Below are 121,896 nucleotides of genomic sequence, written 5' to 3' on the forward strand. Positions count from 1 at the left end.
TTAAGAAAAAAGTTTGTTGTAACATTTATTTTTATTTTTTACTTAGTTTTTTTTTTAACTTGAAAAATTTGCAACTTTTTTTTGGGAACTTAAAAAAATTTTTCAACTTATATAGAGAGAGAGAGAGAGACAGAATCATATATACACACAAGCACACGGAGACAAATACAGAGAGAGGCAAACAGACACTCAGACATGTAGACACAGAAATTGATAGAGACAGAAACCCACACACACAAACGCACAAAGACAGACACAGAGACAAGCAAGCAGACGGTCAGACACAATCGTACAGAGAGAAAGAGAAACAAACACACAAACACATATGACACACAGGCAAAGAGAGAGAGAGAGAGAGGAAAGTATTTGAGCCGCGGAAAACCCTTCTCTAACTAATTGCCTTCATAAGAGAATTGAATCCATAAATCGAAATGTACTGAATCAATAAACACGAACATAAACACGATTTTTTCTCATGGCTTTCTTTCCACAAAAGAATTAATCCCAGACTGAGGAAATAAGGAACATCTCATTTAGCAGAGACAATCTTCAAAATAATATTATTTACCAGTTGCATAATATTGGAAAAATTAAAAGAGTTTTAAAGCAACTTCAACGGAAATAAGAGGACTATTAAGAAAAAGAAAACAAAGAAGACAATCTTATTGAAAGCTTAGCTCCAAATGTACTAAAATGATCCCAAAGATATTCAGGATTTCCTTTTGGTTTGTTACAAATAGTATGGATAGCTTATAAGAGTGGGAACTGGCACTAGTGTCGACAAAAATAACCATCAACACCATCTAGCGTTTGGTGATATATGACATTTTTCAGGCTTATTCTTATTTTTACACTGAATAAATGCCAAATGTCGCCAAACGCTACATGGCATTCATAGTTTTTTGTCAACACTAGTGCCAGTGATCTTATAAGCTAAAACAATTTTTAGTAAATTTAATAAAGAGGAAGTTTTAGTCTTGTTACTGGCTATTTTTAATCCAATAACAAATCCTGTACCTGAACACGGGGAGTAGTACTCTTCTCTTTCTAAAAAGTGTTCTAAGAACCCCACCCTCTTACCAAAGAAAAATTATAAAGTTGTGATTTATTTTTATTGTACTAATTTTGTTTTCGATCCTCTTTCCTAAAAAATCACTTAAACCACTGAGGTTGAAGCTCTTCAACCAATTAGGTAGAATCTAGTGTGCACTAGTTGAAACCCACTAGCTCTTTCTGTGTAAAAGTCAACAACCAAACGAGTTTACATATTAAATAAACAAGGAACACTGCCCTAACCAGAGAGACGATCTTAAGCACAAATGATGATCTAATCTACTTTTATTATGTTAGACCTTTAGTTAGTTTCATTAACTTAGAATTATATCCTTATTAAATACTACTTAATTCTACTGTTAAATTATGTTTTTTACTAGAAAGATCATACCTCATTTGGAATGGATCTAAGGTTGAAAAAAAATCAAGAATTCTCTTAATTATATTGCTAATTGCCTGAAAACTATGCGTACTGTCCCTGTCGTTGGCGTGAAATTCTATCTCAGTAAACCTAGTTTTTAGGTAGCCTAATTAGTAATATAGTTAAGATTTTTTTCAAAGTATAATAAGATCCTTTCCTTATTTGGAAAGGGTCTTATTATTATTGAATTATTATTATAATTATTAAATTAAATTTTTTAATTGAATAAAAGTATAATTTAATATCATTTCAAATAAAAATTAAATACAATGAAAACAGCATTTGATTGCGGAAACTATTGGTTTATTGAAATTCAATTTCGCATCAGGCACTACAGGACAGTTCTGTTAGGTTTTTCTGTTAGTTGCTTCACCGCTTAGGAGACTAATTAAAATTCATCTAGTTTTTCGGAATTTTGAATTCTAACACTTTTGGAATTCTGAGTCAAGTTGTATTTTTTTTTCTTGAGACTTTTTGCCAAGAGGTTCTGGGATTGTAACAAGAAGACCTTTAATCTTGCAGTTGATTCATTCTAATATTGATAAGTTTTTATAGATATTTTATTAACCAATATTTATAGTTATTATGCTTAAACAAGATAAGACAAAGTTCAATTTTCAAAATGATTCTCACTAGTCAACGAGTATAAACGAGTTTTTTTTTAAACTATACTCTATAGTTTTTTACTTTCTTTCCGTTAACATCAAGGCAATCAACATCACTTTTTCTTTTGTGATTAAGATGAAATCAGAGGCCAATTTTTTTTGTCAGTTCTGTCATGTCGGTTATATATTCTAATTTTTTATTACATATTCTTATTATACTTTACTTTAGCAAGCCTGATAAAAGTGTTTATTTATTTTATCTAAACCGTATAAGATCGAAATTCCAGTGCGGTTTGTTTTTTGTACACCATACTATTGATGTAATGAACCCTTCTGATTGGCTGGCTTTTGGGAAATTCCAAAATAAGTTCAAAGAAGTTGAGCTTCGGTGCTAGCTCCTAAATTTGAATCGATTTCACTATGTGATGACTAAATCTGATTTCTAATGGGGCTTACCCAATCCTTTATTAAGTTACCATATCTGAAAAATTGTTCTCCGTTGATCTGCGCTTGATCCGTTGATCTTTCGGCATATTTTTGGCCGAATGAAAAAGTTTGTGTGCTCTGTTTTTTTTTAGCTAAATCTTTTTATAATGCATTGATCAAGCCATCTGGTGTTACATTGACACAGCTGTGCAACATGTCATGTTGCACAGTGCTGCTGTGCACATTAGCACATTAGCACATTCATGCACATTAGCATTTTAGCACATTCATGTTGCACATTAGCTGCTGTGCACAGCTAATGTGCATTGTGATATTAGCTGTGCAACAGCCTTGTAATTTTTACTCCATTAGTTCTTTTCACTAGTTTTTACGCAAAACAAATGTTTTTTTTTTAACCAAACATTGATTTTGCCATTCATCCCTATCCCAATCCTTTTTGCCTATCCCCAAAAAATTTCAACTCCCTCAAAAGCTGAAGACGTTTAGAAGATGTAAAAAAGTCCGGAAATGGATCCTGAATTTAAAAAAAACTTTATTTCGTAAGACTTTGCCAGTGATTTTGAAATACATCGTCCTTTATGAAACCGTAACAATTTTCTTAATTAAGACAATTTTGTCAACTGAACGTATTTTGCAATTACGAGTGAATATACCCAAATATAATCGAACTTTATACCTGTAATCGCTGTTGCTTTTTTAGTCTAACCTTCGTAACAAACAGGTTTTTTAGAACTTTCTTAATTACAAGTTACCTTCATTTTCCTTTGTGTTTTTTTCTTTAGTTTGGATAAAACTTAGGATGTCCAAATACTTTTTTTTAATAAACTTACCTACAAAACGGTCAAGAAACAGAAGGCGAATTAATATGACTCCACTAGCTACATCTAATAGCAGGATAGCTGTTTATATGTATTTACACGAACAAGGAGGAGGGGGTTGACCCACTAAATATCGTTCTCTTTCTATAGTTGATTGTAATATCTAAGAAACTTGTCATCCTTTCCTGTCCTAAACAATATGCTCCCTCCTCCTGAAAAAAATTGTATGGGTGTGTTTCTGGTAGACAGTAGTTGGAATATTGAACATATCGTGCTTAGTGCGTGTTAGTTAAGCAGGATATCGTTTGGGGAGAATTAAATTCGTCCAACACCTTTGAAAATCAAAAGGGATGGTGTGACCTCTTTTTCCATCTGATTAACTTTTGTTGGTTCTTAATGGGTCTTTACTGGCCAGTCTTTCAAGCATGTTTGCCAGATAGTGTGCAGTTGCACTATTTGGGCACTGCATTGTGCATTGAACCCATCAAATCAGTATATTTTAAAGCCAAATATCTATTTTATTTTCATATTCCGTATATTCTTGCTAAAAGAGATGGTGGATTTGGTGCGTTTTCACTTTTAATGCTACTCATTAATCTTTCGTGAAGAAATTGCGAAAAATTTAACTAATTGGCTTTTAAGTAACACAGTTAAACTTAGTATTCATTACAGAAGTAATTGTGAGGTCTTGTAGACATTTCTGCTTGAAACTAAAATGCTGGATCGCATTCTAAGGTGTGGGAAAAGTTTGAAGAAAGTGTGTCAGATAAGAAAGCATTGGTATAAAAATGCAGTAAACGTTTTTCCTCGAAGTTGACTCAGATGCAGTTTGAGGACCAAATAGTGTTCTCATGAGCTGTAACAAGCGGAATACGCCATTATGTCTTAGGCTTGGCAAACTCGCGATATCATCGAAACTGGTTCACAGAAAAACTGCAGAAAACTCTACCCCAGAAAATTCCCCGTGGAAAATTTCCCAGAAAAACTCCCCGTTTCGTAAATTTGCCTCTGGAAATCTCTTACCCCTGGACAAGTTTTCCCAACAGAAAAATTCAACAGCCATAGGGAAATTGTGATAATTAATAAGAATGAAGGATAGAAAGGATTTTGGAATATTCTACCGATATTTCTAAATATATATCAAACGGTTCATAGTTTGAACTGTAAGTAAACAGTGACTCTGGCCAATAGTAGCCAAAACACTAATAGTAACTTAAACAAAAATGGCCAATAGTAACAAAAAAAACAACCAATTTTGTTATCAATAATACATCGAAAGAATTGGCTTTTTTTGCTGACTCCAAATATATAAAGTTCATTAAGTTTAAACGCTGCGAGTCTGAGGAAATTTGTCTGACTTTTTAAAAATGGAAAAACATCCCCAATAATGGAAGTGATCTTCATGACAACGTGAAGTTCATGACGTGACTTAAAATATTATGCCACGAGAAAGTACCGTTTTCTGCCATTTCCCGGTATAAAAGTACGATTCCACCCCCCTCCTGACTATGAAAGACCCATGTTCTTTTGATTAAAAGTGAACTGTAAGTAAACAGTGACTCTGGCCAATAGTAGCCAAAACACTAATAATAACTTAAAAAAACTGTAAAAAGTGTAAAAAAAACTATAAACTGAATTTCCTAATTGTGTCAGTTTTAAACAATTTGGTCCTGACTTAGAATTTGACTCCCTGTTATTTAAATGCAATTAAAAAATGTTCCTTAAAGGTACTTCAGATGGGTTTGCTGGCAGGAGTTTTACATATGAGGTAAAGTGGGACAACCTCCAACTTTTTCAACCAGTTGGATAAAAAATTTGAGTCGGTAAGCTACTTTTTATTAGGACAAATGGGCTGATGGAAATATATGACGTACAATCAACGAAAGGAGATTGGCCTCATTAGGTATTACATAAAAAAAAATTAGTTTTTTAACTGAAAGTAAGGAGCGACATTAAAACTTAAAACGAACAGAAATTACTCCTTATATGAAATGGATTGTCCCCTCCGCAATCCCTCGCTCTTTACGCTAAAGCTTTTAATTGTTTTAAAAAGCAGAATTGTGGCAAAGAGTAAAAAAACAAACAAACAAATAAACACGCACCCGTGATTTTGTCTTCTGGCAAAAAACACAAAATCCCACATTTTTGTAGATAGGAGCTTGAAACTTCTTCAGTAGGGTTCTCTGATAAGCTGAATCTGATGGTGTCATTTTCGCTAAGATCCTACGACTTTTAGGGGGTATTTCCCCCTCAATTCTCCTAAATAAGGCAAATTTTCTCAGGCTCGTAACTTTTGATGGCTAAGACTAAACTTGATGAAACTTATATATTTAAAATCAGCATTAAAATTCAATTCTTTTGATGTAGCTATTGATATCAAAATTCAATTTTTTAGAGTTTTGGTTACTATTGAGCCGGGTCGCTCCTTACTACAGTTCGTTACCACGAACTGTTTGATTAAATATAAAAACAAGTTTTTTTTTAACTGAAAGTAAAGAGCGACATTAAAACTTAAAACGAACAGAAATTGCTCCGTATATGAAAGGGACTGTTCCCTCCTCAACGCCCCGCTCATTACGTTAAATTTTTCTGTTGTTTTAAAAAGTAGAGTCGAAAGAAAGAGTCAAACTTTAGCGTAAAGAGCGGGGCGGTGAGGAGGGAACAGCCTCTTATTTGGTCACTTAAAAAGGGCACTAGAACTTTTAATATCCGTTAGAATGAGCCCTCTAGTGACATTCTAGGACCACTTCGTCGATACAATCACCTCTGGGAAAAAAAATAATAAAAAAAAAACAAATAAAGACGCATCCGTGATCTGTCTTAAAAAATACAAAATTCTACATTTTTCTAGATAGGAGCTGGAAACTTTTGAAGTAGGGTTCTCTGATATGCTAAATCGGATTATGTGGTTTCCGTTAAGATTCCATGACTTTTTGGTGGTGTTTCTCCCTAATTTCCTATTTTCTAAAATAAGACAAATTTTCTCATGCTCGTAACTTTTGATGGGTAAAACTAAACTTCATGAAACTGATATATTGAAAATCAACATGAAAATTTGATTCTTTTGTTTTAACTATTGGTATCAAAATTCCGTTTTTTAGAGCTTTGGTTTCTATTGAGCTGGGTCGCTCCTTACTATAGTTCATTACATTGAGGGGTTTGAAAGAGCTAAAACAACGTAATCTTAATAGCACCCAAATCAATTGGTAAACCTGACCAGCCAGTCAATAAAATCCATTGTCCCTGTGCTTAAATGTTTTGACTGGGTTGGTACAGATCAAGTCCACGGGAAGTAATAAATTGTGCTTCATAGTCCAGTTTGTTATCTCAGTGGACTTCCATTACAGCTGCTATTAACTTCATATTTTAGAACTATTTTCTTTTACCTTTATATTACCCTGCTGTGATAACTCAACATTAAAAAAGAATTAAAAAGCATAGAAATACGAAAATAAATACAATAGGTCCTAGGTCATTCTACACCATACATTCCGCTTATATTTCTGATTAAAGGCAGAATATTTTAAAATTAGTTCTTTTCTTTATAATTTTTATCTATTATACTTGCATGGGGGGGGGGAATTTCATCGGGGGTATCCCACGGTTGGGAGGGGAATTTTGTGGGAGAAACTTCGTGAGAGAGGGAGGGGGATTTCCGGGTGGATTCTCTGTGAAGATGATTTTCCACGGGGGGAATGTCTGAGGGTAAAAAAATTGCGCGGGAGAATTCTCGGGGAGTATATGTCTAGCACTGATTTTCCAATGAAACGCAACAAGTTATTAGCCACCTTGTTATAGCCACTAAACTTTTAATGTAGCTATGGCAGTCATAACTTTCTAATTTACGCATAATTTCAATCATAAATTAGTTTTACCTGGATAAGCAAAATTAATCAGTCAAAAATGTATCATCTATGCTGCGTGTATTCCCTCGTGTACCCTTGAAATGCTGATGTCCCTTCCACAAGCACCATAGTTGCGCAAAAAAAAGAACAATTAAATAATTACTCAAGTGTTCATTGTTTAGCACAAACGGAGCATGCGCTGTACACTTGAGAAAAATTTAAATTCGAAATTAAACTTCGATTTTGAACACGCAGAAAAGTGATATTAAATGCATCAATCAGTTAAATGCAGTGAAGCCAGAAAGCCCACTGAGTTAGATGCAATTATCAAATGGTTACATTGGTTGCGCTCAGAAAATGCTGAATTTATAGCTGGTAAAATTTTAGCGTAAAGAGTGGGAGACTATGGGGTTTGCTACTTTTATGTTCGGAATAATATCAGTGCATGCGAATATCTAAACACTACCTTATAAGAATAGTGACAATCAATCATACAATAGAGAATCAAAGCTAAATAAGTAAAATAACTGGTTTTGCCTGCTTTGAACACCTGAAATGGCGTTCACATGCAGGACCAGCAAGACTACCTAACCATGCAAGTTATGTAAACATATAAACAGACCTGATATACTACATGGACATAAAAAGAATGGGCTTCTCGTGATGATTCTGATTCTAATACGTAAAATTCACAGAGCTTAATGCTAACTATCAATAGTTACGAGACCGAGAACGTTTGCCTAATTCTTGAAAAGGGGAGCAATTATAATGAAAATAACATTATCAACTTCAGTATATCCGAAGACCTTATTATAGGCATTTCCAACCACTATCTTTAAAAGTGTAAAATTTGGTATTTTTTCTGGGAAGGAAGTTACTGGATGCATTTTTGATTGTTTGCGGTTTTCTCCCTAGGGGTAATCATACCAAATCAATTGTCCTAGACTTTCAAAAGGATAATTAAAGCATAATTAAGAGCTGTATTAATCTTTTTAGGCATCAAAAGATTTGCACGGATAGACGCAATCCATACGAAATAAACGATTGCTAAGGTTTTTAATGTGGTTTTTAATTACACATTAACTTTTACGGAGGAGGGCCATTAGATTGTCTATGGGTAAGGGGATGGCTAAAGCCTACAAAGTGCATTTTTGTGTTTCTAAAACCAAATAAGTATGGAGACAGAGGTGGTAGAGATAGGGATAGATATACGATATTGTTATTGGGATTTTACTGGAGGTACAGTAGGGCGAAAAAAGGCAATATGATTGTTTATTGCACTCATTAATGTTGTTATGAAATGTTTATTTTTATTTGCACTTGTTTATTTTACAAGATATATCATTAGGCTTGTGGGCCTGTAGAAAAATTACCCAGTCTAAAGCCTAGAACTCCCATATTTGAGGTGTCAATTTTCTCTATTCCTCTCTCTCATTCTTTCTCTCTCTGTGCCTGTTTGTGCGTCACCGTCTGTTTGCCTGTCTCTGTGTTTTTCTTTGTGTTCTTGTGTGTGTGTGTCTCTCTCTCTCTCTCTCTCTCTCTCTCTCTCTCTCTCTCTCTCTCTCTCTCTCTCTCTCTCTCTCTCTCTCTCTCTCTCTCTCTCTCTCTCTCTCTCTCTCTCTCTCTCTCTCTCTCTCTCTCTCTCTCTGCCCCTCTGTGTAAGCCCATCTGTTTGCCTGTCTGTGGGAATTTTGGAAAAAAGATCAGCTCATCTTTCTCAGACTTTGGTAAAAGCCCTGTTAACCTATCCCAGACTCTAGTAGGTTAACTATGAATTATGCTAGTAGATCCATGCATTTATATGTCAATACTTCACACTCATAAAAATGCTCCTTTGTGTGAATTTTTTCACTTTTGTTGCTTCTTAATTGTATGAATTATTTGATGAACATGCAAATCTCAATTATCAGAAAATTTTCTTTGACATACATCACACTTTTATGGCTTCATTTTTGTGTGAATTCTTCGATGAGCATACGAAGTTGCAATATGAGTAAACCTTTTTTGGCATACTTCAAACTCATTAGACGGCTAATTCGTGTGGATTCTTTCATGTGCGTGCAAATTTTAAACCTGATTCAATTTGTTTGTACATACAATATACCTGTATTGCCTCTCGATTGTGCGAATTCTTTTTTGTACATGCAAATTTGAATTATGAGAAAATATTTTTTGGCTTCTTTGTTGTGTGAATTTTTCTCTGAGCATACAAATTCGTGTTTTGAATGTTACATCTGCTGATTTCCATGTTATTTTAAAGAAATAATTCATTTTGAACAACTCCATCACATATTTTTCTCACCAAAAGAGTCAAAAAAGGGAAAATGTCAGTACAATTATTATTTTTCTAATATGAAAAATCACGACTGACATATGTATATCATCTTCATTTCGTATTTCAAAAATATCGAAATTAATTTCTTTCGTTGTAAGTCTATTTAATGTTATTTTAAGACATTAAAAACAAGTTGAAAAAAATTCTAAGTTCCCCAAAAAAAATTTTCAGTTACAAAAAAGTAAGAAAATGAAATATAAATGTAAATATCACCAGTGAATTTCTTTTGTTATAAGTATATTTATAAGTATATTAAGTGTTATTCTAAGACATGAAAAAAGGCTGGAAAATTTCTGTGTCACCAAAAAAAATTGAAAAAAATTCTAAGTTAAAAAAATCTCAAAGTTAAGAAAAACATTCTAAATTCCAAAACATAAGGGTCAAAAAGTTTGGGGAGGGGTATAGGGGGCCCTTGGAGGTGAGACATGGATGACCATAAGTTCCCTCTAAAAAATGCCATAATAATTGATTCATTGGGGACAAATTTTGGCTGTTTACTTTATCCAAGTGCACGTAATATAAAAAGAGGTAGCAGACTTGTCGCTTTTCGATTCGTTAAAATTCTGTTGGTGTTATAAAATGCGTTTAAATACCCGCCAAAATACATTTAATGAAACCAGTTTACAATTTATTCCTAGAATTTTATGGGATTACAGAATTAAAATTCTTTCCTTCTTATAAAATGCGTTGAAGTCCCACCAAACCCGAGTAGAGGTATTATACATCCGCTGGAATTTGAAAAATGAGGTGATCCTCTGTATCCATGGGAGATCTGGTTGCTGGGAAAGGTCATTACCAGATCTGGTTGCTAAGCCAACTGGTTATGCAAACTATGTGCCGGCTGGAATACCCAAATGAGGTGTTCTGGCTTCTTTCCATAGGAAATCCTTAGAGCCTCAGGCGTGCCGGCCGGCCCTGGAACCCCTGTACTACTAATACTATCCTACACACTTCTGAGAAACGCTCGGTAAAAAACGCCAAGAGCGCCTTGGGGATAAAACGCCGTCTAACTAAACAATGCGTATCAGAGCGACAGATTGTATTAAACTACAGGTGGTTATAATACCTTTAGCCAGAAATATAAGCAAAATGTATAAGTAGAATGTTTCTGCCTGAATTACAGCATGATTAAACAAAATAAAAACAAGTTTTTTCAACTGAAGGCAAGGAAAAGGCTTAAAACAAACAGAAATCATTCTGTATGTGAAAGGAAAAACCCGCCCTCTTCAATACTTCGCTCTTTGCGCTAATTCTGTATTACCTTAAAAGAAGAGTTGTGACAAAGAATCAAACTTTAGCGTTAAGAGCGAGTTGTTGAGGAGCGGTTAGTCCCTTTCATGCACGGAATAATTTCTGTTGATTTTAAGTTTTAATATCTTTTCTTACTTTCAGTTGAAAAATTGAAGTCCGTTTTTTTTTAATTTTATTTCTGATCATTTTTTCAAATAATACCGGGAAATCTATGAGATACAAAATGGTGTACACGGTTTTCAAAGGCCATGTGGCATTAGTAATCCATCAAGAAGTAAAAAATAAAAATGTTTTCGATATATTAATGATGCAAATTAACTTTTGTTTTTGAGTTTCCCAGTTTCCTATGTGCCTTTGGTTGTTTTTCTTCTTTTTTTCTACAGTCAAGGACTGCAGTAATTTTTTCATTTTATTTAATTTTATCAGTATATTTTTCATTTATTCTGGTTGTTTGGTTACTTAAACCCCTTCTAAAAGGTTCAAGCAAGAATTGGTTAATTTTATGAAGCCGGGGTCATGACGGTGGCTGGCGTTTACCCCTTGGAAAATACCCCCCCTTAAAAATACCCCGGTGGAAAATACACACTCCCCAAAAAATACCCCATTGGAAAATACCCCTGGAAAATACCCCCTGAGAAAATAACGCCTCGCGGAAAATAACGACCAGACAATGCTTCCCCAATAAATACCCCCCGCAGAAAATGACTGCCCCTTGCGGAAAATACCCCCTTGTGGAAAATTCTACCTCGGAAAACACCCCCTCCCCACCCTCGGGAAATAATCCTTCCCGCAGCTTATTGATGTCTAATGACTTTCGACTGATTAAAAAAGGGTTAGAACTGTCAATTTCTGATCTAATGGGCACCATCCGAAGTTATTTACGAGCATGAGGTCGATGTGTGGATGAGGAAGGGACAGTCCCCCTCCTATATGAAATAAATTCTGCTCTTTTTTGGATTAATATTACTCTTTACTTTGACAACAACAGCATAGACCTGAAATATTCCCAAAAATCATAAGGGGGTAGATATCAATTTCACATTTATGATTCGTTTTAAAAAAAAATTCTTTTTTAACCCCTTAAGAAAAATACATTCCCCCTAAGAAATTTGGCTTATAGCCCAAAGGATTATACATCAATTTCCACCTCCATCCTCCTTTTGCCTCTCCCTTAGAACTAAACATTCTCTCCACGTTTATAATTGTACATCCAAAGATGAAGAAAGACAAAAAAAAGAATTCCGTAAAATAATTCAGGGTAATTCTTCCCAGAAATTTTCTCCCCACTGAAAATTGGTTCAGATAATCCCCTAACCCCTTTGCAGCAAACTCACCCAAAAAAATGTCCGTATATTTCCAAATAACAAATACTATCTGTAAGCATTGGACAAATTACAAACCTTAAAAAGGCACTTGAACTTCTAATGGGGTTTTCTTGTTGTTTTTGATATTAGGGAGGGTGGGAAATACATCAAAGGGTTTATTTTAATGCCAAAACATCTCAGCACTCATTAAGCCTTCAGATAAATACTGAATTAGTTCTGAGAGAGATATATGAGGGGAGGGTGGAGGTAGAAATCAATTCATAATCCCGAGGGAGTTCCGAGTAAAAAGTGATTAAAGACCAACCAGCCGCAAGGAGTATTTTCAGGGGGTGTTTTCTGGGGGGTTATTTTATAAAGGGGGACCTATTTTTCGTGGGGGGTATTTCCCGAGGTGGGGTGGGTCAATGCCTAGAATCCATCAAAACATAGGTGAAAGTTGGTCTGTGTTACAAAAAATAATTAAATTTTTGGGAAACAGTCTAAGCTTTAGACTAACTAAATAAATTTTCAAGAAAAATCTTTAACTTTCACTATGCTTTACCCCAAGCCAAAATTTACTTGGTTCAAATAAATTTTGGAGAGAAAGCTTTAACTTTCCCCGTGCTTTACCTTCAAATATCCCACGGATTTTTCCATGTGAAACTCTTGTTTTTACTGTGTATCCGTACTGTTTATTTTCTACTTGGGATCTTGGCTCAAGATTACAATGTTGTCTAAGTATAGCTGCATCTTTAGACAGTAGCCTAGGCCTTGTTTTTTACAGGAGGTAAATAAGATAAATTTAAAGAAATATACCATTTGATTCCCAACTTTCTTTTCAAACATAATAAGCCTAACTGATGTTGCTAGCCTGACTTATATATATTTATTATTTCTTATATTAGGGGATTCCCCCCTCCTCAACACATCGCTCTTCATGCTAAAGTTCCTTGTTAATTTTAAAAGAGCTTCTTATTCTAATTAAACAACCTTTGTGTTTCAGGAGTCGTTATTAAAGAATCGGTACAAAATTCAAACTTTAGCGCCAAGAGCGAGGTATTGAAGAAAGGAATTCCCCCTAATACATGAAATAATTTCCATTTGTTTGAAGTTTTAATGTTACTTATTAGCATCAGTTAAAAAATTGTTTTGCTTAAATTTAATTTTGATCGTTTTTCAAATTATGCTGGAAAATCAAGCTTTCCACAAAGGGAAATTTCCTTTCCCACGGAAAATTCCTCAGAGTAAAAATCTTCTCACTTAAAATACCAATTCACCTATAAAATACCACCGGACTATTAGATCCTCGCTGAAAATCCCCAAGCAAATTTCTCACGGTCGTTTTCAAATCATGTTGGGTATCCCCTTCTTTGAAAATTTTTTATTGGTAATGCCATAAATTCCAGTGTATTATTTTTGTTTCCAAATTTAAGTCATGATTCTTCCTTTTTTTCTGAAAAATAGAGAATAACTGAATTTTGAACTGCTAAACACTCTATTTCTAAGTGAACGCTGTACTACAAGGATTTGAGATGTACATAACAATTACGAATACAATGAGTGAGCATATTAGTGAATTCCACAACTTACAGCCCTTTCCCCTGGGGCTCGGGGAGGGTCAAGTTATTCCCAAGGGCATATATATCGGACCAAACAGCTATTCTTAACAAAATGGCTATCACAAATTTTTTATTGGGCACCTTTTGGGAAATGGGGCTGGGGAGGACAACTGCCCTCCAACCTTTTTGGTGAATTAAAAAATGCACTAGAACTTTTGATTTCCGTTCGAATGAGTGGAACGATTCCCCTTTTATTACCATTATTGCGTAACTTACAGCCCTTTTCCCAGAGACTATGGAGGGCCATATCGTCACCAAAAGCATATTGATTAAACCTTTGAACAATGCTGAAAAAATCGTTATCTCAAAATTTTGGTCGGATGAATTTGGGGGGAGGGCTCGGGGGAGGGGAACAGCTGCACTCCAATATTTTAAGTCGCTGAAAAAGGGAACTAGAATCTTCTAGTGCCATCGTACGGTCTTCTAGGAACATCTGTCGATCTTCTAGGACCATTGGTTCGATATGGTCACCCCTAGGGAAAACAAACAAACAAATGAACACACATTTATGATCAAAAAAATATAAAAATCGAAATTTCAAGATGAGAAGCTTGAAACCACTACAGTAGCACTCTCCGATACGCGGAGAGCGCTACTCCGTGTGGTGTGATCACACCATACGTATCACCCCGTGTGGTGTGATACGTGTGGTGTGATTCTTGTTGAGAATCCTTTGCTTTGAGAGGGTGTTCTCCCCTTTTTCGGAAATAAGGCAAATTTGCTCAGGCTAGTATCTTTTGATGGATAACACTAAACTTAATGTCTCTTATATATCTGGAATTAGCATGATAAGCTGATTTTTTTAATGTATCTATTGATACTAAGATAGAAATCTGTTTCTTAGAGCCGTGTCACTCCTTAGTACAGTTCGCTAACATGTGATAAGTTGAAAACATTTGATAAATTGAAAACTTAAACCATTCAAAAAACCAGCTTTTCATAAAAATTTAAATAGGAAATAGGGATCTTTTGGATAAATTGAACTTGAAACATAGGAAGAAATAGACAATTCAACCATTAATAGGGCTATAAAAATGTTCCTAAAAAAGAACAGAAGGTTAAAAAACACATAAGTAGAATTAGTATAAACTAAACAAATAATAATATTTATTATGATAAATAGATAATTTAGAACTATTTTTGGACTTCTACAGAAATCTTATATAGCATTTATTTTACGAACTGATTCAAATATAGGAAAAAATGAAGTTTTAGTTTTATTTATTTATGGGATCCTAAAAATGTACCTAAATAGAAATAGAATGTTTAGTCTAAAAGATCAATGATCACGGCATCGTTTTATGGGGCAATCTTAGTAGTCGTTTAATCCCCGTAAATCCCCTCCAAGCTTTTTTTTTACATTTACTGAGTAAATTCTGTATTGACGTATTGATCAGTGTCAAGCTTTGAGGCACAACCAATAGCTTCATGTAGCCTAGCTATCCCTATATTATACCCCTTGTGCATGACCAGCCTAAGTATGTTTTCTTTTTTTTTTATACTTTCACCTTAAAAGTAACAGTTTCATCCAAGAAAACCTTGTAACAGTCTTACGTAATGCCATTACTGTTTGGATTTTCCCATTCTTCGGTATTTTAAATAGTTTTTATGTTCAAATTTTTATGCCGGTTCTTTCAATATATAATCCGATGGCACATATGGTGATGCTACTGTTTAAATAATTTTGAGAGTCTATTTTTACTTGATGAAATATTCACTTTCACTATTTACGAGTTCAACCCTATCTTTTGAATCCGACCTCTCAATAAAAAATTCCAACATTGGTCGCCTTTCCTGAAAAACTGAAAAAAAAATGAGCTGGAAAATGCGCTACTGTGAATTTTAAGTTAGTTTTGTAATCCCTGTGCTCTCTAAGATATCCCTGAAAGCAGCTTTTCTAAAAGTAAAACAAGTTTGCTAAGTCATTGCTGAGAAATAAATTAATGTTTGATTAAAAAATGATGGGATAAATGTTATAATGGAAAGTATTACAATTATTAAAAATTAAAACTAAATAAACTTCGTTTACCACCAACTACTTACTCGTATTCTAATTACACACGGTCGAAGAGTTGATACAGAAAAGATTGTGGACGTCTCAAATAAAATCTGTATTAGATGGAACAGGAATAGCTTCTATTTCGAATGTGGGACTAATCAAACAGATCGTGGTAACGAACTGTAGTAAGAAGCCACCCGGTTCAATAGTAACCAAAACTCTAAAAAATAGAATTTTGATATCAATAGCTACATCAAAGGATTAAATTTTAATGCTGATTTTAAATATATAAGTTTCATTAAGTTTAGTCTCATCCATCAAAAGTTACGAGCCTGAGAAAATTTGCCTTATTTTATAAAATAGGGGGAAACACCCCCTGAAAGTCATAGAATCTTAACGAAAATCACACCATCTGATTCAGCGTCTCAGAGAACCCTGTTGCAGAAGTTTCAAGCTCCTATCTACAAAAATGTGGAATTTTGTATTTTTTGCCAAAAGGCAGATTACGGATGCGTGTTTATTTGTTTGTTTGTTTTTTTTTCCAGGGGTGATCGTATTTTTTTCCCAGAGGTCCTGGAATGTTGTGAGAGGGCTCATTTTAACGGAAATGAAAAGTTCTAGTGCCCTTTTTAAGTGACCAAAAAAATTGGAGGGCACCTAGGCCTTTTCCCACGCTAATTATTTTCCCAAAATCAACGGATCAAAATTCTGAGACAGCTATTTTATTCAGCGTAGTCAAAAAACCTTATAACTATGTCTTTGAGGACCAATTACTCCCCCACAGTCCCCGTGGGAGGGGCTACAAGTTGCAAACTTTGACCAGTGCTTACATATAGTAATGGTTATTGGGAAGTGTACAGACGTTTTCAGGGATATTTTTTGGTTTGGGGAGGGGTTGAGAAGAGGGGGATATGTTGGGGTACTTTTAATCGAAGAATTTGTCATGGGAGAAGAAAATTTCCATGAAGGGAGCGCAGGATTTTCTAGCATTATTTAAAAAAAAACAATTAAAAAATAAATATGAAAAAGCTTTCTAACTGGAAGTAAGGCGCAGCATTAAAACTTAAAACGAACAGAAATTATTACGCATATTAGGGGCTCACCTCCTCCTAATACTTCGCTCTTTACGCTAAAGTATTTTTAGTAATTTCAACTATTTATTCTACGGCTTTTGTGATTCAGGGGTCATTCTTAATGAATTGGGACAAAATTTAAGCTTTGGTGTAAAGAGCGAGGTACTGACGAGAGGGTTTAGTTGCCCAAATAATCGGAGGGCAACTAGGCTTCCTCCCCCACTCCTTTTTTTCTCAACTATTAATATATAAACTATTAACGTTGATCCTTACTTTCATTTAAAAAAACTTATTTTTTCTATTTAATATATACCAGTGGTTTCCCTTTTGTGAATCAAGAGCGTTTTATTTTTTAAGGCATCTTCACCTCCAAGCAAACATTTAGACATTAATTAATATGCTAATTGACACGACCTTAGAGTTTAAGCAATATATAGACAGTAAAAAAAAAAAAAAATCAGCAAGACCCGGTAAAAAACATTAGAAACATTTTTCATGCAAATTTAGTGTTGTTTGCTTTTTTCTTGTCTTTTTTCGATCAAATCCACTGTCTCCACCGGTGGCTACCATATCCATAACGCTCTGTGGGAAAACATCGTTTTGGGCAAAATTGTAATAGCTGTCTTTCTCTGAATGGTACTGAGCAGCCTCTGGCGATATCAAGGTGGTATTTTCCGTTGTGTCTGCTACGAATATTTCCTGGGAAAAAGAAAAACCATAAAACAACACTTAAACTTTTTTTCTCTGCATGGCAATGAGCATCAAATACTAGATGACGATGGTTATTTTGTTTTTATTGACTCTAGTGTCATTTAATCTTGCTAGCTCCCCTTACTCTTTTCTCTAAAGTTTGTCTATTTTCGTTCTTTTCTGGAAAGCTGCTCCAGCAATGAGGGAGCCTCCTACTTTTGGAAAAACCACAACAAATTAAGAAGACCAAATTCAGCCGTGTGATGTACTTCTGATGGCCTTGGCCTTGCATTGTAACTTGAATGAAAATTCATTCCTGCTACTGCTCTTATCTCTAGCTCTGTAGTTCTTAACTTACTTCACAGGCCATCTGCACTTCTGATGACCGTAGTCTTGAATTGTAACTTGAAGGAAGATTCATTCTTGCTACTGCTCTTATTTCTAGCCATGTAGTTCTTCACTTCTTCACAGGCCATATGCACCTCTGATGGCCCTGACCTTGCATTGTAACTTGAATAAAGATTCATTCATGCTACTGCTCTTATTTCTAGCTCTGTAGTTTAAGCAAACAAAAAAGGGAAAGCTTTATTAAGAAACTGTTATGCCACATGCTTTACGAACGAGCTATTGAGACAGTAACAGTATATTCAGAAGAGTCCTGATGAAGATAAATTTGGATCTCCGTCCTGTGTCATGACGGTTGAAAAATAGCTTTTGATACCAATAATTACATCCACAGAATCACATTTTAATGCTGATTTTAAACATATAAGTTTCATCAAGATTAGTCTTACCTTCAAATGTTACGAGCCTGAGAAAATTTGCCTCATTTTAGAAAATAGGGGGGAAACCCCCCTAAAAGTCATACAATGTTAACGAAAATCACACCATCAGATTTAACGTATCAGAGAACCCTACTTTAGAAGTTTCAAGCTCCTATCTACAAAAATGTGGAATTTCGCATTTTTTGCCAGAAGACAGATCACGGATGTGTGTTTATTTGTTTGTTTGTTTGTTTTTTTCCAGGGGTGATCGTATCGACTCAGTGGTCCTAGAATGTCATGAGAGGGCTCATTTTAATGGAAATTAAAAGTTCTAGTGCCTTTTTTAAGTGACCAAAAATATTGGAGGGAAAATAGGCCCCCTTCCACGCTCATTTTCTCCCCAAAGTCACCAGATGGTGGGGGGAACTTAAGGGGGTTTACCTGGGAGAATCTTTCTAAAGAGGAATTCGTCATGAGGGAAGAGAATTTCAATGAAGGGGGCGCAGGATTTTCTAGCATTATTTTAAAAAAAAATTGAAAAAAATAGATATGAAAAGTTTTTTCGACTGAAAGTAAGGAGCAACATTAAAACTTAAAACAAACAGAAATTATTACGCATATGAGGGGTTTACCTCCTCGTAATACCTCGCTCTTTACGGCTAAGTATTTTTAGTAACTTTAACCATTTATTCTGTGGCCATTGTGATTCAGGGGGTCATTCTCAAGGAATTGGGACAAAATTTAAGCTTTGGTGTAAAGGGCGAGGTATTGACGAGGGGGTGAACCCCCTCATATACACAACAAAAACATACGAATATAGAAGTTCGTTACCTAAGTTAATTAGTAAGTTACATATATTTATTACTAATGAAAACGGAAGTTCCAGTTGCCTTTTTAAGTAATCAAAAAATTGAAGGGCAACTAGGCCTCCTCCCTCGCTCTTTTTTCTCAAAATCTTCCGATTAAAACTATGAGAAAGCCATTTAGCCAAAAAAATTACTATGCAAATTTCGTTGTGCGGAGAGCCAACATAAAAACATGCATTAATTCAAAAACTCCGGAAATTATATAAAAAAAACTAGTTTTCTTAACTGAAAGTAAGGAGCGACATTAAAACTTAAAACGAAAAGAAATTACTCCGTACATGAAAGGGGCTTTTCCTCCTCAACGCCCCGCTCTTTACGCTTAAGGTTTTTACTGTTTTAAAAAGTAGAGTTAAGAGAAAGAGTCAAACTTCAGCGTAAAGAGCGGGGCGTTGAGGAGGAAAAGCCGCTTTCATATACAGAGTAATTTCTGTTCGTCTTAAGTTTTAATGTCGCTCCTTACTTTCAGTTAAAAAAAACTTGTTTTTTTCATTTAATATCAGAAAAATATGAATCACTTATGAAAACTAATTCAGATTCGGACCCAGGCAGTAAGAAGATGAGATACGTGTAATTTTTATTTCCATGTTTAATAGGTTTATGTTTTGGACTATTACTTTTAACTAAATTAACCGGCTAATATATTGGAGAATTGGTTTCGTATTTCATGTTTGTCCACTGCTTAAAAACCAAAATATGTTAACTAAAAATGGGTGAATTAAGAATGTGTGAATTAATGTGTGAATTAAAAATGGGTGAATTAAAAATGGGTGAAACAAGAATGTTGCCCACACTTTTACAGAGTGCCAGTAGCTTGCTCGTTTAAGAAGCATTTTTTTTATTTTTTTTTTGGTGGGTAGTATCCTTGAGTTTCGGGGAGTTTTACAGATTAGTTTAAAAAAGATAAACGTTCAAGTTATAAATAAGCTAATGATATGGTAAAGAAAGAATAGGGCTTTAACCTCGAATTTTTTTAGTGTTGTTTTGTTGGGGGAGTGAGAGAGAAAAAATTAATACTTAAGTTGCTTATATCGTGATATTTATTGTCGAATACTGCGTTGTACAGCCTTCTTTCGCTTATAGTAAATTCGTAAAGGGTGAATGGTGTAGCATAAGTAACATTCTTTGTTTAAGTGGATAGAAATGAGAGCTTTTCCAATTATCCTATACTTTATATACTATACTAATTACTATACTATACTATATTCTATACTAATTATCATATGTATTTTGTTGTTGTTGTGTTTACATTAAACAAACAAATAATCACGCATCTTTTATTAAGTTTCTCGGAAAAATCGCAAACTTTATGGCTTAAAAAAAAAAATACTACTACTACTACTAATAACTCACTGCAGCACCAAGCCGCCTGAGGCCAACACAGCTACGCACGCTCCTCCTCCAACCTAATCTATTTAAAGCCTCCCTCTTTACACCCTCCCAGGAAGTTCCCATTTCCTTTAAATCCTTATTTATGACATCCTCCCAACCCAGACAAGGACGACCTGCTTTCCGTGTAGCCCCAGACGGTTGGCCAAAAAGGACAATCTTCGGTAATCTGTCATCCTTCATCCGTAGAACGTGGCCTAGCCATCTCAACCTTTCTTTCATTATAGCCCCAGAAAGCGGGATTGAACCACACTTTTCGTACAACCTACTCTTTGAAATACGGTCAGTCAGCCGGGTACCCAGAACAATCCGTAGGCAATTTCTCTGGAAAACATCTAGTAAATTTTCATCTGCTTTTCGGAGTGTCCATGCTTCAGAGCCATATTTGACCACTGTCATCACTGTAGCTTCCAATGATTTAACGGTAATCTTATGATAATTTTTGCGTATTATACCAAAACAGTTGGTAAGAGTGTAGGTGGTAGAATTCAAAATTGTGTCTTAACATGCTGAAATTTAATATTTAACTTTAAACAAATTATTTTTAAAGAGCCAGAGATTTTGTAACTTTTTTCTTCACATATCTGTGTTCAAAAATATGAAGTATAATTTTAAATACTCTAATTTTGTAGACTTGAACAAAGGGCGTTACTTATGCTGGCCATAGCAATAACGAACAAAATAAAAAAAGTTATATTCTAATATTGTCCTCCTAAATCATTTGTCTGTACCCTTCATACTGTTTAATGACTATGACTGTGTTTAAATACTTTGATTTAAAGCCTCTTTAATAAGCCGGGACTTGGATTATTACTAACTTCAATGTCACAGCGCCTATATGCCATATGGTGCACTCTATGAGCATATAAGAACACAAAAGAAAAGACAATAGCATCAGTATATTTTTGTTCCTGTGCTTGCTATGATGTTGATCAAAGTACTTTTTCTGAAGGTAAAACTAGCTTGCTAGGTCATCCTAGTGAAAGAAAGTACTAGAAGAAAAAGATTATAATATAGTAAACTTTAAATTATCCACGGGAGGATTATTCGCTTTACAAATTATCTATGGTCCTCCAGGGAATCAAATCATGGTCCACCGTCCAGTAAAAGAAAATTTAAAAGCTCAATTTGAGAAAAACGGGCGAATAAGAAAAAACTGCAATTTAAAGCTGATTAAAGAATGTTAGCTATAGTTTCGATTAATCTTAATGGTAGGTTAAAACTTTATTGCGAAAATAAATTTGTGGCAATTTCGAAAGATAGTCGCAAAACCCTCAAAAGTGGTTTCGGATCGGAATGAAAATTACACCATTAAGATCACCACCTTATTTTAAGGAACGGAACCTATGTGCAAGGAATGACAGGAATGACAAGATGGCCTTACTAATTGGCCTTACGTGTAGTTACGCTAATTGGCCTTACATGTAGCAATAGCCCGATAATGCGATACGTAAAAAGATAAAATAATACAATAAAACCTTAAACAAAGCTAATGTAAAAATAATTGCGATAACGCAATTGTTTAATTTGAACAATTATAGAAAATACTGTGCTAATTTCTGGCTTATTTTAACCTATTTTGAATCATCCACAGAATGTACTTGTTTGTGGTTGCCTCACCAACGAATTCTGCAGATAATCCAGAGTTTGATATGATAGCATTTGTAAAGTGGAATTACCGTAAGTCCTTACCGAAATTTCAATGAATTAAATAGGAAAAGTAGAATCTTTTTATTCTTCTGTTTATATACACGGTCAAATGTACGAGGGAGAACGTACCCTCAAGTGCAGTACGTTAAATCTTGTGAAAATATATAAAATATCAGATAGATTGTCCCATTTTTACCAAGCTTAATAAGGTAAAAAGATTTTATATGGGCTTTTTATTTCAAGCTTGGATTCATATAAATAAATGAAGGAAAAATAAATTTTTTCTTCAGGAAAAGAGAGGAACATTAACACTCAAAAGGATCAGATATTAGCTTATCCAAGAGAAAATACATCGATTAAGAAGGAGAGTCTAAGTTTGAATTAATCCCTGAGCCACTACCTATCCATCATGGCGCATCATCGGCGTTTTACTAAAACGTATTAGTTCATAGCAATTAGAGCCAATAGGGTATCTATATGAAAAGAATACATTAATTCTATTTTTGACTTAATTCTGAAATATGAAAATCAAAAATAGGTTTACATGGTTAAAAGCCTGCTTGCTGTCAGCTGATCATTCCAGTACTAGCAGCTTCCTTCTTATTTTGGATAATTCATGCTTGATGTTATTTATTTTTATTTGGGAGCTTATTTCTGCTTGTTTAATTTTTTAAGCGGCCCTTTATTTTTGGTTTAAAATCTATTTTTTTTAATATATATATCTTTTTTCTTAAAATTTCTAACTGGATGAACGACTAATGACCACATAAACACTTAGATCACTACAAAATCTCAAAAATACCACTTAGAAATAGGATTTTTTTTTACTATTGAATTTGTATAAATTCTCTTAAAAAGAATTACATTAGCTTGAACATTTTAACCATTTAGACCACTGAAGATATTAAATACCGGTCACCGGTCGCTAGTGGAGCCCAATCTCGGACACATTTAAAGCTTTGGACTGATCTTGTAAAGTATAGTCCAAGCTTGGGCACAGGATCATGTAGCCTAGTAAGAACAAAGTATCTAAATCATAGCCAGATTCAATCATGGACAAGTTTAATCTAAGACAAGTGTTGTAGAATAGAACAGTTCTATTTCAATTGAGTAGGCTGTAAGGGTAACCTTTATCTAAATTTAAAAGTAGAGATCAAGGTTTTTCAAGATTGCAGTCAGCCAATCCCAACTAGTCTGGTCCTGAGAGTTAGTCAATTCCAACTCCCTAAATCTACATACATCTTATACATGATTAGGAACCTGTTGTCCGTGAATATATCTTAAACATAACAGTCCGAGATTAGAAACTGTCTGAGAACTGGGGGTCTTTCCCTACAGTCTTTTCACGGGAAAGTGACGCTGCTGTCCCCTCAACCCTTTGCCTCAAACGCTAGGCTGCTATTTGATTAGATCTCCGCAGATTAGTATCAATGAACTGTCTCGAAGAATGGTCCAAATTAATATAAATGTTGTTTGCTTTGTGATGGCAAATTGGGTTGATCTCTGTTTGGGAATTAAATAAAAAAAACTAGTTTTCTTAACTGAAAGTAAGGAGCGACATTAAAACTTAAAACGCACAGAAATTACTCCGTATATGAAATGAGTTGTCCCCTCCGCAATCCCTCGCTCTTTACGCTAAAGCTTTTAATTGTTTTAAAAAATAGAATTGTGGCAAAGAGTCAAACTTTAGCGTTGAGAGCGAGGGATTGCGGAGGGGACAGATCATTTCATATACAGAGTAATTTCTGTTCGTTTTAAGTTTTAATGTCGCTCCTTACTATCAGTTAAGAAAACTAGTTTTTTTTTTATTAAATTTCTGAACGTTTTTGAATTAATGCATGTTTGATTTTGGTTCTCCGCACGTAAATTATTAAAATGAAATTTGCATATTAATTATTTTTTGGCTAAATGGCTTTCTCTTAGTTTTGATCAGACGATTTTGAGAAATAAGGTATGGGGAAGGAGGCCTAGTTGCCTTCCAATTTTTCGGCTACTTAAAAAGGCAACTAGATATTTTAGTTTTTAACGAACGTTTTTATTAGTAAAAAATATACGTAACTTAAGAATTAACTTACGTAACAAACTTTTATATTCTTATATTTTTGATTATATATATGAGGGGGTTTGTCCCCTCGGTAATACCTCGCTCTTCACACTAAATCGTAAGTTTTGTCCCAATTCTTTAAGAATAACCCCTAAATCAGAAAGGCCGTAGAATAAATATTTGAAATTACTAATAATACTTTAGCATAAAGAGCGAGGTATTCATCTCCTCTTAAATACCTCGCTCTTTATGCTAAAGCATTTTTAGAACCCTTCATATGCGTAATAATCTCTGTTCGTTTTAAGTTTCAATGCTACTCCTCGCTTTCAATTGAAAAACTTTTTCATGTTTATTTTTTCATTGTTTTCTTTTATAGTAACTCTAGAAAATCCTGCGCCTTTTTCATTGAATTTCTCTTCCCCCATGACATATCCCTCCATGGAAAAGATCCTCCCACATAGCCCCCTCCCCTCAACCCCACCCCAAACCCAAAAACCCCCTGTACACTTCCCAATAACCATTACTGTATGTAAACACTGGTCAAAGTTTGTAACTTGCAGCCCCTCCCCCAGGGACTGTGGCGAAGTAAGTCATTCCCAAATACACAGTTATTATGGTTTTCGAATATGTGGAACGAAAATGGCTATCTCAAAATTTTGATCCGTTGACTTTGGGAAAAAATTAGCGTGGGAGGGGGCCTAGGTGCCCTCCAATTTGTTTGGTCACTTAAAAAGGGCACTAGAACTTTTCATTTCCGTTAGAATGAGCCCTTTTGCGACATTCTAGGACCACTTGGTCGATACGATGAACCCTGGGAAAAAAAATAAAAACAAATAAACACGCACCCGTGATTTGTCTTCTGGCAAAAAATACGAAATTCCACATTTTTGTAGATAGGAGCTTGAAATTTTGCTATAGGGTTTTCTGATACGCCGAATGCGATGGTGTGATTTTCGTTAAGAGTCTATGACTTTTAGGGGGTTTTTCCCCCTATTTTCCAAAATAAGGCAAATTTTCTCAGGCTCGTAACTTTTGATGACAAAGACTAAATTTTATGCACCTTATATATTTAAAATCAGCATGAAAATACGATTTTTCTGATGTATCTTTTAGCATCAAAATTCTGTTTTTTAGAGTTTTGTTTACTATTGAGCCGGGTCACTCCTTACTACATTTCGTTACCACGAACTGTTTGATATTAGGCCCTGGGTTCGATCCCAGCTACCACAGGACCTTCAATTGTATAAAGATTATGCGTTAGCGTCTCCAAAAATTTGAACAAGAAGAAGGAAAAGAAGTAAAAGTTATTTTTTTATTATTTTATTGTTATTTTCATTATTGTTATCTTGTTATTATTTCTGAGTTCTGAGTTCTTTATTTGACATTAAAATCCATAAACAAAAAATTGCTTCAAGACAATCTCCCCCATAAGGCTCCATGGCCGGAAAAGAACAGGGGAGAAAAAAATACCAACAACAAAAAAATATAAACAAAAACCAAAAAACAAAATTGAGTAACCCACCTCAGTAATCTCCAAAAAATGACAAGCTAGGCAGGGGGTAGCACGTGATTTCACCAACTCAATTAAATATCCAACTCAATCTAGAGACATCAACTCCAAGGGAAACCGGAATAAAAAATAAAGAGACAAAAAAAAACAACAAACAAACAAAATTAATTACTAGCTAGAAAATCTCTAACATAATTTTTGAACATACCAAACGAGTGGCAGCTTCGTACGAACTCTGGGATTGTGTTCCAGATCCTGTTGCAAGCTGTCAGAGGGTTGAAGTCAGACCTCACTGACGGTGTGTGAAGAACCAGTAAATTGTTGGAAGTGCGGAGATGATAAGTCGATTGATTAGAAACAAAAGATATATTATTACATAGGACAGCAGGAAGATGGCCGTGCAACTGTAAAAAAACGGAAGAAGACCAAGAAAGAAAATAGAGAAATTTCAAATCAAGCAAGGGTTTAAGTGAAAATCGGTTTGTTTCCTGAATAAGAGTCCTTGCTTTATCATAAAGTTTTGAAAGTGGCTTCAGAGACGAGGGAAAAGTTGACATCCAAATAACAGAACAATATGAAACATAAGACTGAATTAGGCTGCAGAACAAGAGTCGAAGAATCGATCCTGGAAATATATATTTGAGCCTTCTAAGGGTTCCGAGACTCCTGGAGACTTTCATTTTAATCAGGTCAATATGATGCTTGAACGAAAGATTTTCGTCAAGCAAGATGCCTAGGAATCGAACGTAACGATCCTTAGATCTACTTAGAGAACCTCTTGATACATTTATTTCATTTAAATCAGGACAAGCCTTTGAGACTCTGGAGAAAATGAGAAAACATGACTTTTCGACATTTAAGGCAAGATAATTTACATCAAACCATTGGATAACTCTTTCAAAAAGGGCTATCATCTTTGAACGAAGATCAGACTCAGTTCTACCAGTTGTGCCAAGAGTACTGTCATCAGCAAAAGCAATAAGTGTATCCGGTAAGGACAAACTCTTGTCACAGCTAGTGACGGATACTGGTTAACAAAGACGACAGCAAATGGTGGGTTTTAAAGAATAAGGTCATTAACGTAGATTAAAAAGAATTTCGGCTCAATTACAGATCCTTGTGGAACGCCAAACTCTATTCCAGAAGGATTAGAAAAGTCCAGATGAACCGAGATGACTCGACCAGATAAATATAATAGAAACCATGAATAAGCATTCCGTCTTATACCAATATGGGACATTTTCAGAAGAAGAATCTTGTGTGTTAATGAGTCAAACGCTTTTCGAACATCAAGAAAAAGATCAGCAGGTATCAAACCAGAGTCAAGAGCTGAATTTAAATAATTCAAGAGAGTTGCACATGCATGCTCAGTTGAATGTTTCGCCCTAAAACCAAACTGAAAATCATTAAAAAAGTGTTTAGAATTAAGAAAATCAAGAAGTCGAGAAAGCATAGCTTTTTCAAAATTTTACTAAACACTGATAAAAGAGATATGGGACGATAATTTGCAGGATCATTCCTTGATCCACCTTTAAAAAGGATGATAACACGAGCACGCTTTAGAGCACTTGGAAAGACACCATTTTCAAAAGAAAGATTGACAAGTCTCGTGAGGGCACACACAATGACAGGAAGAATGAACTTGACAACCTTAGTCGGAATACGGTCTGGGCCAGAGGATGAAGAATCCCTCAAACAATTGACAATTCTGGCTATTTCAGCTTCAGAGATAGGTTCCAATGCCATTGATTTAGGACAAGGTGGTCCTAGATAAGACCTAAAATCAGGTAGAGAAGAAGAAGGACTTACAGAAGAGGCTGTAGTTTTGCCGATATTAGCAAAATAGGAAGTAAACGCATCTTGAACTTTTAGCTCACCCTCTACATTTTTCCCGTCAATCACAACACTTGAAAGGACAGCATAACCAGAATTTTAAATAATAACATTTATTATTTTTAAAGATTTTTCTTGTTTCATTTTCTATTCCTTTATTATTCTTATTTAATATAGTTAAAATCACTTCAAAATATTCCTCCAAATTGCACTCACAAACAGAAGTTTCTATTTTTGGTGGGAGGGGGAATGGAATATTCAGAAAGACACAAAATTATGCGACTCATATAAAAAAAGAACATTTTAGAGGAATTTTCCAATCCAATTCCTTTGCATGCTCGTTTGGTCGTTCTTAAAATTAAAAATTCTGACATACCTCTAATAGAACTTCTATACTTACCTAGAGAGAAATACCATAAACAGAAAACAACAGTCATTTTGTTTTTTTTAAAGTGTTATTTTCGAAAAACGGTTTCCGAAGTCAAAAATAGATTTTTGGTGGAGACCGGTATGATTTTTGTCCCATATTCTTTTGCTGTGCTTTATTTCTGTGAAACTTGATCGAAATTGAAAGCATTCAAACTTAAATCAAGAGCTTGGACGTGTAAATTAGGTAAAGTAAAACCAATTTATATTAAGTATATCTATTTGTGAAAGTGTTATCTCCCGTTGTGTGGATACTTGATGTCAACAACTGGATAATTGTCTGCTAGGCTTTCAAACACTTCAAGGTTTACGTTCCTTGCACAATTTTTAAGATTGTGTTTTTCTGCTTTCGTGTGGCTTTAACATTTCAACGAATTCGACAAATTTTATATATTATTCCAGAGCTGAGATTCATCTCTATCCATCTACCAAACCACATTTTAAAAACATGTTTTGTATGCTTCTTTAGATTGTAAATACGTTGAAAATCGTTGAAAAGGGACAATTTTCGTTATTTTAAGGAAGTTTAGATTCTTTTCTACGGAAAATCTAAGTACCATCATAATTCTAGCGTAAGTGAATTGATAGATCTAAGACCAATGAATTCAATATACTGGTTGCAACGGTAACTACAGCCTAGTAAAGAGCCAACCACAGCCCATAATAATCATAAGTTAAAAAACGGGTTTGAAAAAAACTGCCTAGTGAAAAAAAATTGCCATCTGACATTGACTCATGAATGATTAAATAAAAAAAAAGTTTTTTAGCTGAAAGTAAGAAGCAACATTAAAACTTAAAACGAACAGAAATTAATCCGTATATGAAAGGGGTTATTCCCTCCTCAACCCCCCGCTCTTTACGCTAAAGTCTGACTCTTTCTCTCAACTCTCTTTTTGAAACAGAAAAAATAACTTTAGCCTAAAGAGCGGGGCTTTTAGGAGGGAACAGCCCCTTTCATATACGGATTAATGTCTGTTCGTTTTAAGTTTTAATGTCACTCCTTACTTTCAGTTAAAAAACTTGTTTTTTTATTTCATTTCTGACCGTCTTTGAATTAATACATGTTTTGATTTTGGCTCTCCGCACATGAATAATTAAAACAAAATTTGTATATTAATTTTTTTGGCTAAATGGCTGCCTCATAGTTTCGATCGGACGATTTTGAGAAAAAAGGAGCGGGGGAGGAGGCCCAGTTGCCCTCCAATTTCTTGGTTACTTAAAAAGGCATCTAGAACTTTTGGTTTTTCACGAACGTTTTTATTAGTAAAAAATATACATAACTTACGAATTAACTTGCGTAACGGACTTCTATACTCGTATGTTTTTATTACGTATATGAGGGTGTTCACCCCCTCGTCAATACCTCGCTCTTTACACTAAAGCTTAAATTGTGTCCCAATTCTTTAAGAATGACCCCTGAATCACGAAGACCGTAGAATAAATAGTTGAAATTACTTAAAAATAATTTAGCGTAAAGAGCGAGGTATTAGGAGAGATGATCCCTGGATGTTTAATAATTTCTGTTCGTTTTAAGTTTTAATGCTGTTCCTTACTTTCAGTTGAAAAAAACTTTTCCATATTTATTTTTAAATATTGCCAGAAAATCCTGGACTTCCGTCATGGAAATTCTCCTCCCCAATGACAAATTCACCCGTGGAAATATCCTCCCACATAACCCCTTTCCCTCAACCCCTCCTCCTCCCACTTCCCTATAAACAATACTATATGTAAACACTGGTCAAAGTATGTAACTTGCAGCCGCTTCCACGGGGACTGTGAGGGAGTAAGTTGTCCCCAAAGACACAGTTGTAAGGTTTTTCGACTAGGCTGAATAAAATGGCTATTTCAAAATTTTGATCCGGTGACTTTGGGGAAAATGAGCGAGGAAGGGGGCTTAGGTGCACTCCAATTTTTTGGTCACTTTAAAAGGGAACTGGAACTTTTAATTTTTGTTAGAATGAGCCCAGTCTAGACATTCTAGGACCAGTGGGTCTACACGATCACCTCTGGGGAAAAAAATAACAACAAAAAAACAAACAAATAAACACGCATCCGTGATCTGTCTTCTGGCAAAAATACAAAATTCTACATTTTTGTAGATAGGAGCTTGAAATTTCTACAGTATGATTCGCTGATACGCTGAATCTGATGGTGTGATTTTTATTTAGATTCCATGACTTCTAGGGGGTACACCCCCCTATTTTCTAGAATAAGGAAAATTTTCTCAGACTCTTAACTTTTGATGGATAAGACTAAACTTAATAAAACCTATATATTTAAAGATACCATAAAAATAAAATTCTTTTGATGTAACTATTGGTGTCAAATTTTCGTTTTTTAGAGTTTCAATTCTACCCGTGTTGCTCCTTACTACAATTCGTTACCACGAACTGTTTGATAACTATTATGAAGTAACAGTTTATTGCGAAAAGAAATCTATGGTGATTTAAAAAAAAAACCTGAAACCCCTCGAAAATGGCGTCAGATCTAAATGAAAAGTGTACCATTTGAATCAGCATGGTCGAAATTGTTACACAGGGAAACTATACTCCCTCTCCTTGAACAACAAGGAAAATCACTTCTTTGCATTGGTAGCGCTGATTCTTCTCTCATTTGTTTTCATTTTTCAGTAGGCCTAGTGGGCTACCAGAACATCATACAGAGATGCTTAATGGCTCATTCAAAAGCTATTTCTTGTATATACGTGCTTTTTATAATTTTCACCATCTTTAAGTGCCACATGGCACTAAAATTGTACTTTTTGTGCCATTTCTCAAGGGGGGGCACTCACTTCCATTTCTCAAGCAGGCTGCCAGAACATCATAAAAAGATTTTTATAGTTCACATAAAATATATTGCTCATATCTGCGTTTTTCCTATAAATTCCACCATCTGCAATTTCCAAATGGCACTGAAAAAGTTTTTTTGTGTCATGTCTCAAGTGGAAAAATTGGGGCTATTGGGCTAGCAGAAGTTAAAAGAGTGATGTTTAATAGCTCATTTGAAAGCTATTGCTCATATCTACGTTCATATCAGTTCTTCCATTCGTTAAGTACGATATAGCCCTGAATACAACACTAGGGTGCCACTTCTTAAGTGGAAAAGCTCTGAAGTACAACACAGGTACTATTGTAATAGTTATGTTCCAGAACCCTTAACTGGAGGTTTACAAGAACCCCTCCCATTCACTCCCCCGTCCATCCCCCTTAGTAAGTTTCATAAATCGTCTGCTGATCAGTAAGCTACTGAAACATTAGCACGCTAGATAGATGTTTAATGGGTCAATTAAAAGGTGTTGCTTATATTTACAAGGTTTTTACAAATTCTACCATCTATTAGATTTCAATGTTAACTAATTTCCAAGCGAGGATTTGCAAGGCATTCTTTTGTCATGGTTGAACCATTAGCTACAATCTAGTAAAGAGCGAACCACAGGTCATAGTAAATAAAATTTAAACAAGAGCTAAGAGCTCACATGGCACTTGTGACGAGGTCGAAAGAGCCAAGAGCTTAAATGGCATGAGTTCAAGCATAATTCTGAGAATTAATAGATTGATTTAAAGGGAAAATCAGAGGCTTAATGCCGGTCGGGATTTAAAATAAGAGCTCTGAGACACAAGGTCCTTCTAAATACCAAAATTCATTAAGATCCGATCACCCACTCGCAAGTTAAAAATACCTTATTTTTTCTAATGTTTCCTCTCCTTTCAGCCCCCAGATGGTCGAATCGGGGAAAACAACTTTATCAAGTCAATTTGTACAGGTCCCTGACATGCATACTAATTTTCATCGTCCTAGCACATCAAGAAGCACCAAACTCGCAAAAGCACTGCCCCCCTAACTCCCCCAAAGAGAGTGGATCCAGTCCAGTTACATCAATCACTTATCTACGACATTTGCTTATTCTACCCAACAAGCTCCATCCTGATCCCTCCACTCTAAGTGTTTTCCAAGATTTCTGGTTTCCCCTCCAAATCCCCCCAAAGTCACCAAATCTGGTCGAGATTTAAAATAAGAGCTCTGATACATGAGTTCCTTCTAAATATCAAATTTTATTAAGATCTGGTCACTTGTTCTTAAGGTAAAATACCTCAATTTTTCTAATTTTTCCGAAATGACACCCCCTCCAACTCCCCCAAAGAGAGCAGATCCGTTCCAATTATTTTAATCACGTATCTAGAACTTGTGCTTATTCTTCCCATCAAGTTTCATCCCGATCTCTGCACTCCAAGTGTTTTCCAAGATTTCCGGTTTCCAAGATTTCCGGTTTCCAAGATTTATGTTTCCCCCTCCAGCCCCCATGTCCCCGGATCCGATTCAAGTTGAAAATGGAACATCTGAGACCCCCCCCCCCCAATTCTCCCGAAGAGAGGGGATCCGGTATGATTTTTTCAGTCACGTATCTTGGACTTGTGCTTATTCTTCCCACCAAGTTTCATCCTGATCTTTCCACTCTAAGCCTTTTCCAAGATTTCCGATCCCCTTCACTCCTCCCAATGACACTGGACGCGGTCGAGATTTAAGATAAAAGATCTGAGTTACGAGCTGCTTCTAAGTATGAAATTTCATTAAGATCCAGTCACTTCTTCGTAAGTTAAAAATACCTCATTTTTTCTAATTTTTCAGAAGTTTTAGAGTGATGTTTAATGGCTCATTTGAAAATGTTTCCTCATTATTTACATGGTTTTTATCAGCTCTATCATTCGTAAGTGAGATATAGCACTGAAAACAACACTTTTAGTGCCATTTCTTAAGTGAAAAATCTTGGAAGCATAAAAAGGTATCATTGTAATAATTATGGTCCATAATCTTTAACTGGAGGTTTATAAAAACACCTCCTGCATGTTCCTCCTCCAGGCCCCCTTAATAAGCTACGCAATTGAAGTCCTACAAACACCAATATATTAAATTAAATTATTAGAGGCGTGGTTCAGTTAGTAAAGTTATTTTGCGTTATTATCATGTTATTATTATAAGTTAAATCAGTAAAGTTATTATAATGCGTTCGATTCCAGCTTGGATTTTTTTTTTAATCATGGTTTGTCCTTTCTTATTATTACATTTCAGATAATCCACTATTAGTGGAAGAGTTTGGGAACATAAAACGGTGGAATTGCAATAATTATGGTCCAAAGCCCTTAACTGAAGGTTTATAAGAAACCCTCACATATACTCCCACTCCAGACCCTGTTCGTAAGTTTCATAAATTGCCTACTCATCTTAAAAGTAAAAAACTATTGCAAAAAAATATAACTAAAACTGAAAACTTTTCAACTAAAAATCTACGAAAAATTAAGCTTAAATGATCAATAGTTTGGAACTGAACCTTCAAACTTCACTCTGCGATGAAGCCTTTGTGCTAGTTTTAATGGCGGTCATTGACGGGAAGGGACGTCCTTGCCCCCTTTGGTTTTTTCTCCTGCCTAGGTTTTAAAAACACCTTTTTTTGGTCACTTTATTGAAAAAGGCACTTTTTTTAATTGAAAAAAATGGGGGAAACGACCGAAAGTGGACTTTGTGGGAATGTTCTATCAACTCAAATATATAAAAAGCTATTAGGTATGAATATAAGCTTTTAGAAGAGTCCTTTTACAGCTCTCTTTTTTTACATTTTTTTTTATTTATTAATTTTATTAACTTTAATTTTATATTAAATTATTTATTATTTTTATTATTTATTAATTTTTATATTAATAGTTTACTTTTAATTTTAATTTAATTTTAATTGATTTTAGTTTACTTTTAACCTTATTTATTAATTTTAGAAGAGTCCTTTGAAAGCTCTCTTTTTTTACAGTAGCTTTCTAGTTTCTGCTAGTCAGTAGGCGATTTATAAGCCCTGTCTTCGTTATGACTTTTTCAGGCGAAGTCGGCCGAGTAAAAACAGCTTTTTGCTCATCGAAAAACAAACGTTCTTGAAAAATATATATTGTTTGTGAAGTATGGATAATGAACTTCATGTTACGGACTGGAAGTTTTTCGTAGCTGTCAAGGTTGTCTGCAATATTTTCTAAAGGTGTCTTCCCCCCCCCTTAGATCGGTGATAATTAGAAATTATATTAAAGATAAGTTTTCAACTGAAACTGAGGAGTGACATTAAAACTTGAGAGGAACATAAATTATATAAATAGCGACGAAGACCCTACTGCCTTTCCATCACAAACACCAAAAACAAGAAGAACAATAGGGAATTTCTCAAGACAGTGGGAAACAAATTAGAATGAATATTTCGGCACTATGTCCAAGGACCGTCTTCAGCAATACAAAAATATATAAGATGAAAAACTTACAACAGCATAAACAACAGCAAAAACTTACAAAAACTTAAAAACTTACATCAATAAAACTAAAATTAAAAATTTTCAAAACAGTCCCAGAATCCTTAACTCAGCGAAGTTCAACCTGATTGAACTAGGTTGCTTTTTGCCTTTTTTAGGGTCTTTTGCTTTTCTTATTCGTTTAAATTGACATCACTTCGACACAATGGCTCAGTTCAATAACTGGCTCTCGTTTTGGTTCTGAAAAGGGCATGTCATGATTACTTTGCAGACAAGTTCTAAGTAAAGATATCTTGATAGTATTAGGACTATAGACAAGCTTTAGAATTTCATCATAGTTTGAGATTCACTGTTGTATGTGATAAATAACCGCATTTCCATAATTCATATTATGTGTTATTTGATCTTTTTTTCAAGTATTACTAAAGCATATTCTTACAATTTTAGATTGTATATTACTTACTATTGGTATTGTAGCTGGCAAGACCAAAATGCTACCTGATAAATCAATCCAATATTTCTGTGTGCTGTTCAATTACTTTGCGGTTATTAAAAAAAAATTTAATTTTACGCTTATGCTTTTAAGGTAATTATAATTGTGTACTAAAACGTGCTGATGTCATAACTGGTGTAAGACTATGAAAAGCTTTATAGATTCGTTTATTGTTGTCTGGCTACATACTGACTTTTGACTCCCAAATCAATATTCCTGTTTTTTGTACTTGACTTTTGCGTTTTTAGTAAAGCGCTAGTTTTCTATAATCCAAAAAGTATAGCGGAACATAATTAGTTGGTTTGTTTGTACTAGTTTCATTGATATATACGGTACAGTTTATATCATACTTACTAGTTTATACTTAATAGTTTTATTGATATATACGGTATAGAGCCATTGTTCACACAACTCACTGTTTGAATTAGGTTTAGTCAGACGGGTACCAGGAAGAATCTAGATTATTCCTCTGGAAAACATCTAACAGATCCTCCTTTGTCTTTCGGAGCACCGATGTTTCCGAACCATACTTGACCACTGTCATCAGTGCAACCACCAACATTCTAACCTTGATTGGCAGATCTATCTTAATCTTTTTGCAAACCTTTTTTCAACTGCGAAAAAGTACCCTTGGCCTTGGCTCTTCTGCTTTTAACATCTTCACTGCATCCATCATCTTTACTAACAATACTGCCTAAGTGATTGAAAGTATCAACTTGATTCATCTTCTTGTTACCCAACATCACCTTTTCGCCTTCACTTATTCCCATTTTAAGGAACGTAGTCTCCTTAACATTAATTTCAAACCTGTTTTTACATCCTGAACTCTCAAGCCCCTTGAAAAATTTCGTTTTAATGAAGATGCATTTTCAAGCGGAGTTTTCTATGGAATGAAGCATAAAGTTGCAGGCTTAGCCTGCGAGGCTCTCCCAAAAAGGAACCCCGTATCTGGAATGACGGATTTTGTAAAAAATTAAATAACAAAAACAAGTTTTTTTAACTGCAAGTAAGGAGCGATATTAAAACTTAAAACGAACAGAAATTATTCCGTATATGAAAGGGGTTATCTCCTCCTCAACGCTTCGCTCTTTACGCTAAAGTTTGACTCTTTGTCACAGTTCTACTTTTTAAAACAATAAAAAACTTTAGTGCAAAGAACGAGGCGTTAAGGAGGGGACAACCCCTTTCATAGACGGAGTAATTTCGGTTCGTTTTGAGTTTTAATGTCGCTCCTTACTTGCAGTTAAAAAAACTTGTTTTTTATATCTAATTTCTGAACGTTTTTGAATTAATGCATGTTTTGATTTTGGCTCACCGCCCATAAATAATTCAAACAAAATTTAAATATTATTTTTTTCGGGCTAGATGCCTGTCTCATAGTTTTATCGGGCGATTTTGATAAAAAGAGGTGGGGAGGAGGCCTAGTTGCCCTCCCATTTTTGGCTACTTAAAAATGAAACTACAACTTTTTGTTTTTCACGTAAGTTTTTATTTGTGATAAATATACATAATATACGAATTAACTTACGTAAAGGGCTTCTATATTTGCATATTTTTATTACGTATATGAAGGGGTTCGCCCCCTCGTCAATGTCTCGCTCGTTACACTAAAGTTTGAATTTCGTCCCAATTCTTTAAGAATGACCCCTGAATCACAAAGGCCGTAGAATAAATAGTTTAAATTACTAAAAATACTTTAGCGTAAAGAGCAAGGTATTGTGGAAGAGACGAATTCCCTTATATACGTAATATTTTCTGTTCGTTTTAAGCTTTAATGCTGCTCCTTGCTTCCGGATGAAAAAAACTTTTTTTATTTATTTTCTCCTTGTTTTTTTTTTAATAATGCTAGAAAATCCTACGCCCCCTTCATGAAAATTCTCTTTCTTTATTATAAATTTCTCCATGGAAAGATCCTTCCACGTAAACCCCTCCCCCCGACCCACCCCACCCTAACACGAAAAAGTCCCCCTGAAAACGTCTCTACATTTCCCAGTAACCATTACTATATGTAAACAATGGTCAAGGTTTGTAACTTGGAGGCCCTCCCCCGGGGACTGTGGGGGATTAATTCGTCCCCAACGACATAATTATTAGGTTCTTCGGCTATGCTGAACAAAATGACTATCTCAAAATTTTATCCAGTAACTTTTGGAAAAAATTATCGTGGGAGGGGGCCTAGGTGCCCTCCAATTTCTTGGTCACTTAAAAAGGGGAATAAAACTTTTTATTTTCTTTAGAATGAGCCCTCTCGCGACATTCTAGGACAGCTGGGTCGATACGATCACCCCTGAGAAAAAACAAACACACAAATAAACACGCATCCGTGATCTTTCTTCTGGCAAAAAATACAAAATTCTATATTTTTGTAGATAGGAGCTTGAGACTTCTACAACAAAATTCTCTAATACACTGAATCTGATGGTGTGATTTAATGTGATGGTGTGATGGTGTCGTAAGATTCCATGACTTTTAGGGGGTGTTTCCCCCTATTTTCTAAAATAATGCAAATTTTCTCAGGGTCTTCACTATTGATGAGTAAGACTAAACTTGATGAAACTTATATATTTGAAAACAGCATTAAAATGCAATTCCGTTTTTTAGAATTTCGGTTACTATTGAGCCGGGTCGCTCCTTATTACAGTTCGTTAACTCTGATTTAGTTCTTTTTTTGATAAGACTAATCACTGTTTATTTATATAAATATTCCATTCAGGAATTTGTTTCTCATACCACCCTTTGAATTTCGAGTTTGAAAAACAATATGAGACCCATTACTCCAAGTAAAGACATCAAGTCGAATAGTTTTGATTTATATTGCATTCAAAGACCCAAGTTTTTGAACTGATAGTGAGGAGCAACATTAAAACACATTAAAACTTAAAAGAAGCAAAAAATTTTCCGTATATGAGGAAGACTTTATGCTCCCCAACCCTCAGTCTTTGCGCTGAAGTCTTAAAGTTCTTAAAATATACATTTCATTAAAATTCAACAGCTTTTGTTTCGAGCAGTGTTTTTTAAGGAATCTTGACAAAAACTTAAACTCTAGCGCAAAGAACAAGAGTTGAGGAAAGGGGCTGCTCCCCTAAAATACCGAATAATTTATTTTCGTTTTAAGTTTCAATGTTACTCCTTTTTTTCACTTAAAAAAAAACTTGTGCTTCTCTTCGTATCTGACTATTTTCATGGCTATACTCAGTCACCTATTGAAAGACTTGGAATTTACTAAGTAGCTGAGTTTGTTGTAGTCAAAAGTGTTTCTACTAATGATTTGGCACTCAGCCAGCAAGATAAATACTCGAAATTTATCAACTACCTGAGTTTATTGCAGTCAAAAGTGCTTTTACTAAAGTTTTGTAACTCAGTCAGCAACTAAAAACACTCGGAATTTATCAAGCAACTGAGCTTGTTATACTCAAAAGTGCATTCATTAAATTTTTTATTCACTCGGCAAGTAAAACACTCAGAGTTTATCAACTAACTGAGTTTGCTGTAATCAAAACTGCTTTCATTAGATTTGTTGGTACTCAGCCGACATCTTAAATATTTGGAATTTACCTGCTAGCTGAATTTCTTCCATTCAAAAGTGTTTTTCTAAAAAAAATTTCGCTACTCAGTCACCAATTAAAAGACTTGAAATTCACCAAGCAGCTGAGTTTGTTGTAAGCAAATGTGCTTCATTTAATTTTTTGGTACTCAGCTAGCAACTATAAAACACTTGGAATTTATTAATTCACTCAGTTTGTTGTTGTCAAAAGGTTTTTTATTAAATTTTTCATGCCTAGTCAATAGCTAAGACACTTCGAATTGACCCACTAACTAAGTTTGTTGTCTGTAAAAGTGCTTCTTGTTAATTTTGTAATTTTGTAAAGTGTATGCGATTTTCTTTTAATTTCGAATTTATGCATGCCCCACTATTAAGCAACACTTTTCAAAGGGTTTTATTGTATCATTTCTCTCATAGGACTGTAGTATCACCACTTAAAGTATGCATGACTTTATTAACTTCGACTTTAAGCACGCCCGAATACTAAGCAATACATTTCAAAAGAGTTTATTGTATCGTTTATCTCATAGGACTGTCGTATCATCACTTAAAATATATATGACTTATTAATTTCGACTTTATGCATGCCCCAAAACCAAGCAATACTTTTCAAAGGTTTTATTGTATCATTGCTCTCACAGGGTTGTCATATCGTCGCTTAAAAAATATGTAACTTTATCAATTTCGATTTTATGCATAACAAAATACTAAACAATACTTCACAAAGGGCTCTATTGTATCATTTCCTTCATGGAGCCGTCGTATCATCGCTTAAAATATTTGCGAATCTATTAATTTCGACTTTACTCATAGCCCAATACTAAACAATATTTTTCAAAAGGCTTTATCATATCATTTGCCTCATAGGGTTGTCCTATCATTACTCAAAATATATACGAATTTTTAAATTTCGACTTTATGCATGTCCCAATACTAAGCAATACTTTTCAAAAGGTATTATTAGGTAAAACGCCACTAAGGCAAAAGTATCATGACTTAAAATATATACGACTTTATTAATTTTGACTTTATGCATACCCTAATACAAAGCAATACTTTTCAAAATGCTTTATGGTATCATTTCCATCATAAGGCTGTCGTATCATTACTTAAAATATATGCAACTTTATTAATTGCAACTTCATCCATATCCCCAATACTACGCAATACTTATCAAAAGGCTTTATTGCATCATTTACCTCACAGGGCTGTCATATCATCACTAAAAATTTATATGAGTTCATTAGTTTCAACTTTACACATATCCCCAATACTAAGCAATACTTTTCAAATGGCTTTATTACATCATTTCCCTCACTGCATTGTCCCATCATCACTTATAATATATATGGCTTTGTTAATTTCGACTTTGTGCTTATCCCCAATACTAACCAATACTTTTCGAAAGGCTTTATTCGATCATTTTCCTCATAGGGCCGTCGCATCATCGGTTAAAATGTTTACGACTTTTTTTAAATTTCTACTTTATGCATATCCCAATACTAAGCAATAATTTTCAAAGGTATTATTAGACACAAAGGCATTAAGGGAAAAGTATCATGACTTAAAATATATACAACTTTATTAATTTTGACTTTTTTATACCCTAATACAAAGCACACTTTTGAAAAGGCTTTATTGCATCATTTACATCATAGGCCTGTCGTATCATTGCTTAAAATATATGACTTTAATATTTTCGACTTTATGCATATTCCCAATACTGAGCAATATTTTTAAAAGGCTTTATTCTATCATTTCCCTCATAGGGCTATTGTATCATTGCTTAAAATACATGCAACTTTATTAACTTCAACTTCGTGTATATCCCCAGTACTACGCAATACTTTTCAAAAGGCTTTATTGTATCGTTTACCTCACAGGGATGTCGTATCATCACTAAAAAGCTATATGAATTCATTAGTTTCAACTTTATGCATATCCCCAATGCTAAGCAATGCTTTTCTCAAAAGGCTTTATTTTATCATTTCCCTTATAGGGCTGTCGTATCATCGCTTAAAATATATATGACTTTATTAGTTTCAACTTTATACATATAGCCAATACTTAGCAATACTTTGCTTGATTCCATCATTTCACTCATAGGGTTTTCGTATCATTGCTTAAAATATATATTACTTTATTAATTTCGATTTATGCATACCATAATACTAAGAAATTTTTTTCGAAATTTGTTTTAATTTTTGTTATTTCTTTCAGTTTAAAATTTGTCTTCAGTTCTGTTATTTTTTGTTCTTAAACTTTTTTTCATTATTTTTGGGGGGGAAGACGTTGGGTGAGCGGCATTGTAGCCCTTTGAGGTGGGACATGGATGACCATAAGTCTACTCTAAAAGAAGTGTTAAAATATAAGCACGCATTCCCATGAATATGGTTACACTACGCCTATGTTATAGATGCTGCTATGTAAAGCTCAATACTATATCATGAATTCTATTAGTTCAATTTAAAATCAAATATATGTTAATCTTATTAAAATTCTATTCTCTTTGTCTTTTAATATAATACATTCAAATCTCGCTTTATATTCACTTAATGTAGGATTTCTATAAAAATATAAAGCTGTTTAATTTAATATCAAATAAAAAATGTATACATACAACCCTCATTGGATTTACGAATCATAGCCAGACATGAATATGTGAATGAGATGCTGGTTGAATTATGCTAATGATCCAATTAAGTAGGTAATGAAAATAGGTCAATGCTCTAGTTTAACAAAGGCAATCTTTCGAGCCCGAATAAGGATGTTCCCCTTGGATCCATCTATAGCATACTACTTATATATATATATATATATATATATATATATATATATATATATATATATATATATATATATATATATATATATATATATATATATATATCTATATATATAAAAATAAGTTGTCTGTCTGTCTGTGGGTCTGTGGATCTGTGGATCAGGTGACGTCATGTTTCGGCTGACGTCATGAAATTAGTTGCCGTCATTTTTGTTATGACGATGCTTAGTATATTGTAAAACACATTAATTTGGTTAATAATATACCATTTAAAACACCAAAATGAACATGCTGGAGTAGTCACTCGGTGAGAGAGGGTGTCAGAACGGAGAATGAAGGTCCCAGGTTCAAATCCTGGTTAGGCTAAAAAAGGTAAAAAACTAAAAACTAAAAAAAAAACTGAAAAAACTAAAAAAAGGCAAAAACTACAAAAAAAACTAAAAACTAATAAAAAAATAAAAAAGCCGAAAAACTAAAAAAACTAAAGAAACTAAAAAAAGGAAAAAACTTAAAAAACTAAAAACTAAAAAAAAACTAAAAAAAAGGAAAAATGAAAAATAGAAGAGAAAAAGAATACTAATAAAATTAAAAATAAAAATAAAAAAAAATAAAAAAGATAAAAAGCTAAAAAAAGGTAAAAACCAATAAAAACTAAAAAGAAAAAAAGGTAAAAAACTAAAAAAAAATTCATCTAAAAAACTAAAAAAAACTAAAAAACATAAAAACTAAAAGAACTAAAAAAGTAAAAAAAAACTAAAAAAAGGAAAAAACTGAAAACTAAGCGGGATATAAAACAGGGGGATATAAATGACGACCGGGACACCGGGACATAAGGAATATAAATGAATCAGAAAATACAACTCATGTTTCCAAATGACGTCGTTTGGAGCCCAAATGGAAAATCCAGATCAATTTATGTCTACTTTCAAAGTAAAAGGGCAAATTTATCATAGAGCAAGGTCTCTTCTACCATTCTCAGGCGAGAATCATAAATTTTTACAATTGTACTTCATCAGTGATAGAAATTCTGAATTGAATGCACGTTGCGAAATTTCTCCCAACATTGAAAGGACAATCGTTTCCCAATTACAACATCTTTTCCACGAAAATAATAATTTAGTGCGTCTGTTCAAAACAGCCATCGATTTGATGCCTACTTATACGCATAAAATTGTTATTTCCGCTGACAAAACGCCTCCTGGCCAACATGTGCGTAGATACAATGCTCCAACTATCGACGAAGTGGCCATCGTTATGGTCGGTGATCAGTTTTTACCTCGAGATATTATTCTCAGGGTTTCCACCACACGTGCTACAACTAAAAATAGGCCTACCAATAATACTTTTAAGAAATATAAACCCACCAAAGCTTTGCTATGGCACTCGACCTGCCGTAAAAAAAACAATGGAAAACCTAATAGAGGCCACAATCTTGACAGGGCCTTTTGAGGGTGAGGCTGTTCTTATTCCTCGCATTCCCAAGATTCCAACGGATCTGCCTTTTCAATTTAAAAGATTGCAATTCCCAATTCGATTAGCATTTGCAATCACCATTAACAAAGCTCAAGGTCAATCATTAGAAAAATGTGGTATAGATCTTAATACTGATTGTTTTTCCCATTGACAATTGTACGTTGCATGTTCGAGGGTCGGTAAACCTGACAATCTATTTATATGCAGCGACAATTGGACAGCAAAGAATGTTGTATATTCGCAAGTTTTACGCAGTTAATTTGTATTTTATCTATCTATCTATCTATCTATCTATATAAAAACGAGTTGTATGTATGCATGTTTGTTTGTTTGTAAAAAGAGCGTTTGCATATGATGTCATTATTAGTACATACGGCTTTGTATATGCAGAGACAATGGGAAAGCCAAGAATGTTGTATATTCGCAATTTTTACGTAGTTTAACTCCTGCAGACGAAATGAATGCTTGCCTAAAAAATTCTAATTTATAGGCACACGTAAAAATATTAAAATTAACTACAAATATGCGTGTCCGATTGCAAAACGATGACTCTGGTCAAACAGTAGACTCAATTTCAGGACGTATACAACTACCTGCTGATTTCTGTAATTTAGTGACGTCCAAAAATGAATTGATTGAAAAAGTATTTCCGAATATTCTAAAAAATTATAAAAATAATAAATGGCTAAGTGAAAGAGCGATTCTCGCACCCAAAAATATAGACGTCCACGAAATCAACAATATTGTTTTGAACAAGGTTCGAGACCAGGCAGTCCTTTACAAGTCAGTCGACACAGTTTTGGAACCAAATGAAGCGGTTAATTATCCATCTGAATTTTTAAATTCCATAGATCCTTCAGGGTTTCCACCACACGTGCTACAACTAAAAATAGGCGTACCAATAATACTTTTAAGAAATATCAACCCACCAAAGCTTTGCAATGGCACGCGACTTGCCGTAAAAAAAAACAATGGAAAACCTAATAGAGGCCACAATCTTGACAGGGCCTTATGAGGGTGAGGCTGTTCTTATTCCTCGCATTCCCATGATTCCAACGGATCTGCTTTTTCAATTTAAAAGATTGCAATTCCCAATTCGATTAGTATTTGCAATCACCATTAACAAAGCTCAAGGTCAATCATTAGAAAAATGTGGTATAGATCTTAATCCTGATTGTTTTTCCCATGGACAATTGTACGTTGCATGTTCGACGGTCGGTAAACCTGACAATGTATTTATATGCAGCGACAATTGGACAGCGAAGAATGTTGTTTATTCGCAAGTTTTACGCAGTTAATTTGTATTGTATCTATCTATATAAAAACGAGTTATGTGGATGCATGTTTGTTTGTTTGTAAAAAGAGCGTTTGTATATGACGTCATTATTAGTACATACGGCTTTGCATATGCACAGACAATGGGAAAGCCAAGAATGTTGTTTATTCGCAATTTTTGCGTAGTTTGAAACACATATATAAATCTATCTATATTCACAGGTGGGACACAGGGACACAACTACAATGGCGCATAACTAATATGGCGCGTAACGACTTACGCGCGCGGGGGGGGGGGGCTTGGGGGGGCGCGATATTCACAATTTTTGCGTAGTTTGAAACACATATATAAATCTATCTATATTCACAGGTGGGACACAGGGACACAACTACAATGGCGCATAACTAATATGGCGCGTAACGACTTACGCGCGCGGGGGGGCTTGGGGGGGCGCGAAGCGCCCCACCAACTAGGTGTTGGGGTGGCGCGAAGCGCCACCCCAACAGCTAGTATATATTTATATATATATATATATATATATATATATATATATATATATATATATATATATATATATATATATATATATATATATATATATATATATATATATATGAATTTGAATGTAGCTGGTGGACTGTAATGAAAAAGTAAAAAGCCACGGCTGATTGGAGAAAAAGTCAGGAAAGATATTATGAGTGAGAGGCAAAGTTAGCATAAGCCTTTTTCAGAATTGCACAAAAAGGATTTAATTTCACTTGTTGATACATATTCTACCATCCATCCATCTTAGGGCAGTGCTAAAGTATATATTCGCGGTATAAGGTAATTCAAATAGTATATCAGTTTCTATTATCCATTTGAATAATACAAACATGGTACTTTGAGATCGAGATAAGTAAAGAGTAGGTGCAGTGAGGTCAAGACTAACTTGAGGTTAGAGATAAGGTTTTTTAAACATATGACTATTGCTGTCGTCACAATCCAGGCTAGAATTTTGTTTAGGCACAGTTCCTTTTCTGCAGAAATTGTCATTTTCACATAAAAGCATGTTTTAACGGTCACATTTTAGAAGAAATATCTAATTCATATGTGCAATTGTTTTTTTGTTTGTTTTTTTAGTAAAAACATCCTTTTTCTTGAAACCATATTTTGGTGATAATTCTTGTCTTAGACATCTTCTACCCTCAAAACGAATCAAAAGCAAATATAGAACTAAGAAATCGTCTATGAAAACCATAAATAAAAAAAAAATTGACGTGGACGAAGCTTGAAAATTTGTATTTTTTAGGCTCTGGTAACGATTGCCACAAGTCTACAAGCCGTTCCTGTGGTTCCTCAGGCCAGAGCAGTTCAGAGAGTACAATGGCAGCAGACGCCTTTGCAGTATGGTCAACAAGGTCAGCAGCAATTAATACTCCCTCAACAGACACAGAGAGTTGTGAATCTACAAAGTCAGCCACTGCCACAAGGCCAGGTATTCCAACAGGATGTGATACAGTCACAAGGTCAAGCGATATCTCTTCAGCAAGAACAGCCGCAGGGTCATGCACAAGGACATAGCAGCTTGAACAGGTAAGTGAATTATAGCCTACATACTTTTTCAAACTCGAAATGTAGGGCAGATTTAATTAGATGGGAGTTCGTCTTCCTGAATAATTTATCAGGTTCTTTGCGTGTAGAAATAAATTTAAGGATTTAAAAACGTTAGCCGTATCTAAATCTCTTTAATTTATCATAAAGATCTTTATACACACTTTGATGTTAAACAGCAGATATAGAAGTTAATTTACAAATTCGAAACACACACAGACACACACACACGCACACACACACACACACACACACACACACACACACACACACACACACACACACACACACACACACACACACACACACACACACACACACACACACACACACACACACACACACACACACACACACACACACACACACACACATACACACACACACACACACACACACACACACACACATTGTAGGGGTTTGTTCCATTGTAGAAGTTTCAAGTTCCTATATACAAAAATTTGGAGCTTCGTATATTTTGCCGGAAGACCAATCACGGGTGCGTGTTTATTTGATTTTTTTTTTGTTTTTTTTTTCCCAAGGGTTGATCGTATCGACTCAGTGGTCCTAGAATGTGGCGGGAGGGCTAATTCTAACGGGAATTAAAAGTTCTAGTGCATATATTGTGTATATTTATTACTAATAAAACGTTTGTAAAAAAAATAAAAAGTTCGAGTTGCCTTTCTAAGTAACCGAAAATTCGAGGGCAACTAGGCCTCTTCCTCAACCCCTTTTTTAACAAAATCGTCCGATCAAAACTATGAAGAAGCCATTTAGCCGACAAAATTAATATGCAATTTTTTTTAATTATTCATGTGGCGTGAGCCAAAATCAAAACATGCATTAATTCTAAATGTTCAGAAATTAAATTTTAAAAAAATAAGTTTTTTAACTGCAAGTAAGGAGCAACATTAAAACTTAAAACGAACAGAAATCATTCCGTATATGTAAGGGGTTGTCCCCCCCACTCAACGCATTGCTCTTTACGCTTAAGTTTTTTTTATTGTTTTAAAAAGTGGTGTTGTTAGAAAGAGTTAAACTTTAGCGTAGAGAGCGATGCGTTGAGGAGGGGACAACCTCTTTCATATACGGAATAGTTTCTGTGCGTTTTAAGTTTCAATTTCGGTCTTTACTTGCAGTTAAAAATAATTTCTTCTTTTTTTTTAATTTAATGATATCAAATGAGTTGTCATGGGTTTCATGAGTCTGGAATTATAAACTACTATTCGTAAGAAAGCCTCCCGAAAGAAATACGACGGATTAGAGTGTGAAGAGTGGTGAACTTATTAATTACCCATTTGAAGTACATTCAAGATCATTGGTATTTAAGGATAGCTAAGGTAAATAATTAAAACTGAGGTTAAACTGCAATATAAGTGTCCTGAAACAAAATGTACTACGTAGCCTATTATTCGAAAAACCTTAACAATTTCCTCTAAAGGCTGTGTATAAGAATTTCTGAACTTGTTTTTCTGAACTTGTTACGATTTCTGAACTGAGCTCGTAATGTGTGTTCATTTTATGTTTAACATGTTACAAGCCAATTAATGCTCGTATTTAGTTTGAATTAGCTATTTACTTTTCTTGGAAAAAAACAGTGATTGTTTACACCACTGCAAATGTGACAAGTAGTTGGAAACCCATAACGAAAAATATTTTAACTTGATTTTAAAAAAGAGTAAAATTCAAAAAAAAAATTCTTTTTTGGTCTAAATACGTTAACATGTATTAGCAAAGATGGTGGTCTAAGACCTCAGAGAAAGAGAGTGTTTATTTGTAATAAATGATTATTTAGAAACTTATCGCTCTTTTCTTTGTTTTAAATTTCATGGAAAAAAAAAACAAACAGTTTTGTATCCTTTTACTGATCAGAAACTTGGCATATGAACAACAGATAGATACGACAACGGATAAAATACGTGTTATTTTTGCTTCCTTTTGTGATTCAAGCTTGAGATATAATACGATTGGAAGACAAAATGTAACAATTGACTTAAAAAAAAAGTAAACCAATAGAATTAAAGCACACTCTTTAATACGAAAGTATAGGACAGTGACTTTTTTCCTCTTTAGGTAGATTATAGAAGGGCTCTTTTTTGCATTTAATAACCGAATATTTTGTATTTTATGTTTATATTTGAAGGAGGAGGGATAGATAATAATCTCAGATTCGATATTCACTAGAACACATGTAAATATCTATAAATTTATAAATTACTATTTGGTAATTTTAGATCTTTAAATGACCATGTCAAACAGTTCATGGTAACGAACTGTAAATAAGGATCGACCCGGCTCAACAGTAACAGACACTCTAAAAAACGGAATATTGATACCAGTAGATACATTAAAAGAATTAGATTTGTATTTTGATTTCAGATATATAAGTTTCAACAAGCTTAGTATTGTCCATCAAATTTGCTTTATTTTCGAAAAAAGGGGAAACACCACCTAAGGGCTATAGAATCTTGATGAAAATCACATCATCAGATTCAGCGTATCAGAGAAACCTATTGTAGAAGTTTCAAGCTCCTATATGCAAAAATGTGGAATTTTATATGTTTTTTTGCCAGAAGAAAGATCACAGATTCGTGTTTATTCTTTTTTTTTTTCCAGAGGTGATCGTATCGACCAAGTGGTCCTAGAATATCGCGGCCTCAATTAAACAGAAACTAAAAATTTTAGTTCCCATTTTAAGTGATCTAAAAAATTGGAGGGCGACTAGGCCCCCTCCCACGTTAATTTTTCCCAAAGTCACCAGATCAAAATTTTGAGATAACCATTTTGTCCAGCATAGTCGAAAAATCTAATAACCATGTGTTTGAGGATAACTCAATCCCCCAGAGTCCCCGGGGGATGGGGTGCAAGTTATGAACATTGCTTATTGTTTACATTGGGAAGTATACAGAAGTTTTCAGAGGAGATTTTTTTGGGTGGGGGATCAAGGGGAGGAGGCTACGTGGGAGGATATTTCTATGGAAGAATTTTTCATGGGTATTATTTTTCCCAGCATTATTTAGAAAAATATCGGAAATTAAATATAAAAAACAGGTTTTTTCAACTGAAAGTAAGGAGCAGCATTGAAACTTAAAACAAACGGAAATTATTACGTATATGAGGGGGCTCACCCCTTTGTCAATACCTAGCTTTAAGCCCTAAAGGTTATTTGTATTTTTAAAAGAGCTATTTAGTCTAATTAAACGGCCTTTGAGATTCAGGGGTCATTTTTAGTGTATTGGTAAAAAATTCAAAATTTCAAACAATTTCAAAACAGTGTAGTAAGGAGCGACCCGGCTCAATAGTAAACAAAACTCTAAAAAACGGAATTTTGATACTAAAAGATCCATCAAAAGAATCACATTTTAATGCTGATTTTAAATATATAAGTTTCATCAAATTTAGTCATACTTTTCGAAAGTTACGAGTCTGGAAAAATTTGCCTTATTTTGGAAAATAGGGGAAACACCCCTTAAAAGTCGTAGAATCTTAACGAAAATCACACCATCGCATTCAGCGCATTAGATAACCCTATTGTAAAAGTTTCAAGCTCCTACCTAAAAAAAATGTGGGATTTAGTATATTTTGCCAGAAGAACGATCATGGGTGCGTTTTTTTGTTTTTTCTTTTCTTTCTTTTTTTTTCAGGGGTCATCGTATTGACCAAGCACCACTGGGTCCTTGGTCGTGGTTCTAGAATGTCGCAAGAGGGCTCATTCTAATGGAAATCAAAAGTCCTAGTGCCATTTTTAGGTGACCAAATAAATTGGAGGACACTTAGGCCCCCTCCCACACTTATTTTTCCCAAAGTCAACGGATCAAAATTTTTATATAGCCATTTTCTTCAGCATAGTCGAAAATCTTAATAACTATGTCTTCAGGGATGACTTTCTCCCCCACAGTCCACGGGGGAGGGGCTGCAAGTTACAAACTTTGACCAGTGTTTACATACAGTAATGGTTATTGGGAAGTGTACAGACGTTTCCAGGGGTATTTTTTGTTGTTTTTTTTTTGGGGGGGGGGTTGAGGGGAAGAATCTTGTGGGATGATCTTTTCTTGGAGAAATATGTCATGGGGGAAGAGAAATTCAATGAAGGGGGCGCAGGATTTTCTAGTATTATTATAAACAAAACAATGAAAAAATAAAATATAAAAAAGTTTTTTCAATTGAAAGTAAGGAGCAGCATTGAAACTTAAAACGAACAGACATTATTACGCATATGAGGGGTTCTTCTCCTCCTAAATACCTCGCTCTTTACGCTAAGGTATTATTAGCAATTTCAACTATTTATTCTACCGCCTTTCGGATTCAGGGGTCATTCTTAAAGAATTGGGACAAGCTTTAAGCTTTAGTGTAAAGAGCGAGGTATTAACGAGGGGACAAGCCCCCTCATATACATAATAAAAATATACGAATATAGAAGTTTGTTACGTAAGTTAACTCTTAAGCTGTGTATATTTTTTACTACTAAAAACGTTCGTTAAAAATTAAAAGCTCTAGTTGCCTTTTTAAGTAACCAAAAAATCGGAGGGCAACTAGGCCTCCTCCCCCACCTCTTTTTTCTTAAAATCGTCTGATCAATACAAAGAGTAAACCATTTAGCCAAAAAAGAATTTTTTGGCTAAATGGTTCAGACGTTCAGACATTAAATTTAAAAAAAAACTAGTTTTTTTTAACTGAAAGTAAGGAGCGACATTAAAACTTATAACGAACAGAAATTACTCCGAGTACGAAAGGGGCTGTTCCCTTCTCAACACCCCGCTCTTTACGCTAAAGTTTTTTATTGTTTAATCAAGTAGAATTGATAGAAAGAGTCAAACTTTAGCGTTAAGAGCGGGGCGTTGAGAAGGGAACAGCAGCTTTCGTACTCGGAGTAATTTCTGTTCGTTATAAGTTTTAATGTCGCTCCTTACTTTCAGTTTAAAAAACTAGTTTTTTTATTTAATAGCGTAAAGAGCGAGGTATTAACGAGCGGCAAACCTATTTGATATACGTAATAACCTCTGTTCGTTTTAAGTTTTAATGTTGCTCCTTACTTTCAGTCGAAAAAGCTTTTTTTTTTACTTAATTTGAAATTAAACACTAGGAGAAAGTTGAAAACAAAATACAAACAAGTGATCGCTAACTATTTTAAAGACACTTTGTCATTCAGCCCTTGAAATCTGTTGAAGTGCCAGACTTTGAACTGTATCTAAAATGAGCCGAAGATACCCAACATATGGCGTTTGAACCTCTTTTCTTTGTTAAAGAACACTACTCAACATGCTAAATGATAAGTTGGAATTCCTGTTTTTAACTTTCTAAGTCAAATAAGATATCGTGTCTTATGAAATATTTGTGCAAGCGGAAGATTGCAAAAATCTTTTTGACAGGATGAGTGATATGGTCACTAAGGTTGTGGTTTTCTAAATTACTGATGTCCTCAGCCTAATTGCATGGTACGATTTTCAATCAAGACTTGTCTGTCATCATTAAAGAGTTGCTGTTCACAAGTAGTTCATAATGAAGCAAAAGTGTACCATTTAAATTTGTATTGTATCTATTTAATTTTAATTTTAGTTTTGATGTACTTTGTATATTCACAGCTAAATTTATAAATGGCAATTGCTGGTACCGCAAAACTTGAAATTTAGGGACAAGCATCTTCGTTACATGGATCTTCTTTACAACGTGAGTTGGGATGTTACAAGGTTAAAAAGACCTTCCACCTGTAGATAAAAACTATGTAATCTTCTTTCCTAGATAAAATCAGAAAAAGTGCCATTTGGGTATATCCTTTCGTTTATTTTATTGGGTATGTTTATTTCAAAAATAAATGCTTAAAGTTTAAAGCTGTTCAAAGACAAACAGTGTTAGATGATACATATACAGCTTTTTTAGGTGTGCTTAAAAGAATTTACTAATTATATGATTCAGGAAATCTAATTATTTTAATCAAATCCCCGTAGACGTTGAAAGTGTCGATTTTACCCTTTTTTTTTCGGTTTTTAACTAAAGGTTTTGTAAAGAAGGCGACAACAGGAAGATCATTCCACACAGAAGTACAAGGCCCAATTAAGATGTTACTCAAAGTACAAGGCCCAAATATCCCCTTGGAAAATACCCGGTAAACGCCTAGAACCGTTACTCAAGTACTATGTTCTTCGCTTGTCATCCTTCAAACAATTGGAACGATCTGGTCTTTCTGTGCAACAGGACCAAAGGAAGAGAGGCAATGTTTTAGCCTTGCCTATAGTAAAAAGCTATATGGCTTCAATGTATTACAGTAATGTGTTTTTTTTCCCAGAGCCATTTCATATGGAAAGGGTGCATAAGCCTTTGAGTGTGTTTTTTCGATTTGAAATTGAAAGTTCTAGTGCTCTTTTTAAAAGTCAGAAATGTTTATATATGAGGATTTTCTTATTAGGAAAAGAGGGCTTGTTTGATTCTAGATCTTCTTAAAGGCTTAGGTCATTAAGATGAAACTTTAAGGGAGATATGGAGAGGAATATCGAACAAAATCAAAACACACTAGGTTCCTACTTGTTTTCAAAACGGCGTATCAGCAATATATAAGGAATAGCTGAGGATCTTAAGGTGAAACTTTCAGGGATTTTGAGAAAGATGTTGAAGAGTGACCGGAGGGCAACCATTCTTCATTGCCCTTTTTAGATGCCCTCTCTTCTCAACACTGATCAGAATTCTTAGAAAGCAAATTTGTTCAAGATAGTCCAAAAGTCAAGTAACTATGGCCATGGGGTTGACATATCTGAAGGGCTGTAAGTGAGGCAAGTTCCCCATTGTTCACATATGAGGATTTTTTACAAGGGAAACGGGGCATGTTTGATCTTGGGTATTCTAAAAGGCTTAGGGTATTAAGTCGAAACTTTAAGGATATTTTGTGAGGGAAATTGAAAACAAAATAAAAATAAACTATGCTTCCGCTTGTTTTCACAATGGCGTATCAGCAATATCCGAGGAACGGCTGAAAGTATTAAGTTGAAACTTCCAGGTATGTTAAGAGAGAGGTTGAAGAGTGATTAGAAGGTAACCAGCCTCCTTGCTCTTTTTAGATGCCTCCTCCTTTCAACACTTATACGAATTTTTAGAAAGTAGTTTTGTTCAAAATACCATAAAGGTATAATTACTATACCTCTGGGAATGTCCTGTCTTCACAGCCCCTGGACAAGGATTGTAGACAATGTAATTAGCCCATTGTTCGCATGCAGCATTTATTATTGGGATAATGGAGAATTTCTTGATTCTGGTTGTATTCAAAAGGCAAAGGGTTCTTAAAGTAAAATTCTAGTGAATATTGAGGGGTATGTTGAACTAAATCCAAAACACTATGCGTATCCAGAACATAAAAAAGGCGAATTTGCAAGATATAAGGAACGGTGGAGAATGTCAAATTGAAACTTTCAGGGCATGAAAAGTGGCCAGAGGACATCTAGCCCACTCTCATACCCCTTTTAGCTGCCCTACCCTCTAAAGCATTCACTCAAATTTGGAAATAACCATCTAGTTCAAAATAGTCTAAGCGTTAAAATAACTATGCCTCCGAGGATGACATTACCCCCACTCCTTCTTGGTCAAGGGCTGTACGTTGTACAAGTTTTCCGTTGTTTGTACGTAAGGTAAATTATCAAACAGTTCGTGGTAACGAACTGTAGTAAGGAGCGACCCGGCTCAATAGTAGCTGAAACTCTAAAAAACTGAATTTTGATACCAATATTGACATCAAAAGAATCACATTTTAATGCTAATTTTAAATATATAAGTTTCATCAAGTTTAGTTAAACCCATCAAAAGTTACGAGCCTGCGAAAATTTGCCTTATTTTAGAAAATAGGGGGAAAACCGCCCTAAAAGCCATAGAATCTGAACTAAAATCACACCTTCAGATTCAGCGTATTAGAAAACCCTACTGTTATAGTTTCAAGCTCTTATCTCCAAAAACGTGGAATTTTGTATTTTTTGTCAGAAGCCAGATCACGGATGCGTGTTTATTTGTTGTTGTTTTTTTCCCAGGGGTGATCATATCGACCCAGTGGTCCTAGATTGTTGCAAGAGGGCTCATTCTAACGGAAATTGAAAGTTCTAGTGCCCTTTTTAAGTGACCAAATAAACTGGAGAGCACCTAGACCCCTTCCCACGCACATTTTTCCCCGAAGTCACCGGATAAAATTTTGAGATAGCCATTCTGTTCAACTTAGTCGAAAACCTGATAAACTTGTCTTTGGGGACGACTTTATCCACCACAGTCCCCGGAGGAGGGGCTGCAAATTATAAACTTTGACCGTTGTTTACATATAGCAATGGTTATTATGAAGTGCACAGACGTTTTCAGGGGGACTTTCTCGCGTTAGGGTGGGAGTGGCTCGGGAGAGGGGGTTACGTGGTAGGATCTTTTCATGGAGGAATTTATCAGAAGGGAAGAAAATTTTCATGAAGGGGGCGCAGGATTTTCTAGCATTAAAAGAAAACAATGAGAAACTAAATATTTTTTTTTCTCCTGGAAGTAATGAGTAGCATTAAAAAGTAAAACGAACATATAATATTACGTTTACAGGGGGCTCGTCTTCTCCAAAATACCTTGCTTTTTACGCTAAAGTATTTTTAGTAATTTCAACTATTTGTTATATGGCCTTTGTGATTCAGGGTCATTCTTAAAGATTTGGGATAAAATTCAAGCTTTAGTGTAAAGAGCGAGGTATTGACAAGGGGGCAAACTCCCTCATATACGAAATAAAAATACACAAATATAGAAGTTCGTTACATAAGTTAATTCGTAAGGTACGTATGTTTATTACCAACAAAAACGTTCGTACAAAAAAAATCTAGTTGCTTTTTTCAGTACCCAAAAATTGGAGGGCAGCCAGGCCTCCTCCCCCACCCTCTTTTTCTTAACAAATTCATTCGATCAAAACTATGAGAAAGCCATTTAGCAAAAAAAAATTAAAATGCAAATTTCGTTTTAATTATTCATTTAGTAGATCTATTCAGTTCGTTTATTCAGATTCAGTTCGTTGTAGATCTCTATATTTTCGTTTTGTGAAATTTCTCTTGTGTACCCTATGAGCTAGAAATAAAAGACTAGTGTCAGCCCCTAGTGTCTAACTGAGCCACTAACCGTGGCTGAGGAGCTACGATTAGTGGCTTTTTTCGGTTAGTAGGCACATTTTTCAAAGCTTGATAGGATAAATAGCCTCCATCCTGATATGTGTTAGTAGAAATATTTGGATCTATTCTTTGTAGTATATATTTCTTTGCGAGTTTCTTCTTCTTTCTTCTGTTTTGTTGTGTTGTTTGTTTTGTTTGTCTTCTCATGTATTCCATATTGAACCCTTGTGTGGTTTTTGGGCAATAAAGATATTGATTTCCCAAATTCCCAAATTTCCCAATTGATTTCCCTTGATTTTTTTCCCAGGGGTGATCGTATCGACCCAGTTTTCCTAGAATGTTGCGAGAGAGCTCATTCTAACGGAAATGAAAAGTTCTAGTGCCCTTTTTAAGTGTCCCAAAAATTGGAGGGCATCTATGCCCCCTCCCACGCTAATTATTTTCCCAAAGTCAACGGACAAAATTCTGAGATAGCCAATTTATTCAGCTTAGTCGAAAAACCTTATAACTATGTCTTTGGGGAGGGCTTACTCCCCCACAGTACCCATGGAAGGGGCAACAAATTACAAGCTTTCACCGGTGCTTACATATAGTAATGGTTATTGGTAAGTGTACAGGCGTTTTCAGGAGGATTTTTGGTTGGAGAGAGGGGTTGAGAAGAGGGGGATATGCTGGGGGAACTTTCCATCGAGGAATTTGTCATGGGGGAAGAAAATTTTCCTGGAGGAGAGCCCCCTATTTTCCTAGGGCATATTCTGCAGGGGGGTGTTTCCTTAAGGCCAGGAGTATTTTCCAGGGGGTAAATACCGAAGGGTAGTAGACCCTGAGGGCGGGGGAAGCCGGCCACCATAAAACTAAACCAAAAAACGCTACATTTATCCTGATTGACGAAAGATCGTCTCTGCAAACCGATAGCTAAAAATATTACGAATTAGCTTTCAGTAAATGTTTTTGGGGACGTTGAACATAATCAAAAGGCGGTTTGTACACCCAAGGTTGTCAAAAGAGTGCAAAATTATTAACCAAATAACTAGAGCTACGTTGCCTGGGTAGCGTGAGGTGTTGCGGCAACCTTTGTTCTACACTTTGGTTTTGTTTCCTTGCTTCGATTAAACCCTGAAGTTATTAATCTGTAAGGATCTTAAAATAAATACTATGTACACCGACTCGCAAAAGCTGCAAACCCCTCCTTGTAACTAGCAAAAGTTGGAAACCCCATCTCTGAAAATGATTGTAGCCTAACAGCCGATTATTACTTACAAGTCCCCTACATGTCTTACCACTGGAACCAAATTAGTCTTACCATCAAATACACCGGAAACAAATAATAGGTACACCAACTAGTAAAAGTTATGAGCCCCTAATTGCCGAATATGATTATGAAATAACAGCCAACTGTTGCTAAGAACTCCCCTATGTTTCTCACTGTTGGTGTCGGCCAATTTTTGGTTTCAGTGTGTACCTTACTACTGAAGTTGTCAACCCCTTTACACTTTCAAACTGGTATATCTCATGAAGGAATTTATCTACCAAAAAATGGATGATATATACTTTGATCAGCTTCAGGGACCTTCGACTGCTGTCGAAAAAAAATCTATCTATCTTAGTACAAAAATTAACTTTTTTGCCGTAGGCCAAGTTTCTAACGTTATCACTTAGTTAGGAGCAAAGGATAAACTCTAATTTCTTTAGCAATGAGAGAACTTCAAAAGTTTAAGAGGCACATCTAATACCATTTCTCTACTGCAATCCCAAGTGCAAAAGCTGAATGATAAACTCAGCTGAAATCACAAACAGAAATAGGTAGAAACAATAGATTTTTAGCACCAGGCAAAAGTTCTACGAAGCCTTACAAAAGGCAAAGTCATATTCATCAATCCGGCCTAAGATCCACACTTTTCGTAAAAACCGCAGAGGTTAGACCCTTACCACTTTCTAGGAACAAGCTGAAATCGGAGTGCTAGGAAAGAAAAAACCAGAGCTAAGTGCTCATAAGGCACTTTTGATGAAGCCGGAAGAACCAAAGCCAAGAGCTCATATGGCACGAGGTCTAGCAAAATTCTGAGAGTCAATATATTGATTTAAAAGGAAAATCAGAGACTTAATGCCTTCAGCCCCCCAGATGGTTGAATCGGGGAGAACGACTTTATCAAGTCAATTTGTGCAGGTCTCTGACACGCCTACCAATTTTCATCGTCCTAGCACGTCCAGAAGCACCAAAATTGTAAAAGCACTGGACCCCCATCCTAACTCCCCCAAAGCGAGCGGATCCAGTCCGGTTACGTCAATCACGTATCTATGTCATTTGCTTATTCTTCCCACCTAGTTTCATCCCGATCTCTCCACTCTAAGCGTTTTCCAAGATTTCCAGTTCCCTCCTCCAATTCCCCCCAATGTCACCGAATCTGGTCGGGATTGAAAATAAAAGCTCTGAGACATGAATTCCTTCTAAATATCAAATTTCATTAAGATCTGGTCACCCGTTCTTAAGTTAAAAATACCTCAATTTTTCTAATTTTTCTGAATTAACACCCCCCTCAACTCCCCCAAAGAGAGCGGGTCCGTTCTAATTGTTTCAATCATGTCTCTAAAACTTGTGCTTATTCTTCCCATCAAGTTTCATCCCGATCTCTCCACTCTAAGCGTTTTCCAAGATTTCCGGTTTCCAAGATTTCTGTTTCCCCCCTCCGAACCCCTATGGACCTGGATCCGATTCGAATTGACAATGGAGAATCTGAGAGATAAAATATTTCTATATGTCAAGTTTCATTAAGATCCGATTACCCATTCCTAAGATTAAGATATCTCAATTTTCACGTTTTCCAAGATTTCCGGTTCCCCCCAATTCCCCCAATTTCACCAGATCTGGTCGGGATTTAGAATGATTACTCACTCTATATTACTCAATAAAAATTACTCGTTCGTAAGTTATAAATACCTCATTTTTTCTAATTTTTCCAAAATACACCCCAGCTCCCCCAAAGAGAGCGTATTCATTCTGGTCATTTCAGCCACGTATCCTGTACTTGTGCTTATTCTTTCCACCAAGTTTCATCCTGATCTCTACACTCTAAGCCTTTTCCAAGATTTCCGGTTCCCCCGCCCCAACTCCCCCCAATGACACTGGATCCAGTCGGGATTTGAAATAAGAGATCTGAGTTACGAGGTCCTTCTAAATATGAAGTTTCTTGTAGATCCGATCACTCCTTCGGAAGCTAAAATACCTCATTTTTTCTAATTTTTAAGAACTAATCCTCCCCTGAGCTCCCCCAAAGAGAACGAATCCATTCCAGTTATGTCAATCACGCATCTAGGACTCGTGATTATTTTTCCCACCAAGTTTGATCCCGATCCATCCATTCCAAGCGTTTTCCAAGATTTAAGGTTTCCCCCTCCAACTCCCCCAACGTCGCCGGATCCGGTCGGGATTTCAAATAAGAGCTCTGAGATAGGATATCCTTGTAAATATCAAATTTCATTAAGATCAGATCACCTGTTCATTAGTGAAAAATATCTCATTTTTTCCAATTTTTCCGAATTGACCGTCCCCTAACTTAACCGCCCCCCCGATGGTTGAGTCGGGGAAACGACTACGTCTAATCTAATTGGGTCTGGTTTATGATACGCCTGCCAAATTTCATCGTCCTAGCTTATCTGGAAGTGCCTAAACTAGCAAAACCGGGACAGACTGACAGACCGACCGACAGAATCTGCGTTCGCTATATATCACTTGGTTAATACCAAGTGCCATAAAAACGACAAAACTAAAGTGTTGCTGTCGCAACACACACAAAAAACACGACAAAGAATTACACAATACACAAAACAAGCACAATAATTATAAAAAAATAACTATACACTTACTGTTTTAAAAGGGAACACCATTGTTGTCTTTTCTGCCATGTCTCCTATTGGCCCAAGGATTACTTGCCCAAGGGGTGAGGCCGGATATTGAGGAGATATTGCCTCCCGGTAATAAATTTAACGGAGATGCTTTAGTTCCTTTGCCGAAAAGGTACGCCAAGAAGGTGCAAGGTACAAAAAAATTGTAAGCGCGTATGAGTTATTCAATTCATTTAGTACCCGGCAATTAAAATGAACTTTATTAAATATTCTGCTACCGTAAACACTGGACGTCCGACGGTAGAAATGACGGACGAGGAGCTTTCTAGTTGCTTTAAGAGAGTCACTGATTTGGTGTCCAAGATACTTCATTTTTGGTTTAGGAGTAAACGATATTTGATCGAGATTAACTTTATATCCCTCGGGAACTGGGCCTCATTTGAATAGTAGCACTTCTGATTTTTCAGCGTTAAACTTAAGATTTATTTTTTGATATTCTTGACTCTCGACTCGACTTTTTTTTCTTAAACGCCAGTACCCTTCGGTTGGGATTGCAAACATTGTCCACATAAGCAATAAAAGATACATCTATTCCTTCTAAAATACAAGAGGAAACTACTTGGGACTGTGCGTCCAGAATACAGTCATTAAATGAGATTGGGAGTGTAAGGGCACCTTGCCTTACTCCACGGTGAATAGGTATTACTATCTCTGGCAGATTAACTATGACAGTTAAACGAGTATACATATCAAACAGTTCGTAGTAACGAACTGTAAGTAAGGAGTGACCCGGCTCAATAGTAACCAAAGCTCTAAAAAATCAGATTTTTATACTGATTTTAAATATGTAGGTTTCATTAAGTTTAGTTACACATCAAAAGTTATGAGCCAAAGAAAATTATTTTCGAAAAAGGGGAAAACACCCCTAAAAGTCATAGAATCTTAATGAAAATCACACCATCAGATTGAACGTATCGGAGATGCTTGCTATAGAGGTTTTAAGCTCCTATCTGCAAAAATGTGGAATTTTGTATTTTTTGCCAGAAGAAAGATCACGGATGCCTGTTTATTTGTTGTTGTTTTTGTGTTGTTTTTTTTTCCAGGAACGATTGTATCGACCCATTGGTCCTAGAATTGTCGCAAGAGGAGCTAAAACATAAATTAAAAGTTCCCGTGCCCTTTTTAGGTGACCAAAAAACTGAAGGGCAACTAGGTCCCCTCCCACACTAATTTTTTTCCCAAAGTCGGCGGATCAAAATTTTGAGATAGCCATTTTGTTCAGCGTAGTTGAAAAATCTGTTAGCTATGTCTTTGAGGACGACTTACTTCCCCACAGTCCTCGGGGGAAGAGCTGCAATTCATGAACTTTGCCCATTGTTTACGTATAGTATTGGTTATTGGAAAGTATACAAACATTTTCAGGTGGAATTATTTCTTGTGGGGGATGGGGGACAGGGCTACTTGGGAGGATCTTTCCATGGAGGAATTTATCATAGAGGTAGAGAATTTCCATGAAGGGGGGCTGGATTTTCCAGCATTATTTAAAAAAAAAACAATGAGAAATTAATAAAAAAAAGTCTATTCAATTGAAAGTAAGGAGCAACATCAAAACTTAAAACGAACAGAAAGTATTCCATGTATGAGGGGGTTCGTCCCCTCTTCAATACATCGCTTTTTACACTAAATTATTTTTAGTAATTTCAAAAGAGCTATTCATTCTAATTAAAGGGCCTTTGTGATTCAGGGGTCATTCTTAAAGAATTGGAACAGAATTCGAACTTTAGCGTAAAGAGCGAGGAATTGACGAGGGAGCAAATCCCTTATATGCTTTATAAAATAAATACATATATAGAAGTTTATTACGTAAGTTAATTCTTAGGTTACGTGTAATGTTGTCTATTGAATAGGTTTATTGACCCAGGCTACCTACAAAAAACATAACATGAAACTTCCATACAACGTAATATAAAAATACTACATCTTCCTTCTCATAATAAAAGCAACATACTAAACTTCCAAAACACTTTAACTTCAAGAGTGGTCCACTAAAGTCTTGGCTTGGTTCACTTTACTGAGTCTTTGGCCGCGTTGAGGCCGCAGCTTTTCATACTTTTATGTAATATAAAAATACTACATCTTCCTTCTCATAATAAAAACAACATACTAAACTTCCAAAACACTTTAACTTCAAGGGTGGTCCACTAAAGTCTTGGCTCGGTCCACTTCACTGAGTCTTTGGCCGCGTTAAGGCCGCAGCTTTTCATACTTCTTTTCACTTCACTCTTTTTACAGGTTTAGCTTCAGGGGTCCTCTTACTATTCGACCATAACGCGTGCGTAGCTGCAATGGTGTTTCGCTGGTACCCTGGGGCTGAGATACGGTGGCCGTCTCGTTGGGGCTCGGGCTGGCCTGCTGACCGTCCCGCAGTGGCAATGGGGACATGAACAGGTCTGGCTGTAAAGCTGAGGGTGGTGACTCAATAGCCGTTTCTGTTGTTGGTGGTGCTGCTTCATCGCTGGTCTCACTGACACGGCTCAAACCTTGCTGGCTTTGATGTGGATGGGCTGTGAGATGTTTACGGTTTCTCCTTAGCACGGAACCTTCGTTGGTACGCACCCGATAGGATCGTGGCTGTCCTGCATGGGATAGCACAACAGCCTGACTCCATGGTCCGTCGGTTGTCTTCTGTACGTAAACCGCGTCTCCAGGGGTGAGTTGTTTCAGTGATCTAGCTGATTTGTCATGATACAGCTTTTGGCGTTTCTGCATTTCAGTTCTTCGTCGGGTGAACTGTGTGGTCGGAATGACTTTCTTCTTGAGGTGTTGTGAGGTGCACGGCAGGATGGATCTTAGCTGACGCGACATTAGGAGCTGGGCTGGTGACGCGAACCCGTCGACTGGTGTATTCCTATACTCTAGTATACCCAGGAAGGGGTCTTCGCCGTTTTCTGTCACTTTCTTCATGATGTTTTTTGAGATTTGTACCGCCTTCTCGATCAGTCCGTTGGATTTTGGGTATCCTGGGCTGGATGTGGTTAGTGAGATTCCTCACGTCTTGGCAAAATCGGTGAATTCTCTCGATGTGAACTGAGATCCGTTGTCTGACATTAGCTGAGACGGTATGCCGTGTCGGGCGAAATGGGCCTTGAGTTTCGTGATGACTGCACTGGATGAGGTCGTAAAAGGAACTTGAACTTGAACTTGAACTAGTCGACGGTTACCAAGAAACTGGCGCTTTTCCATTCGAAGAGATCGGTCGCAACCTTTTGCCACGGCAGCGTCTCGATGTTGTGGTTTATCATCGGTTCCTTTGAATTGCTTGGCATGTTGTTGGCGCATGTTTGGCACTTCGTTATGTACCGCTCGACGTCTGCGTTGAGTCCTAGCCAATATACCAGCATTCTGGCTCGTTGTTTCGTTTTCTCGATTCCGAGATGGGCTGCGTGTAACTGCTGCAGTGTAGCTGCCTGCATATTCTTGGGGATGGTCAGCCTTTCTCCTTTGATTAGGATGCCTTTTTCGAAGGAGAGTTCATGCTGCAAGTTCCAGTATACTAGGATGTTGGTTGGGCAGTCTTTTCTTGCATTCGGCCACCCCGCTTGGACCGTTCTGATCAGGGTACTCAGTTCTGAATCCTTTGTTGTTTCCACCCGGATCTCTTCGAGCTTCTGGTCACTGGGAGGTAGGTTTCGTACAACTTGGTGTACGTAGACGCATTGCCCAGGTGTAGGTGGGATAGAGCATCGGCTACAGGAATTTCTGAGCCCGGTCAGAACTTCAGGCTAAGGTCATAAGGCTGGAGCTGGAGCATTAATCTCTGTACTCGGGGTAGGGCCTTGTGGATAGGGTTTGCCACCACCGTTTCAAGTGGGCGGTGGTCAGTAGTAACTTCGACATGCCGGCCATAGAGATAATGGTGGAAATGTTTGCAGCCAAATACGATGGCATACAGCTCTTTTTCTAGATGGGATTATTTCTGCTCTGTTTTGCTGAGCGATCTCGATGCGTAAGCTGTGACTTTCCCCTCCGAGACCAGGTGTGCACCAAGTCCGTGGCTAGAGGCGTCACCTATGAGTTCCACGCTGTTACTCTTGTGGTTGAAGAACGGGGTGTTGGATACTATGGTGCTCTTCAAGTCTTCTAGGATCTGTGTGTTTTCCTCTTCCCAGATGAACGGGTCTGCTTTAGTCAGGTCACGGAGTTTTTGTTCTTTGTTGAGAGACTTGGTATGTACTTGGCTAAGTAATTGATCATCCCAAGAAGTGTTTGGAGTTCTTCTCGGCATGATGGGCTTGGCATGTTGTTTATGGCACGGATCTTATCGGGGTCTGGCTGCATTCCTTCGGAGCTTATGACGTGTCCGAAGTACTTTACTCTGGATACTGAGAACTCGCACTTCTCTTTGTTGAATCGGATGCCCTTGACAAGGGCGCGTTCCAATATTGCTGCTAGGCGTTCGTCGTGTTCTTCTTGGGTGTCGCCATACACGATCATGTCGTCAATGATGATTTCGAATCCTTCTAGGCCTTCGAAAGCGTCTTCCATTCGCCGCTGAAATTCATCTTGGGCTGAGATGATTCCGAAGGGCATTCGCTTGAAACGGTATCTCCCATAGATCGTGCTGAATGTCATGAGATAAGAAGAGTCGTCAGACAGCAGAATGGACCAGTAACCGGATCAGGCATCAAGTTTGGTGAATACTTTGGCCCCGTGTAGCTTCGAGGTGACATCGTCCAGAGTGGGAATCGGGTAGTGCGGTCGCTTGATGGACTTATTTAGATCAACTGGATCTATGCACAGTCTTATGGAGTCGTCCTTCTTTTCTTCCATTACCATTGAGTTAACCCATTCGGTCGGGGTCACTACTTTTTCTATGATACCTAGGCTTTCTAGGCGACTGAGCTCTGTCTTGAGCTTATCCTGCATAGCGGCGGGGACTCGTCGGGCTGGGTAGACGGTTGGCGTAGCGTTGTCCTTTAGGTGTATGTTACATTCTCCGTCCAGCTTTCCAATTCCTCTGAATACTTCTTTGTACTTTTCCTTTAGGTGCGGTACTTGGGAGGTTGCTACGTCTATGTTTAGGACTAGCCTGATCAGGTCCAGGTTGAGGCTAGAACGGTAGCCAATGATTGGGGAGGATGAGGTCTCGACTACGTAGAACTGCTTCGTGCTGCTCACGTTGTCTTTGTACCTACAGGATAGTTCACAGACTCCTGTTACTGGGATCTGTGCTCCAGAATAGCTTGTGAGGTGCTTATTGGTGGGTTACATGGTGGGCTTTGGCGTGATGAGGTCAAAATACTTCTTTGGGATGATTTTCACCTGGGCTCCTGTGTCGATCTTAAATTGTACAGGGAACTGATTGTTGATAGTCAGTGGAATAACTGCTTCGTCTTTGTTCTTACTTTGCTCGATGGAGTAAAGGAAAACAGTTTCGTCGCTGGGGTTTGTATCTGCTGCGTCTTCATCAACTGCACTGACTGTCTTACTTCGACAGACCCTGGCAAAGTGGTTGGTCTTTTTGCATAATGAGCAGGTTTTCCCCTTTGCAGGACAGATGTGTGAGGGGGAGTATGTTCCGCCACAGAAGTAGCATGCTTTACTCTTGGAGCCGCTTGCTTCTGTTTGTTTGTTTCTACCACTGTTCCGGTTTTGGTAGCGGAATATAGCGTCGATCTCTTGTTTGATGGGGGCTGGTCTCGTTCCGTTGAATGTCTTGAGTTGAGCCTGGGTCGCTTCGTGGCTTCTGCACATAAAGGTTGCTTTATCCAGTGTGAGTTCATCACCTTCAGCCAAGAGCTTTTCACGCACGTTTTGGTTTTGGATTCCACATATTTTTCGGTCCCGAACCATTTCATCTGGGTCTGAGTAGGAGCATGGTTTCACTAATGTCTTTAGATCTGTGATGTATTTTTCCACAGTCTCTGTGTCGTTTTGGTCTCGCTTCTGGAACAGGTATCATGCAAAAACTGTGTTCTTCTGAGGTGAAGCATGTAAGGTTCAATTTTATGCAGCTCTTCAGGCGCGACGTTGAAGGTGTTGAATATTTCCCGACCTTTTGCTCCAGCCCAGATGAGTAGGTAGGCACACTGTACTTTTTCTGTTTTGCCTGAAAGTGGCCCTGCAAACATCAGCTTAGCGTGTTCTTCAAAGCGGTCCCATTCCTCTGAAAGGGAGTTGACCTCCCAGTTTATTGATGGCTGAAGGACGTCCATTGTTATTCAGATCCCACTTCTGACACCATGTAATGTTGTCTATTGAATAGGTTTATTGACCCAGGCTACCTACAAAAAAACATAACATGAAACTTCCATACAACGTTATATAAAAATACTACATTACGTATCTTTATTACTAATAAAAACGTTTGTAAATAAAATTAAAAATTCTATTGGCCTTTTTAAGTAACCAAAAAACTTGGAGGGCAACCAGGCCCCCTTCTCCACCTCCCTCTCCTCAAAATCGTCCGATCAAGATTTTTCGAAAATCATTTAACCAAAAAAAAAGTAGAACTAATATACATATTTTGTTTTAATTATTCATTTATGATGAGCCAAAATCAAAACCTGCATTAATTCAAAATCGTTTCAGAAATTAAATAAAAAAGAGGTTTCTTTAACTGAAATTAAGGAGCGACATTAAAATCTAAAACAAACAGATATTATTCCATATATGAAAGTGGCTATCCCCTCCTCAACGGCCCGTTCTTTACGCTAAAGTTTCACTCTTTCTCACAACTCTACTTTTTAAAATAATAAAAAAAAATTGTGTAAAGTACTTGTTTTTTATTTATTTAGTCATACAAAGTTCGAATAATAGAAGTACTGATCACGCGCTTATACAGTTCAATGAGGATATGCGTGTGAATTATCGAATCAAAAGCACAATTGGCATCATGGCTCCCAAGAGCAAGTTGTTCTCCTGATTTATCAGCATCAATCAAAACTGACGACAGTATCACCACTGCATGAGCTCACTCTGTTCCTTTCTAAAGCACAAATTAGTAAAGGCATACAACATCTATTAAGCAGCTCAAATTTTATAAAAAGTTGTAGCTACCGTTATTATACCGTTATAGGATGGACATTCATTTAAGGGTTTATTTTTTTAATAACAGGAGTAAGACAGCCAGTTGCCAGTTGGAAAAGAGGGAGGAACTATTCCTTTTGTTAAAACTATTTGGAAAAGTAGAGAAACGTGGGAAAGAAGTACAGGGGTTCCATAAATGAGGTGTTAAACGCAAACCTGACCTATACCTCTCGAGAGGGTCTTCTTGATTTTACGGATTATATTATAAGCGTCACAAACAGTCACAAATCACAAAGGCCGTAGAATAAATAGTTGAAATTACTAAAAATACTTTAGCGTAAAGAGCGAGGTATTAGAAGGGGATGCACCCATCATATGTGTAATAATTTCTCTTCTTTTTTAGTTTTAATGCTGCTCCTTACTTTGAGTTGAAAAAACTTTTTCATATTTTTTTTTCATTTATTTTAAATGATAGGAAATCCTGCACCCCCTTCATGGAATTTCTCTTCCCCATGACAAATTCCTCCATGGAAATTCCCCCCCCCCACATAACCCTCTCCCTTCAACCTCTTTCCCCAACAAAAAAAATACCCCCGAAAGCGTCTGTACACTTCCCAATAACCATTACTATATGTAAACACTGGTCAAAGTTTGTAACTTGCATCCCCTCCAACGGGGACTGTGGGGGAGTAAGTCGTCCCTAAAGACATAGTTATGAGTTTTTCCAGCTACGCTGAATTTGATGGTGTGATTTTCGTTAAGATTTTATCACTTTTAAGGGGTGTTTACCCCCCTATTTTCTAAAATAAGGCAAATTTTCACAGGCTATTAACTTTTGATGGGTAAAACTAAGCTTGATGAAACTTATATATTTAAAATCAACATTAAAATGCGATTCTTTTGATGTATTTATTGGTATCAAAATTCCGTTTTTAAGAGTTTTGGCTTTTTTGAGCCGGGTCGCTCCTTACTACAGTTCGTTATAACGAACTGTTTGATACAAAGAACAAAATTAACCTTGAAACGTACAGAATTTCAAGGAGACTAGAAGATAAGAACTTCATTTGCGCTTTACTGAGAACAAAATGTATTCTTGACGTTATATTTATTGTTGATATATTTAACAGTCAATATACATTTATAGTTATTTTCAATAATCATAGTTATCGTAGTAATTTTTTGTTGTTGATGTTATGACGAATAATAAGACATAAATCAAAATAAAAATTATTTTCGAAAAATGCAAGTAACATTTTGGTCTTTAGATGGTAATTTTATTGTGGTAATCTCTGTTTGTTTTAAGTCTTGTTTGATTATTTATTGTAAGTTCTGTTAGTTTTGGGTTACTTTGTTCATTGATAGTGGTTTATGTTGGTTTCACGTTTGAATCATAATTTGACTTTATTTTCGCTTACCTTCGGTTCAATGCAGCTCTTTACTTTTCCATGAAAAACTTATTATGTGGAAAAAGTTATTTTTAAATTAATTTCATGATACAAGGGAATCAGCTCAGTTAAATGAAGCTTTAAACGTAATGTCGATATTAAGTATTTATTCTATACGGATTACGTGACAGCCTTTGAATGAATGTACCGTTTTGCGACATTACTTCCTCTGGAACTAGGAAGCAGAATATATTGTTTCCGATACCTGGAAACTGATTAGCTATCTGAGAATTTTCAACTGATTGCAATTTGGCCCTCTTTCGGGTAAAATCGTATATGGTGCCTCAAAATGGCAGAAAACGCCAATTTCCCGTGATAAAATATTTTCAGCTACTTAATATGGCAATAGACCTTTCCATTTTAGTCGAAGTAAGCCCTCCCTTGATTTTTAGGACCATTTGCCAGATATGATTACCCCTGAGAAAGAGGGAGAGAAAAAAATATACATACATCCGGGATATTTCTTCTGGAAAAGTATAAAATCCCATAATTTTGAATATGCAAACTTGAAACTACTAAAATAAGGCTTTCTGGCGTTCTAAGTTTGATGCCTTGGGTTGGTAGTTTCCTCTCTATTACGAAAACTGGCAAATTTCTATTGCTGAATTTAAACTTAATGAATCCTGTATATTCAAAATCAACATAAAAAGTTGATTCTTTTTATGCTTTAATTTCTATTAAAGCTTCTTTTTTGAGAGTTTTAGCTAATTTTTATTTGCATCACTTTTTAAGTTACGTTCGCTCGTTACCACGAACTGTTTGACCGTAGTAAGTAGGTAATAAATAATTTTTTGTCTGCCATAGTTTAGTCGCACTTAATTTGTTAAATATTTATAAAATAACTGTGGCCTATCACCTAATTATTCAGCTATTGCCCCGTAATTGCCCCTTTTCAAACAGTTCGTGGTAACGAACTGTAGTAAGGAGCGACCCGGCTCAATAGTAACCAAAACTCTAAAAAATGGAATTTTGATACCAATAGCTACATCAAAAGAATCGCTTATTACGAGCCTGAGAAAATTTGCGTTATTTTAGAAAATAGGGGGAAACGCCCCCTAAAAGTCATAGAATCTTAACGAAAATCACACCATCAGATTCAGCGTGTCAGAGAACCCTACTGAAGAAGTTTCGAGCTCCTGTCTACAAAAATGTGGAATTTTGCATTTTTTGCCAGAAGGCAGATCACGGATGCGTGTTTATTTGTTTTTTTGTTTTTTTGTTTTTTTGTTGTTTTTTTTCCCCAGGGGTGATCGTATCGACCCAGTTGTCCTAGAATGTTGCAAGAGGGCTCATTCTAACGGAAATAAAAAGTTCTAGTGCCCTTTTTAAGTGACCAAAAAAATTGGAGGGCACCTAGGCCCCCTCCCACGCTAATTATTTTCCCAAAGTCAATGGATCAAAATTCTGAGATAGCCATTTTATTCAGCGTAGTCGAAAAACCTTATAACTATGTCTTTGGGGACGACTTACTCCCCCACAGTCCCCGTGGGATGGGCAACAAGTTACAAACTTTGACCCGTGCTTACATATAGTAATGGTTATTGGGAAGTATACAGGCGTTTTCAGAAGGATTTTTTTGGTTTGGGGGAGGGGTTGAGAAGAGGGGATATGCTGGGGGAACTTTCCTTCTAGAATTTGTAATGGGAGAAGAAAATTTCCATGAAGGGAGAGCAGGATTTACTAGCATTATTTAAAAAAAAACAATTAAAAAATAAAAGTGAAAAAGCTTTTTCAGCTGGAAGTAAGGAACAGCAATAAAACTTAAAACAAACAGAAATTATTACCCATATGAGGGGCTCACCTCCTTCTAATACCTCGCTCTTTACGCTAAAGTATTTTCGGTAATTTCAACTACTTATTCTACGGCTTTTGTGATTCAGGGGGTCATTCTTAATGAATTGGGATAAAATTTTAGCTTTAGTGTAAAGAGCGAGGTACTGACGATGGGGCGAATCCCCTCATATATGTAATAAAAACATGAGAATACAAAAGTTCTTTACGTAAGCTAATTTATAAGTTACGTAAATCTTTTACCAATAAAAAGATTCGTAAAAAATTAAAAGTTCTAGTTGCCTTTTTAATTAACCAAAAAATCGGGGGGCAACTAGGCTTCGTCCCCCGCTCTTTTTTTCTCAAAATCATTCGATCAAAATTATGAGAAAGCCATTGAGCCAAAAAAAAAATATGCAAATTTCGTTTTGATTATTCCTCTGCGGAGAGCCAAAATCAAAACATGCATTGATTCAAAAACGTTCAGAAATTAAATAAAAAAAACAAGTTTTTTCAACTGAAAGTAAGGAGTGACATCAAAACTTAAAACGCACAGAAATTACTTCGTATATGAAAGAGGCTGCTTCCTCATCAACGCCCCGCTCTTTACGCTAAAGTTTTTTACTGTTTTAGAAAGAAGAATTGAGAGAAAGAGTCAAACTTTAGCGTAAAGAGCGGGGCGTTGATGAGGAAGCAGCCTCTTTCATATACGAAGTAATTTCTGTGCGTTTTAAGTTTTGATGTCACTCCTTACTTTCAGTTGAAAAAACTTGTTTTTTTTATTTAATTGTTCTAAAGGAACGTCTCGCTCCGTTTTACATGTTTACACTTTTTACACGCCTCACTCGTTCACTCTAAACTGTATGATTAGCTTACATCAAATGATCAACCACTTGATCAGTCTACTTTTCTTAGAGCTCTAATGCTTAATAATTATTAAATGATTATAACTTTCTAAAAGAACAGTTTAATTACTTAGCAAAGTATTAGAAAGGAGTTTAGCGATCGAAAACATACCTTATATTTTATGTTTGTCAGTGTATGTTTATAAAACTAAGTTAATTCATTTTTATGAAACTTATTTCACAAATAAGTTACAAAATAATGTTTGTATTACATTTTCTAGACGTTTGAGATACTATTTTTTTGTTTGTTTCGCTGTTACTTAAGCATAATGCAATTATTTACCACGGCAGCAAGATCGATATATTATGCAATGATGCTGATAGTAAAATGTGATAATCTATGGGTCCCTAAAACACTTATTCACAAAGGTATGAAGGTTATCCCTATTAATAACCTATATATATATATATATATATATATATATATATATATATATATATATATATATATATATATATATATATTTATATATATATATATATATATATATATATATATATATATATATATATATATATATATATATATATATATATATATATATATATATATATATATATATAATATGCATGTAATATATATTTATTAATAATAAAAATATAATAATCATATAAATATAATAACAATAATAAATATATAATATACATAATACTATAATATATATGATAATATAATTTACATAATAAATTTAATATTAATATTAATAATATAAATATAATAATCTATAAATATTAAAAAAAAATTATCTTTCATTCATCAATTTTATTTTCTAGTTATTATATGCCAAAGTTTCCAGTTTCTGCGGTTTACTATAAATCTACGCAAGCGTCTGTTGATAATAAACAGTTTACACCTGGTGCAACTATACCTCCTTCTGTTGCAGAACCAACAACTGAGGTAAGCATTTATGAATTTTCAATTTTTCAAATATAAAGACTGATTTTAAATCTCAAGTGTTTCAAAGTAGAGAGGCAAAGTTGAATGTTATGTAAAATAAATTACTTAATATTTTTTTTTCTGCAACTTGGGGCACATGTCCCGGATTCAAAATGTCCGAAAAATAGTCTCCAAGTTTTCAAAAATGTTTAATTACCCCGAAAAATACTACTACAACCATCTCTTTCCGGTAGGAAAAAAATTATTGACTATTTTCAACTGTCAAAAAATCAAAATAAATTATAGCATTTTATGAAATTCCAGTTTTTCAGTAGTAACTAGAAAACATGTTTCTTGCACAAGGGTCTGCTTGGGGGTGGGGGTGTTTTCACTCTCTCCCATAGACCATACCTTTGGATTGAACACTGCATTATTTATCCAGGGCTGTCTTGTATTTTAATTAAGTAAAAAAATGTATACTTTCAACTAAAAGTAAGGAGCAATATTGAAAAAAAAACAAATAGAAATTATTACGTATATGAGGGGGTTTGCCACCTACTCAACACCTCGTTCTTCATGCTATAGCTTTTAGTACTTTTGAAAAGCTTTTTATTGTTCTAATTAAACGACTCTTGTGTTTCAGGAGACGTTCTTAAAGAATTGAGACGAAATTAAAACTTTAGCGTAAAGGGCGAGGTTTTGAGGAGATGGCAACCCCTCCCCTCCCGTGTATGTAATAATTTCTGTTCGATTTAAATTTTAGTGTCGCTCCTTACTTTTAGTTGAAAAATTTGTTTTTTTTACTTAATTTCGGATCGTTTTTTTAATATTGCCACGAATTCTGGCACCTCCACGAAAATATACTCCTCCCCACAGTGATGTCAGTGGGTAAACATGGCTCTGAAGCATGGTGACTCCGAAAAGCAGACGAAGATTTGCTAGATGTTTTATTAAGAAATTTCCTACGGATTGTTCTGGGTACTCGGCTGACTGACCTTATTTCTAACAGCAGGCTATATGGAAAGTGTGGTTCAATTCCACTTTTTAGGGCTATAATGAGAGAAAGTTTGAGATGGCTGGGGCACGTTTTACGGATGAAGGATGACAGATTGCCGAAGATTGTCTTTTTCGGCTTGCCGTCTGATGCTGAACGGAAGGCAGGTCGTCTGCGGTTGGGATGGGAGGATGTCATAAAAAAGAATTTAGATGGAATGGGAACTTCCTGGGAGGGTGTAAAGAGGGACACTTTGAAAAGACTGGGATGGAGGAGGAGCGTGCGTAGCTGTGTTGGCCTCAGGCGGCTTGGTGCTGTGGTGAGTTGCTGGTGGTAGTAGAAGTAATTCTGGCACATATCACTAGTTTAGAATTTCTCAGAAAAGTTCAGCATCTAGAAACTTTCGCCCCCATGAAAAATTTTCCATGAAAGGATATCACAGAAGAAAACTTGCCTCTCTCCGAACCCCAAAAAGTATACATGCTTCCCAATAACAAATATTACACGTAAACGATGGCTAAGTCTTATAATTCAAAGACATTTCCCCAGAGGCTGTGGGGGATCATGTTCTCTCCAAAGGCATTACTATTGGGCCTTTCAACTATGGTGAATAAATGGGCCTAGCCTGGGAGGGGCCTAGTTACTCTCCAATCTTTTTGGTCAATTAAAAAGGGCACTAGAACTATTCATTTCTGTGTGAATGAGCCAGGACCACTGGGTCGACACAATCAACCCTGAAAAAAAAAACTAATTATTCTTCTCATTATTCAAACACAGATTTATGATCACCCTTCTGGCAAAAAATACAAAATCCCACATCTTTGTTACAAGCTTGAAACCTCAACAATAGGGCTCTCTGATACGCTGAATTGGATGGTGTAATTTTCATTAAGATTCTTTGACTTTTAGGGGGTGTTTCTCCTTTTTTCTGAAAATCAGGCAATTTATTTTAGTCTCGTAGCCTTTGATGGATAACACTAAACTTAATGAAACTCAAATACATGGAATCAGCACAACAAGAAAATTCTTCTGATATACCTATTACAATCAAAACTCCATTTTTTTAGAGTTTCGGTTACTATTGAGCCACGTCGGTTCTTACTTACAGTTCGTTACCACGACCTCAGATATTGCGATTTAGAAAGACAATTTCTATTTGAACACTCTGTCTAATAAGTTTTGATGTTTTATGCTACAATCAATGCTAGATCCTAGATTTTGAGAAGAAGGTGGCTGTCTAGAATCTTTAGGGTCTTTTTTGTTTTTTACGAAAGATTCTTCTGTTTTCGAATTTTTTGTTTTATACTTTTTTGAGTTTAGGATAACTAGTGAATATTTATAAAAGATAGAAATGCCAGGGAATTTCTTTTTCAAACAGTTTTTTACATCCAAATTGTTCCTAATTGTATAAAAATTTTATATAAGGAGTCAGTTAGCAAATTACAGTTTTCTCTGGCTATTGAAATAAAAAATAAAATCCAGGGAAGACATGTTTGCTCAAAATTCAGTATTTTGAAGTAAGAACAAGACATTTCGTCTGCTGAGCCTACAGAATTACATGTTTTTGTTGTTTTTGGCCAAGAGACATAAGCAAAAAAAAGCCAAGGGCTAAATTCTTTTGATTAAGAAAAAAGTGTTTTTGATATATCAAACCTTGACGCATAGACTGCAAGGTAGGTTAAAGGACCCATTTTCCTTCTTTTTGAATAGTTTTGAATAGATAAATAGCAGTTTTGAATCACTCTCACTATTTGTCAATATAGATAGATTTAATATATTTACGGTAGAAAAAAAGCTACCGTAAATGTCCTTAGAGCTGTTATATCGTTTTCTTTAAAGCGGCAAACTGAGCTTAACATCTTTATCGAAACCATACAAAAATTAAAAGCAAGAACAAGATATGCAAGAAATATACAAATAACTGTTTCCACTTAGTTATAAGGCCATAGCCTTCTTTTTCGTGAAATTGAAACGTGAGAATCTAAACCTTAAATTCAAACATTTAATTTTAAAAGAAAATGAATCTAGAGAAATTTTTGCTATTTGACAATTTGTTTGACAAGCAGTTACCGCAAAAATTGTGAAAGGTCATGGTCTTCCTCTCGTTAAACTTTGCAAAACGCAACTAAATGCTATTACGCAACAGAATACGAAATTTAAAACTAGGAACAAGCCATGCAAAGAAAAATATTGAAATAAATTATTTCGTTCTTATGAAATAAAAAAAAACATTGTTTTGAAAATTAGAACGTAAATTTAAAAAATCACACGACCAGAGGCAATAATCAATATGGTACAAATTTATTTAAACTCCGGAATATTATACAGTAGTTTGAAGCTGTTAAAACGAAGATTCCTTATTGAATAGAACCCAAATTTTTAATCCAATTTTCCTGAAAAACAACCTTTCTAGCTATATGATCAAACAACAATCCGAGGACTCCTACAACGACGCCAAGGGCACTCAGTAGATATAAGTTCTGTTCTTCCTCAGGAAGAGATAACTGAGGTAGTATGTGTGAAATTATAACTAACCGCATGTGTTTTGTATGAGAGCTAATATGAGTGTGTTTTATATGCTGCAGAATTTAACGCTATACTTACCAGCAAGGCTGTATTCGGGATTTTGTTTGGAATGGGAGTTTAAAAAAAATCTGTCTATATGCTTTTTAGTTACTTTTTTATGAGTCAAACAAAATTTCAGGGGAGGGGGTCAAACCGGGTAACTCCCCGTCCCTGGATACGGTCTCGCTTAGCATAGTATTATTTTATTCATTATGAAGCTTTTTTTACGAATAGGTAAACTAAATAAGTGGCTACGGCTTAGTGAACTAGGCTTTTAGTCAGAATTTGATTTAAATTCCCTTGTTCCTACGACACAAAATCAATTTTCGCTTCTCTTTGTCCTATATTTATTTGAAAAGAATGAACTGAAAAAAAAATACTCGAATGTTTCTTTTTGTTTGAACCAAAAAAATATAATCAGTCCATAAAAAAATATTAAAATAGATAGATAGCAGCAGCAGTTCAAGAGAAAGGATTGCAAGAATCAGCTAATCAAAGATAGCTATGGAGCACTAGTGAAGACAGCTGAACTTAAGAACATCAAAATAATTTTTTATTTTTAACGTTTTTTATAAATTATACCTGTTTTTTCTACAAGCGGTGCTTCTCATGCAAATCTTTCTGATGATGTTAACTTGGTGAGTGAATCTTATATATGATAAATTAGAAAGAAACTTTTCCAACAAAAGAAGTTTTCAAAAGACAAATAAAGAGCCACATCATAGTTGTAGTGGCAGCTGCAAGATAGTAAAGGATGAATCACGGCTATAGTAATTAAAAATTAAAAATCCCTTTGAAAAAACTAGCAATTAAAAAAACATGTTATTCCTAGCTGACTCAGGAATAGTAATATTATCTTAATTAGTCTTAGCAAAGAAAAGTTAGTGTGGAGTAAATTTCAAAAAATAGGCTGAAACCCCTAAAACTTGGCGTTGGACTTAAACAAAAAGTGCACATTGGATCTAGTATAGCCGGAAACTCTGTTCGGGAAACTTACAGTCCTTTGGCTTTGACCACAAGTAAAATCCCTTTTTTGTAATAAATCAAAGTCAACCAAAGAATTAAATAAAAGATAATCAGAAACAAAGTCAAACAATATTTCAAGCTTGAAACGGACATCAGTATCGATAAATAAAGGAAAAGCAAAACGAACAGAAATTTCTATAAATAATCAAGTCAAACTGAAAATAAACAGAAACTACCACAAATAGGAGTAAGGCTAACACCTTCTAAGCCTTGGTATGACCAGAAGGACATAACACGCTTTGTATTTTACTGGAAACAATTTTTATTTCAAGCTGTGTTAATTTACTTGTCGGAACACAAAAAGGAGAAAGAAGGAAAATCTCTGTAATAACTAAGATTAGGAAAAATTTCTAGTGAATGTTGATGGAAAGTTATATTCATTATTTGATATGTCTATATTCATTCATGAAAGTCTTGGCAATTTTTGATCCGTTAATGTTACTAAATAAGAAAAACCAAAAACAATTTTTTGATAACTGAAAGTAAGGTGCAAAATTAAAACTCAAAACGAAAATAAAATATTTCGTATATGAAGGGGTTGCCCCTCTCCTCAGTGGAGATTTTCACTTATGTAAAATATACTCCTTCCCCGTAAAATTCCCTCTGGACAGTTCCATCCTCGCTAAAGATCCCCCTTCCCTGTTAAATTTCTTACGGACGATTCAGTCTAAAAACTTATCCTCGGAATTCTTTTAATTTGACAAAGAGTTAAATTTCTAATTGTTCTCCTAATCACTCCAGAAACCCCCTTCCGTGGAAATTTTTTCCTGGAAATTTAAACACGCTGAAAATAGCTCCTGGATAATTCCTCCGAAATGCCTCCCAAAGCAAAATTGAATTGACAAAGAGAAAGTAAGACAAATAAAAAGAGTTTTGTATAGGAATTCTGTCAAATCCCTTCATTTAAGATTTTCCCTTGAAAGTTCACCGCTGGAAATTTCCCTCCTCGTGGAAATTATCTCTGCAGAAAATCACCCCCGCAAAAAATTCACCCCCTCCCCCCAAAAAAAGTCCGTATACTTACCAATAACAAATACTATGCGGTATGTAAATAATTTGCAAATTTTATGGGTTACAGACCTTTCCCCAGGGGTTGTAGGGGTTTTACTCCCCCGGTAAATACCCAGCCCCCAAGAAACCTCCAAACCCCCTCCCTCGAACACTCCATGGAATATACCTCTCTACGAAAATAAACCTCTTACGACTTATTAATCAAATTACTAGAACTCTCAATTTCTGATCTAATGAGCCTCCGAAATTTCTATGATCATGAGGCGGAGATGGGAATGATAAAGGGGATAAAATAAATTCTGCTCATTTTGGGGCTTAATGTTACTCTTTACTTTCATACTAACAGCGTAGACCAGAAGTACTCCCAGAAATTAAAAATGATTAAATATCGATTCCAAATTTCTTATATGCTTTTAAAAGCTTTTTGATCCTCCTCTCGAAAAAAAACCCATCCCAAACAAAAGTCCTGGATAAGAACCTTTGGATTATATATTAATTTTTACCATGGGTTCTTTGATTGTTTTTGTAGTTTGAGAGGGAAGGGCATGCCTCAAAAGGCACATTTAATGCTAAAACATCCCACCTATCATTGAACCTTCATATGAATACAAAATTAGTTCTAAGGGAGAGACCAGGAGAGGGTGGAAGTACAAGTTAATATGTAATCCTCAGGACCATATCCAAGACTTTTGTTGGGGGGTAATTTTTTCAGGGGGGCCCGGGGTACAAAAAATGTATAAAAAATGTGAAATTGATATTTAAATTCTCTTCATTTCTGGGAATATCATAATAAGATTCTTGATCTACCCTGTTATTATGAAAGTAAGGAGTAACATTGAAACACAAAATAGGCCGAATTTATTCTGTATAGGAGAAAATCGTTCCTTCCTTATCCCAGCCTCCACCTCGTGGCTGCAGAAAGTTCAGAGGGTGCTGATTCATTCACAAAATAAGAGTTCTATTCCTTTTTATTGATTGAAGACCAGCCAGCCGCAGGAGGGGGTATATTTTCCCAGAGGCATTTTCTACATGGTATTTTCCAGTCATGGGGGTATTTTCCTTGGGAGAGTAAAACGCTGGCTCCCATGTAAAACATTCACGCATTAAAATAGGGAGAGAAAAAAGACATTACCTTGTTAGACATTACTTTGACACCTTGTTTACGACCTTGATACATATAGCGTCTTTGATTTTGTTGTGCACCCTCCTTACCATTCCCCAAGAATTTGGAGTAAATAGCCATAGGAAATCCTAAGATTTTATGGATAGGCCCTTTTAACAGTGTGGATGTATGTTATTTGTTATGATTTAGTCCAATATATCCCTCAACTTTCCCTGAAAGTTTCAGCTTAATACCCTTAGCTTACATACAATACCCTTTAAAAAAAATTTCAACTTAATACCCTTTACGCTTGCTGAGATATTACAAATACACTTTCTTTACGGCCTCCATGCAGAAAGTCTTGTTTTTGTTTTTCTTAGCACCATCTCCATCATTTCCCGAAATTTTCAACTTAACACCTTTAAAAGCTTCTGAGACATTGCAAAAACCTGGATCCAACAGTCTCTCGTCATTTAACTTTATTTCCCCTCAACATTTCCTGAAAGTTTCAACTTAGCATCCCTTGCTATTTCTGAGAGGCTTCAGATAAATCCTTAAGACAACCTAGAAGCACATTGTGTGTTTTTTTCCCTTTAATCATTCATTAGTTTTTATTATTTTACAGAAAACACAAGACATAAAATAGATGTTTGCTAGTTTATTGTTCAATCCTTGTACTGAATAAAACTATGAGTTTTCTTCCAAAGGTTAAAGAAAGAATAGACAGTAATTATTTTCGCAGTTTGACACATTCTCTTGAAGGGCAAAGAGTAAGCTAAATTTAATATTTAATTGTATTTCCTGACATTACAAAAGAATCGTATGATAAATACCAAAAAAGCTGAAAAGAGACAACAGTTTTACAAGGGATAATAATAACAAACCCCAAAAGTGTATGGATTCACATTGGTATATGACATTTCATTAGCTACCCTTCCTGCAATGAATCATTGTTGTCAAATTTTTTGACGTGAAATATATGTCACAAAACAAGTATTGACAGGTTTATTATCACATTGATTTACAGGGAAGAGGGATTTTTCTTGTGAACGTTAGAAAGTGTTTTACAGTAGCAGCAGTAATTGCTTTTAAAGTTTGACAAAAATTTAAATTAATGTGAAAGGGCAAAAAGAAAGCTCACAGTTTATACTTAATTGTTATACCTATCAATACAGGAAAATTGAAGGGTAAATACTGAAATAATAGATACAAGTAAACAGCTTTTTCGGAGATAAACATAACAAAACCCAAAATTGTACGGAGCCACATTATATTTGATTGCTCATTAGCCGTCTTTCATTAAATCAATCATTGTTTGTCTTTTTTATAGCAAATATTTGTCACAAATTAAGTATTCACAAGCTTGTTACCCCATCGATCTATAGGGAAGAGGGAGGGGGATTTGTTTTTCTTGTGAAGCTTAGCAAGTATTTTACAGTAGGAGCAATAATTGCTTTGCTTTTTAGGTTTGGTATTTCTTTCAGCACTGAGAAAATTTAATTAATGTGAAAGGGCAAAGAGAAAGCTAACATATTATGTTTTATTGTTTTGCCTGTCATTTAAGATAAATTTAAGGACAAATACTGAAATAACAAATATGAGTAAATTAACAAGATTGCTCCGCGAGTAGTAATAAAGATAATAAATAGTCTAATATACTTCGAGAACAGTAGCACATAAATTAGATGACACAGTTAGGTAGAAATTAATGTTTTTTCTTTGCAATTTGCTGAGCTTCGCACGAATTTCAGAAATTAAATCTACCATGTTTTAATCTATTAGAGTTATTTTAATCCTTTATAATAGGACTGAGCCCTGTACACACCTTTAACTCGACTTCTTTGGGAAAGAAGGGCTACCCTAATGCCAGACTTCAGGTATCTCTTGGTTTTTGCGCAGTTTACTTAAAAATCTCATTTAATTTTCTTATTGTCTACTTCTTTTTTCCCGTTTTAAAAATTTACCCCCCTCCCGTATGAAGAACAAATAAAAGTTTAATAGGGACAAATCCTTCTAATAGACGAAAAAAAATAGTTATAAAATCTCTGGATATTTCGGTTACATATAAAGTAATCGTCTCCAGCAGATAAACTCAAAATGCCTCCCGTCTGAAATAAATTCCTACGGGCATTCTAGTCTTATTTATATTTTTAAGACCCGATCGTGTCTCTGGGTGAATTATATATGCATATAGAACTAATTAATCATTTTTTTTGTAAATATCTTGATCATTTCAAAAAGTTTACAAAAGAATTCAAGCTTAAATTATTAGAAATTGAATTTTGGGTAAAAAAACTTATAGTTCTAGCCCTTGAGCTCTTTTTTGGCCTTTGTTTGAAGAAGCGGCTGTTCTGTTTTGAATGGTTAACGTTTCAGTACTGGGTTTGCACAATTTTGTTCCATTTAGAAATTCCTCGATGAAAGCACACAAATCGAAAAAGGTAAAAATTTGTGGATCTTGCATCAAAAGGCAGAGGGGTGGGGGCATCCCATTTTTTCTGTTTCTCTTTTTTCACCTACAGCTAGGCCTCCCAAGTTCAATTGTTAGACATAGAGGCGAGGCAGGTCTGACAAAAACAAGCGTGGTATAACAAAATTTGCATCTGCCAGGTGAAAAAAAACTAGAAAATATGTCCAACTAATTGTTGTCAAATTATATGTGAAATAATAGTAATAGCAAAAATTGTGTCTCGTCCCTTCTTGAGACACGGCCTGAATTAAAAAAAAGAATGAGAAGTCTTCAGAAATACAAGACCTATTCGCCTTATATTGAACGCGAACATAACGTTATACAGAGTTGTATTCGCAAAGTCCAGTTCCAACTTATCCTTAATTTATGATAATCTACTTTTTTTTTTAAGGTTGTTTTTGAAGATGTTCAGCTACGAGATTTTTCTCAAGAGCAAGAATTTCCCCTTGAAACACCTGAAAAAACAACAACGGGTGAGTAAAACTATTATAAACAAAATATAAAAATTAGGCATAGAGGAACTCCCTGTTTTTTGAAAAGTATCTTCTTTTTGTATTTTCAGCAAAACAATGAAAAATTTATTCCCCACTCTAGTTTTCTAAATACCTTTTTTATACTTTTTTTTTAAACGAAGTCGAGAAAAGTCTTCGCCCTCTTTACATTTTTGTGAATTTCTGCCACTGGATTTGGTCCAGTAATGGAAATACATATTAAAACTAAAATTATTTAATTCCTCAGTCTAAAACAAATATATATTATTTATGCACATGCAATATCTATTCATTTGAAGCTGTTCATTCAATGTAATAAAAAAATGGTAAATTGTACAATTTAAGGAAAGTGGTTAAACTCCCCCCTCCAGAAAGGGGCGTGGTCTGGTATAAAATGTGCACGAGAACCCTAAATCTCTTGACTTACTTTGACTTAAGTCTCCTGCCGGGCACTGCTCGGCGTAGAGAGTGACGTCTGCCTCCTCCACCCACTTCGGTCCATGGCGAGTATTTGCTCTTCGCCCTGTCTGATGTTTGCCATCGCTAAGAACTCGGACAGGCTGTCGGACCAACGTTTCTTCGGTCGGCCTCGAGGTCACTTCCAACCAACTTTGATTGGGTCAAAGTCATAGATCATCTTTGCGGGTAGATTTGGTGGCATTCGAAGGAGATGCCCGAACCATCGTAAGGTTCGCTCGGCTGCTTGAGACGAAAACCAAGACTGCTTTGTGAGCTGCAGAAGCTTTTCATTGCTGACGAAGTCAGACCATCGTAGGCCCTCAATCCTCCTCAGGCTCTTTGCATGAAATACGTCTATTTTCTTGAGGGTTGCAGCTGATGCTTGCCATGTCTCAGCTCCGTAAAGCATCACAGAACCGACTAGAGCGTTGAAGATCCGCAGTTTCGTTGTGCGACTGATATTTGGTTTTCGCCAGAGGTGACGGTTCAGTCTACCCATGACAGAAGACGCTTTAGATAATCTTGCCTGCAGCTCGGGGAGAAGTGAGCCATTTGAAGAAATTACGGAGCCCAGGTAGGTGAAGTCTTTGACAACCTCGATGCTAGTGGTGCTGTCCAGGCTAACTGGAGAGTTAACAGCAGAAGAAGACGGGTCTATGGCCATAATTTTAGTTTTGTTCCAGTTTATATGCAGTCCTACTTTGGCAGGCTCTTCTCGCAGAATTTGGAGTGCTTCCAGCAGCTGCTCCATGGAGTCCGCCAGAATGGCCAAGTCATCGGCAAAATCGACATCTGTGATGGTATGATCTCCGAATTTGAGCCCAAAGCTGAGACGTGAAGTGGTATTTGTCATAACGTAATCTATGATGACATTGAAGAGCTCTGGGGCCACTGCACATCCTTGGCGCACCCCTGTCGTGATTTGAAAGAACGGGCTGCGCTGACCATTTACTTGTAGACAGCTCTCCGTCCCATGGTGCAGCGCCTTGAGAAGTCTGCAATATTTCTCGGGTAGGCCAGTCAACTCTAGGATCCGCCAAAGAGCTTTTCGATCGACTGAGTCAAATGCAGCACGGAAGTCAACGGAGACAATAAATGCTTTCTGTCGGAACTCTGTGGTCTTCTCTACTATTTGTCGAATCGTGAAAATCTGCTCGATGGTTGAACGATCCGACATAAAACCAGCTTGCTCCGGTCGCCGGATTTTTCGAATGATGCTCCGACATCGATCCAGCAAGACCATTGAAAACAGTTTGCCAGGGACTGACAGTAGGGTTATTCCCCGGTAGTTGGAGCAGTCGCTTCTCGAGCCTTTTCTCTTCCATAAGGGGATGATGATACCCTTCCGCCAATCCTCAGGAATTATCTCTGTTTGCCAGATTATAGAGAACAGGGTGTGAAGAAACAAGAGCATTGCAGGACCTCCATATTTTAGCAGCTCTGAATTTAAGCCACAGATACCCGCAGCTTTATTATTCTTGAGTCTTTTTACTGCATGTCCAATTTCTGAGGGGCTGAAAGGCTCATCTGGAGGAACATCTGTTCCAGGTCTTTGACTGCAAGGTTGGCTGGGACTATCATTAGGAGGTGCAGACGGACCAGTATTATTGAGGAGCGAACAGAAGTGGTCCTTCCACCACTTAAGACAAGAACCTTCGTCACAGAGAAGTGCACCATCCCTTGACAGGACGGGACCCAAGGTGGGAGTTTTATTTTCAGTGAGGTCTCGGAGATGCTTGAATAGGCTACCCATGTCTTTCTTTTTTGCAGCTAGCTCAATTTCATCGGCTTTCCTTGCAACAAACTGGGTTCTATCCCAGTGAATGAGTCTGTTCCGCACTCCATTGAGCCTCCGATATGTGGTCATATCCCCAAGAAGTCTTGCCTTCCGTCTTTGCTCTATGACTTGCAGTGTTTCATTAGTTAGCCACGATTTCTTTGGATAACTCCTCTTGCCAAGCACTAGTTGTGCTGCTTCACTGGTCTGCAATTTAAAATGCTTCCAGAGATCTTCGCTGCTATTAAGTGAGCCAAGGGCCTTGAAGCGATTCGATATCTCGATACTGTACTTCTGGCGAGTATCTGGTTCCTTTAATTTCCCAATATCTGCAGCGACGGGTTTTCTTTTCGATCGTTGTGCATGGAGGCGAAGCCGAAGATCGGCGCACACAAGCCTATGGTCTGCGTTTCCAAGATCTGCTGATCTGTCAGTTCTGCAGTTCTTTACCAATGATCTCCAGCGTTTGGAAATAGTGACGTAGTCGATCATCTTCTTTGTACGACCGTCATTACTATACCACGTGTACTGATGAATAGTTTTGCGTTGGAAGTAGGTGTTTGTAATGTAGAGGTCGTGAGATCGGCACAGTTCAAGTAAGCGAAGCCCATTGTCGTTAAGTGGGTCGGGGGATACAGGACCAACTGTGCCATGCCATAAACCCATATCATCGCTTACTGTCACATTAAAGTCGCCAAGGAGAACAGTTATATCATGGGGGGAACTGTTGCAAGGCATCTGGACAAAGCAGAGTAGAAATCCTCCTTAGTTGCATCATCAGAATCGTTGGTCGGGGCATAGCATATGATGACAGTCATCTTGCCATGTTTGTGTCCAAAGCGGGCCTTCATTAATCTGTCCGATACAGCTTCGTGTAAAATCTCCCATTGACAAAATATGGAATTTAATATTTTCAGAGGTACCACTATACCACCTCCAAGTATAGATCCAAGTGTCTTCCATGTATTATTTATTTTCTTGTTTAATAGTTTTGACCACTTAGCGTCAAAGGGGGTTATAGAAACTTAGAATAGGTAAAAATTGACAGCTCTATGGGATCTTTTCAAGAGTTGAAAAGGATTGGAGGGGAATCAATCCCTCTTCTCAGCTCTTTCTCGATTCCCCCCTCCATAACCCACAAAATATATTATTAAAAATTTTGATTAGGCTCGGAATAGTTGAAAAATTTGAAGGTATGCCTCTGGGATGATCTGATCCCCACTAACACCTAGGCTGAAACTAAGTAGTCTGCCAATTGCTTACAGGTACGTATTAAAGTGGAAAACGGGGGAATGTTTGATCTTGGGATTGATCTTGCAGATTATTGCCTGTGTCAAAATGATCGTATATTTTAGTTGGGTGTCAGGGGGCCTAGAAACGGACCGGAAACTATCTATCACACATCGATTTGAAACTTATAGCTATAGCTTCTTTGGCCAAGGGATACCTAGTGTACAAAAAATTGCTTTGGGGATCCCCCCATCTTCACAGAAATAAAAAACAGATGGCTAAAATACTTCTTTTCCAATCGGTCTGAAACATATATTCTTAAGTTCTTGCACTAAAGGGGCCTCAATGTGGAAGGAAAAAAAGCGAAAAAACTGGTTCAGCCCAAAACAGGGTTGGACAAAAGCCAGAAAAGGGTCGAAATACTTTTACCTCTCATGAGAACATGGTAAGAGTCTAATTCAATCAGATACCATGAGTACCTATGCCTTATTTAATGGCCAAAAGTGGTTGGAGCGTGACTAGCATTTCTTCCGTACCCTATTTTGCTACCCAGCTCCCCGTAATACAATAATACCAGAACAAAGTTTTGAGACAGTATTTTTGTTCAAAAACGTCAAAAACTCTAATAAACAGGCCACCAGGGTCAAAATCATCCCCTCAGTTCCAGAGGCAATGGCCCTAAATTCTTATAAATAGCCCCTGATTCCCTGATTTCGGAAAAGTCCCCCATTAGATCGTTTTGACACTATGCGATAGCCATTTTTCAAAACAATCTAAGGTTCTAATGAGTATGCTTCCAGGGTCAACCACCACCGCAGTCTTAGTAACCATAAGAACCATAAATTATATTTATTACCAATTTTCCAGAGAGTGGCATGCGTTTATCTCCCCTCCGGAAGATAATTTCCCCGCAAAAAACACTCGCCCCGAAAAAATACTCCCCCCATGGAAAATACCCCCACGGAAAATAGCCCACGCATAAAATACCCCCACAAAATACCTCCGGTAAATACCCCCCTATGAACCCCCACAAAAAATCCTCCCTCAGAAAATACCTCCCGAAAAATACAACCCCCACGCGGCTGGTTGGTCTGTAATCACTTTGGACTTATAACTTTCAACTTCTGATCAAATCAAACTCCAAAAATTCTTCGGCCTTTGGCTACGTGAACCTGAGTTTTTGAGGTTTATGCAACATCTCAAGAGTAGATTGGGGAGTCGACTTATAACTTTCAGGGAGCATTAGAGGGGTCAAATTGAGCTACATTTTTTATTTGGAATATGGGGCAGTGATAAATGGAAAGAAACTATGTTCATCCAGGTTATCCAAATGGCATATCTTCAACACAAATACAGAAGAGAGAATAATAAAGACTTTTTTCCCAAGACAGTGAACGAACAAAACCTATTTGAATATTTCGGCCCTATACCTAAGGGCCGTCTTCAGCAAAGAAAATAATAAACAATAACACACTTACAATTATAGTTCTCGTTTAAAAATCCATTTTTTTAAATAGCCTAGGCATCATTATATCTTAACGAAAAGTTCAGCCAAGACTCTTTTGTACATATCATTATTTACATGTCTTCAATGTCCCACGAATGGCTTGGTGGATGGAGCTTAAACAATCACATACTCTTGGGGAAAGAAAGGGGGTAGTGTGGAGGAAAAGTACTTTAGGTATTGTGTTTGAAGGAGGTGGATGGGGCTAAAAATTATATCTGATACACCTAAATTTGTTTGTACTATAAGCACCTATGGGTATTAGCAGAGAACTCCTGGTGTATTTGAAGCCGTTTCCCTCATGATGACGTCATTCCATAGCTTTTTTCAACCCATTTCTAACGGGTATACAACGGATTATTTTGTATTGGATGATAGTGAATGTCTCGCAACACTTAATAGGGATATAAGGGACGAGTCGCAACATCTAATAGAGACAGCGAATTTAATTTTTGACCTTTTTTTTAAATTATACTGGAAAATCATCTATCTCCCTCATGTAAAATTTACTCCCAGAAAACTTTCTACCCCATGGAAAATCACCTATTCTTAAAATTCTCTCTATACCCTAAAAGTAATTTCACATATTTTCCATTAGTAAATATTGTTTGTTAACGAAACGGCAAATTACATAATTACATATTAAATCCTTTTCCAAGGAGCTGATAGGGTCATTTCATTCCAGAGGCACAGTTATGCGACCTTTCAACTATTTTAAATCCCTATCTGAAAGAAATTATCGGACACCTCTGTGGAATAAAATGGGTGTGGAAAGAGGGAAATCAGCCCGCCCATCTTTTTGATCATTTAAAAAGACCACTTGAAATTCTGAATTTCGTTCGAATGAGCTCCTCCTGATCTTGTAGGATCACTAGTTTGATACGGTCACCTCTGGAGAAAAAAAAAACACGCATCCATAATCTTTCTTCTGGAAAAAAATCAAATTAATTTTTGTATATGGGATCTTAAAATATAGGGTTCTCTGATATGCTGAATCTGATGGTGTAGTTTTCATTAAGGTGATAACATCTTAAGGATGTTCCTCCTTCTTTCAAAAGCAATACAAATTTTCTCAGACTCGTAACTTTTGTTGGGCAAAATAAAACTAAATGAATTTTACGTATTTAAAATCCACATAAAAATTAAATTCCGTTTATGTATCAATTGTTATAACAATTCCGTTTTTTGAAGTTTTGGGCACTATTGGGCCAAGTCGCTCTTAACTTACAGTTAGTTACCACAAACTTTATGAAAAGGCCCGCAAAACATGTGTCTTGGCCCAAAAGCTGTCAAGCGAAAAATATAAGACCTATGAAAAGGGTATTTATCAAGCCTATTTGTCTCAATAGCCAGATTGGCGGATGGTATAACATTTTTGTCTAAATGCACATCTAGTCCGTAGAAAATATACAGTCATTGTAGACCAACTATTCATTAAAAATAACGGCTGGATCGTTTTTCATATTTGAGTACCGTCTATTACTGTGTTTACTAACGAATTCGCTTATGGGGAGGGGCTCATTAAGCCTAAGGCCTCAAAAGTGTAGTAGCCAATGTTTCCAAACTTACGATGGAAGTATTTCCCATGAATTAGATTAATATTGAGAACCCTGAGTATGGCATTAAAACGAAGAGAAAGGGGATAGATTTTTTTTACATGAAAGTGAATGGCGACATAAAATCTTAAACAAGCAGAAATGATTCGTTATATGAGGGGAACACTCCCTTCTCAACCCCCCATTCTTTCAGCTAAAGTTCGTCGTTTTCCCCCTCAGTGCTATAAGATAGACTTCTCAAACACGAAGGCAATTGGAACGGTTTAAAAGTATTCTTCAAATTTTTTCAGAATGGAAGATCCTATTGCAAGAACATATCCAGGATTTTTTCGGAGGGGGGGGGGTAAAACAACTTTAAAAAACACATCAAAATTCTTCGTATTCATTTTTGTTACGTTTATTTTATATATTCATTGTGTTACGAGTCTAACAAACATTTCAGTGGGGGGGGGGTGTTAAATCCCCTACACCCGATGGATACAGCCTTATCTTACAGATACACATTTGCTTTAGGCAATAAAATTTTCAGTTAAAATGTTTTGAAAGGCAAGTGGTAAATAAAACAATTGCAAATACCCATTAGATACATTGTATAGTCACAAATGCTTCTAATAAACCGCTTTAAAATTGTATAGTAAAGAGTAGGGTCTGAGAAGGGGGTAGGCTCCCTCACATACAGAATAGCTTATGTTCATTTTAATTATTTAGTGTCACTCTTTACTTTCATTTGAAAAGAATTCTTTCGAAACTAACTACGATCAAGGTGTTTTGGCACCTCAGCTAAAAAGTGAGATTGAAATCTGGCATGGAGATAATTTTCCACTTAAAAGCGGGACTGCTGAATTATTAATGTTTGACAGTGATGGTAAAAATCTTACTTGGCAATATTATTTTTCTAGCATCCACGAGACCCAAATTATATAATTATAAAACAATGTTTTAGCCTAGGGGATCGTGGAAATTATGAAGCCAAATTAGAATTTAATTAGGACCATCTACGGATATTTCAGGTCAGGCTGGTATTTGTTCACTCCTTCTCATGTTCACTGGGCCCGGCAGTAAAGTTTGCAGTATGATTTTCCCTTTCAAGTGGAAAAAAAAGGAATCACTCAAAGCAATGAGATAGAAGATTTAATTCTAAGATAAAGCTAAAAAATGTAATTTGGACCCTAAATTTTAAAGAATTAATATAATAAATATCCCACGTATTTTGTATACTCAACTAGAGCGTTTATTTAAGACATGGACACTGGGGAGGGAATCGCCTTCACCCCAAATCTCATATTTCTTACCACTCTCCCATATTTTAGTTTTTTTCGCATAAATTCCCGAAAATGCTCTGTTAAGACAAAAAAAAAGATCACTCACGGTTACCTATTTTCTGCTTCACCAAATTGTCGTAAAATAGCATCCTTGTTAGATAAACATTCTGTAAAACAGCAAATTTGTTCCTCAGAGTGAAATGGCGCTAATGGTTTCATCCCCTCCTCATTATGGGCTAAAACAAGTCTCCCAAAAGGCCAAAAAAATTTATAAAACTAATATATTGTTATTTTAATTGTTTTTAGTGTATAATTGTTATTTTTGTGCATTTAAAAATTTTAAATGAAGAAATGGCACTTTATATTAGCGTGATCTCTTTTGTCACTTAAAAAGAGCACTAAAACTTCTTTCGTTTCAATTGCTCCCACTTCTGATTAGAAAATTCTACGGCTATTGGTTCAAAACGATCATCCATGGTGAGAAAATACAAATTACCACGAATGCAAGACCATTTTTCTCGGGACAAATACAAAAAAAACTTTTGATTTTTGCGTATATGGGCTTGAAAATCCTTAGTCATATAGCTTTCGGGCATGAGAGAGAAAACATTTATTGTTAAACCCAAACAAAAGCAGTAATAACAGCCACCCCGAGAAGTAAAAAACTTGTCCGAGGTGGTGGCAAAAATAAATTAGAAAATAATACAGGACAAAGAAAAAAAACTATCTATAAAACCAATAGTACGACCTAATCGGCACCACAAGCCCTTCAACAAACAAAATCAACAATACTAATACAATAATATCCCTAGAGGCCAGAACACATTAATGAATTATTTATTTACACTTATTGACTTTTGAATTATTATTGTTATTATTAATTATTAATTTTTGCTTATTGAATTATTATTTTTGCTTATCGACTTTTGCAAATTTGGAATCAGCAGTAAAACCAGATTTTTTTTATCCTTTTTTTCACTTTTTTTCTTTTTTTCCTTTCCCTTTTTTTCCTTTTTTCACTTTTTTCTATCCTTTGTTTCCTTTGTGAAAGTTTCAGTTTCTATTGACCTATCTCTCATAACCATAAGTGGTTACTATCTCATAGAATACGACTCTGTATAAAAGGCATGAAACTATATAAAATTGTTAATGCATACCAATTTAAATAAAAAATATATGCTATGTATCGTATAAATGATTATTTTCCCAATGAGTCATCAGTTTTGCGCTGAAGTATGTTGTAGCTATCACGTATTGCAAGACACTACTGTTTAAAGAAAATTTTACTTTTAGAAAAATCAACAATTTTGGAAATAATTTCTTATAATTAGTCTACTGAGTTTATTACTTTTTTAAAGTCGAAATAACATCAGAAGCTGTGACCACCGCCCCATTTATAATTATTGAGACCACTCCAAGCCAATTGGAAGACATAGATATCCGTGAGATCTCACCCGAGACTGGAGAAGAAGAACTAGAAGAAGAGGCTCAGCCATTCCTACTGGAGAACGCTGCACCTGCATTATTGCCACAAGTTCGTATCTTCCCATTTCTTTTTTCTCTGTTACTGCTTTCTCTCCGTTCCCCTGCTCCCCTGTTCATGGTATGGATCACAATAGCTTTCCTCCTTTAAATGTTTCAGCTCCGTAATCGACGAGGCTGCTGAAGGTTCACCTGCAACGGTCGGGTGCAATTTTAGGGTGTATGCCTCGTGGTAGTTGCTACGATACTTAGATAAGGTCATATGACAGAATTTTTGATTCAATTCTATCTTGCCTTTTGCTCTATCTCTATAGGTTAAGTACGGTCCACGTGTTGGCTCTTGAAAATTTGAATTCATAAACATTTGGCCAATATAAGACTGTTGATTACAGAAGCCCTTTACAAATTAATTTTTAAAAAATATTTACTCCACTAATAGCAAGGAGAAATATTCAAACTTAAACTGAATAAGAACTACTCTGTATATGACGGGGGCTATCCCTTCCTAAACCCTTTCTATTTATATTAAAGTCTTAAAATCCTTTGAATATACTTCTCAATCTAATTCAACCGGCCTTGTCTTTCAGCAGTCTTTCTTAAAGAATTGTGACGAAAAGTCAGACTTTAGCGTAAAGAGTGAGGGTTGACGAAGAAACGGCCCCCCTAAAAAACTAAATAATTTCTGTCTGTTTAAAGTTTCAATGTTGCTTCTTACTTTCAGTTGAAAAAACTTGTTTTTTATTTAATTTCTAACAATTTTCAAATCATGCCGCAAAATTGCTTTCCCACCTCTCCCCCCGTTGTAAAATTTTTCCTGGACAAATCTCCCAGAGACTTTCCTCTCCGCAGAAAATTATCCCCGTGGAAAGTCCCTCCTGCAGCAAATACACCTCAGAAAAATTCCATATGTTTCCGTAACAAATACTATGTGTGAGATATGGCCAAATGGCACTATATGGGTCATGGTACAATGGTCTATGTGGGTAATGTCATAGCCAAAGGCAAAGCTATTGGGCCTTTCAACTATATGTCTTTGGGTGAAAAGGGCGTACGGGGGGGGGCTAGTTGCCCGCCAATATTTCTGGCTAATTAAAAAGGGCATTGAAACTTTTGGTTTCCGATCAAATGAGCCCTCTCCCGATTTTATAGGATCAATGGTTCGGTACGATCGCCCCTAGGGAGAACTAAAAAAAAAGTGAAATAAATTAAAATAAACACGTATCCGTGATCTTTCATCTGGCAATAAATACAAAATTCCACACTTTCATCTATAGAAGCGTGAAACCTCTATAAAAACGTTTTCTGACATGTTGAATTTGATGGTGGGATTTGCATTAAGGTTGTTTGATTTTTTTTACTCTTCTTTCCCCCTTTTTTTGAAAATTGGAAAAAAAATTCCTAGTCCCACAACTTTTGATGGGTAACATTAAATGTAATGGAGGTTATATATTTGAAATCAACATAAAAACCATTTCTTTGAATTTTGTTAACAATCAATTTTATACATTTTGGAATGTCAGTTTTATAAAAAATTCCTTTTGTAAAGTTTCGGTTAGTACTGAGCCGAGTCGCTTACGCTTACAGTTCGTTATTACAAACGGTTTGATTCATTGCCGCGAACTGTTTGATTTTACTCCATCTTACATTTCGGGCTAAACAAGCTCTATTTTTGATTTGTATCAAACGAAAATCTTATATCAAATAGTTAAGGGTCCTTGTGAGTGATTTTTGTTATGTTGTATCAAAATATAAATTTCTCATATTCTCTTCTTTTTTTTATTCTTTTTACTATAGTTAGTAATGACGAAGTGTAAGTAAAGTGCAATCCGTGCCAATAGTAACCAAAAGTTTCAAAAATCAAAAGTCTGGGAACAAAACATCCATAAAAATCATAATTTGTGGTGATTAAATGTCTAAAATTCCTTACCCTTCAAAATTTATTAGCGTTAGTAAATCTGCACGATTTTGGTAAAGGGGAAGATCCCCACAAGTGATTCAATCTCGATAAATCTTGTATCATTAAATGTTTGATGCCCAAGGGCTTTTGTAACAGAATTTCTTGCTCCTAAGCACGAAAATAAGAACTTCATATTTTCTATTTCACGGGTGTGTCTTTTTTTCCAGCGGCTTTGCGGTTATTTAGGTCAAAACCGTTTTAGGTAATTTACCAAGACAGTTAATCCATAATGATTGTATGATCCCAAGGAAATTCCCCTTTTCACCCAATTGAAAAATTAAAGCAGACTCAAGCTTGGGCTTAATTGATAAAATGTAAGAGGGAAGTAAACATATTGCAATATTTTGAATTTAACACTGAGAATATAACTTAGTATCGTATGACTGAATCACTATGCAATCACAAGGGTGGCTTGTATTGAAACAGGAGTATAGAAAGTCAGAAGATGGCTGATTCAAACGAAAATAGCAAATTCTAGTGTGCTTTTATAATCTGGAAATTATTGTTTTTTTTTGGCTAAGAGTCTCAGTGTGGCTAACATAACGTGGTGTTAAAATTCAAAACAACTTTTTTAAATATTAAAATACATAAAACCTGTGCTTTCGGGGGCAATTGGGGCAAACAACCTTCCCTTCTAAGGTAAAGGGTCCAGAGCCATGGAAAAATCTTCAATATTTTTGCTTTTTATGCGGTGTTTATATTTTATTCTTGGCAAAACAGCAAAGCATTTTAAATATACAAAAGAAAAAAAAAGATGTACCTGTCCATTGTAACTTTTTTTTCAAGAAGCTAAGTTTTTCAAATTAATATATATTCGTTTTATATTGACATATAACTGGTGCATTGCCCAGAATTCTTGCGTTAATACCCTTAGCCTTAGTAGCAGTAGTTGTGGCACCAGTTTTATAGTAGCAGCAGTAGAATTAATAGTAGTAGTCTTAGCTTTAGTGTCAGCAAATGCAATACCAATAATAATAATAGTAGCAGTAGTAGTTGTAGGAGTAGAAGCAATAGTAATATGATGCAATCATTGTCTTTTGGTTAGTTCAACATCCCCCACAACAACCTTGTAAGTCTGAGATTCATGCACAAAACTGTTCCTAAGATATTGCTGACATGTACTTTTGACAACTGCATATGGATGGAGTGTTGGGATTCAGTTTATCTTCCCCCAAAAATTTCCTGAAAATTTCACCTTCATACCCTTTACCCCCCAAAGTCACAGATGAAATTTTGATATAGCCATTTTGTTCAGAATAGTTGAAAGTTTCAATGACTGTGCCTTCGGAGGTAACTTTGCTACTCACAGCCCTCGGGGAAAGGTTTTTATGTTATAAAAGTTGTCCACTGTTTACGTATAGCCGTCTTTGCCGTGTGGTTAGTGCCCCGAATGTAAAATCCTGAGGTCTGGGGTTCGAGTCTTGGTGTCTGGGGGAAAGAAGACACGGAAAACGTCGGATGATCTGCCCACAATCACGCATTGCACTTGCGGCCAAAGGAATTGAATCACGAGTTCGGTACCTGCGCAGCGCATTCCATTGATCAGCAGGCGAAAACATTTTTTTTACGTACAGTATTTGTTATTAGGAATTTTCTGGGGGTTGAGGGAGGAATTAATTTTCTGCTGCAAGTATTTTCCATGTGGAAAATATTTCATTAGGAAGGAGATGTCAGGAGGGTGAAACTTTCAGGAGAAATTTTACACTGGATGAATTTTGTGGAATTCCTATACGAAATTCTTTTTATTTGTCTTACTTTATCTTTGTCGAATCTTTACATTTGGAGATGTTAAGGGTAATTGTCCGGGGTAATCTTTCACGGGGATTGAGTTGTCTTGAAAATCATTCCACGGGGCAAATTTTCCCGTGGAGGAGGAATCATGACTCCCATTATTATTCATAAACCGGTTAGAAATTAAATAAAACACGTTTTTTTCAACCGAAAGTAAGAAAAAACGTTAAAACTTAAAACAAAAAGAAATTATTATGTATATGAAGGGTATTATCCCCATCTCAATGCCTCGCTCTTTATGCTACAGTTTGATTTTTTGTCTCAAATTCACAAGAACGGCTCCTGAAATACAAGTATTGTTTAATTAGAACAATAAAAAACTTTTTTATAAGTTCCAAATTAACTTTAGCTAGAAGAGCGTGGTATTGATTAGGGGAAATCCCCCTCATATACATGATAATTTCTATTTGTTTTGAGTTTTAATTTTTCTCCTTACTTACAGTTGAAAAAACTTTTTTTTATTTATTTTTTTTTTTAAGTTATTTTTCCAACAGTCATGAGACAGGACGAGTATCCAGATGTACCTTCATCAGGACTCTTCTCAATATACTGTTACTGTCTCAATAGCTCATTCGTAAAGCATGTGGCATAACATTTTCTTAATAAAGCTTTCCCTTTTTTGTTTGCTTAAACTACAGAGCTATAAATAAGACCAGTAGCATGAATGAATCTTTATTCAAGTTACAATGCAAGGTCAGGGCCATCAGAAGTGCATATGGCCTGTGAAGAAGTGAAGAACTACATGGCTAGAAATAAGAGCAGTAGCAAGAATGAATCTTCCTTCAAGTTACAATTCAAGGCTACGGTCATCAGAAGTGCAGATGGCCTGTGAAGTAAGTTAAGAACTACAGAGCTAGAAATAAGAGCAGTAGCAGGAATGAATTTTCATTCAAGTTACAATGCAAGGCCAAGGCCATCAGAAGTACATCACACGGCTGAATTTGGTCTTCCTAATTTGTTGTGGTTTTTCCAAAAGTAGGAGGCTCCCTCATTGCTGGACCAGCTTTCCAGATAAGAACAAAAATAGACAAACTTTAGAGAAAAGAGTAAGGGGAGCTAGCAAGATTAACTGACACTAGAGTCAATAAAAACAAAATAACCATCGTCATCTAGTATTTGATGCTCAATACCATGCAGAGAAAGAAAGTTTAAGTGTTGTTTTATGGTTTTTCTTTTTCTCAGGAAATATTCGTAGCAGAAACAACGGAAAATACCACCTTGATATCGCCAGAGGTTGCTCAGTACCATTCAGAGAAAGACAGCCATTACAATTTTGCCCAAAACGATGTTTTCCCACAGAGCGTTATGGATATGGTAGCCACCGGTGGAGACAGTGGATTTGATCGTGAGTCCTGCTCTTCTTACTTTTAATTCAAATTTCGACAATTAATGACTTGAATTATTAAGACAAGAAAAAAGTAAACAACACAAAATTTGCATAGAAAATGTTTCTAATATTTTTTTTAGCAGGTCTTACTGATTTTTTTTTTTTTTTACTGTCTATATATTGCTTAAATTCTAAGGCCGTGTCAATTAGCATATAAATTAATGTCTAAATGTTTGCTTGGAGGTGAAGATGCCTTAAAAAAATTAAACGCTCTTGATTCACAAAAGGGAAACCACTGGTATATATTAAATAAAAAAACAAGTTTTTTAAATGAAAGTAAGGAACAACATTAAAACTTAAAACAAACAGAAATTACCCCGTATATGAAAGGGGCTTTCCTCCTCAACACCTCGCTCTTTACGCTAAAGTTTGACTCTTTCTCTTAACTCTACTTTTTAAAACAATAAGAAACTTTAGCGTAAAGAGCGGGGCGTTGAGGAGGAAAGGCCCCTTTCATATATAGAGTAATTTCTGCTCGTTTTAAGTTTTAATGTTGCTCCTTACTTTCATTTAAAAAATCTTGTTTTTTTATTTAATTTCTGGACAGTTTTGAATTAATGCATGTTTTGATCTTGGCTCTCCGCACATAAATAATTTAAACGAAATTTTTATATTAATAAATTGCAATTAATCGGAAGATTTTGAGAAAAAAGGAGCGAGGGAGGAGGCCTAGATGCCCTCCAATTTTTTGATTACTTAAAAAGGCAACTAGAACTTTTAATTTTTTACAAACGTTTTTATTGGTAAAAAATATAGGTAACTTACGAATTAACTTGCGTAACGAACTTCTATATTTGTATGTTTTTATTGCGTATATGAGGGGGTTCAACCCTCGTCTATACCTCGCTCTTTACGCTAAAACTTAAATTTTGTCCCAATTCCATAAGAATGACATCTGAATCACAAAGGCCGTAGAATGAACAGTTGAAATTACTAAAAATACTTTAGCGTAAAGAGTGAGGTATAACGAGGAGGTAAACCCCTTATATACGTAATAATTTTTGTTCGTTTTAAGTTTTGATGCTGCTTCTTACTTTCAGTAGAAAAAACTTTTCATATTTATTTTTTAATTGTTTTTTTCAAATAATGCTAGAAAATCTTGCCTCCCCTTCATTGAGATCCTCTTCCCCCATGAGAAGTTCCTCCATAGAAATATCCTTCCACATAACCACCCCCCTCAACTCTCCCCCCTAAACTAAAAAATCCCCCTCAAAACGTCTGTACACTTCCCAGTAACCATTACTATATGTAAACACAGGTCTAAGTTTGTAATTTGCAGCCCCTCCCACGGGGACTGCGGAGGAGTAAGTCGTCCCTAAAGACTTAGTTATTAGGTTTTCGACTATGGTGAATAAAATGGCTATCTCAGAATTTTGATCCGGTGACTTTTGGGAAAAAATGTGCGTGGGCGGGGCCTAAGTGCCCTCCAATTTTTTGGTCACTTAAAAAGGGCACTAGAACTTTTAATTTCCATTAGAATGAGCCCTCTCGCGACATTCTAGGACTACTCAGTCGATACCCCCTGGGGAAATAAAAAACAAAACAAAAAAACAAAAAAAATAAAAATAAAAATAAACACGCATCCGTGATCTGTCTTCTGGCAAAAAATGCGAAATTCCACATTTTTGTAGATAGGAGCTTGAAACTTCTATAATAAGATTCTCTGATACGCTGAATCTGATGGTGCGATTTTCGTTAAGATTGTATGACTTTTAGGGGGTGTTTTCCCCTATTTTCTAAAATAAGGCAATTCTCAGGCTCATAACTTTTGATGAGAATAACTGATCTTGATGAAATTTATATATTTGAAATAAGCATTAAAATACGATTCTTTTGATGTAGCTATTGGTATCAAAATTCCATTTTTTAGAGTTTTAGTTACTATTGAGCCGGGTCGCTCCTTACTACAGTTCGCTACCATGAACTGTTTGATTCATTATTGATTAAATAAAAAACAAGTTTTTTTTAACTGAAAGTAAGGAGCGACATTAAAACTTAAAACGAACAGAAATTAATTCGTTTATGAAAGGGGCTGCTTCCTCACCAACGTCCCGCTCTTTACGCTAAAGTTTGACTCTTTCTCTCAACTCTACTTTTCAAAACAGTAAAAAAACTTTAGCGTAAAGAGCGGGACGTTGGTGAGGAAGCAGCCCCTTTCATCAAGTAATTTCTGTTCATTTTAAGTTTTAATGTCGCTCCTTACTTTCAGTTTAAAAAAAACTTTTTTTTTATTTAATTTCTGGACATTTTTGAATCAATGCATGTTTTGACTTTGGCTCTCCGCAGAGGCATAATTAAAACGAAATTTGCATTTTTTTTTTTTTTGCTAAATGCCTTTCTCGTAGTTTTGATCTAATTATTTTGAGAAAAAAAGAGTGGGGGAAGAAGCCTAGTAGCCCTCCGATTTTTTGGTTTCTTAAAAAGGCAACTAGAACTTTTGATTTTTTACGAATGTTTTTATTAGTAAAAGATATACATAACTTAAAAAATTAGCTTACGTAACGAACTTTTGTATTCTCATGTTTTTATTACATATATGAGGGGGTCCACCCCCTCTTCAGTACCTCGCTCTTTACACTAAAGCTTAAATTTTGTCCCAATTCATTAAGAATGACCCCTGAGTCACAAAAGCTGTAGAATAAATAGTTGAAATTACTAAAAAATACTTTAGCGTAAAGAGCGAAGCATTAGGAGGAGGTGAGCCCCTAGTATGCGTAATAATTTCTGTTCCTTTTTAAGTTTTAATGCTGCTCCTTACTTCCAGTTGAAAAAACTTTTTCATATTTATTCATTGTTTTTTTTTTTAATAATGTTAGAAAATCCTGCTCTCTCTTCATGGAAATTTTTGTTCTCCCATGACAAACTCCTCGACGAAAAGTTCCCCCAACATATCCCCCTCTTCTCAACCCCTCCCCAAACCAAAAAAATCTCCCTGAAAACGTCTGTACACTTCCCAATAACCATTACTATATGTAAGCACTAGTCAAAGTTTGTAACTTGTAGCCCCTCTCCACGAGGACTGTGGTCCCCAAGGACCTAGTTATAAGGTTTTTCGACTCCGCTGAATAAAATGGCTATCTCAAAATTTTGATCCGTTGACTTTGGAAAACAATTAGCGTGGGAGGAGGCCTAGGTGCCCTCCAATTTTTTGGTCACTTAAAAAGGGCACTAGAACTTTTCATTTCCGTTAAAATGAGCCCTCTCACAACATTCTGGGACCTCTGGGGAAAAAATATGATCACCCCTGGAAAAAAAAGCAAAAAAAAAGCAAACAAACAAATAAACACGCATCCGTGATCCGCCTTCTAGCAAAAAATACAAAATTCCACATTTTTGTAGATAGGAGCTTGAAACTTCTACAAAGGGGTTCTCTGAGACGCTGAATCAGATGGTGTGATTTTCGTTAAGATCCTATGACGTTCAGGGGGTGTTTCCCCCTATTTTCTAGGATAGGCAAATTTTCTCAGGCTCGTAACTTTTGATGGGTAAGACTAAACTTGATTAAACTTATATATTTAAAATCAGCATTAAAATTCAATCCTTTGATGTATCTATTGGTATCAAAATACTTTTTTTTAGAGTTTGGTTACTATTGAGCCGGGTCGTTCCTTACTACAGTTCGTTATCACGAACTGTTTAATGTCTATTATTATTGTTATGCTTGTTATGATCATATTTGTTAGCATTATCATTCTATTTTATTTTTCATTTATTATTATTATATAGGATTTGCTTGATGAAAAATAAAGATGCTCTTACGAAATTTTAGCTAAAAAAAAAATTATGAAAAAGTCCAGGTACGTATTTTTGAGACTACAGTGACTTTCACAAATCATACGTAATTTTTTAGGCTAAATATCTAAGCTACTCAAAGTTGAGTATAACTTTCTCTCCTAAATTGGTCTTTTCACACTAATCTACCATAAAAATCTAAAAAAAAAATGCATTTATCAACTGAATTGGCTAGAATAACGATATATGAAGCGTTCTTAAATTCGAAATGCGAAAGATAAATGGAAATTCAAGCTCTGTTCAAGCGTGAAAGAGTTTCTATCAAAAGTCTATTCATATATTCGCCAAATATATCTACATAAACTTAACATAAATAAAACTAAAATCCAATAGTTCATGGTAAAGATCTGTAAAAAGGAGTGACTCGGCCCAATAGTAACCTAAACTCTAAAAAACTGAATTTTGATAACAACTTATGCATCAAAGAATTTTTGTATGCTGATTCCAAATATATAAAATATATTGAGTCCAATTTCACCCATTAAAAGCTAAAACCCTAACGAAATTTGCAAGATTTTTGAAAGGGGGCAACCCCAAATGTCAATTGATATTAAAGACCATCAGATCAGTGCATTAGAAAACCCTGCTGTAGAGGTTTCAAGTCCCTATCTGCAATTAAATAAAAAAAAATCAATAAAATTAAATAAAAAAATGCCCCCTTTTTTTAAAGGGGGCAACCCCAAATGTCAATTGATATTAATGAAGACCATCAGATCAGTGCATTAGAAAACCCTGCTGTAGAGGTTTCAAGTCCCTATCTGCAATTAAATAAAAAAAAAATCAATAAAATTAAATAAAAAAATTCCCCTTTTTTTAAAGGGGGCAACCCCAAATGTCAATTGATATTAATGAAGACCATCAGATCAGTGCATTAGAAAACCCTGCTGTAGAGGTTTCAAGTCCCTATCTGCAATTAAATAAAAAAAAATCAATAAAATTAAATAAAAAAAAATGCCCCCTTTTTTTAAAGGGGGCAACCCCAAATGTCAATTGATATTAATGAAGACCATCAGATCAGTGCATTAGAAAACCCTGCTGTAGAGGTTTCAAGTCCCTATCTGCAATTAAATAAAAAAAAAATCAATAAAATTAAATAAAAAAATTCCTCTTTTTTTAAAGGGGGCAACCCCAAATGTCAATTGATATTAATGAAGACCATCAGATCAGTGCATTAGAAAACCCTGCTGTAGAGGTTTCAAGTCCCTATCTGCAATTAAATAAAAAAAAATCAATAAAATTAAATAAAAAAAAATGCCCCCTTTTTTTAAAGGGGGCAACCCCAAATGTCAATTAATATTAATGAAGACCATCAGATCAGTGCATTAGAAAACCCTGCTGTAGAGGTTTCAAGTCCCTATCTGCAATTAAATAAAAAAAAATCAATAAAATTAAATAAAAAAAATGCCCCCTTTTTTTAAAGGGGGCAACCCCAAATGTCAATTGATATTAATGAAGACCATCAGATCAGTGTATTAGAAAACCCTGCTGTAGAGGTTTCAAGTCCCTATCTGCAATTAAATAAAAAAAAATCAATAAAATTAAATAAAAAAAATTCCCCTTTTTTTAAAGGGGGCAACCCCAAATGTCAATTGATATTAATGAAGACCATCAGATTAGTGCATTAGAAAACCCTGCTGTAGAGGTTTCAAGTCCCCATCTGCAATTAAATAAAAAAAATCAATAAAATTAAATAAAAAAATTCCCCTTTTTTTAAAGGGGGCAACCCCAAATGTCAATTGATATTAATGAAGACCATCAGATCAGTGCATTAGAAAACCCTGCTGTAGAGGTTTCAAGTCCCTATCTGCAATTAAATAAAAAAAAAATCAATAAAATTAAATAAAAAAAAATGCCCCCTTTTTTTAAAGGGGGTAACCCCAAATGTCAATTGATATTAATGAAGACCATCAGATCAGTGCATTAGAAAACCCTGCTGTAGAGGTTTCAAGTCCCTATCTGCAATTAAATAAAAAAAAATCAATAAAATTAAATAAAAAATTCCCCTTTTTTAAAGGGGGCAACCCCAAATGTCAATTGATATTAATGAAGACCATCAGATCAGTGCATTAGAAAACCCTGCTGTAGAGGTTTCAAGTCCCTATCTGCAATTAAATAAAAAAAAATCAATAAAAATAAATAAAAAAAAATGCCCCCTTTTTTTAAAGGGGGCAACCCCAAATGTCAATTGATATTAATGAAGACCATCAGATCAGTGCATTAGAAAACCCTGCTGTAGAGGTTTCAAGTCCCTATCTGCAATTAAATAAAAAAAAATCAATAAAATTAAATAAAAAAATTCCCCTTTTTTTAAAGGGGGCAACCCCAAATGTCAATTGATATTAATGAAGACCATCGGATCAGTGCATTAGAAAACCCTGCTGTAGAGGTTTCAAGTCCCTATCTGCAATTAAATAAAAAAAAATCAATAAAATTAAATAAAAAAAAAATGCCCCCTTTTTTTAAAGGGGGCAACCCCAAATGTCAATTGATATTAATGAAGACCATCAGATCAGTGCATTAGAAAACCCTGCTGTAGAGGTTTCAAGTCCCTATCTGCAATTAAATAAAAAAAAAATCAATAAAATTAAATAAAAAAAATTCCCCTTTTTTTAAAGGGGGCAACCCCAAATGTCAATTGATATTAATGAAGACCATCAGATCAGTGCATTAGAAAACCCTGCTGTAGAGGTTTCAAGTCCCTATCTGCAATTAAATAAAAAAAAATCAATAAAATTAAATAAAAAAAAATGCCCCCTTTTTTTAAAGGGGGCAACCCCAAATGTCAATTGATATTAATGAAGACCATCAGATCAGTGCATTAGAAAACCCTGCTGTAGAGGTTTCAAGTCCCTATCTGCAATTAAATAAAAAAAAATCAATAAAATTAAATAAAAAAAAATGCCCCCTTTTTTTAAGGGGGCAACCCCAAATGTCAATTGATATTAATGAAGACCATCAGATCAGTGCATTAGAAAACCCTGCTGTAGAGGTTTCAAGTCCCTATCTGCAATTAAATAAAAAAAAATCAATAAAATTAAATAAAAAAATTCCCCTTTTTTTAAAGGGGGCAACCCCAAATGTCAATTGATATTAATGAAGACCATCAGATCAGTGTATTAGAAAACCCAGCTGTAGAGGTTTCAAGTTCCTATATGCAATTAAATAAAAAAAAATCAATAAAATTAAATAAAAAAATTCCCCTTTTTTTAAAGGGGGCTACCCCAAATGTCAATTGATATTAATGAAGACCATCAGATCAGTGCATTAGAAAACCCTGCTGTAGAGGTTTCAAGTCCCTATCTGCAATTAAATAAAAAAAAAAATCAATAAAATTAAATAAAAAAATTCCCCTTTTTTTAAAGGGGGCAACCCCAAATTTCAATTGATATTAATGAAGACCATCAGATCAGTGCATTAGAAAACCCTGCTGTAGAGGTTTCAAGTCCCTATCTGCAATTAAATAAAAAAAATCAATAAAATTAAATAAAAAAAAATGCCCCCTTTTTTTAAAGGAGGCAACCCCAAATGTCAATTGATATTAATGAAGACCATCAGATCAGTGCATTAGAAAACCCTGCTGTAGAGGTTTCAAGTCCCTATCTGCAATTAAATAAAAAAAATCAATAAAATTAAATAAAAAAATTCCCCTTTTTTTAAAGGGGGCAACCCCAAATGTCAATTGATATTAATGAAGACCATCAGATCAGTGCATTAGAAAACCCCTTCTGTAGAGGTTTCAAGTCCCTATCTGCAATTAAATAAAAAAAAAATCAATAAAATTAAATAAAAAAATTCCCCTTTTTTTAAAGGGGGCAACCCCAAATGTCAATTGATATTAATGAAGACCATCAGATCAGTGCATTAGAAAACCCTGCTGTAGAGGTTTCAAGTCCCTATCTGCAATTAAATAAAAAAAAATCAACTGAAAGTGAGGAGTAACGTTAAAACTTAAGACGAACAGAAATTATTACGTGTATGAGGGGGTTGCTCCCTCCTCAACACCTCGCTCTTTACGCAAAAATTTGTGTACTTTTAAAAAAGCTACCTATTGTTCTAATTAAACAATCCTTGTGTTTCAGGAGTCTTTCTTAAAGAAGTGGGACAAAATTCAAACTTTAGCGTACAGAGTGAGGTGTTACTCAGGGGGTAATCTCCTTCAGACAATTCATAATTTCCGTTCGTTTTAAGTTTTAAGGGTTTTTCCTTACTTTCAGTTGAAAAAACTCGTTTTTTTCATTTAATTTCTGATCGTTTTTAAGTAATGCCGGGAAATCTGACCCCACCTCCACGGAGACAATTGGTTTTTCCCCTTTTTTTCGAAAATCAGGCAAATTTTCTCAGGCTCTTAGCCTTTAATCGGCAAGACCAAACTTAATGAAACTTACAAATTTAAAATCAAACAGTTCGTGGTAACGAACTGTAGTAAGGAGCGACCCGGCTCAATAGTAAACGAAACTCTAAAAAAAGAATTTTGATGCTAAAATATACATCAAAAGAATCAGATTTTCATGCTGATTTTAAATATATAAGTTTCATCAAATTTAGTCTTTGTCACAAAAGTTACGAGCCTGAAAAAGTTTGCCTTATTTTAGAAAATAGGGGAAAGCACCCCCTAAAAGTCACAGAATCTTAACGAAAATCACACCATCGCATTCGGCGTATCAGAGAACTCAATAGCAAAATTTTCAAGCTCCTATCTACAAAAATGTGGAATTTCGTATTTTTTGCCAGAAGACAAATCACAGGTGCGTGTTTATTTGTTGTTTTTTTTTTTCCCAAGGGTCATCGCATCGACCAAGTGGTCCTAGAATGTCGCAAGAGGGCTCATTCTAACGGAAATGAAAAGTTCTAGTGCCCTTATTAAGTGACCAAAAAAATTGGAGGGCACCTAGGCCCCCTCCCACGCTCATTTTTTCTCCAAAGTCAACAGATCAAAATTTTGAGGTAGCCATTTTGTTCCGCATAGTCAAAAACCATAATAACTATGTCTTTGGGAATGACTTACTCCCCCACAGTCCCTGGGGGAGGGGCTGCAAGTTACAAACTTCGACCAGTGTTTATATATAATAATCGTTATTGGGAAGTGTACAGTCGTTTTCAGGGGATTTTTTTCGGTTTTGGGGGTGGGGTTGAGGGGAGGGGAGGGGAGGGGGCTATGTGGGAGGATCTTTCCTTGGAGAAATATGTCATGGGGGAACAGAAATTCAATGAAAAGGGTGCAGGATTTTCTAAAATTACTATAAAAAAAAACAATAAAAAAATAAACATGGAAAAGTTTTTTCAATTGAAAGTAAAGAGCAGCATTGAAACTTAAAACGAACAGAGAATATTACGCATATGAGGGGTTCTAAAAATACTTTAGCATAAAGAGTGAGGTATTTAGGAGGAGATAAATATCTCGCTCTTTATGCTATAGTATTTTTAGTAATTTCAACTATTTATTCTACGGCCTTTCTGATTCAGGGGTCATTCTTAAAGAATTGGGACAAAACTTATGATTTAGTGTAAGTTTCATATACATAATAAAAATTAAAGAATATAAAAGTTTGTTACGTAAGTTAATTCTTAAGTTACGTATATTTTTTATTAATAAAAAAATTCGTTAAAAATTAAAATTTATAGTTGCCTTTTTATATAACCGAAAAATTGCACGGCAACTAGGCCTCCTTCCCCATCCCTTATTTCTCAAAATCGTCTGATCAAAACTAAGAGAAAGCCATTTAGCCAAAAAAGGAATTAATATGCAAATTTCATTTTAATGATTTATGTGTGGAAAGCCAAAATCAAACATGCATTAATTCAAAAACGTTCAGAAATTACATAAAAAAAAACTAGTTTTGTTAACTGAAAGTAAGGAGCGACATTAGAACTTAAAACGAACAGAAATTACTCCGTGTATGAAATGGGCTGTCCCCTCCGCAATCCCTCGCTCTTTACGCTAAAGTTTGACTCTTTGCCACAATTCTGCTTTTTAAAACAATTAAAAGCTTTAGCGTAAAGAGCGAGGGATTGCGGAGGGGACAACCCATTTCATATACGGAGTAATTTCTGTTCGTTTTAAGTTTTAATGTCGCTCCTTACTTTCAGTTAAAAAAACTAGTTTTTTTTTATGTAATTATCATGATAATTACTCTTAATTCTGTTTTTTAGATGATATGGTATCAAAATTCTGTTTTTTAGAGTTTCGATTACTATTGAGCAGGGTCACTCCTTCCTTATAGTTCGTTACCACGAACTGTTTGAAAATATATAATTATATTTTTTGCCAGTATAAAGATCACAGCTTTTTTTTTTTTTTTTTTTTTATTCCCATGGTTAATCCAGTTGAACGAATGGTCCTAAGAGATCAGAAGAGGGGCTCATTAAAACAGAAATTTTAAGCTAAAATGCCCCTTTCTAAGTGACTGAAAAGATTGGAGGACAAGTGACCCCATTCCAGACTCCATTATTTACCAAAAGACATCCGTGAAAATTTTAGCATAACTATTTTACTCAGTATCAAACAGTTCGTGGTAACGAACTGTAGTAAGGAGCGACCCGGCTCAATAGTAAACGAAACTTTAAAAAACGGAATTCCGACGCCAAAAGACACATCAAAAGAATTGAATTTTTATGCTGATTTGAAATATATAAGTTTCATCAAATTTAGTCTTTGTCATCAAAAAATACGAGCCTGAGAAAATTTGCCTTGTTTTGGAAAATAGGGAGAAACACCCCTTAAAAGTCATAGAATCTTACCGAAAATCACACCATCGCATTCAGCGTATCAGAGAACCATGTAGCAATAATTTCAAGCTCCTATCTACAAAAATGTGGAATTTCGTATTTTTGCCAGAGGACAGATCACGGGTGCGTGTTTATTTGTTGTTTTTTTTTCCAAGGGTAATCGTGTCGACCAAGTGCCCTTTTTAAGTAACAAAAAAATTGGAAGGCATATAGGCCCCCTCCCACGCTCATTTTTTTCCCAAAATTAACGGATCAAAATTTTGAGATTGCCATTTTGTTTTGCATAGTCGAAAAGCATAATAACTATGTCTTTGGGGATGACTTACTCCCCCACAGTCCCTGGCGGAGGGGCTGCAAGCTACAAACGTTGACCAGTGTTTACATACAGTAATGGTTATTGGGAAGTGCACAGACGTTTTCAGGGCAATTTTTTGGTTTGGGATGGGGTTGAGAGGAGGGGGCTATGTGGGAGGATCTTTCCTTGGAGGAATACGTCATGGGGGAAGAGAAATTCAATGAAAAGGGCGCGGGATTTTCAAGTATTACTATAAAAAAAAAACAATGAAAAAATAAAAATGAAAAAGTTTTTTTAATTGGAAGTAAGGAGTAGCATTAAAACTTAAAACAGACAGAGATTATTACGAATATGAGGGTTCTAAAAATACTTTAGCATAAAAACGAGGTATTTAGGAGGTGATAAATTCAGCTCTTTATGCTAGCTTTTATGCTAAGTATTTTTAGTAATTTCAACTATTTATTCTACGGCCTTTCTAATCAGGGGTCAGTCTTAAAGAATTAGGACGAAACTTAAGATTTAGTGTAACGATTGAGGTATTAACGAGGGGACAAACCCCCTCATATACATAATAAAAATATAAGAATATAAAAGTTTGTTACGTAAGTTAATTCTTAACTTACGTATATTTTTTACTAATAAAAACGTTCGTTAAAAATTAAAAGTTCTATTTGCCTTTTTGAGTAACCGAAAAATTGGAGGTAACCTAGTCCTCCTTCTCCACCCCTTATTTCTTAAAATCGTCTGATCAAAACTAAGAGAAAGCCATTTAGCCAAAAAAGGAATTAATATGCAAATTTAATTTTAATAGTTGATGTGTGGAGAGCCAAAATAATACATGTATTAATTCAAAAACGTTCAGAAATTAAATAAAAAAACTAGTTTTTTCAACTGAAAGTAAGGAGCGACATTAAAACTTAAAACGAACAGAAATTACTCCGTATATTAAATGGGTTGTCCCCTCCGCAATCCCTCGCTCTTTACGCTAAAGTTTCACTGTTTGCCACAATTCTAGTTTTTTACTGTTTGCCACAATTCCACTAGTTTTTTTATATTTAATAGTTGGAGACCGATAGCTATGCGTCTGGGAAGGATATGATTTCTCTCATAGCGCCTAGGGAAAGGGCTGTTATTTATGCGTTTTGGCCATTGTTTGCATGTAGTAAATGGAAATTTTTCAGAGGGGAGTTTTGCGGGGTGGGAAGGGGGATTCTCCACGGGGAGAATTTTCCATGGGGAGTAAGGTTTCTCCAGTGAATTTTCCAAGGCAAATGGTCGGAAATTGAACATATAAAAAACGAGTTTTTTCAACAAGAAAGTAAGGAGCAACATTAAAACAGCATAAAACGAATACACCATGATTTATTTCTTCTAGACAGATTACTCTCGAAAAATTTCTAACAGAATCACTTGACTTACAAACACATACCATTGAAAAACTGTATATAAGTAAAATTCTGCTCTAAAAAAAGCTTGATTCAGTATGTTAATTTGAAACACCCCTATCAGCAGAGTTTTAATAAGGATAGACATAGAAAAAAATGGAATCATGAAGAATCTTAAAGAAACGTAATCAAAATATTATTTTAAGACGCACTTATTTGAAGAAAAAACTTTATATTTATTCTACTGATGCTATACGGAAAAATGTTCTTTTATGAATCTACTTTAGATTTACTATCTTATCAAATTAATATTAAATTAAACCATTGGAAAGCACATCGTACAATAAACAGAATATTTTTCCGCAGCGTTTGCAGGATGTAAATACTGCGATATATTTTATCTTTTACTAAACCATTAGTTTTCTAAACAAAATAAGTAAAATTAATCCAAAATTCGGGAAACTATTTTCATCTATGCCAATTATCTTGTGTTTTCAGTAAAGATCGAGTCATACGCTAATGTTAATAGTAATAAGAAGTAGCCTAGCAACCTTTAATCCTGGCAGTTTTTGTTGTTCTTCAGTTATTATAAGTGGTGGCACATTTACTTGATAAAATACAGTCATCAAACTTCATAAAAGTAAGATTAAAGTCTTAGCATGTCCCTTCATTTTAATGAGCAAGTTCGAATTATTGTTATTGTTTTAATATTTGTATTTATATTGTGTTAAAATTGTTGAAACATTAAGTAGGATAAAAAAAAACATCTTGGCATATTTATTGTGTTCGACCCTGTCGGTTTAATACTGACTTCCCCGAATGAAAACTGTAAAAGATAACAATGGATACTTCTCCGGCAACTTGTTAACTGAAAGGCAATTGACGGGTAGGTGAATAACAACACTAATCACGTGATTTCAACTGCAAACAGAACTTACTTATAGATTACTTAACTATTTACAAATCACTCATATGAACTATCCGAAGTTCATGCAACTACCCCCTTTCAAATGAATTGCCCCTAGGAAAAATAAATAAATAAATGAAGTGTATTGAACCCTTATGGCTCTTTTCTACCGGCAACGCTATAGCATTGCCTCTGACTTAAACAGGAGAGTAAAATTTTCAATTTCACAACTATTCAACATCCGAAATAATCCAGGGGGAATATGAGGAGGTTGAATTATCCGTCGGGAATTTTCTGTAAGGGAGTAAATTTTCCAGGGGGATTTTATGGGGGGGATTTCGCGTGTGTGAAATTTTCTGGGGGAAAGGGAGTGCAGCAAATGCCTAGAAACACTTCGCCTATCGGATAACTAGCCTATACCATTTCAATTAGTAATCTTCCTAACTTCTGACGTCAATTACTTCTCGTGTGCTAGGGGGAAACAATTGGGTTTATCGGATAAGTAATCCTGGGATGCTTGAATACACTAGCCGCTTCAACGAGCATGATTTAATGTTTCACGTTAGTGATGAAATCACAATCTTCTTATAAATTCACGCATATTCATTTTATTGCAGATGTTGGAAAGATTAGCTACTTTAGCTACTTCCGCAACGACAATACCATAGATCATACAAGGCCATTTCGTGGACCTGAAAAAGCTAGAAGTTTGGTTTTAGATCAATTTAACCGATTTATGGCTGACCATCATGCCACCAGCTTCGACTGGGATCAGCCAGAAAGCTTCCAGAGACCATCACCAGTGGGCAGTCAGCTTATCTCTTCGCAAGGGCTACCAGCGCCTAAACAGGGATACGGTGTACCTAAAGCGCATCCTCTTAAGTAAGTTGATTATGTTCTGGACGCTGAAGGGTCCCTTAACATCACAGATTTTCAGAAAAAGTGGCAAAAATAAGTTTATCCTTAATGGCTAGTTAATTTGGTATTTTTCGCAAAAAGAAACTAAATGAAAACAGGACTCCCTATCATCATAGAGTCTCAATGATATATGTAGCCAGACATATATCAAATATTATTAATTTCATCATCCACACAGAGGAGATACAAAGAAACGCCATCTAAACCATAGTTCAAAGACCCTTACCTTATTAATTGTTTTGAGAAAATGGTAAACACGCAAAGATGCACATTTTCAAATAATTTGACGTACTATTTCGAAGATTAGGTGTCGCACGGCCTTCCTTAGGATATTCTAATGTGCGATGGCCGCTAAAAAACACAAAACCTAAACAACAAACATTTCAGTCTACCCTCCTAACTGGATGAAAATACCCCAGCAAAAAGACCGAGTTTTCAGTTCTGAATTTAATAGGAGGTGAAAACTTGCGTCTTTCTTGTGCCATATCGAAGTCTGGAATTGACCTTACCTGTAAATTTCACATATAGTTTCACAATAAAATGGGGTATGTGTGAATGTGGTCACAAAGCTCTTGTCGTTAGGACATATTTTCAAGGTTGTTGTGAATCAACCAGCCTCAATGATAGCTACCAGCTAGTGTTCAAGTTGTGGCTTTGGTGTTCAGGACCAATTTAACCGGCGATTTAAATTCTAGTCACTTGAGCATATATAAAGCGGTGTCAGAACTTGCTCAAATGTAAACAGAAGCCTCAGCTATTATCCCAGTTTTAATTTTCCGGATTTCACACCTCGTTTGAATTTTGTAGAGGGAAATAAGGATTGCTCTTAATTATGTTCTTTTTTTTCGTTCCGCCCGGAACCTTCTCAAACAAGGTTGGGAATGCAATGTAATTTAATATAAAGCTAATAACTGTAGTTCTGTTCCAATCATAATTTAGCTGCTATTCACAGTAAGGGGAAGAAACTTGTCATTCGTACTTATATATTTTAACTATGAAATATTTTATAGTTTCCTGATTACTTAGGGTTGTCGGGCAAGTAGAGTTCTTTTCACCTCTTATTCATATCCTCTGTACGTCACGAGTTGCAGCACGTCTCATGAGAACGAAAATATTGCCCCTAGATTAGAAATTGTTATAGTATAACTGAGGGAAAGAGGTCAGTGATTTTCTTCGTTCATTTCCTCTGCTCAATACCCACTGAATATACATAAATCAATGTAATGCGTTGGATCTCTCTGTTAAGATTTTGAGGCCTGTCTATTAAGTCAGACTAAATGAGGAGAATAGAAAACGTACCATTCATTATTTTGGTTTAATCTACTGAATACTTTGTACAGTTTTGGTCTTTCAAAGAACTACCTAATGAAGTTATGAGGTAATGGAGTTAATATGGAGCTAATGGAGCTAATGGAAATAATATGGAGCTAATGGAGCAAATATGGATCTAATGGAGCTAATATGGATCTAATGGAGCTAATATGGAGCTAATGGAGCTAATATGGAGCTAATGGAGATAATATGGAGTTAATTGAGCTAATATGTATCTAATGGAGCTAATGGAGCTAATAGCTAATGGAGCTCTTTTCAGCTTTTATCCATATTCTATGTACAATTGACATCTGGTGAAAACAAAGAACGTGTTTCTAAACTAATTTCACTTAAAGGTAAGAGGTAGTGTCCTAATTTCTGCCTAGTTGTGGAGGTCAGGCCTGATATAGCTTTTTGGGGGAGAAGGAACAGTGGCCTTAAATTGTTTTAATTTTTTATTCTTTACTGCTCCGTCATTCAGGATCAGTCCATATACCCTCGTTCTGTTATATACTCTTAGCTAAGACTTTGTTGGTTGTATAAGACAAAGGGGAAACATATGATTCCTACTTAGACTTTGATAGGCCAAATATTTCTTATTGTTTTTCTAGTTCTAAGGGATTTCTAATTGATAGAGTTCTTTTCCTATGCTATTTTTACTGTCTGTATAGTGCCAGATAAAGCAAGTCTTATGAGAGCATAGAATAATAAAAGCCATGACGAACATGAATGCATGAAAAATACAAAATACGAAATTGCATTCTTACTAAAACCCTAAATAAATATTCATGAGGGTTGGGAAGGGGGGAGGCATCAGCCCCCCTAGAACTTCAAATTTATAACTATATACTAACGAGAACTTTTTTTTATGTTGAAACTGTTCTGTTGAACGTTCACTGGTAGATGGTTGAAAAAAAATTAGAAATAAACAGAAATTTGCAAATATCGTCTCTGATATAGATATTTATGTTTCGACTTACAATCCTGATTTTGGTCCAATATATAGATAAGTTAGTTTCGATATTTACTATCGCCCAACTTTAAAGTTTTGAATTGAATTCTTAGAACAAGAAGCTGTTATCTAACCGTAATGTGATTTGTGTCAAATCGCTTTTATGGTGCTTAAGTTTTCTTTAAAATGGAAGTAGGATAGTGGGTTTCTTCTATTATAGTATTGTAAGAAGATAATAAGAGTATAGGTATCCAAGAAGATTGGTGCTGAAGCTAATTGATGACTTATGATTTTTGGTGATTATTGATGATCAAAGATTGCAAAAGGAAAGATAGAACTTACTGACGATACGAGGTTTTGCGAACTGCCGATATAACTTCAGCTCCCTCCTCTTCCATCACAGAATCGGTTGATCCCTCTCCCCTAGACAATTTGCTGCCTATACCCATATACGCGTTACTAATATTCTCTGCTTTATTCTTGAACTTTAAAAAATGGCATATTTAAGGATTTTCAGAATTAGGATTTTACTCGTTGTAATCTTTAAATTTTACTTTTTTTTTAGATATTCAGTGCCAAAAACGTCGTATGGAGTTCCACAAGGAATGCCAGTTGGTGCACCTATTGCTGATACGAAGAATATGCCAACTTTATCAGATATCATAACTCCTAAACAATATTTTCTTGAACAAAATTCCCAACCTACTTTGCAGTTCAGATAATGCTAATTAATAAATGTTTTGCAATTTATCTACCTATGTTATGTTTAATAAATGTTATCTATTTTTTTAAATGAATGTCTGAGTTACAATGTTATTTCTGAAAATTGACATATTCTGCCATAATTTTTCAAAAACTCGTTCGACTATTTTAAGAATCCAAGCATTTATGGTAGCTTCATTTATTAGCAAGATCCGAGATGTATCATCAGTTTGACCATACACCTGATTGACAATACACATAATACAGTTTGACGATTTGACAATACATGACAATAGTCTTGAGAATTGATGATTACCAATTGAATGGGGCCTTAGCCGATACGACCGACGAAAATCCCCAAAACAATGTTGGTTTGTAAGATAAGGAGCTGTTAAAAACTTCATGTCTTATCCCCGCGGCAATGACCTGTCCTTCGGAAGGGTAGTAACCCTCGAAACAATCTGGGAAAAGTGCTGCACACAGCTGGCCAATCTCAAGTTCTGGGAGATTGACCACACGCCAGTGCTTCAACTTTTTAGTCCAGGATTACCGCGAATATAATCAACAAATTTACCTTGGAAATTTTTCATACCTTAAATTTGTCACACCTTAAATTTGTCACACCTTAAATTTGTCACACCTTAAATTTGTCACACCTAATATCATGGATTTTGTATCAATCCTTCAAATGGATACAAAACATTTGATCGGTCGATTAAATTTTTTGTACAAAAGAACGTCAGGTGTTAAAGGGTCAACTCCAAGTTTTGAACCTCATGAATCTTGGCTTCAATTGCAATTTAATAGCAAATTGTTTTTATTTCAGTGTTTCTCTTCTTCTTTATTTTTCTATGTTTACTGATACCAAAAATGTGCCTTGAATCCTTATTTTGATTTGCCGATCATAAAAATTGATAATAGAATTATTGATGAGAAATTGGAAATAGCAAATTACATGGGTCATTATTTTTCGAAGATTGGTAGTGTTATACAGAATGAAGTGTCTGGAGGTGGTGGTGCCGTCAATATTAACACACATCCTTTAAGCATGCAGGATGGGTTTGAATTTGTACCATGTACTGTTGAAGAGGTCGAAAAAATTGTTTGTAGCCTTAAATCAAATTCTTCTGGTGTAGATGGATTGAACCTAAAGGCTTTTAATTTTGTGTCGGTGGATCATATGCCGGTACTGGTTTATTTAATTAATCTCTCAATGGTTAAAGGACATTTCCTGTCGGAATTGAAACGGTCTAAAATCATACCTTTACATAAAGGTGGGGACCCCTCGGACCCCCGTAACTGGCAACCAATTTCCATTGTACCTTTATTTAGTAAAATATATGAAAAAGTTATTTATAAGCGATTATATGATTTTTTTGGATTTGAAGAAAATATTGTACAATGGACAGTTTGGTTTCAGAAGTAAACATTCCACTAGTAATGCAGTACACCATCTTTTAAGTTTTGTTGATAATGCGCTCGAAAATAATATGGTTCCTTTAACTGTTTTTATAGATTTCCGTAAGGCTTTTGACACTGTTGATTTTAATACTCTTCTAAATAGACTAAGTCGGCTTGGGTTAGGTAGTACTTGTGTAAAGTGGTTTTCATCGTACTTGCATGGCCGGACTATCAAAAATGCTTTATCAGATATATTAAGTAGAGAGTTTGGTGTTAAGTGTGAGGGGCCTCAAGATTCCGTGCTGGGACCTCTACTTTATCTTATTTATGTTAATTCGTTGGCTTCATATGTTGGAGTTGAGGCACTGACCTCTTTCGTGGACAACACTGCGATAACAGTAATTGGTAGCTGTTATGGTGCAGGTTGTAAATAAGGCTAATTTAGCACTTGAACGTTTGCACAGTTTTACAGTAGGTAGTTCCCTAGCAGTTAACGCATCTAAGACAAATTACATTATCAAACAGTTCGTGGTAACGAACTGTAGTAAGGAGCGACCCGGCTCAATAGTAAACGAAACTCTAAAAAACGGTATTTTGATGCTAAAATATACATCAAAAGAATCGGATTTTTATGTTGATTTTAAATATATAAGTTTCATCAAATTTAGTCTTTGTCATCAGAAGTTACGAGCCTGAGAAAATTTGCCTTATTTTGGAAAATAGGGGGAAACACCCCCTAAAATTCATAGAATCTCAACGAAAATCACACCATCGCATTCGGCGTATCAGATAACCCTAGAGAAAAAATTTCAAGCTCCTATCTACAAAAATGTGGAAATTTGTATTTTTTGCCAGAAGACAAATCACGAGTGCGTGTTTATTTGTTTGTTTGTTTGTTGTTTTTTTTTTTTGTTTTTTTTCCCCAGGGGTCATCGTATCGACCAAATGGTCCTAGAATGTCGCAAGAGGGCTCATTCTAACGGAAATGAAAAGTTCTAGTGCCCTTTTTAAGTGACCAAAAAATTTGGAGGGCACCTAGGCCCCCTCCCACGCTCATTTTTTCTCCAAAGTCAACGGATCAAAATTTTTAGATAGCCATTTTGTTCCACATAGTCAAAAACGACAATAACTATATCTTTGGGAATGACTTACTCCCCCACAGTCCCTGGGGGAGGGGCTGCAAGTTACAAACTTCGACCAGTGTTTACATATAATAATGGTTATTGGGAAGTGTAGAGACGTTTTCAGGGGATTTTTTTTTGGTTTTAGGGGTGGGGTTGAGGGGAGGGGGCTATGTGGAAGGATCTTTCCTTGGAGAAATATGTCATGGGGGAACAGAAATTCAATGAAAAGGGCGCAGGATTTTCTAAAATTACTACAAAAAAAATGAAAAAATAAACATGGAAAAGTTTTTTCAATTGAAAGTAAGGAGTAGCATTGAAACTTAAAACGAACAGAGATTATTACGCATATGAGGGGTGCTAAAAATACTTTAGCATAAAGAGCGAGGTATTTAGGAGGAGATAAATACCTCGCTCTTTATGCTATAGTATTTTTAGTAATTTTAACTATTTATTCTGCAGCCTTTCTGATTCAGGGATCATTCTTAAATAATTGCGACAAAACTTACGATTTAGTGTAAAGAGTGAGGTATTAACGAGGGTACAAACCCCCTCATATACATAACAAAAATTTAAGAATGTAAAAGTTTGTTACGTAAGTTAATTCTTAAGTTACGTATATTTTTTACTAATAAAAACATTCGTTAAAAATTAAAATTTGTAGTTGCCTTTTTATGTAACCGAAAAATTGCAGGGCAACTAGGCCTCCTTCCCCACCCCTTATTTCTTAAAATCGTCTGATCAAAACTAAGAGAAAGCCATTTAGCCAAAAAAGGAATTAATATACAAATTTCATTTTAATAATTTATGTGTGGAAAGCCAAAATTAAACATGCATTAATTCAAAAACGTTCAGAAATTAAATAAAAAAAAACTAGTTTTTTAACTGAAAGTAAGGAGCGACATTAAAACTTAAAACGAACAGAAATTACTCTGTATATGAAATGGGTTGTCCCCTCCGTAATCCCTCGCTCTTTACGCTAAAGTTTGACTCTTTGCCACAATTTTGCTTTTTAAAACAATTAAAAACTTTAGCGTAAAGAGCGAGGGATTGCGAAGGGGACAACCCATTTCATATACGGAGTAATTTCTGTTCGTTTTATGTTTTAATGTCGCTCCTTACTTTCAGTTAAAAAACTAGTTTTTTTTATTTAATCTTTAGTAGAACAGGTAGGTTACAATATGAATTTGCAGCACAAGTCCTTAGGACTTTCGAATTGCTGCAATAATTTATTAGTGTTGTCATTTTTATTTATGTTTATATTGTGGATAAAAATAAAACCTACCTACCTACCTATATTTAAAAAAAAGATAAAATGATATTGATAAAATAATAAAATGGTAAAATGATAACGATATTGATATTGAGCAATCGTTAAACAGAAACTAGCCTGCTTTGTCGTTATTTTAGGGGAAAATTGGCTTACTTCTTTAGAACAGTTTTGCCATTTCCTTATGAATGTAAAATTAACTTAAATATTTTTGATTTCACTGAACTCTTGCTTCAATTACAAAGCTACTTCAATTTACTTCAAAGTTTTATTTCTTAGACCTCTTCCTTGATATAGCCCTTAAACAACTTAAATGCAGTTTTACCTTTTTTATTGGCATGCTGACCCCTAGTTTGGTACCTTGTCCGGCCATACCAAAAAATAGAAACATTAGACAAGGATACGATTCTATAAGTCCCATCTCTTACGTTTTTCCAGAAAATCCAAAGGTAGGTGTGACGATGGTTACTTACACCAAGTTACGAATAGGATGCATTACTGATCGTCTGGTACTGAAGTGAAACAAAATTTCGTTTTCCCAGATAACTTCGAAGACCACACTGTCTTTCCATGACGAAAAAATAACAGTTCAAAATAGGGATGAAACCTTTTAATCAACAGTGAAATGAGTTTCACTGCTGGTGATGGACGCTGTATATGTGTCTGAAATATTCAGTTAAAAATGTTGTATTTGTTTCACTGTCGATTAAAAGGTTTCATCCCTATTTTGAACTGTTATATTTTCGTTTTACCAAAGAGATTGATTAGGGATGGCTTGGTCATAAGTGACGCATAACTGTTGAATAGTATATTTGTATATTGATATACTTTTCAGTATATTTGTTGAATTTTTGAATGCAAATCATGCAAAGTTATTATTTACAATATTTGGTTTAATCATTCAAGTTTTTGTATTTGGTGAAGGGCAGGAATTAGACCGTGTTCCCTGGCTCTCCTTGAGATTGCCTGAAATCAAACCCATAGACCTTTCAACATTTAAAGGGAAGTTCTTTGGAATTGCTAATTTTCAAAAAGAATAATAACCACAACCAGAATCAAAATTACCGTATCTTAAAAGCTTTTGAAGAGGGAATTTATAAGTTAAATGACTTCTTTGCGCATTTGAAAACCCACTCTTAGTGTTTCCACTTCTACCGATTTTCAGAAATCTACTGATTTCTCAATTGAACGGATTTCAAACCATTTCTGGAGGGTTTAAGGGATCAAGTTAAAACTTCCATGAACTTTTGAGGAGGTAGGGTCAAATCGATCTCCGATTTTGACTTCCTGAGAGGTAGATCAAAATAAAATATGTGTATGTAGGTCTTCAAAATAGCACATCTGAAATATTTCAGCAATGGCTTCAGGGGCGAAGATAAGACTTTCAGGTACTGTCGGCGAAAAGGAAGACAAAGTGGAGTGTGGGGCTGGTAGCCTTCAAATTTCTTTGTGGACGAAGTAAAAGGGGTTAAAAAATTTTTGTGCTCTTTAAGCTTCTATTAGGCTTATAGTTTATGCACAATTAAGTAGTGAGGAAAGTCCAAAGAATCTGTATAGGTGATGTTGGGTAACGAAAAGATTGATCAGGTGAGCAGTTTCACTTACCTTGATGGTATTATTATTAAAGATGATGGTGGCCGGGAAGATATTAAAAGTAAAACATCCTGGGCTCAGGGTGTTTTTTACACAGTTAAAAAAAAAGTTTAGAAGAACAGGGAGATAAGTCTGCAAACCAAGATTAGAAGAATAGTTTAGAAGAATAGGAAGATAAGTCTGCAAACCAAGATTAGAATGTTGGGAGCTTCAGTGATGGCAGTGGTCAAGTATGGCTCATAAGCATGGGTAATCCAAAAAGCGGACGAAGATTTGCAAGATGTTTTCCAGAGAAATTTGCTACAAATTGTTCTGGGTACCTGGCTGACTGACGGTATTTCAAACAGTAGGCTATACGAAAAATGTGGTTCAATCCCGCTTTCTAGGGCTATAATAAAAGAAAGGTCGAAATGGCTAGGGCACATTCTACGGATGACGGGTGACAGATTACCGAAAATTGTCCTTTTCAGCCAACCGTCTAGGGCTAAACGAAAAGTAGGTCGTTCTCGTCTGGGGTGGGAGGATGTCATAAAGAAAGATTTAAAGAAAATGAGAACTTCCTGGGAGGGTGTAAAGAGGAAGGCTTTGAATTGATTGATATGGATTAAGAGCGTGCGTAGCTGTATTGGTCTCAGGCCACTTGGTTCTGTGGTGAGTTGTTAGTACTAATAGTAGTAGTAATTCTGCTATAGCTCAGGAAATGCTTGGTGCATACAGTTAAGTTTCTGAGATTTTTGCCGAGACGGATGGGCAAGGAGACCTTAAGTTTTGACTATAGGGGGGAGGGGAAAAAATTAAATCAAAAGAAAATACTTGCATTAAGGTTGTCGAAATATCATATATGCCATGTCATGGGATAAGGTATCTTCCAGATCCTATTGAGGGAGCAATGGATGGAGCTCGAAGTAAGTGGATTTCAAATTTTGAGTTGGACAGGAAATTAGAATGGTTTGAACGGCTTATGCATCTGATCCAACAAAATATTTTAGTCCCAACAATCTCCCACGGGACACATAATATATGCACACTAAAATCCTTTATCACCTTGCACATAATCAAGTAGCAAGGTAAACCAAAATACTTGCGCTCCAATCTCATTTTATTCTTAAAAAGGGCACCAAAACCTATAATTTTGAATCAAATGAGCTCCTTTAAAAGTTTAAATGATTAATCTTGCTATTATAAAGTATTGCTGCCTAAAAAATTCATTGAATGTCATTTTAAAAACCTGCAAGCATACATTTTTTCCGTTTAACTGAAACTCTTCCTAAACTTTTCCTAAAAAGTTTCACCTTAAAATCGTTAGCGTAGTGATAGTATTAAAAGTATACACATAGTGCCTTCCGGCTAGTTCAAAATCCCCCACAATGTACACTTAAAGGACTAACTTAATAGTTTAAGATTTTCTACCAATATTGCTTTTTAACCTTTTTGAAAGTCCACGTGCTCATAGTTTGTTTTGATTTAGTTTAACATCTGCCTAAATATTCATTAAAAGCTTCACCCTCATACCCTTAGGTTGCGTAGTAGCAATAGTTGTAGCAGTGTTACTAGCAGTAAGCGCACAACACCTATGGTTTATTTAACATCCCCTCCAACTCACACTGAAAATTTAAGCTTAATACCATAAACCGTTCCTGCAGTGGTGTGCATTGCCTTTTGGTGAGATTAAATGGAAAAAAAGTAAGTTTTTTTAACTGCAAGTAAGGAGCAACATTAAAACTTAAAACGAACAGAAATTACATTCCGTATATTAAAGGAGTTGTCCCCTCCTCAACGCCCCGCTCTTTACGCTAAAGTTTGACTCTTTCTCACAGATCTACTTTTTAAAACAATAAAAAACTTTAGCATTAAGAGTGAGGCATTGAGGAGGGGACAACCCCTTTCATATACGGAATAATTTCTGTTCGTTTTAAGTTTTAATGTCGCTACTTGTAGTTAAAAAAAACTTGTTTTTTTTTATTTAATTTTTGAACGTTTTTGAATTAGTGCATGCTTTGATTTCGGCTCACCGCACATGAATAATTAAAACAAAATTTGCACATAAATTTTTTTTTGGCTAAATGGCTTTCTCATCGTTTTGATCAGAAGATCTTTTAAAGAAAAGGGGTGGGGAGGAGGCCTAGTTACCCTCCAGTTTTTGGTTACTTAAAAAGGCAACTAGAACTTTTTATTGTTTTTGCGAACGTTTTTATTAGTAATAAATATGCGTAACTTATGATCTAACTCAAGAAACGGACTTCTATATTTGTATATTTTTATTCCGTATATGAGGGGATCCGCCCCCTCGTCAATGCCTCGCTTTTTACACTAAAGTCCGAATTTTGTCCCAATTCTCTAATAATGACCCCTGAATCACAAATACCATAGAATAAATACTTGAAATTACTAAAAATTGATAAGAATTATAAGGATTGTGGAGGAGACGAACCCCCTTATATACATAATAGTTTCTGTTCGTTATAGATTTTAATGCTGCTCCTTACTTTCAGCTAAAAAACTTTTTTTTATTTATTTTCTCATTGTTTTTTTTAAATAATGCTAGAAAATCCTAGGGCCCCTTCATGAAAATTCTCTTCCCTTATGATAAATGCTTCCATAGAAAAATACTCCCAAATAATCGCCTCCCCCTGACCGCCCTCCCCCCTCAGTCCCCTCAACGCGAAAAAGTCCCCCTGAAAATGTCTGCACACTTCCCAATAACCATTACCATATATAAACAACGGTCAAAATTAGTAGCTTGTAGCCCCTCCCCCGGGGACTGTGAGGAATTACGTCGTCCCCAAAGACATTATTATTAGGTTTTTCGACAATGCTGAACAAAATGGCTATCTCAAAATTTTGATCTGGTGACTTTGGGAAACAAAATGAGCGTCAGAGAGGGCCTAGGTGCCCTCCAATTTTTTGGGTAACTTAAAAAGGGCACTAGAACCTTTAATGTACGTTAGAATGAACTTTCTTGAGACATTCTAGGACCACTGGGTTGATACGATCACCCCTGGGGAAAAAAAAACAAAAAACAAATAAACACGCATTCGTGATCTGTCTATTGGCAAGAAAAAATTACAAAATTCCACATTTTTGTAGATGTGAGCTTGAACCTTCTTCAGCAGGGTTCTATGATACGCTGAATCTGATCGTATGATTTTCGTTAAGATTATGTGACTTTTAGGGGGTTGTCCCCCTATTTTCTTAAATAAGGCGAATTTTCTTAGGCTCATAACTTTTGATGGATATTACTAAGCTTGATGAAACTTATATATTTAAAATCAGTTTAAAATGCGATTCTTTTGATGTAACTATTGGTATCAAAATTCTTTTTTTTTAGAGTTTCAGTTGCTATTGAGCCGGGTCGCTGCTTACTACAGTTCGTTACCACGAACTGTTTGATTATCTTCCCCTTTAAGTATGCTCTGAAAGTTCCAACGGAATACCCAAATTAATTCTTGAGATACGCTGTTTTGACAATGCGCCTGCATATAGTTTGGCATTTGGACTGTGAATATCTACATGATTTAAAGCTGGATTAACTTTTGAATATATTACAATGGAATGCGGTGACCGTCAGTGATTATAAAAATTTTCGCAATGAGCGATATAATACGTTGTTATTTATGGACTATATTACTATTGGATATTTTTCATTACTCACATAAGGTGCTGTATTATCTTTAGCTCATCTATTGAAATTGATTGGTGGTGTGTTTGTTTTTAATCTCCCCCTCCAAGAATTGCAGTGGTGTTTCTACTCTATTTATTCACTAACATTACGAAAAATTTTAATTTTGCACTGCCATCTATATTTTATATTTTTAGGGAGCGTCAATAATGAGAGAGCAATTAAGCTACATTGGCAATACTGTGCAGGTGTCTCAGGCAACAAGCAGAAGAGGGGAGGGACACACCAGAAGGGTTATATATACCTGCCAGAATTCAGTTACCCCTAAATTGCAGGGATTAGGTGAGTGGCTCCCTATGCTTCCCTTGTTCCTGGACGGACTTACCTGGGGGCTTACTGACGAATTGGCGGGCTATATGATTATTGATTGCGCATTGCATTGACTTTTCGGAGAAAATATTATATTATATACATGGCTAGTTCTATTTATTTCTGTCCGGTGCTGAACTTTTAAAACGGTCAATTGCCAAGGACAACGACACTGTGATAAAGGTTTGTACTCATTTTTTTGCAACACATCCAACTAAGCAAGCAATTAAAACCTGCAAAGTTGCACTAAAGGTTGACATACTTGAGATTACAAAAGGATTACATCCAGCCTCATCTTTTTTGTCGGACATTTTCGAACTGCTAAGCGGCCTTAAAGAAAAGGAAGATTTGCCGATGTTTGCAATACTTGATCCATCGGACGTGCCTTCTTTTCCAACGAATCCCCCTACAATAGTGGCCTCATGTCTAAGCAAATGCGTCTGGATGCTTAATTTTTTAGCCGAAAAACAGGAAACATGTTTGCAGAGCTCGAGCCCAGTTATCTGGCCATTGGTGCCAGCTCGCCAATCCCCTTTTATTCCTGTGGTGCTGTCAAATATTCCTGAGAACATCAATATGCAAAACCCTACAAATCAGCGTGTTTTTGTGAAGAAGCTTGGCTATGCTAACGAGGTGAAACATATTGTTAGTCGCCGAAACGGACTGGTAGCCCATATGGCTGATGAAGATTCTGTAGTGGCTGCAATACCTAATAGTATGAAAATTCGGGCTAAGATTATAAGAACCGATTACGCAAGTATTATTAAAATAGACACTAATTTTGATGTATCTCAAGTCTTCATGCTCGTTGAAAGTGTATATTCTGCGACACGCTTCGGAAATTCAACAGTTGTGCAGCTCATGTTTATAACAAATGATGACCTTGATCATGCATTGAAGTTTGGAGTGAAGATCGAATATTGTTTATTTCGTGTCACTCGACCGACCGAAAAACCCAATCAGTGTGTCAACTGACAACGTTTTGGACATTTCGCTCGGGAGTGTTCAAACCTGACCTAGTGTAGTTAGATGTGCGGGTAATCATAGTAATGAGGATCATGCATGCCAAGTAGACGTAAAATTTGTAAACTGTGGAAAAACCTACAGAAGTAACAGCTAGATT

The 121,896-nt window shown here is 35.5% G+C and overlaps 1 protein-coding gene across 2 annotated transcripts; it reads left to right on the plus strand.

Moving 5' to 3' along the window:
- Nucleotides 1-21,302: 21,302 nt before the first annotated feature.
- Nucleotides 21,303-111,495, plus strand: LOC136037040 (uncharacterized). 2 transcript variants are annotated; one of them, XM_065719459.1, is made up of 9 exons: nucleotides 21,303-21,428; nucleotides 45,080-45,363; nucleotides 70,246-70,369; nucleotides 73,756-73,851; nucleotides 79,908-79,989; nucleotides 89,154-89,329; nucleotides 94,208-94,370; nucleotides 108,135-108,399; nucleotides 111,264-111,495. In XM_065719459.1, exons 1-9 carry the CDS (start codon nucleotides 21,399-21,401, stop codon nucleotides 111,418-111,420), a joined length of 1,377 nt encoding a protein of 458 aa, XP_065575531.1. In that variant the 5' UTR covers nucleotides 21,303-21,398; the 3' UTR covers nucleotides 111,421-111,495. The 2 variants fall into 2 exon arrangements, with proteins under 2 accessions (XP_065575531.1, XP_065575540.1); XM_065719468.1 differs by lacking the exon at nucleotides 73,756-73,851.
- The last annotated feature ends 10,401 nt before the right edge of the window (nucleotides 111,496-121,896 follow it).

Source organism: Artemia franciscana, chromosome 2, assembly GCF_032884065.1.
Source record: "Artemia franciscana chromosome 2, ASM3288406v1, whole genome shotgun sequence".
NCBI classification, from domain to species: Eukaryota; Metazoa; Arthropoda; class Branchiopoda; order Anostraca; family Artemiidae; genus Artemia; species Artemia franciscana.

Excerpts from the sequence above, each read along its gene's own strand:
- LOC136037040 (XM_065719459.1), top strand. The coding sequence starts at position 21,399 with ATGATGTTGATCAAAGTACTTTTTCTGAAG. Across the intron at positions 21,429-45,079 it reads TCAAAGTACTTTTTCTGAAG|GCTCTGGTAACGATTGCCAC; the intron begins GTAAAACTAGCT and ends TGTATTTTTTAG. Across the intron at positions 73,852-79,907 it reads CTCAGGAAGAGATAACTGAG|GTTGTTTTTGAAGATGTTCA; the intron begins GTAGTATGTGTG and ends TTTTTTTTTAAG.